The following is a 135,469-nucleotide window of genomic DNA, read 5'->3' as shown; positions in this document are numbered from 1 at the left end:
TAATGTCACTGTTCTTGTATTGTAGGGTGGAAACAGCATGCAATGAAATCTCCATCGTACACCTTCCACAGACCGCCTGGGTGATGTGACCGTGAGTTACGATCTCGAACAGCAAAGATCCAGCTGAACTCTGAATACAGCACAGTGAAATTTGGAAAAACCCCAAACTAAACCCAGCAGCTCTTTAGCTGATTAACCTGGAATAAGGAAGCCAGAAAACCACCATGATTTTGGGTGATGATCTCACTCCTACTGCACTTGCTTAGCAGTGATTTCCCTCCCAATTACATGCAAGTCCTTGGCACAACTAGTGCTGCATCCAAAAGAACTCTCTGTCCATCCAGAAAGCACGTTTCTCTCATGTTTGCCTGGCTGGAGCACACTGTAATGCAGGCAGTTATTCTGAAAACTGGATTATTCATTATGTTTTACCGTAGTGTCTAGTTTTGAGCTGCCAGGCACTGTGCACACACAGAACCAAAAGGTGGTCCTGCCCCCAAAGAGTGTACCAGACACAAGCCAGACCAATGCGGGGAATACACAGACATACTGGTCAGCAGTAACGTCTCTACACCTGCTGCCGCACTCGTGTTAATTTAGCGGTCAGTGTCACAGAAAAGGAGTTCTGAGCAGGGGTTGAAAGTGAAGAGTTATCTAGCTTTGAGGGGGTTTAGAGGGAGCTCCTCCCTAGGGTGAGGGGCAGCAGAAGAGAAAGCACAAAGGTGCTGGTCTGAAAATGTAACTAGTGGGTGATGGAGGCTGGCACCATGGGAATCGACTCTCGGCGGAGAGCTGACGGGTAGGGTGGGGTCCGGGGAGAGGCTGAAAGTGAAGGCAAGTAGCTTCCTTGCGATGCCGTAGAGAAGGGGGAGCCACTGGAGGGATGCAGAGACAGGAGTGCCATGGTCGAAGTGCCAGGCTAGGAGAAGGATCTTTGCTGCAGCATTCTTATGGGATCTGGGCGGGTAAGGCTGCATTTGTCAAAGGCTGCAAAGGCAGGAGAAGGGACTATGAGCCCATGTGTGTGTCTGGCTCTCAAGATGCCACTGCCAAGCCTCCGAGGGGGGCAACGGTGCAGCCCTTGGGTAACAGGGCTGTCTGGGCAGCGCAAAGCCCACGTGCTGCTCAGCTCTTCTGGGGGGGGTTGGAATGGGGTTTGTACTGGCCCCCGGCCTAGGGCTAAATTGGGGGCTCTTGCTGAGCACGAGGAGAAAGTGAAACTTCCAGGGGAACTGCACAGGAAGAATGTAGCTGTGGGCCTTGTACGGTCTGTGCTGCACAGAGAAGGCCTAAGAGGCTAGGAGATTTTCTGTGGTTCCTTTTCAGCCTTAGATAGAACAAAGAGCTCGACTCTCTTTTCCCTGGTTTTATTTGAGGTCTCCCTGGAGGAACCAGGCAGGGGGCTTGGGAGCCCTCTTAGCTCTGCTAGCTAGTCTGGGGCAAGGGTCCTGATGCTGCCGGTCTGCCCTGGAGGCTCCCATGGCAGTATGGGGCCCTTGGCGTCACTGATGCCACAAGCCAACCCCTTATCCTGCCACCCGCAGAGGGGAAGCCAAGCCAAGCCGGCAAGAACTGAAACCCCACCTCTGGAGGGAAAGGCAGCTGCCCTGTTGTGTGAGGTGGACTGGCCCCTGCCCCTGCCCCACAGAGGGGCAAAAGGAAGCACAAACCCCATTGCTATTTGCTGGCAAGTCACCTCTACTGCTCTGCGGGGGGGGAGAGGAGGGCGGGGGGAATGTGGGGCTGCACTGGGGACAGGAGGGTGAGGGCAGGGAGGAATGTGGGGGCAGGTAATCAGGGGAGCTCACATGGGGAAGGGAAGGGGGTTGGGGAGGGGACTGTGGCATGATGAAGGGCAGTGGGGTGCAGGGAAGAAAGAAAAGGGAGCTGCCGAGGAGGGCAGGGACTTAGGGTGCAATGGGGTCAGTGGGGTCTGTGGGGGAAAGGGTAGTGGGTACCGGGTGCTGGGCCCAGAGGGGGGGCTCTGTGGGGGGCGCTGGGCTCGGGGGGCGGGGCTCAGGGGGGGCTGAGGGGCGGGGCGGGGGGGGTTGGGGGGGCCGGGCGCTGGGCTCGGGGGGGGGGGCGCTCGGGGAGAGGGGGGCGGGGCCGGGCGCTGGGCCGAGGGCGGGGCCCGGGGAGGGGCTCGGGGGTGCCGGGCGCTGGGCGGGGGGGGGCTCGGCGGGGGGGCCGGGGGCTCGGGGGGCGGGGCTCGGCGGGCGCTGGGCCGGGGGGTGGGGGCTTGGCGGGGCCGGCGGCTCGGGGGGCGGGGCTCGGGGGGGTTCGGGGGGGGGCCGGCGGCTCGGGGGGCGGGGCTCGGGGGGGCCGGGCGCTGACCCGGGGCCGGGGACTCGGGGGGGCCGGCGGCTCGGGGGGCGGGGCTCGGGGGGGCTGAGGGGCGGGGCGGGGGGGCCGGGCGCTGGGCCGGGGGGGGTTCGGGGGGGGGGCCGGCGGCTCGGGGGGCGGGGCTCGGGGGGGCTGAGGGGCGGGGCGGGGGGGCCGGGCGCTGGGCCGGGGGCGGGGCTCGGGGGGGCCGGAGGGGGCAGAGCCGGCCCCGGAGCCGAGTCGGGAGCAGCCGCCGCCGCGGAGCGGAGCGAAGCGGAAGCCGGGGCCGGAGCCGGAGCCGCCCGGCGCGGCCGGAGGTAGGAGCGGGCCGGGCCGGGCCGGGTTTCGCTCCAGCTCCGGGGCGCCGCCCCCGACGCTCGCTCCGGCCGCCCGCGCGGGCCGGGCCCGGGGACCCCGGTGGGGCGGGGCGGGGCGGGGCCTGCGGGCGGTAAACAAGGGAGGGCGGCAGCGCGCGGCCTGGCCGGGCCCGGGGCGGCGACACGGACAGACCGACACGGTGACCGACTGACAGGCAGACACGGACACACAGACACACACTGACTGACTCTGACTGACACACACAGACACACACTGACTGACTCTGACTGACACACACAGACACACACTGACACTGACACACACACTGGCACTGGCTGACTGACACAGGCTGACTACCATGGACGGGCTGACACTGCCAGGCTGTTGGGTGAGACAGAGGCCCAGACAGACAGACCGTCACCGGTCTGGGTCAGCCTGAGTGGCTGTGGGGAAAGAGAGGCAGGAGGAGCCCCGTGGGGCGCAGGTCCCTGCGCCAGGAGGTGGCGGGACCCCCATTCCCCTCTCACCTGTGGCTGGTGCTTCCCCACCTGCACCTTGAGCCGTGAATGCAGGGGGTGGGTTGCTTTGGCTCTGGCTCCCCAGTTCTTGGGGTGGGGCTGTGAACCTGGTGAAAGGAGCAGGGCATTTACGTCCTAGACGCAGGGTGAGGACATTCCCATGTGCTGCTCTCTCCCCTCCTAAATTCTTGAAGGAACCTCACGCTCCCTCCTTCTGGAAGAGAATGGTGTTCCCAGAGCCATAAGAACGGCCAGACTGAGTCAGACCAAAGGTCCATCTAGCCCCGTGTCCAGTCTTCTGGCAGTGCCCAATGCCAGGTGCCCCAGAGGGAATGGACAGAACAGGGAATCATCAAGCGATCCATCCTCTGTCTCCCATTTCCAGCTCTGGCAAACAGAGGCTACGGACACCATCCCTGCCCACCCTGGCTAATAGCCATTGATGGACCTGTCCTCCATTAACTTATCTAGTTCTTTTCTGAACCCAGTTATAGTCTTGGCCTTCACAACATCCTCTGGCAAGGAGTTCTACAGACTGACTGTGTGTTTGTGGAAAAAATACTTCCTTTTGTTTGTTTTAAACCTGATGCCTGTTAATTTCATTGGGTGACCCCTAGTTCTTGTGTTATGACAAGGAGTAAATAACACTTCCTGATTTACTCTCTCCACCCCAGTCATGATTTTATAGACCTTGATCATATCCCCCCTTCGTCATCTTTTTTCCAAGCCAAGAAGTCCCAGTCTTATTAATCTCTCCTCATATGGAAGCCGTTCCATACCCCTCATCATTTTTGCTGCCCTTTTCTGAACCGTTTCAGATTCCAATAGATCTTTTTTGAGTTGGGGCAACCACATCTGCATGGAGCATTCAAGATGTGGGTGTACCCTGGATTTATAAAGAGGCCAGGGTTAGTGCATGATCTCTCTCGTCATCGGGGGGTCCCCGTTCTTAACTGGCACTGTCCTGTCATCAGCCTGGCACTCTTGTTCCGCCTCTGTGCTGCTCCGTGCTGTAGTTCAAAGCGCTGCATGAAAGTCTGGTCCTGGTGATTGCACTCGGGATAGTAGCTGATTTGGCTAGAGCCCGGGGTGTCTAGTGCATGAAAGCCACTCCCACCAGCTGTGTCTAATTGAGCAGTTTGGGAACAAACCAGCTTCCACTGTTTTGCTAGCTCTGGCGATGGTGCTAGAGTAAGGCCTTGCTTCCACGTATACAGTGCAGACCCCAGCGCAGCTAAAGCAGGGCACCCGCTACCTCCCCCCGTGTGGCTGAGGTTTTGCCAGTATGACGGTGCTTTTACCCGCATAGCTTATTCCCATATGGGAAGGACAATACGTTATATCGGTACAAGGCACCTTTATACTGGTACACCTATGTCCGTAACAAACCATCCCCCAGCCCACATAAGTATGCTGGTACAAACCCTGTGGTTGGCCAGACGTAAGAGAGGGCAAGAGTGTGTGTGGCTGCCGCGTTGTACAATGGGGCGCTGACCTGGTCAGGGCCTCTAGGCCCGACTGTAATATGCATAGATGATAATATTTTCAACCTGCTTGAAGCAAAATTATGCAACATGGTGGTAAAAAGGCTTGTGCTTTCTCTGCATCAGAGCTAATGCCGTGATAGGAGATCATCTGAAGAACCCTAGCATAGGAAGACAAGGAGGGCAGGAGGTCTTGCAGAGTGGGTGAGTCAGTGACAGGGCAGAGGAGATGCCAGCCACGGAGGACAATTTGAACAAGTAAAAAGAAATGGAATGTTTTGTGTTGTCAAAGCCCTGACCCTGTAATCGGACCTGTATGGAGCCCCATAGACTTCACCAGGACTATGTGCAGGTGCATGGGTCTGTCTGCTCAGGTCCAGTTGTGGGATCAGTTATAGGATCAGGGCCTAATTGTATGGTTCTGAAATGCACAGCCCCCGGATTGCATTGCCCAGAAACCAAAGTGAAACCAACATCTTGGTTTTAGAGTTGTTTTGTACCTGCCCTTTGAAGAGGGGATTTCTTCAAACACCTGCTTCACATGAGCCAGGATGGGGTGGGGAGGAAGTGTTAAAGTCGACCAAGAGAGGTAACAGCTTTGTAAATATTTTGGTCATTGTGAAACTCAGTGTCACTAAACCCGACGTAAAAACCCCCAAACCTTGGGTGCAGGCTGTAGGTAGTTTTTGCAGTGTCAGTACCAGGGCCTTACTGCTGGCAGTGTGTTTGTGTGGTGAGAGCAGAGACAAACTACTTAATTCAGTTCTCAAGCTGGTTGCATAGCATCTCTGTCTCTTCCAGTGAAATTCACATCCTGTCTCACAGAGCCGGCATAACCTCTGTTCTTATCCTAGGTAAGCCCTGTGGGGTGTGAAAGACAGGTCTCATGTGGCCATCACCCAGTGTCCTTTCTAGAGTGACATCCATACCATGCTTGTGGTATAGGGCATTAGTCTGAAATGTTGGACTTCTCGCTCTTCCCTACAACACTATCCCTTCCCCCAACCGACTTCAATACAGACAAGGTGCCTTGGCCTGGGAATGATAGGCCAGTTAGGATTGACTGGCATGGTAGAGGGCCTGTCCTGGAGATGACTGTGAGGATGGTGGTGAGAGTTCAGCCTGCTGCCTCGCTCCAGGTACAGTTTGCATTCCCTGTTGTACCGTGTGAGAAAGTGGATTTCACCTCCTCAGCTTAAACCTCTAGGGCATGTTGCTATAGGCTTTATTATATATTATTTGTATTGTCATAGCACCCAGGAGACCTACTCATGGACCAGCACCCCATTGTGCTAGGCACTATACAAACAGTACAAACAAGATGGTAGCATGATACTATTTGGTACTTCCCCCATATGTGTCTCTTCATACGTAGGTGTTTCATTTCCTAGCCTTGTGTGTCATCTTGGGAACTGGGCTGAGAACAGTTGAAAAGCTGAAATCCAAACAACTGAAGAAAGGGTAATTTTCATTTTTTTAATGAGGCAAAGGGACTTTTGGTAGCTTTTGTTTTCTTCTCTATTTGGTTTTTAACATTACCATTTTGTTTCAGAATCAGTAATGGTTGATAGAGTGACACTGCAGAAAAACCTGTAGGGCTTAGGGACAGGGACTGTTTGTAAATGGCTTCTGGCTGTGGAAGGGAGATCTGATACTCGTGTAGCACTTCACACCCTCCTAATGCGGGGCAGTCACAAACAAGGCCTGGTAGACACTCCCTGATGCAGCAGTGCAACTCCACACACACTCACACCCTCCCATGCAGACGTGATTTACACTGGTGCAATGTGACTTGCACCAGGGCAGCTTACTCCAGTTTCAGACTAGGATAGGCAGCAAGGTGCGAATTGAGTTGGCAGTGATGCAAATCCACTAGTGGTGGATGTTCCAGTGTAGACAGGCCATCACTAGTCACCTCCCTGCTCCATGACTGTCCCTGTGTTACTGAAGAGGAAGAAGAGGCCTTGCCCAGGGTCACCCAGGGAATTACTGACAGTCTGGGAGTAGAATTTGGGAATTTTTGGGTGCTGGGTTTCTGCCCAGACCACTAGACATACTGCTTGGAACCCAGGGGGCACGAGCAGCAGGGTGGATTACCTAGGTCTAATCTGCAGAAACTCTACTTACATGGTTGGTTCCCAGTCTGGTAGCTCTCAGGATTGCGCAGGCTGAATCTAGACTCTGGCCCCTTTCGAGGCCGGGGTCTCGCTAAGTGCCAGTGCCAGCCCTGTACCAAGCTGTGGGTGGGGCAGAGCTGTGCAGCACTGGCTGCCCCTTACAATGCTCTGCTCCATGTTGCATGTTGTGGAACGTGTTTAGAGCAGGCAGGAATCTGCGGGATCTTATTTCATTCACCGCACTGTCCTGGGAGCCGAGCTGGGGGCTGCTCGGGGGCTTGTGAGTAGCAATACACCAGCTCCAGCCTGTTGGGCTGTTTGCACCTGTGCCTACAGGCCAGGCTGCAGTGCCCCTACTGTATTATGAGCTCTCTTGGCTTGCGCTGTGCATGGCGTCTTAGGAGTTAAACCCAGGTTCTGGGAACACCCCAGGGATCAGTAACCAAGCCCAGCTGAAGGCCCCAAGTTCGGTTGTTTTTTCTTTGCAGTAGCACTCGCTGCATGCCAGCACCTTTCCAAACATGTAAGGACAGCCCCTGCTCCAAGGGACTCGCAGCTGAATGACAAAGGTCGGTGGAAGCGGGGCACAGACAGGCAGTTTGCGTACAGCTCATACACAGATCCAGGAGATTCACCATCGCAGCAGGGCAGAGGTGTCTTTAAGAGGGACTGAAATGTGGACAAGCTGGGGCCCTGCAGAGGAGCTCAGGGTGGTTCAGTGTTGCCTGGGGGCCGCCTGGGTAAGGATTGGGAGAGTCTGGTGACAAAGCTGGCTGCCTTAGCAGAGTACAGTGGCAAAGAGAAGCTGCTCTCTAGTTTAGAAGCAAAGTTTCAGAGACTTTGGGGTATTTTTGTTTGTTTTGCTGAAGCCTAACGTACAAACCCTTCCCTTTGGAAAAGGAAAACCCTGCGGAGACAGACAGTGGTGGAGCTGCAGATCTCAGCCCCCTATGACAGCAGGAGACTGGCCTGTCTAATGTCCAGGCACTCGGATGTGAGGAGCAGGAGGCAGCTTGGCTGGGTGGGAGTCAGCTAGATTCTAACATTCATTTACGAAGCGAAGCTTTTTCCCAATTTTTTTGCCTCAGGGATGTTCAATTTGTCCCTGGAAGAGTAAGAAGAATCTCGGCTTCCGGCAGCACTTTGAGCTGCTGTCCAAGCACAGGGCTGTTGAATTGTGTTGGCGCTCAGCACGCTGGCTCAGAGCACGTCTGAATGGCTGCCTCTGACTGTGGGTGTTTTGCTCCTGGGGAAAGCAGACCCTGCGTGGCCTGGTGTTGCTGCATGTGTCTGTGGGCTCGCTCCTGCGGGATCCCCCAGCGAGGCCTGGACCCGGGATGAGTGGCTGCTCCTCCGATTCAGTCCCCTGCTGACTGGGTGGCTACTGTAACTCGGCTGCAGGGTATTCGCCTGGTGTGGTTTCAGTTCCCTTTTCATGGTGATATTGAGAAGAGGGCGGACCCCTTGTTCTGCCTTCCGTATCTCAATATTGGGCTGACTCAGTGATGCGGGTCCTGTTTCAAATTTCATCACCACCTGTGAGGGAGCGGACCCTGGGTGGGTGTGTGTGTGGATGGAGCCAGCCAGAGACACTTCTTCCCTCCGAGGCTGTTTGCTCTAGGGAAGTGGTGGGGCATAGGGACACTGGCATGGTACCTTTCACGGAGTTCATAGTATATATGGTTAACTCCTTGAGTGTTGGTGAGGCAGAGGGCGAGTGTCCTAGGGCTTGTCTATGCATAGAAACTGCACCGGGATAGCTCACACCTCTTGGCTGGCCTGTGTTCATGCTGTGGCAAGCAAGCCGCATCACTTTTGAAACTTTCTATCCACATGGTGCTGTGCTGCCCTGATTGCAGCCCGTCCGTCGCTGTGCAGGTTGGTGTCCCAGGATATCTTGTCCTGCCTCCAGGCCAGCAGCGTTCTAGGCCATTTCCGGGGTGGCTTTGTGACGCTGCCTGGAGGCTGGAGGAATGTGCATTGGGGTCGTGCTCTCAGGATGGATGAGGGAAAAGCATGGACTGCAGTCAGAGGCGATGTGGAAGGAGGTGCCAGGTGTAAGGGGCACTGAGAGAGCCTGTACTGCCCTAATGGACAAGTAAGACTGTCTCCTGCTCATGCTTGTCCTGCGACAGCCCTCTCTTCCAGCCCCTAGGGGCACCTCCTTAAAACCACCTTGCGTGCCACCCCTGGGTTTGGCATCAGACCTCCAGCTATGGCATGCAGGATCTGTACCTCTCCGACTCCAGTGTCAGAAATCAGCAGAAGCTCTTGAGTGTCAGTTGGGGGCTACCGTGTTCCCTGCGGGAGCAGGTTTGCACCTGCGAGAGAGCGGATGCCCACGGTTTGATCATGAAGAGCAATTGTAGAGTCTCTCGCCTTCCAGTGCGAGTGACAGTCCTGTAGGAGAGGACAGGGTGGCAACAAGGCCATAGTCGCGGTGCCTGGGGCACTGTGGGGGATGTTTGCTCTGCTGGTCTGGGGATGGAGTCCAGCCGCCGCCAGAGTTTTCAGCACTTGATTCGCTGCCATATCTCAATGGAGCTGCCTTGCCGAGAGCTGGGGAAGCTTTGACCCCAGATAAGCAGTGAAGTCTCTGCTCATGGGGTTTCCCTGCTCTGTCTAGCTGATGCAAAATCCCTGCTCCCTGCGCTCACCACTGCATAGGTGTGAGGAAGCAGTTGGTGGCTGTGCTGCAGAGTATGGTGAAGAAGCACGTTTGACTCAGAAATGGCTTTCGAGCTGAGCAGGAATTACTGTAGGGGCGACTTGCACCGGAAAGCGCTTCCGCGTCATCCAGGTGGGGGACTGTCCCTGCAGAATTCAGCCAACAGCCAGGTTTTCCTAGATACATTGGAGCATGCTGGAGAATTCGCTTGTACGTTCTCTCTGCGCTGGAGAGCTGTGCAGCTAGGGTCGGCAGAGTGGGAGTCTGATTTTCTTATGATTGCAGCAGATAATGCTGATTTATTTTTAAGCATTTTTTTTCAATTTTTATTGATTTGAAATTTTCACAGTTGCAGGAAATTTTGGGGGTGTCAGACAATTATGTAATGACAGTGTCTAGTAAGTTCTCGACCAGAATTTTGCTTACTTTGCCTACCTGTAAATTTCAGTTATTACTGATGGGAGTATTTTTTCATCGGGCTGTGTGTGTACATTGAAATCGAGGTTTACCAACATTTATTGATTAAAATCTAATCCTTCCAAGCCTATTTATAGCGTTGTTGAGAGAACCCTATAGAAGTGAGCTCATTCTCTACTAAATTCTATAGGGGGTTAGCGTGATTTCTGTAGGATCCCCATTGGTTTCATTCCCATTAAATTCTTTAGGGCCTTACATTTTAAAGGCCCTCTCTGCTTGGTGTAATGGTATTTCTGTGTTTGTTTTGAATGCACCCCATATGATGCCTTGGGATGCATACCTTGGGAGCATTTCGTATGGCCCCTAGCATCCGAGAACCTTCCGGGAGGGAGCTGTGGGGTCCAGCATGCTTTAGGATCTCCAGGTGAAAAGGCGGTTGTAGCAGTGCAGCGTGTTACCCTCTGGTCTCTAGAAAGGCCCAGGTGGTGCTTGGGGCCCCGTGGCAGGGCTGTGAGATGTAGGAAATGTGAGTCAGACACTTGAGGGAATCCACTCAGCTGATTTTAAAAGCCGCTTTCTTGATGGGTTTGGCTTGAAGCCACAGGCAGCCAGGTGGGGGTGGGACCTGTTCGCAAGAGGGGGCAGGAGCGGGAAGTCCCAACCGGTGGGGCACTCGTTGCAGTCCAGGGAGGGCTCAGGTCTGTCCAGCCCGTGTCCCTGACTGGTTTCTGCTGCTTTCTGCCTCTTGGCCACCCCGGGGAGCCTGCCCCTTCCCAGTGCTCTGGTGCAGCAGGCTCAGCGGATGGGTGGGGGCTGGGCTGGTAGCTAGGCAGAGTGCATATGGGGCCCCTCGGGCATACTGCTCCTTGCCTCGAAAAGGCAACACTGTCCCAGCTGGATGCAGTGCCTGCTCTGGCGCTGCTGAACCAGAGCTGCCTGCAGTGCTTCACCCCAGCCTCAGGCCAGTTTCCCCCAGCTTCAGCTTTTCCTCCCCTCTAAGCCATGGCCTGGGTGGTGTCATTGCTGAAACCGGACGTCATCTGGGGATCTGGGAAGCAGTCCGAGCATCAGGAGGGTTATTTGAATGGAGGAAAGTCACTGGAAGGAACCTCAGTTCGACAAACACCTGGGCCCCCTTCCCCAGTCCTGGCAGCTCAGACCTTCGCTCTCAGAAAGAGAAGCATGCGGGATGCTTTGAGCCAGACCCCAAGGGAGTCCAGCAGCTTCTGTCCCCTCATGGGGGTTGGGTTTGTTTGTTTTCCAACAGGAGCAAAACTCCTCGGGGTGGCGGAGAGAGAGAGGGACCATCAGTGCCAGGGTGAGGAGAGGCGGCTCACTTCGAGGTAGTGGTGCTGGTTGAACATAAGCCTGGCCCTCCTGATTCTCTTATTGGGGGGCTTCCCTGAGACCTCGCTCATCACCCTCCTGCTTCCCTGAGCTCCGTCTCTGCTGTAACCTGAATGCTGCCGTTGAGCCAGAGGAGTTAGCTGGATCCTGGGGATCCCTTTGCTCGGCTGAGCCGGGCTCTCGGGCTCCTCCTTGGCTAGACAAAGCAGCTGTACTGTTTTCTGACATGCCTTTCACATGGTGGGGAGCATATGTACAGACCAGGGGCTTTATTCGTGCAGCCTGTTCGCCCAGGAGCAGCAGGTGTGTTGGAAGGGCCTGAGCCGGCTCTGCCTGCCTGAAATCGGCATGCTGGGTGCAGGGATGGTTTGAGCCTTGCAGCCTCTGCCCCTTGATAGAAGGTGCTTTGCCTTCAGCTGCTTCTCCCTGCAGCGTTGGGAAACCTCAGGGGGAGGCGCCTATGTGTACACAGCTTCCTGGACGATAGGGGTGAGCTGAGCGGCTGATAAAGAGGAATCCGCCCATCTAGCTGCACCAGAGAGGGGACGGGAGCGCTTATTGCTTGCAAAACAAAATATGGTCGTTGGTGCTTGTTTCCCCTGCTGCAGCCGCTCACGTTCGGCTTAGTCCGGGGTCCAAGTTTTACCTTTTAACAGCAGGCTGGATTCCCACCGGGGCTGTACAGCTTCTTGCAGTGGAATATTATAGTCCAGCCGTAACATGGTCACGGATTGTTCTTTATTGAAACAGTTGGTTGGTAAGTTTTGCAGTCTCTGCTTTCGCTCTGGCTTCTGAACTCACTGCTGTTGTGACATGGACATTCTGGTTTGCGACATGGCTGTGTGTGTATGATCGGGGGATTGCTAGGGTTTTATTAGACACTGTGGGTTGCTGGCTCTCGGAGTGCTCAGTTCTCCATTGTTGGTGTGAAAGCTGAGTGCGGTGTACACATTCCTGTCTGTCTACTCCCCATGATGCACAAATGCTGGCTGTTAAGCTTTGCAAGGGGGGAAGGGAGAGGATTCTTGCCTTTTGCGTGTCATAATCCCTTGCCCAGGCTGAGAACGGGTGTCCAATGCTTGCGCGTCTCTCCCATTTGTTGTTGTTTTCTAAAACGCAGCCATGGCATTTCTCGTGTGCGAGGGGTGTGCTGGGCATGGCTTCTGCAGCCTGACGGGCTTCTCTCCGGCACTGATGAGCCCATTAGTCATCTGTGCCTTTTATAAGTGCTTAGAATGGGAGTGCTTGCTTTCCCAGGGCAAGGGCCTGCGATGCCATGACAGTCCCGGGTTCTTCGGCACTGGTCCCTGTTTCACAGGAGTTCTGAGGGGAAGAGAGAGCAGAAACTGCGCATGTTTCTGGTAGCTCAGGTGGCAGTGGGGAGGAGGGGGAGGTTGTCAGATAGGTTAATACCAAAATTTCCCCTTAGGATTCTTAGGATTGTCATCATATTGGAGTAAGCGCCCCTTTCCCAGGATCTGTGCTGTGCCTGCCTCCCAAAGGGCGGTGTGGTCCCCGCTCCGCTCCCCCCACCTCTCCATCTCCCTTCTGTATGGCACATGGAATGAGTTCCCCCTACCGCCAGCCTGCTGCACGCCGGCCAGCTCATCACACCAGTTCTTGCTTTGGGCCTCTCATTTTTCCGGGCCCCTCTGTTAGTCATATTTCTAATTTTAGTCTCCATTGTTTTTAAAGTCCCTTTTTCAAATCTGCTCTCCAGGGACTTTTGTTATACACGTGTCTGCCTTTAACCCCCATCAGCAGCCGTTGGTTCAGCATGGTTGTTTGGTGTGTTCAGAAACGCTCCTCTTATTTCCCAGCAGGTTCCCAAGGATCCGTTGATTTTCCATTTCCACTGAGCTTCCTTCGTTCTAGGTCCATGGTTCACAGTAGCCTACTCTTCTTCCCCCTATTTAATGGGCCTTGTGGACCATTCCTCTTGCTTTGTTTGCCATGCGGCTTGGTCAGGAGTCACTCAACACGGACAGAGTAGGGCTATGGAGCGTCGATTTCTGGAGTGCTTCAGAAAGCCAGAGATGTTTTGGGGTAGGGGCTGCAGGCTCTAGGGTGGCCCAGGTGGGTTCAAACTATTCTTGCGGGACTCTCTGGTCACTGAACCTTGGCCCGGGCGATTTCTGTTATGCAGTCGCTGTTGTGGGTGCGAGAGGCTGTGGGAGCCTGGGCTCATGGGGGAGACACACACAAATGAACATGTCGCATTTTTGATGAGACGAGAGAAAGCTTCATCCAAGCGCAGGCCTGTGAGCATGATGCCAAATCCCAAAAGCTTTACAGACAGAGACGCCTTCACAGCTCCTGGGCCATCGAGTGTTCCAGTTCCCAGCCCCTGGCAGGGCCCCAGGGACGTGCCAGAGCTTGCGTGGCGTGCAGCTGACAGTACCAAGAGAGGGGTGTGAAACTGTTCATTGCAATGGATGTCAGCAACAAAGGAGTTAATTGCGGCTCGCCTTTAACCTGTAATGGGCTAGGTGCCTGCAGTCAGAGCTGGTTTCCAGGGGTTTATTGGCAAAGGAGGGTCAGCAGGGCTGTGCTGGGCAGGTTCAGGCAAGGTGTAGATATGCTGGTCACTAGTCTGGAGTTGGCACATGGGTGTCCGCATGGCTTGGGGGTGCTGGTCCATTCAGTGCAAAGGGTTCATCTCTGTTGGCATTGGCATCCCAGAAGAGGCTGTGCCTGCCCTTGCCCCATGAAGGGTTTAATTGAGAGTGGCCCCAAGCTCTTTGCAGACAAGGGCTGGTTGGTTTGAGACATAGGGCAGTTAGCCCCACGCTTGGCATGGCTTTGCAATGCCCCGGGCTTGCCTGAAACTTGAAAAATATGAGGTGGCTGCTTCCCAGGGTCCCGTCTCCCTTTGTTCCTCCCCCGGTCGGACAAGGACACTTCCCCGTCTCCCTTTGTTCCTCCCCAGATCGGATGTGGACCCTTCCCCGTCTCCCCTTTTTGTCTCTAGTTGAAACAGAAGGCAAACCTAGCTCTGTTTGTCGGGCTGTGCGTCTGTGATGTGCCCAGCGGCCCTGCGAAGGCCCAGTTACTGGCAGTGGTATCGGGCTGCATTAGGGTTAGTTGCTGATAGCCTGACGTACCCGGTTCCCCTCCCCAGGGTGTGGTCTGTGCCATGTAGGAGCAAGTCACGTTCTTGCACTAAGGCAAGTGCCAGTTCTGCACTTGCTCTGAGGTGCTGGGAGTATGTCAGGTGTGCGGGGGACCAATGGGTTTTTATGTCATTATTCTGGGGGGCAGCCTCTCCATAATGTAACATCTAAAGCTGGGGGCAGCTTTGCACAGAACAGTTTTCCATTGAAAAATGCAGGTTTGTCGAAATCAAAATGTTTTGTGGGAATGTTTCAATGTCAATTAAAATGTTGATAGAAAAAGTCAAAATGAAACGTGTTTTTCATATTAAATTAGTAATGTTAATACAATGTTTATATACATATTGCATTGTGTTTCATATTTTAATACAATGTAAAAGTCAAAATGTTAAAGTAGAAACAAAATATTTCAGTGGTCCCAAATAAAAACAGTTGTTACATTTCATTTTGCAGGAAATTTTGAAGTTTGGGCTTTTTTCTTTTCAGTCCAGAATGGTTTTATCCCAAAATGTCAGAATTTCCCATGAAATAGAAATCCCAGCTCCTGAACTTTAGTCAAATCCAAAACTCCTCCCCCCCATCTCAGCCTGGAGGACAGTCTGTTTTCCTTTGCTCCCCTGTCTGATCTGACCACCCCTTTCACTGGGTTTCCAGGTAGCTTCTCTCCCCACACAGAGGTGGGGTGAGGTCGAAGTCTCCTGCAGTGCACTCAGGGCCCAGAAGAGCAGAGAACATCAAGAAATCCCAGTGGAACTGGGCACTGCCAGTTTGTATGCGACCTTTCCCCAGGTTACTATCCCTTGATTCATTTCACTGGGCTGCTTTGTTGCTTCTCAAGAGCTTGGCGCTTGCATGCCACAGCCTGGCTTACCCACGCCGCTGCGGTGCCAGAGCCCAGCTGGTCCCTGCTGCTGTGCGGTGCCTAGCGCTGGGTCCTGGAGAACAGGGGCTTTTGCTGCCCTGAGGCCCTGGGAGTCAGGTGTCTTTCTCTTAACTGGATACACATTGGCCATGAATCCGCAATCGAAAGAAGCCTGGTTGGTCATGTTTCTCCTTCAGGCGTCTCTCTGAAAAGCCCAGCTGCTTTGCTCGTTGGCTGGGGAGGCAGAGCTGCCGTGGCCATGCCAGCAGAAGAGAGCCAAAAAGCCCTGGCTTGGGACCCAGGAAGGTTCAGAGAGCAGCATGTGGGCTGGTTCACTCCCCTAGCTGGCTGATCGGCACCTCAGCAAGCTGTCGCTATTTTCACTTCAGACCTTCAGAGTGGGGGAGGGGGCTGCCCTGCCCAGCAACTGGCTGACTGCAGCAAAAGATATTAATGGGCAAGCTTAGGTGCTGGTGGTCTGAGCCTCTGTATGGCTTGCCCATCTTGAGTCCCTGGGAAGTGTAGCCTTGTGCAGGAGGCGTTCTGGGAGGTGGATCTGCAGCACAGACCTCTTGCTTTCTGAATGCCAAGATGGCTTTGATCCTGGCTGTGTGGTCAGTATGTCTGTAACAGATGGCTTGGAAAAGGAATCGTGTGCAAGGATGGGCTCTGAATAGAGTGTCAGATCTCTGGTGTGGCCTTTACTGAAAGGACGGGTGCAGAACAGTAACGTCTTGGGGACGGTGTGGCCAAGCTGGCCTGAGAGTCAGGAGAGCTGGGTTGACTTCTGGCCCTGCCACTAGCCCATTGTGTGATGTTGGGGGAGTCTCTGCTCCTCAGTTACCCCATCGGTGGAATCACTAGCCTCCTCTATGAGGTGCTTGGAGATCCCTGTGTGCAGAGCATGGTCAGGGTTGTGCGGCAGCGTGATCTGGAGAAATGTCGGTGCTGGGGTTATGAGCTGACGGGCTTGCGTTGCCATGCATTAACCAGTGTGTGGCAGATGCACACGTGTGGAAATGTGTTGTGTAGCTGATCTCACTTCTCAGCTCTTCTGTAAAAATATTCGATCTAGGGCTGGCAAGCGATTAAAAAAATGAATTGCGATTAATCGCGCTGTTAAACAATAATAGAATACCATTTATTTAAATATTTTTGGATGTTTTCTACATTTTCAAATATATTGATTTCAATTACAACACAGAATACAAGTATACAGTGCTCACTTGATATTTATTTTTGATTACAAAAATTTGCACTGTAAAAAACAAGTTTCAGAGTAACAGCCGTGTTAGTCTGTATTCGTAAAAAGAAAAAAGAAAAGGAGTACTTGTGGCACCTTAGAGACTAACCAGTTTATTTGAGCATGAGCTTATGCATCCGATGAAGTGAGCTGTAGCTCACGAAAGCTCATGCTCAAATAAACTGGTTAGTCTCTAAGGTGCCACAAGTACTCCTTTTCTTTTTTCTTTGTAAAAAACAAGAAATACAATATTTCAATTCACCTAATACAAGTAGTGTAGTGCAATCTCTTTCTCATGAAAGTTGAACTTACAAATGTGGAATTATGTACAAAAAAATAACTGCATTCAAAAATACAACAATATAAAACTTTAGAGTCTACAAGTCCACTCAGTCCTACTTCAGCCAATTGCTCAGACAAACAAGTTTGTTTACATTTTCAGGAGATAATGCTGCCCGCTTCTTGTTTATAAGGTCATCTGAAAATGAGAACAGGCGTTCGCATGACACTGTTGTAACCGGCATCGCAAGGTATTTACATGCCAGATGCGCTACAGATTCATGTGTCCTTTCATACTTCAACCACCATTCCAGAGGACATGCTGATGATGGGTTCTGCTTGATAGCAATCCAAAGCAGAGCGGACCGATGCATTTTCATTTTCATCATCTAAGTCAAATGTCAGCAGCAGAAGGTTGATTTTCTTTTTTGGTGGTTCGGGTTCTATAGTTTCTGCATCGGAGTGTTGCTCTTTTAAGACTTCTGAAAGCATGCTCCACACCTCGTCCCTCTCAGATTTTGGAAGGCACTTCAGATTCTTAAACCTTGGGTCGAGTGCTGTAGCTATTTTTAGAAATCTCACATTGGTACCTTCTTTGTGTTTTGTCAAATCTGCAGTGACAGTGTTCGTAAATCAAATAACGTGCTGGGTCATCATCTGAGATTGCTGTAACATGAAATATTTGGCAGAATGCGGGTAAAACAGAGCAGGGGACATACAGTTCTCCACGAAGGAGTTCAGTCACAAATTTAATTAACACACTGTTTTTTTTAACGAGCATCATCAGCATGGAAGCGTGTCCTCTGGAATGGTGGCCAAAACATGAAGGGGCATACGAATGAATGTTTAGCATATCTGGCATGCAAATATCTTGCAATGCCAGTTACAAAAGTGCCATGCAAACGCCTGTTCTCACTTTCTGGTGACATTGTAAATGAAGCAGGCAGCATTATCGCCTGTAAATGTAAACAAACTTGTTTGTCTTAGCGATTGGCTGAACAAGAAGTAGGACTGAGTGGACTCCTATGCTCTGAAGTTTTACATTGTTTTGTTTTTGAGTTCAGTTATGTAACACACAAAAATCTACATTTGTAAGTTGCACTTTCACGATAAAGAGATTGCACTACAGTACTTGTATGAGGTGAATTGAAAAATACTATTTCTTTTGTTTATTTTTACAGTGCAAATATTTGTAATAAAAACTAATAGAAAGTGATCACTGTACACTTTGTATTCTGTGTTGTAATAGAAATCAATATATTTAAAAATGTAGAAAAACATTCAAAATGTTTAATAAATTTAAATTGGTATTCTGTTGTTTAACAGTGCGATTAATCACAATTAATTTTTTTGAATTAATCGCGAGTTAACTGTGATTGATCGACAGCCCTAATTTGATCTCTTAACTTCATAAGGCTCCTGGCTTCATAAGGAACAAGGCTGCAGTGTCTGGGAGACGTATTAGCCCAGGATTCCAGGAGTGGATTTCCTTTGGCGAAAGTCACTTAGGCCACGTCTAGAGCCCCAGCTTGCACTGATTTAACTGAAATGGATTACAAACTGGGTTAGTGATATGGGTGCAACACCCTAATTCTGGCTCTAAATTTTCTGGCTCTGACACTCTTTTTAATTCAACATAAGAGAGCATCCGCTTAAGCTAACTCGGTGTCGTGCACACTGAAATCAATGTACAGATGTCCACAAAAAGGGTTGGTCACACCAGTTTCCACACTGATTCGATTAAATAGTGCAACGTGACAAGGGTTTCGTCTTTATCCCATCACGAGTAGAAACTTTGCTTTAAAATGTGTCTTTACAAATTGTGTTTCCTGGAGGGTGAAAGAAAAATGCAGTTTGTTCTCTGACGGAGGCTGGAGCATCGTGAAAAGATGGAAATCTCTCCCGAGATGGAGCGCTGTTTGCTTTTAGTGAGGCTAATATTGCTAAGGCTCTAGCTTCACTCGGCCTTATCGATCCTGATCTGTATTGCAGGAGCATCCAGAGGCTGCCAGGGGCCCGCTGTGCTGGCACATGCCGTAAGGACCTGGCACTTGGGTTTTGGTCACAACAGACATTTTAAAACAAGTGTTTTAATAGTCATTCCTCTGTGTCCATAAAGCATGAGTATGTGACGGATTGCTGTCTGAATGGTGAGTGTCTGTCTGTCTGTGCTGCCCCCTGCTGGCGAGGATGAGCCCTGCCTTCTGTGTGTGTGTAACTTTTTGCAGGTTAAAATGAGTGACTGATAGAACTGCCTAGCGCCAGCTGTCCTGTAGGCAGGAATCCTGAAAACTCCCCGCGCATCTGCTGGTGCCCCTCAATCCTGACCCTCGGCCCCCTTCTAGCCCTGGGTCGCTCGCCTCCTGCTCTGATCCTGCCTATCCCTCACTCCTGACTGGGAGTGCCCTGGGTATTCTAGCCTGGGCCCCACTCGTGGGTCAGTGAATGGTGCTGTGTAGCCCAGCCCCCTGCCAATCAGTGTGAATGCAGGGTCCTGGCTGCTCACCCCACTTCTCGTGGCAGAGGTGTGGACTGGTTGTGGAAGGTGAAGGCAGCCCTTGCGGACTCCTTCCTCGTCTGTAACACCAGAACTCCCTCACCTTGTGCGGCCCTGGGGGTGCCTATGACCATGCTGCAGTGTTTCCAGGGAGCAGGGGCGCATGCTGCTGCTGGCGAGATGAGCTGGCGTTTGCCGTCAGTCTCCCCAGCTCCTTTACTGTGTCCTGCGGTTATACTCCATGCTATGGCTCTCAAACACCCCTTAGCCAAGCCAAGGGGCTGAGAATCCCTTGACTGCTTTGGGGCCCGTGGGTGTCGAGGGCGCTTGGCACCTCCCCAGATCCAGCCCTGAGTGACTCCATGTCCCTTGTGCAAGAAGGACGAGGATTTTGGGAGCCTGACCATGTTGTGCCTCCTCCTTGTGGGACTAGGCTGGTCTGCCGACCCCTGGCACAGCAGCGTGGACCGTCACCCAGCCTGTGCCAGCAGCCATGGCGTTGTTTGGAGGGAGGGGCAAGATGAGCCGGGAATGTACAAGCGAGAGGGTGGGGAGAAGCCAATGGACAGTGTTTCCATGTGCATTTGACCCAAAGGAAGGAGTTTGTAAATGTCGAGATACAGCCCCTGCCCTGCCTGGCTGGTGTGGATTGCAGCCTCTGAGCGTAGTCACTGAGGCCCCTGCATGGTGCCAGGGTGGCACCAGCAGGGCATTGGTGAGCAGGTGAATGTGCCAGCTGCTGTGATCAGCAGCCTGGGACGTCGGAGCCCATCCCGCTCAAGGTGAGGGAGGCTGGCCAAGATGCAGGGTCGTCTTGCTGCCCCTGAAAATGGTGCAAGGAGCTGACTTGAACGACTCAGCCAGAGAATGGCAAGAGCTTTTTCCCCACCTTGTTCTAGCCAGCCTCAGCCAGCCGGGATCCAGGCTGCCCTGTGGCTCAAGCTCGTGACTTGACCTGTGTGCGACCCATTGGTGCCAGCCACAATGGACCACGTTCCCAGGGAACTTCCCCCTTCCCGTGACATTATTGACTTGAACTGGGACCATCTAGAACATTGTTGCAACCAAAGTCCTGTCGTGGCACCAAATCTTATATAAGGGGGGTCAAATGAGGTGTCTCAGACACGGTGATGATTTGCTGGTTAGGATTATGCTGTCTATATGTGGGTATCATTTTTGTAGCTGAAGTTATGAATATTGGCTCTACACTGTCTGAAATTCAAACTTGTGCTCTGCTTCTGGGTGACACCCCAGACAAGTTGGTGTCAGCTCTGCCTAGCCTGCCTGATGGCCCATTAAGGACCATCAGCGACACAACTGACCCATTGAGAGAAGGCAGACACGCCTGGGGACTCAGCCAGGTGTGCAGGGACCTGCCGAGGGACAGAACTCTGAGGTGTTTCCAGGCCATGGGATGGGCAGTGTGTCCTTGGGACAAAGAAAGAGACCACATGGCAAGAGACTATAAAGAGCTGCTTCAGCTCCTCCATCTTGTCTTCAGTCCTGCTTCTGACCTCCGGAGGGACTTGGCTGCACTGACGCTCTGAACCAAGGACTGAAAGACCCCTCTCAGTTGGGGAATGTTCTCCAGAGACTTGATTTGAACCTGCCGTTTATTCCATCCCTGCCGCAAACCTGAACCAAGAACTTTGCCATCACTAGATGTCATTGATTCCATTTGACCAATTCTAGCTCTCATCTGTATTTCTTTCCTTTTAGGAATAAACCTTTAGATTTTAGATTCTAAAGGATTGGCAACAGCATGATTTGTGGGCAAGATCTGATTTGTATATTGACCTGGGTCTGGGGCTTGGGCCTTTGGGATCGAGAGAACTTTTTTCTTTTACTGGGGTATTGATTGTCATAACCATTTGTCCCCATAACAAGTGGCACTGGTGGTGATACTGGGAAACTGGAGTGTCTACGGGAATTGCTTGTGTGACTTGTGGTTAGCCAGTGGCGTAAAACCAAAGTCCTCTCTGGCTGGCTGGTTTGGTTTGCCTTAGAGGTGGAAAAACCCAGCCTTGGGCTGTGACTGCTCTGCTTGAAGCAATTCGTCCTGAATTGGCACTCTCCGTTGGGTCGCGCCAGAACCAGCCTCGTTACACACACCCCTCCCCGGGAGCATGCATAGAAAGTGGCCTGAGATGCTGAAAGCTACTGGGGCCCCCCTAGGGCTGTCTGGGCCTAGCTTGGCAGCTAAGTGGATTTGTCATCTTGTATTTGCTTGCCTGAGCGTAACAGATAAAATGAAATTGTGTCTCCAGGCCCAAAGCGGGACTAATTCTCCACTCAAACGTGCGTAATCCTTCGCTCCTTTCACCCAGCCCGCCCGTGCCCATGCTGTGTGTGGAGACAGATTAGCAGCCCTGTCTAGGCACCAGCTCGTGGCTGGCCTGCCAGAGGTGGCTGTGGATGCTGAAGGGCTGGCAGCCAGTTGAGGCAGGGCCATGCCCGGCTCTGGCTGGGCACGGGAGCTGCCTTCCCGAGAAATGAATCAAATGTGGCAAAGGCAGAGTCAAGCCTCTGTGGACCATGGGATGCTCAGCAGAGCTCGCTCTCTGCTGGATTCCCTATTCTGGCTGTGCCTGTTCGAGGTAGGGTCCTGACCCCTTTTGGGGGATTGACTGGGGCAACGGAAGGATTAGCTGGAAGTGGCCAGAAGGTGTCTCTGGAGCCATGAATGCTTTCCTCACCACCCAGGCCTGGCATTGTGAGCCACATCCTTCTGGCTGTTCGTGAGGTTGGGGTTCCCCTTTGGGGAGCCCTCTGGTCAGCACCAAATGGTGTGTCCCACAGGGTTCGTGCCGCCCTGATGGGGCAGTGGCAGCAAGTTGGGAGTCTGTCCCTGGAGTGGCTCTGCGGTGCATCCAGCGGGGAGTGGCAGGCAGTGAGTTTTGAGCAACAAGGGTGTGCTTTGCAGTGGAGCCTTGCCGAGCCTCTGTCTGTATCTGGGAGGGTTTTGTTCATCCGGAGGCTTTATCCCGAGCAAGCGATTGCATTATGGAGATTGAGAGCAGGCCTAGCCGGGGATCTTTGCCCCAGATCAAGATCTCAGTGACATGGCTCATCGTGTAGGGAAAATACCTTGTTTGATCCAGTGGGTTGGGTTAGGGACCGAGAAGAGTGGCTGTCCAGCAGCATGTGGTTGCTGCAGCTTTGGCCTCTGCCACCCCTCGTGCACCTCTCTGAAAAAAGAACAGGAGTACTTGTGGCACCTTAGAGACTAACAAATTTATTAGAGCATTATTAGCTCACAAAAGCTTATGGTCAAATAAATTTGTTAGTCTCTAAGGTGCCACAAGTCCTCCTGTTCTTTTTCCGGATACAGACTAACACGACTGCTACTCTGGCACCTCTCTGAAACGCTCCACAGCACGTCTGCAGCGCAGCCCTTGCCCTGCGCTCCCTGGAAAGATGGGTACAGCTAATCCCGTAGCCCATGAGCCAGCAATTGGGGGAGACAGCCGCAGAGCACTCAGACCCTATTTTATATCCTGGCCACTGTAAACGCTTGAAATAATCTCTTGTTTCTAAATACGTTGCTTTAGCTACACTCCCCCATGCTGGGATGAGCAGCAGCCCTGCTCTGGAGTCTGCTCCTCTGTTTTGGTAGGGCTGTTGTGGGTGGTGTGTGGCTCTGGGTTACGGCTTCAAGCCGTTTGGTTTTGCAGCAAGGAATCGGCATGGGGCTCTGGGAATAGAATTTGAAAGGGACTGTGCTTTGGGGAGAAGGCGGGGCCTGCCCATTAAGTCAGGAGCTTTCCATGCTGCCTGCACAGCTGAATCCTCCACCAAGCCGCGGATGTGTTATCCCAGCTGCTCTCGTCATTCTAAACAGGCCTGGACAAAACCCGGATGAGCGCAGACCTGCCTGCTGTGCTGGGGAACCCACTGGATCTGCAGCCCGGGAGCACAGACCTGCCTGGGGTTCTGGGGAACCCACTGGATCTGCAGCCCGGGAGCACAGACCTGCCTGGGGTTCTGGGGAACCCGCTGGATCCGCAGGCCAGGAGCGCAGACCTGCCTGGTGTCCTAGGGAACCCACCAGATCCAGGAACGAAGATCTGCCTGGGGAACGCACTGGATCCACAGCCTGGGAGCTCAGACCTGCCTGGTGTCCTAGGGAACCCACCGGATCCATGGCCCAGGAGCGCAGACCTGCCTGGGGTTCTGGGGAACCTATTGACTGGCAACTTGCTCTGATGCTGGGCTCAGTACAGGATCAGGAAGTGAGCTGTATGTGTGGGGCCTGCCCCATGCTCTAAGTTTGTAGCAGCTCAAATCCCCCAGGGGCTGCCCCTTGTAACTCGCCTGTGGGCTTAGGTCTGGCACCTCTTGGTATAGAAGCTGGAGCCTTTCCTGCAGGCAGGGTTTAGCTGTGGGCTCGGGGTTAGTTCCACCGGTGGCCCAGCCAGAACGTTGCAGCACAGAACAGGGGGCACCCGGGTGGCGATTCCGCTGCGTGTCCCAGGCAGACGAAGTGCGAAGGAGTGGCTCCCGCGGGAGGCTGGGCTGGGCTGGCTGCACTCAGGCCAGCAGAGCACAGGGTTCCTGGGCCCCTTACTGCAGGGGGACGCTTCGGTTTAACCCTTCATTGTCCCTGTGTGCTAGCCGCTAGCTTGCTCTGCTGCAGTGGAGGGAAGAGCGGGAGATAGTGCAGGCCTCAGCCCTTCCCTGGCTGTAGGGAGAGGCATCAGGGCACTGGGCTTGCTGGGCCCTTCATGAGAAGGGAAGTGGCTGGATGGGATGGAGCTGGCTGAGCCGCGGAGGCGCCCGGCTCTGGGTTCCTGCCCTGGGGAATCCCGTCTGAGCAGGGAAAGCCCCTGGGCTGTGGCAGAGCCTGTACACTGGTGGGTCCCTGCTTTGTGCCTCAGTGGCTGCAGCTGGTCAAGCCCCTGTCGTCCCCCGGAGCGAGGGAAATTGGGCCGCATGGCCCCAGGCGCTGCAGGGGCCGTTATTAAAGCGACACCAAGGTCTGTCTAATCCACGTCTGGGTTTAGCCACGATGGGGGCACTGGTGTTAAGAGCAGAGATTAGGCTTCCCCAGGGCTTGCTAAACTGCCCGATTGCGTCCTCCCAACCGGATTACTGCTGGCAGAGCTGCTCCTGCACAGGGGCTCTGGGCACGGCCACGAGAACCTCCCCCCTCGCCAAGCCCCCGGCGGCTCTGCTCCCTTGGGTGGGCTGAGAGTCGTTATCCTCAGCCAGGAATGAGATTCTGCACTGTGTTCCTTCTCCTGGAAAGGCCTGGCGCTGGGGTGATGGGCAGCATTGCTTCTGGGGGGGCCCTTCCTTGGGCCCTGGCACTCAGTACCCAAGGGAGCCGGGTGCTGCCGCTGCAGTGCTCTTGACAGCCAGGGGAGGGGAGAGGGAGCATGGGTCATGTGTAGCTGCCCCTGGGTCCCAGCCCCAGTCTTGTGCAGTCGGTTCATTGTGCTCAGAGGGGAATAATCCTGCAGCGCCTCCTGCTGCCAGGCGGCAGTTCTGCGTGTGGTCTGGGCCGGGCCTTCCTGCATACAGCTGCTGGGCAGGCGTTTTGGGCTGTGAAGAGCCCAGCCAACAGCCCAGCCTTCCCCACAGCCCCCTTCCCCAAACTGCTGCCCTGAAACCCCTGTGCCAGGGGTTTGGGGTAGCCCCCTAGGGCACTGCTTAGTGCCACCCAAAGGGATGAACCCAGTGCCCACCCGTGAGGGTGCGCAGGCTCCCTGGCTGTGCAGCCAGCGCGGCACCTCTGCACAAGGGCAGGGTGTGGGCCGCGCAGGGCGGACTGGCGCGGGTGGCCTGGGGCTCCGCTGTTCTATGGACTCCCCTCTCCCTGAGTCTTTGCAGCCTCATCTGCACCAGCATTTCCCTCCAAACTGCCTGCCCCAGCAGCTCCACGAGTGGCAGCAACAGGGGGAGGGCTAGTTCACAGAGGCCCCATATGCCTTAACCACCAGGCTGTCTACAAACTCCACGTGGGAAAATGGGGAACAAAGAGAGAGGGATGGAGACATGCCCAAGGGCACACAGGGAGCTTGGTAGTAAAGCTGAGAACAGAACCCAGAGTCCTGGCTCCCAGCCTGGCACTCAGTCCGTTAGAGCACATGATTTTCCATGGCATAAGGACAAAGGATGCATTCATCCCAGGGCAGGAGCCAAACGAGCGACTCCGAGGCCCAACCATCCTCTGGCTGCTGCAGCACAGCAGCTGTGTGTGTTTTCTAAACTCTCTGAAGAAACACTTCCAAGCTCTGCCGATCCATCCAGGCGTTCGCTCCCCGGCAGGCAGTGCCCCCTGCTCAGCAGAGGCTGGGCCTGCCGAGGTGTTGCGGTACAAACACACTCCCTGGCTGGCTCACAGAGTTTGAAAGTTATCCCAGAGCATCTTGAATGCAGAGCTGAAGGAACCCGCTGCAAAGCCCAGTGAGGCTGCCCCAGGCGGATGGCAGTTACGCTTTCACAGGGAGAAGATCAGCGAACGTTTCAGAGTGAACACTGCAGAGTCCAACCCAGGGAGTGCCCGAGATCTGCGGCTCTTCCCAGCCTTCCCTACCAATTCTCTTGGCAATCCTGGATCGAGGAAGGAGGCCCCACAGGAACAACACACGCAGCTCAACACGCTGTCCACACCAGCTTCCCCCCAGAGTCGGGCGGTGTGCGTGGCTCCATCGCTGCTCCACTGCAGAGAGGGACCTGGCGAGGGCTGTCTGCACCCAGAGCCCCCTTTACAGGTCAGAGCCAGCAGCTGTTCCCTTCACCTCCCCAGGCATTGCATGCTGCCCGCTGAAACGCTCACGCCAAGCAAGTGGAGACCCCAAGCCAGACCTAATCTCAGGGGCACTGAAACCTGGCTACCAGGGGACAGGAAATGCAGGAGCCGGAGTTGAACTCACCAGGTCCTAAGGGGAGCCAGATGTGCCTGAAAGAACAACCACTACTCACTCTGGAGCAGGGTATGTTTAGGAATTGCAGATGGGATGGGATGGGAAGGGAAGGCCTAGCCTGGAACCGGAGTGGACCTGAGCACTGAACACGCAGGGCCCGATCTCCCTCCCTTGTTGAGTTTACTCTGGCACCACTCTCAAGAATTGCCCCGCCCAGACGTACACCAGAGAGGCAGGGATCGGGCCCACCCCTTGGTGCAGCAGCCAGTCCAAGCAGCCAGGGTCCTCAGGCAGCAGGCCGAGAGCTGCTCTGCAGGGTCGCTCTCACTCACGGGAAATCTCTCATCCACTGAATGGCTGTTTTCAGTCAACTTCAGGTTTTGTTTGTGAGGAGGTTTCTCAGGGTGGCCAACTCCTGTGATTGTGTCAGATATCTTGCAGTACTTGATGTTTTTCTCAAAGCCCCAGCTCTTGGAGTCACGTGATTCCACAAGACTCTCCGCTTTCGGTCCTTTGTTGTGGTTGTACTTTTCTAGCCCTCCTGGTTGCAGAGAGAAGCTTGAAAACCCCCAAGTGGGACCCAATGGCAAAGCAAAGGACTCCAGCATTGATTTGTGGATTTTTGAACTAATCTCGGTATTTTGGTCTGACTCCTGCTTTCCGAGTACTTGACAGTGGTGAATCTGATCGCTGCCTCGTGCTCACAGGAGGCTCTGGAGGAAAGAGATGTTTCCACTCCTCCTAGGAATAGACGAGACCTCGAATGGTCCTCTAGTTCACCCCCCGCACTGAGGGAGGGTTAAGAATACCTAGCCCTCTCCCGTCTGAGAGGGAGTGTGGACTGCTGTTTGGGGGCTGCACTGGGAGGGAATGGGTTAGTTCCTCGCTTTGGGGTGACCATTGCCGGGCAATTGGATTTCCTGGCTATGTTTGGGCAGTCTTGCTCCCATGTCTCTTTACTGCCACAGCCATCATAAGAATGGCTAGACTGAGTCAGACCAAAGGTCCATCTAGCCCAGTGTCCTGTCTTCGGGCAGTGGCCAATGCCAGGTGCCCCAGGGGGAATGAACAGAACAGGGAATCGCCCAGTGATCCCTCCCCTGTTGCCCATTCCCAGCTTCTGGCAAACAGAGGCTAGGGACACCATCCCTGCCTACCCTGGCTAGTAGCCATTGATGGACCTATCCTCCACAAACTTATCTAGTTCCTTTTTGAACCCTGTTTATAGTCTTGGACTTCACAACATCCTCTGGCAAGGAGTTCCAGAGACTGACTGTGCGTTGTGTGAAGAAATACTTCCTCTTGTTTGTTTTAAACCTGCTGCCTGTTAATTTCATTGGGTGACCCCCAGTTCTTGTGTTAGGAGAAGGAGTAAATAACGCTTCCTTATTCACTTTCTCCACCCCAGTCATGCTGGCCCTGCAGAGGATAAAGAATTGCCCCATCAGAAGCTCTTTGCGAGGATTCATAGCGTATTCTCCTCTTGTTTCTCCTGCTGTTTGGATTCTCTCCACAGGTTTTTCTAAAAGGGCTTGTCTACATGGGGTGTTATTCCGCAAGAGCCAGTCCTGATTAACTCCACTTTAAACTATTGGATTAAGCTAATTTGGAATAAGAGCGACCACACATGGAGCTAATCAGGGACAGTTGAGCTACTTTTACTTCACTCCCTGCCTGACTCCAGATGGATTTTACTGTGCAGACCAGCCCTGAGTGAGATGTCGGTATTCAGGCAGTGTCGTTACGTGCCGGCAAAGAATGTGAAGGTCCAGGTTGGTTCAGGGTCTCACCTCTGAACTTTCAATTCATACGTGGCTCTTCAGAAATTTCAGGCAGGGAGCCAGTCCCCTCTCCGGGGTGTCTCTTCTCCTGTGTGTTTCTGGCTGATACACTATCGGGGAGGACAAGTGTATGTCGAGTGTGAGCTCTGAGATCCAGCCAATCTTTATTCCACTGCTTGGTCCCTGAGTGGTGGGTGGCAGAGTAGGACATGGGGTTACATATCGCCAGCATGATTACTGTGTGACTAGATCTGGAGCCTGAGCTATTGTGTTTCCATGGCAACTTTCATCCTGAAAAATCCCCAAGCACATTGCAGAGTGACCGGCCTCCTCTGAAATGCAGCCCTCTCAGGGGCAGAGCGCAGCAGAATTTTAACAGCACAATGCAAGAGTGTCGAGACTGGAAGCGAGGAGCTTGGGTGCGGTGGTAGTGGGGGACTTCTGGAAAGCAGAGCGCTGGTGATGGGAGTTGGAAGGGCACCTGAGTTAACAGCGCTCCAGACCTTGTGAAAAGTACGGTGAGTGCTTAGAACGCGTCTTTCCCACCTCCGCTTCTCCAGCTGCCACGTTTGCTGCGCTAGTGACTGAGAGGAGAGCGCCTCCTGCTGGAGCATTCATGTGGCAGCACCAGGTTTCTCCTGGGCTCTATCCAGCCCACTCTGCTGAGCTGGTGAACCCGGCCAAGCGTTGAGCCCATGGGGGCACACGCAGAGCTGCTGGCTCTTGACGGTTGGGTTTCAAAGGCTTTGCCTGTAGCTGGGCCCTTCGCCTTTGTTCTCAAGAGGAAATATTTTATTTCCACAACTGATACTGTCTCTCTTCTGTGAGTGCGGAGCGGGCCTTGACGTTCCCTTCCCTCGCTCGCCTGGCACAGATCGTTCCAGTGTGGGCTGTCTGGGGGAGCGCCGGCTGGGCTGTGCGGAGAAGCTGGTTCTTTGTCTCCAGCTGCAGTGAAAGACTGGCAGGGCGAATGCTGTGCTCTTCTGCAAGAGAAGAACAAAAACCTGTTGATGCACCAAACCTTTAGAGCAGCCTGTCTCTCCAGCACAGCTGGTGCCAGCTCTGCCTGAAACAAACGTGCTGGAAACCACAGGCAGACGTGAAGCGACCCAACCACACAGTTAGTTCCAAAGCGAAGGGCTTGCAGGCGACATGGAGGGGAGGTAAGGAGTTTACATCTCCATCTCCCCTGCCTGCACTGTCCCTGGGCCCTGGCGGGGTTCACCAGCTAGTCTGGTGAGCCTCTTAAAATTCCAGCCTCTGGAATCCTGAGATTCTGTGAGAATCTGTCTGAAGGGAATTTGTAGCCTCGTCATTGCAGAGAAAAGCTCGGGACAGGGCACCTGATGGCTTTATCCACAGAAGATAAAGAAAGGAACCCAAGATCTATGTAGGGCTTGCCTCACGATTTCTGAATGCTTGGTTGGCCAGGCTGCTTAGTGAGCAGTCCCCTGGCCAGCGGGCTCTGGGCTGTCATCCCTCCTCTCCCATGAGCCCTGCCCTTTATTGCTGGTGGGGCCCCTGCTGAGCTCCATAAGGCACTGGGGGTGAGCGCAGCCTCCCAGAACTTCACTCCAGGTGCTACTTCCGAAGCATGCCTAGCCCGTCGGCCCTGGCTGTCCCATTGGGCGGCACGGAGGCTGCTGGGACTGGGCTGGTGGCTGAATGCTGCCAAGCAGTGAGTGCACAAATGATATTCAAATGGAGACGAAGGTGCAGCAGCCAGTGCCTGCTCGTGGGCTCAGCCTGCCAGCTGCTGGGGAGGCTGGGTAAACTCTGTGGCTGGCTCCTTGCACCCCACCCCTGACCCTGTGCTGTATTTGTAAGAACAGTGACCTGGGGCGGGGGGGGGGAGCCCAGCCGTCAGCACAGGCTGTGAAATGCTCACTGAGAAGTGGGAGAGGCCAGGCGGGCCGTGCGTGGGCTGTGAAGCACTGCGAAGTACAGCATGGCCCTGCTGGAAGAGAGACATTTTCACATGGCCTGATGGCAGTAAACATGCTTCCAGGGTAGGCATCACCCATCCCCTCCTCAGAGCCACCCTTAGGAGCCCTTCCTGGTCACAGCCAAGGGTGCTGTGTGTTCTGTGTCTTTCATTAAATGCCTCTCTTTGTCTCCTGCTGTCTCCCTACCCCCCCCCCGCCCCCCCGGTAGGCTTGGGGCCCTGGTGTTTCAGTTCCTTGGGCAGGTCGGTCTCTCCTGGCATTGCCAGGTGCCCAGGGCACTTCTGGGTCCCGTAATACCAAAGCAGCAGTGAGTGCTGGTGTGAGGCGAGAGGGTCACAGCTCGTGCCGTGGCCCACTGAGTACGTGTGGTCTCTGCAGGTCTGAGGTCAGCCTCCTTCCCTTTCTTCTGTGCCCTGCTGAAGAGCAGCCAGGCACGGAGACCCCCAGGTGCAAACACCTGCCTGAGGGCCTTGCAGTGGGAAGTTGCCCCGCTGGTTTTATGGCCTGTCTTCAGCTGAGTGAGACACTTGTGCACTGCCGGCCTCACGCGGCCTGGTGCTGGCGCTCCCAGCGAGCATGGCTGGATCTGCGCACGGCCGCGCGCTCGCAGCCGCGGCGGGGAGGAAGCTGCCAGGAGCCCAGCGCTTGCTGTTTGGTCTGCGAGAGGCAGCTGACGTTTTGGAAGGAAACAGTTGCTCTTCACTCCTTCCTGTAGCAGGCAGCCTGAGGAGCGGCCGCGCTGGGCTGCCACGCTAGGCTGTCCCTGCAGGCGCGACCCCTTCGCCAAGAGGCAGGATCCCCCTCGGTGCCCAGGGTCAGGGTGCCCAGGTGGCTGGCAAGGCGCTGCCAGGGCGGTGCATGGGACAGGGCAGAGCGCGGAGAACACCTGTTCCTGCCGTGAGTATCCCTGGCACTCGGGGAAGGGACCATCAGGTTCTGACCCGGGGCCGAGAGAGAGATTTGTCGCCAGGGCCACCGCTCTGTGCTGGAAGGAGAGAGTTTGCTGCCAGCCCCCAGGCTCTCCAGCAAAAGCTTCCTGGCGCATTGGTGAGATGCCAGCATGGGAGGGTTAGGGGTCTGTATGGCACTCAGCTCTGCACAGAACCTTTCCTGTCCCCCCCGTCCCTCCCCCCGCATACTCGCAGCCCCCACTGCTTAGCAGGAGCTTGGGATTCGCCATATGTGGCGTGAGGCTCAGAGCTGCCTCGTTGACGCTTGGGGGGAGTGCTGTGCCCTGGGGCCCCAGAACAGCTCACTCTGAGCTAGGGTGCCGCTGGGGTCCAATGGTTCGTAGCCCTCACTTTTTTCCAGTCTGACTTCATCTAGCGTCTGCTTCCAGCCACGGGACTGGGTTAGACCTTCCTCTGCTAGACTGAAGGGCCCGTTATTAAATATTTGTTCCCCACGTAGGTACTTACACCCCTGAACCATCTCTGTGTTAAGCTAAATAGACTGAGCTCCCTGAGTCTGTCACTGTAAGGCAGGTTTCTGAACCTTTCATCATTCTCGGGGCTCTTCTCTGACCTTTCTCCAATTTACCAACATCCTGCTGGAACTGTTGGTGCCAGAACTGAGCACAGGATTCCAGCCGGGCCAAACACGGAGGTAAAATAACCTCTGCTCCTGCTCAAGGTTCCCTGTTTCTGCTGCCCGGGGTCACATCAGTACTTTTGGTCACAGCATCACGCTGGGTGCTCATGTTCGGCTGATTATCCCCCACAGCCCCCACTTTATTTCGGCGTCCCTGAGAGTTCCCCTCCCGGAAGTGTGGCCTACCTGTAAATGGGGTGCAGGAGACTGGGGCCAGGAGAGACAGGGCCTGAGGGTTGAGGCCTGGGAACCAGGGAGGGAAATAGTGGGGTGACTAGTTCAGCAAGGGGTCTGGACTGAGAACCAGTAGGGCAGGAGGAAGGAGGCAGGGGAACCTGGGTATGGGGGGAGAACTGGGCTTGGCTGGGCAAAGAGGCTGGGGAGGCACCGAGATTGGACAAGGGGATCAGGGAGGGAGCCTGGGACTGGGAACCACTGGGCTTGGGGAACATGGCGGGAGGCAGGAGGAGGCTGGGGGGAAGGAGAGAGACAGACTGGACTAGGAGCTGGCAGGGGGTGGGAGGGAGACAGGGGCTGATGGAGGAGATCACTGGAAGTGAGTGGAGACTTGGAGAGGAACTCCAGATGGATGACTAGGACAGTCTGGGTAGGGGGACAGGAACTAGTTGGGTGAGGAGAATGGGAGAGGGAGCCAGGGGTGTGGAAGAGCCAGAACTGGGACAGGTTGGAGGGGACAGGGCAGAAGAGGCCAAGCATGGGGGGAATGGGCAGCTGGGTTTGGGACCACGAGAGCACACTCCCGTCCAGAGCCTGGAACCCATGGCTTCTAAGGCTCAGCGTTCCTCTGCTGTCAGGAATGAGGTGAAACCACCGGCTAAGGGGCTCATCCCCCTCTAGCTTTGGTCCGTGTACAGAATGACAACCTACTACTGCTGTGGGTTAACGCTTAGCTCAAGTGGCAGAGGTCTGTGTGGTGGATGTGAAGGTCCAACCCTGCTGATGACACCTGGGGGTCGACGTGATGCCATGTGATGGAGTTCATGTCTGGGGGTTTGGCAGATTCTTCCCCAGTTCATTTGTTTTCCTAAAAACCTAGGAAATTGCACAGAGAAAACTGTTTTAAACGAATGTTGTTAAGGGTACGAAGTTGAACACTCAGCAGTTAGGAAGTGCCAAAGGAAGGTTGCCCAGGCATTAACTGTGGCATTTCCTAACTTTCCAGTGCTTGATTTGAACCCTGAGTCATGTTCTGTAAGGTTGTCTGTGCTTGTGGTATTTATACCAGCATGCTAGGCTGGCGCTGCTCGCCCCGGCCCATGAGCTCCTCTCGTGTGCTTCGTTGCGTCACCTGTAAAAACTCTCTGTCGGACGAGTTGTTTTTCCAAGACCTGTCAAGCTTGAAGAGGGAAGCTCTTGCTTTTTATAGGCACCGGCTCTGTCCGGCCATTCTATATTTGCCTCCAGGGATTGCATTTGTTGCCGTGTGTGCTCTCGCCACGAGCCAGTTTAAATGCCTAAACCCCCAGAATAAAGTGCAAGGCAAGAGCATGGCTGCGTGGTGCGGCCTGGGCCCAGAATAGAAGCTGGCACCTCTCCCCTAGTGTTTGGAGAGTCTGACTAGCCTGAAATAGCTCCAAGAATCTGATTTCAGAACCGACCGCGACCTCGCCCGTTTCTTTTCTCCAGAGTGTTTGTGTACAGCGGATAGCGGGCGTGTGCCGAGCGTGCTCCTGAACCCGGGCCCCCAGGTCTGCGTGCTGCAAGGACCCTGCGGGAGGCACGTAAGACCCCATCCCTGTGCTGTCCTGGATGAAGGGCCCTGAATGCTTGGTCGTTTCACGCTCCCATGGCAGTTTAACAGGGCAGGGACCGTTCTGTAGCACAGCTGGGTGTCTCTGCCCCCGAGGAGCTGGACTGCATGGGCTGTACTGGGCGAACCCCCGAGAACCTGTGCCATGTGCACGTGGGTGATTCCTGAATGGGTGGGTGCTGGCCTGTTCCGTCACACCCTCAGCCAGCTCCTCCCATCAGCTGCTCAGGGAAGGTGGCCAGGGAAGGCGGGCGAAGGGCTGGGGAAGTTGTCTGGGCACTGGGAAGCCAGGGAAGGCGGCTGGGGAAGGTGGGCACGGGGCCGGAGAAGGTGGCCGGGCGCTGGGGCGGACATTTCCTCTCTGCACTGGTCAGTTCCCCCTGTCCCCTTTTCACGATGGATGACTTCGCTTGCCTGGACCGAGGCTGAGCTCTCTGGGTGCATGCTAAGGGAGATGGCTATTGCGTTGCATGAGATTACAAGGGACTGTACATAACTGGATTCTTCAGCGGCCCCCCCTGGGAGGCGGAGGGGGAGTCCGATCCTGGGTCCCCAGAAGCCTTTCCCAGCAGTGCACTGTGATGTCAGAGCCAGGAAGTCTCCCTCCCGCATTAGAATAGAGGCTGCCCTGGGCAGCCGTTGTCTGACGCTGCTCTAGGCTGATGGCACAGAGGGCCCTTCTCCCCCTAAGTGTGGACAGAGGGTCCTTGTCCTGATGGCGTCTCCTTGCCCCCCAGGTTCTGAACAATGGCTGTGTGGATCCAGGCCCAGCAGCTGCAGGGAGAGGCCCTGCGCCAGATGCAGGCGCTGTACGGCCAGCACTTCCCCATCGAGGTGCGGCATTACCTCTCGCAGTGGATCGAGAGCCAAGCATGGTAGGTGAGCCCGCCCCGCGGCTACCTGACGCACTCCAGTCGGTCCTTCAGCCCATCGAGAGGAGACGTGGCTTGGCTGCCAGGTGCCCTGACAAACCCGTGTCTAAGGGGCTGGAAATGGGGCTGTGGGCCTGGCCTTACCAACCCGCTGGCTCCGGTCAGTGGTGTCTGTGGCAGATCCCCACTGAGCGCTACACTCCAGAGGCCATGGCACATAGACCAGCTGCACAGCTTCCTCTCGCCTGTCCCCAGGCAGGGCCGAGGCACGGGGCCGGGGCCGGGAGACTCAGAGCTGGGAGGAGGCGGAAGGTTAAGGCTTTGCGAGGTCCCCTGGGCTGTTGGGCAGTCCTGGGATCTGAGAGCCCCACAGCTGAGTGGAGCCTGGCCTAACGGTTAGAGCCGAGCCTGGGAACTCTTTGGTCTGGCCCTCCTCCTCCCTGTCCTGCCACCTGTTCTCTGAGGCCTTGGCCAGTCGCTGCTGCGCTCCGGGCCTCACTTTCCCCTTACCCACCATGGTGCTTGGAGACGCCCCAAAGAAAGGTAGGGCCCTCCCTGTCTGCGACCCACACGTCTGGTCTGGGGTCCTGGTGCAATGGGGGGCTGGCACTGTGCTGGAGGGCAGGGTCAGGGTCGGGAGGGCAGGGTCGGGGCAGGACTTTGCTCCCATTCGCTCTGGGCTTTGTGTGGTGGGTTGGCTGGATCATCCCAGTTGGCTGAGGGATGGACGCAGGGGGGCCTCAGTTGTGGGGGGGTTGGGTTCCCGCAGCAGATGCAGTCCCTGTGCCGAGTTGGGCCCTCCACCCACCCCCCGTCTCTCTCTGTGCCAGGGACTCCATCGACCTCGATAACCCCCAGGAGAACCTCAAAGCCACCCAGCTGCTGGAGGGGCTGATCCAGGAGCTGCAGAAGAAGGCAGATCACCAAGTGGGCGAGGACGGGTTCTTGCTGAAGATCAAGCTGGGGCACTATGCCACTCAGCTGCAGGTCAGTGCCCAGAGCCGCAATGGGGCGGCCTTTCCCCTCGTGTCCTGCCAGGGGCCGGTCACTCCCACTGGGCGCTCCCCCGTGGGCTGGCCAAGCCTGGCGCGTAGCAAGGGTCTGGGACAGCGGCAGAGTGTGTGATGGCAGGTGCCTGGTGCCCGTCGCTCCCCTCTCCTCACCGCGTGGGACCAGCGCATCGCTGAGCCCCTCCATCCCCTGGCATGTCGCAGCCCCCCCAGCCGCTTCCGTCCCCGCAGGCTCCTCGTCTGGCCAAGGGGAGCTGCCGTCCTGGCACAGGCTGGCTGGGGTGACCCCCATCCTCCCCCACGTGGCCTGGGAGCAGGGATGCTGGCAAGGTAGGTTAGGGCAGGAGCAGCCCCCCCGCCCAGTGCCCATGGCACCCCTTTTCCCCCAGCCTGGGGCGGTGAGAGCCCCTGACTGGCCCCGCTCTGCGCCTGGCTCAGGGCCTTTGCTTTCCCTGCTGCAGAACACGTACGACCGGTGCCCCATGGAGCTGGTGCGCTGCATCCGCCACATCCTGTACCATGAGCAGCGGCTGGTTCGGGAGGCCACGAACGTGAGTAGCCAGGCAGGGGGGCCTTGTCTCTCTCCCCGTCTCTCTGGGGCCCCAGGGACACTGCCCCAGCCCAGCCCCGGCGCTGACTCTGCTGGGATCACCCTGGGGCCCCGCACCCCACCCTGTGCACGTGGCTCGAGCCACTGCCCCATGGCGTGAGCCTCGGCCTCCGTGCTCTGGGGCCCGTCGCTGCCCCCCATGGCCGCCCCTGCAGCCCAGCCTCTCCCTGCCCCAGGTGTGGGGGGCACAGCACTGACCTGGCGTCCCCACTCTGCAGAGCCCCTCCCCGGCCAGCAGCCTGGCGGACGCCATGTCCCAGAAGCACCTGCAGATCAACCAGACCTTCGAGGAGCTGCGCCTCGTGACCCAGGACACGGAGAACGAGCTGAAGAAGCTGCAGCAGACGCAGGAGTATTTCATCATCCAGTACCAGGAGAACATGCGCCTCCAAGGTGGGGGGATGGGGGGCGCTCGAGCCATGGGGAGAGGGAGGGGCCGTGGGGTTGGACTGCTGGGGGCAGGGACCTGCCCTGAGATCCCGTCCTTGGGGAGACGCCAGCCCGTGCCAGCAAACGTGCCGAAGCACTTGCCCCGTCCCAGCTGCCGAGGGGGCGCCAGGCCCTGGGCTCCGGCTGGGTCCGGCGGGGGCTGCAGCTGGCATGGGGGAGACTCTGCCATAGCATCTGGGGGGGCATCATCTCACCCACCCGCCCACCGCACCCCCATGAGGAGGCTGCAGGTATCTGAGCACTCCCGGGACGGTTCCCCTCCCCTCGCAGTCCCATGGCAGTCCCCAGCTCAGCACCGCCCCACCGGCTCCGTGGGGCCCGGGGAGCGAGTCTCCCCCCACCCCAGGGGCAGGCCTGGCGCAGGGGTTCTGGGGATGCCACCGAGGGTCGGGGAGCCCCCGGGGCAGGCGGGGCTCAGGCCTAACGCTCTTGGCCTCCTCCCCAGCCCAGTTCTCCCAGCTCTCCCAGCTGGGCCCCCAGGAGCGCATGTCCCGCGAGACGACGCTGCAGCAGAAGAAGGCGTCGCTGGAGGCCTGGCTGCACCGGGAGGCCCAGACACTACAGCAGTACCGAGTGGTGAGTGCCGACCCGGGGGGCCCCGCTCCCTGCCCTGGTGCCAGCAGGGGGCGGTGACGCCCCCGTCCCCCGCTAACACCCCGTCCCCTCGCAGGAGCTGGCAGAGAAGCACCAGAAAACCCTGCAGCTGCTGCGCAAGCAACAGACGACCATCCTGGACGACGAGCTGATCCAGTGGAAGCGGCGGCAGCAGCTGGCGGGGAACGGCGGCCCTCCCGAGGGCACCCTGGACGTGCTGCAGTCCTGGTGCGTCCCCCCTCCCAGCGCTGCCGGGAACGGGGCTCGCGGCCCTGTGGGAAATGGGGACTGGGCACCCGGGAGCTGCCGCTTGGCCCCATGGCGGCTGGCTGGGAAACCAGCGAACGGTGCCGCCGGCAGCAGGGAATCCGGGGGAGTCACCGTGCTGCCCTGGGTCGCAAGAGGCAGCCCCGGGGGTGACCCTGGCGGGTGACGCTGCCCTCGCTGGGGTTGTTAGTCCAGGGCACCAGGGGTCACCTGCCCCCATCGCCAGGGACGTGGGACTGGATTCCTGGGGTGGCTGAGCTCCCCACAGGGCTAGGCTAAGGCCGGACCGCACCAGCCTGGGTTGGCCTGGCTCGGCCTGGACACCACGGCCTGGGGGGTCCCCGTGGGGGAGGCGCAGACAGGGAGCCCCATGACCAGCAGACATGGGACGCCACAGCCTGGGGCTCTGTGATGTCCCTGGGCCTTGCCAGAGCGCTGACCTGGCCCGGGGGCCCCTCGCCCCAGGTGTGAGAAGCTGGCCGAGATCATCTGGCAGAACCGGCAGCAGATCCGTCGGGCCGAGCACCTGTGCCAGCAGCTGCCCATCCCGGGGCCCGTAGAGGAGATGCTGGCTGAGCTCAATGGCACCATCACAGACATCATCTCCGCCCTGGTGACCAGGTAACTCAGGGGGCAGAGCCGGGCTGTGTCTGACTGCCCCACACGGGCTAGCAGAGCCAGGCTGGGTCTGGGCCTGTCTGCCTCACACAGGCTCGGGGGACAGAGCTGGGCTGGGCTCAGGCCCGTCTGCCCCACACGGGCTGGCGGGGCTGAGGCTGAGCTCAGGGCACGGTTGGGAACAGGCTCAGACTCTGACCCGACCAGGCAGGAACTGGGCTGCGAGGGGCCACGGGCCGGCTAGGTCGGGGGGCGGGGATGCCGCTGGCACTGCAGGCCGGTGGTGAGAGAAAGGGGCTCGTGGGGCAAGCGCTCTGGGTGGGAGGGGACCTGGCTCGGGGGCTTGGAAGGGGGATCTGGGCGCAGGTGCTGTGAGCCAGGGCGGGGATGTGGTGGTGTCGTTACCCCTCCCCGCACCTGGCGGTTGTAGCTCTGGCCCCGGGGCCCATCTCGCAGCCGCAGGCCCCATGACGCTGGCTCCTCCCCCCAGCACCTTCATCATCGAGAAGCAGCCCCCCCAGGTGCTGAAGACGCAGACCAAGTTCGCAGCCACGGTGCGGCTGCTGGTGGGGGGGAAGCTGAACGTGCACATGAACCCGCCCCAGGTGAAGGCCACCATCATCAGCGAGCAGCAAGCCAAGGCCCTGCTGAAGAACGAAAGCACCCGCAAGTAATGCCCCCCTGCCACTCGCCCGGGGCAGGTCCTGGGGGACACCCGAGCTGGCCCTGCTGAGCCACGCGGCTCCTGTTGAGTCCCGGGGTAACTGGGTGGGGTAACTGGGGGGCTCTGGCAGGACCCTGTGGGGCTGGTCCCTTGTTCTCTCTGCATCCCATTGCTCACGTAGCCTGGATGCCCTGGAGAGAGCCCAGCCCAGCGTGTGGCTGGCGCTGCCCCCTCTGACCCCCGGGGTATCGCTGAGTGGAGGGAGGGTCAGCCGCATGCCTGTGGGGCTGGTGACTGGCCCCTTTCCCAGCACCCCCAGTGGCGTCCCCTGGCCGTCGGAGCTGGCCCAGTGCCTGGCCCCCCTCACCTGCCTTTCCCATTGCAGCGAGAGCAGTGGGGAGATCCTGAACAACTGCTGCGTGATGGAGTACCACCAGGCCACGGGCACCCTGAGCGCCCACTTCAGGAACATGGTGAGAGCCGGGCCGCAGGCACCGCCCCCGCCCCCTGCCCCCACCCGCCTCTCACGCTCTCCCCTGCCTCCCGCAGTCCCTGAAGCGCATCAAGCGCTCGGATCGGCGCGGCGCCGAGTCGGTGACCGAGGAGAAGTTCACCATCCTCTTCGAGTCGCAGTTCAGCGTCGGCGGCAACGAGCTGGTCTTCCAGGTCAAGGTAAAGCTGGCACCGCTGCCCAGGGGCCTGCCCGGCGCTGGCACCGCTGCCCAGGGCCCTGCCCGGTACTGGGGCTCCAGGAGTCCTTCTGGGGTTGGTGTCAGGCTTGGCCGTGTCGCCCGTCCCCAGGACGGTCCCTCCGGGTTGAGGGAGGGACTCAGGAATTCCTGAGCCTCGGTCACGAGCTGGGGCAGCCCCGGGGGGCGCAGGGTCCGTGGGTGGGCATGGAGACGAGAAGCACAGGGGGGGCTTGGTCTGATTGAGAGTCGCCCAGCGGCAGGTGGGGGAAGGGCAGGAACCGGAGCTGGGTCCAGCCCCCACCCCGCCCCACACTCAGCCCGGCCCTGCCGGTTTCCACAGACGCTGTCCCTGCCCGTGGTGGTGATCGTGCACGGGAGCCAGGACAACAACGCCACGGCCACCGTGCTCTGGGATAACGCCTTCGCCGAGCCGGTGAGCAGCCAGCGCCGCCGGGGGGCAGAGTCCCACACCTGGGGGGCCTGCCCTGCTTCACTTGGGGCCCCAGATGTGGGGGGCCTAAGGGCAATGCACATCATCAGGTCCCTTGGTCTGGGCCCCCTGCACCTGGCCCCTCCTGCAGCCCTCTCTGTTCTCGCCTGGGCAGTCTCCCATTCCTGCCCTCAGCTGGCCTCTGCACCAGGAGTTCTGGTGGGGGGAGGCACACGGGGAGGGCGAGGGGAGCTCTGGGAGTGGGGGTCGGGGGCGCAGGGGGGTGAGGGTCAGGGGGAGGGGGACAGGAGGTCTGAGGAGGAGGGGGGGAGCTCTGGGAGTGGGCGGTACAGGGGCAGGCGGAGGGGGACCCTGGAGGGGGGCGCAGGGGGTGAGTGCCGCAGGAGGGGGGCACTGGGATAGTGCATGGATGCTGCTGGCTCCTGGGGCCGGAGCTCTCCCCGCTGGGTTCCCTGCCCGGGTGCGGCTGGAGCCCCCCTGACCCCAGGCACCCGCGCTGCCCCCTCCCGCAGGGCCGGGTGCCGTTCGCCGTGCCCGACAAGGTGCTGTGGCCCCAGCTGTGCGAGGCGCTCAACATGAAGTTCAAGGCCGAGGTGCAGAGCAGCCGGGGGCTGACGAAGGAGAACTTGCTCTTCCTGGCCCAGAAGCTCTTCAACAGCAGCAGTGGCCAGCTGGAGGAGTACAGCGCCATGTCCGTCTCCTGGTCCCAGTTCAACAGGGTGAGCCACGCCACACTGCCAGCCTCTGCCGGGGGGCCCCGGCCGGGAGGGCAGCAAGGGCGCCAGCTGGGGGCGGGGTGGGGGAAGGGATCCTGTAGTAGCCGAGTGGCATCACTTGTGGGTACTGGTGAGATGCCCCAGCAGTGCACCTCCCCCCGGGCTACTGGCCAGGTGTGGAGACTTGCTGTCCCATCGGGGCAGCCTGCCAGGAATCCCTTTGGCACAGGCTGGCAGTCGCATCTCGCTGCAGAACAGCGCATGGCATGTGGGAAGGAGCAAGAAGCAAATGGTGCTGACAGACTGCGAGAGACGGGACGCTGGCCCCAGCTCACACTGACACTGGACCAGCCTTCCCCTCCCAAGGAAGCAGGCGGGGATGGTGGAAATCCGTCACCCTCTGGGTTCGGGGCCTGGCACACTTCCACTATGCCACTCTGCTGCCTGCCTCCCTCTGACTAGCACGGGAGAGATGCCAGGCTTGCCTGCACTGGCAGGACTGCGCCCCCAGCTGCTCCCAGGAGCAGAGCCTGCTCACCCAGTGCTCATCGGGATGCCTGCATGCACGTTAGGTGTGCATGAATCCCTGGTGCCAAGCCAGTTCTCCCTGTGGCCAGAGCGGGGCTGGGGGACGGGAGTGGCTGTCGTAGGGCATGCTGGGCTCAGAGATGCTCACGGTCTTTTTTCTTTACCCAGGAAAACTTGCCAGGGCGGAATTACACCTTCTGGCAGTGGTTCGACGGGGTCATGGAGGTGCTGAAGAAGCATCTTAAGCCTCACTGGAACGATGGGTGAGAGCCTCCTTCCCGTAACGGCCGGCACAGCACAGCCCCCCCTTCCCCCCGACTGCCAGCCCCTCACCCCCCTTCTCTGTGCTCCAGGGCCATCCTGGGCTTCGTCAACAAGCAGCAAGCGCACGACCTGCTGATCAACAAGCCGGACGGGACCTTCCTGCTGCGGTTCAGTGACTCCGAGATCGGGGGCATCACCATCGCCTGGAAGTTCGACTCACGTGAGTCAGGGTGGGCCGGGGCAGCCTGGAGCCACATCCATGCCTGGGGCTGGAACAGGACCAGCTCGGGGCTGGAACAGGGCCAGCTCGGGGCTGGCCCGTGAGTCAGTTCATGACCCGTGAGCTGGGCATGGTGCAGAACAAACCCAGTCGTCATGCTGGGCCAGTTCCTGCTTCTGGCTCCTCCTGCTTGGAAGGCCAGCTGTGCTCCTAGGGCAGGGGCAGGCAAACTTTTTGGCCTGAGGGCCGCATTGGGTTTCTGAAATTGTATGGAGTGCTGGTTAGGGGAGGCTGTGCGCCCCCAAACAGCCATGCATGGGCTGGCCCCTGCCCCCTATCCGACCCCCCCCACCTGCTTCTCGCCCCCTGTTCCCTGACAGCCCGTGGGCTGTAGTTTGCCCAGCTCTGTCCTAGAGGTTATGCTGTGCTGATTTGTTACCGATGTCAGGAGACTAGATAAAGGTGCTCAGGCCAGGATAGCGTAGCCCCCTTCCCATGCAGGACCAGGCTATGCTGGTGCAAGCCCTGCCCTGCTGTCTAACCTCGGCTATGCTAGGGTGGTTGCACCATTAACTATACCAGCACGACTGGCTAGGGGACGCAGGCCTCCGCTGGCTGGCTGGGAGCTCTGGAGAGCCATTGGAAAGGGTAGCTTTGGGTTTTCTCTTTTTAGCTCAGAACACGTGACCTAGGCTGCTCCAGACTGTCACAATGATTCTCTTCCCATTTATGAAATCCAGGGCAGGCCCTTGTGCGGCGGGTCCGTGCTGAGCAGTTCGGTAAATCTTCTAAAGGGTGTTCTGTCATGAGAGCTGTGTTTAAAGAGACCTAGGTGAAAATACAACCAGAGCAGAGTGCCACTCGCAACGAACTAGACTCCATGTTAACCCTGAAATAGCCTCAGGCTCTGCCTCGCCTCTGCCTCTCAGCCCAGCTTGGCCCATCACAGGAGAGTTTTCGGTTCACTTTGGTTTCTAGTTAGTTTCACTTAGTGGATCTGTTGTGTCAGATGATGTGTTGCAAGGGAGCGGGTGAGCTCAAAGAAAAGCTGTTTTTATTAACTTGAGATTTTAAACAAATATGCTCGTGAAACATGTCAGAGGAGTTTGTACACCCTGAATGCAGCGGCAGCCCTGGTGCTCCGCACAAGCCGGTGGGAAACTCACGGGACTTCAATTGCAAGTCCGGCGATATTTGGTTTTTTTTCTTAAAGCCCCAGCTCCCGGATTCAAGGGATTCCGTGAGAATCTCACCTTTTGTGTACACAAACAGTACATTTCCAGCCCTGGGGGATGCAGGGAGGGAATCCTAAAGCTCAAAGGCAGAAGGTGGAGAAAAAGAACCCAACGCTGATTCTTATTGGAGGTCTCATGATTTTGAAGCCAGTCTCGCATTTCCTCAAGGCCTGACTCCCAGGGGCCAGCTGTGCCGCACAAGGGCCTGTCTTAAGCAGCATTGTTCTTAGGCCCCTCTGCGGCACGGAGGAGACCCGCGGCTCTGGGCTCTTCGTTTCACTGTCGTATCTCTCTGCTGTTGCGTTTCTAGCTGAGAGGATGTTTTGGAACCTCATGCCCTTCACGACCAGAGACTTCTCCATCCGCTCGCTAGCCGACCGCTTGGGTGACCTCAATTACCTCATCTACGTGTTCCCTGACCGGCCCAAGGACGAGGTCTTCTCGAAGTACTACACGCCGGTTCTCTGTGAGTGCGCCACGCAGTGCTGGGCCCTGCACTGGCCTGTGTTCCCCTCACCCTGCGGCAGGCTCTGGGGCTGTGGGAGCTGGCCCCAGCTCATACCCCTGAGGGCCTGGCCCGTTAGCAGCCAACGGTTCCTCTCAGTGGTGTCTGGCCTCATGGCACAGAGGCCCAAACCCGACGGTGCTGATGGGCTCTCCTGCTCATCGGAGTCCTCGTGCCGACCGGCTGCTAGCCCAGGTGACACTGTCGGGTCAGTGCCTGGAACGTCCCCTGGCCTCTCCGTGCCTTAGCGCTGTCTTCTCTCTCTCGCCCTGTCTGTAGCTAAAGCCGTGGATGGATACGTGAAGCCACAGATCAAACAAGTGGTGCCAGAGTAAGTCCGTCTGGGCGTGCGTCTGTCTGTCCATCTGGGCGTGCGTGCGTCTGTCTGTGTGCTGTCCTCGGCCCATGTCTCCCCCTTCCCCTCCGTTAACACCCCTTGTTGAGGAAATGTCAGATTCTGAACCAGTGTCCCAGCCCCGAGTCTCTTCCGCAGTCTTATGCCTTACCAGGGGAGGGGCCTGCGTGCTGCAGGCACCATGGGGGGCGGGGGGGAAGCTGTTTGCCCTGTTGCTCACAGGGGGCAGAGCAGGTGGCCAGGGGAGGAGCACTCCAGACTGGCAGCCCCAGTAGGCGGCCCCACAGGCTGCAGGAGGAAGTGATGGGTGTCGGGATCCTATGGCAGGGCTGGAGCCTGGCTCTGCGCTGGGTGTGTGCCGCACTGGGAGGATTTAAAACACCCCTGAGAAGTGAACTGGCTATGGGGGTGTTTGCTGGGCACTTGGGAGGGGCTGGTATGGGCCGAGCAGGATCTGCACAGATGAGGCCGGCTCTGATTGTGGCCGTCCCCATCGACATGGCTTCCCCTGGACTGCGTGGGAGGGTGTAAAGCACCATCGACACAGCCGTGGGTACGGCCTCCTTTCCCCCGGCCCCAGGGAGCTGAGGACGGCATCGATACAGGAACTGGACCCATGTGAAATCCCTCAGCCCCCTCAGCTACCATCAGTAGCCCAAGGCCACGGGGCCGGCAGGACAGAAGTTGCCATTGCAGCCAGGGAGAGGAGCTGGCAGAGTGGGGCAGAGCTGCAGCCTGCCCTTCGGTGCAATGCCTCCTCGCCTCCCCACTCTCATCACCCTCCCCATGGCCCTGGCGCCCCCAGCCCAGCTGACGCGCCGGTCCCTCATCTGTTCCAGGTTTGCCAGCGCCTCCGGGGATCCCGCCGCCGGCACGGTCACCTACATGGATCAGGCACCGTCACCGGCCGTGTGCTCCCAGCCGCATTACAACGTCTACCCGCAGAAGTAGGTGCTGCTCCTTCCCCAGGCCTGAGCCGCGTTCCGGGGGCGAGGGGTTCCCCCGTGCTGGGGGGGGCGTTTAGCTGGAGCATGCTGCTCCCAGCCCCTTGGCATGGCTATTCTGGGATGCCTCCCCCAGGCTCGCCCTGTCTCTCTCTCTCAGCCCTGACTCCGTCCTGGATCCCGAGGGCGAGTTCGACCTGGACGATACAATGGACGTCGCGCGACACGTGGAAGAGCTTCTCCGGCGGCCCATGGACACTCAGTGGATCCCCCACAGCCAGTCGTGACCCTGCGCCATGGTATGGCCCCAGCCCAGCAGCCGTGTCCCTGGGAGACGATCCGGGGCGCGTGCCCCGTGGAGAGCAGCCCTGTGTTCGTGTCTCTGTGCGTGGGCCCATGTGTGGGGGGTGCTCGTCCGGGGGCTTTGCTCTGTGCCAGCTGCAGTGTCCATGGCTGCGCTTGGCTCTTTGGTGTTTATCCCCGTGTACTAAAGGCAGTGGGCTTGTCATATGGTTTCCCTGTCTGTTCCTTTGAGGCCTGCCTTCAGCTTCTCGCTTCTGCAGCGCTGCTCCTCCCCGTGCAGCAGATCCCTGGAGCCCCATGTGTTTCAGCGCCCGCTGGACTCGGATCCCTGCCCTTGTGCCCAGGAGCCTCTCAGCGTGGGGGGCGGGTCTGGGAGTTTGTTTGCAGTAATTGTCACATCTAGGAGTTCCGTGTTCAAATTCCTTCCTTTTGTTACCAGCTCCCCCGTCCCGGGGGGCGTGTGCGTGTGCGTTGGGTCCTGTTTGTGTGCACAGAGACCTGGGGGCAAAGACTCTTTCTTCTCAGCCTAGGCAGCAGCATCTGCGCCTTGGGAGTGGCTTGCTGGGAAGGCGCCCCTCCAGGGCCCTTTTCTCCTCCCGGTTCCTGCCTGGCCCATGTCCGCTCAGCCAGTGGGACGCTGCCCTTCCCCTACGCCTACCGGTGGGGGGTGTTTAATAAACCCTGAGAGGAAGGAGGGGGTTCCAGATGGACACGACTGCTCTGTGTGCAGGAGGAACGGGACTCCCGGCTGGGGTCTGGGTGAGGCGCGGCTCAGGCTGGGGTGAGAGGCTGCCGGTCCCACCCCAGGTGCCCTCCCTCCCCTTCGACATTATTTTTCTACGGCTGAGTAAATAAAGCACAGAATATTTTTTTAACACAAAGCTCTGGATTCCGCGTGTCTCTGTGGGAGCATCAGCTCTGGGCTCAGCAGCCAGCTGACGTCCTGGGGAGGGGTCAGACAGAGCCCCTGGGGCTGGGGCTGTCGGTGGGCTGGGCAGCAGGTGTTTGAGCCCAGGGCTGAGCTGTGCCCTGTGCGGACGTGTGGGGGAGGAGCTGCTGTGGGGGAAATGCTGCATTTGCCAGCTGGGTTCAGTGGTCAGACTCCGTGGAGGAGGACAGGGGAGTTGTGACATTCCTCCCCCCGCTTTCTAGAGGACTTGCAGCAGCCCCCAGACGATCGACTGGCCCCACATGGCCCGAGGCAGCAGGTGCTGAACCTGGCTATGGGCGTGCAGGGGCCCCAGTCAGGCCCTCTCGGCCCTCTGCTGCTTTCCTGTGTTCTGAGTGCCCTGAGCTGCGTGAGGGGAGCCGTGCCGCTGGGTCAGCCCTGAGCCACGTCTTGCCCAGCGCCCCGTGAGCCCAGACCCAGAGGCACCGTGCTCGTTGCCTGGCAGGCTTTGTAAAGGATGCTCCCCAGTGCGTCCTGGGCCGTGGCCGCCTGAGCCTCTGGCGAAGCGGCGCTAGGGCCAGGTGGCTCCCAGCACAGACACCATTTGCACCAGTGCTGTCCATCCTGGTTTGAACCTAGGACCAGCTGCCCTGGTGCAAAGCGTGTCTGCCCCTGGGCATTGCACTAGTCACTGAAATCCCCAAGGCCTGGACGCAGGCAGGGCACGTGGGGAGGAGGCCGGGGAGCGTTGTCCGAATGGTCTGTCCCTTACCTGTTCAGTGCTGCAGGCAGCGGGGGCAGCTGGCGTGTGAGTGTGTGCTTAGCTCGGCATTGCTGCAAATCCTGCACGTGGCCTTTCATGTGCGTAACTCCACAACCCCCTGCTTTGCCAGGCTGCACGCCCGCAGGGCAAGGGCTGGGGCTGCCCCGGGCTCCTGGAGCGCTGGGCTGGCTCCTGCAGATAGAGCTAATATCATCCTGAAAACAAACAATTCCAGTCTTTTCTTTTTAAAGAAAAATTCTCTTGCCCAAGCCCCGGCCGGGTGGGGGTGAGTTCTCGCCTTTTGGAATTACAAGCAAATTTCAAAGAGAAGCAGGAAACGCTCTGATGCGAGGTGGGACACCCGCAGGTTAAAGATCACGACTCTTGTAGAAAGGAAAAAAAAATATGATTTTAAAACCAGCCCCGGTGAAACTTTTTGATAATTTTCTTTAAAAACAAAACAAACCCAAACCCCCCCAGAAAACCTTGTATGTGGAAACTGAATTATTTCAGCTGCCTCCTCTTCGTGTTGCAGGCTGCTCCTGCCTCGCGCAGGGCACTAATAAAGTATTGTCGACTCTGCGGGGGGCTGCAAAATTGTGTTTTTGTGTTTACAATACCAGCCTCATCTGCCCTGAGCACTGTCCCCATAGGCCCCAAGCGCCTGGCCCCTGCGCCCCACAGCGTCTGGCCCCCACGGGTCCTGTGGGCCGCACGCCACCCAGTGGGGACGGGACCTCCTGCTGCGCCGTTCCTTAGCCTCCAAACCCAGTGCACAACGGCCTGTGGGACTCCCTGCCACAAGAGCCGGCTGCAGGAAGAGAGTTGGATCTTTAGTGGGCGAGCGTGAACGCATGGCGCGGCTCTGCCGGGGGGGCAGGGATGCCAGCTCTCCTCCCGCTGGCAGGGGCAGGAAGAAACTCCTTGGAGGGGCAGTAGACCTTCCACTGCACGGGCTGGGCTTGGCCTCAAGTTGGCGCCAGGAGCTGGGGGCTGGGAGCCCGGGGCTGGGCCAGGCGGGCAGTGCCTGCGTTGCTGGGCTGGGGATGGCAGCTGCTGCCTGGGCAAGGGACCTTGGAGCCGGGGATTGTCGCTGCTTTTTCCCGCTGTCTCCACGCTGGGGGTGTCATGGAGGCAGGGGAGGAGCAGAGCCGAGGGGCTCATCGACCTGCCGGCTGGCAGCTGGGGTTCGGTTTCTGCCCAGAGCTGTAGCCTCCTGCCCGTCACCATGGTGTCTGGGCCCCTGCCCCTTAAAATAGAGAGCAACTGCTGACTCCCTGGCGGGCTCCTGGGGGCCCGGCTCTGCTCCCATTTGGAGGTGAAAGCGCTGCTGGGGGTCTCGGGTTTGCTGTTTGGGATGTCGGGGCCAGGGGGGCGGCGAGTCGCTCTCTGGGGCAGAAAGGCCAGTTCCAGGGGAAGGGTTGGTGGCGTCTCCTGCCTCTGGCCTCGCCCGGCTCCCGGGGGTGCCCGGAGCCCTTGGCCCAGCATGCTGCTCTTAGCACATTCGGTGCCCCCCACCCCCGGCCCAGGCCCCCCCCCCAGCTCTGCCGTGCCCCCCCCCACTCCTGACCCCTGGCCCAGGCCCCCCCCCCGCTCTGCCGGTGCCCCCCCACTCCTGAGCCCTGGCCTGGGCCCCCCCCCAGCTCTGCCAGTGCCCCCCCCCACTCCTGACCCCCGGCCCGGGCCCCCCCTCCCCCAGCTCTGCCGGTGCCCCCCCACTCCTGACCCCCGGCCCGGGCCCCCCCTCCCCCAGCTCTGCCGGTGCCCCCCCACTCCTGAGCCCTGGCCCGGGCCCCCCCTCCCCCCGCTCTGCCGGCGCCCCCCCACTCCCGACCCCTGGCCCGGGCCCCCAGCTCTGCCGGTGACCCCCCCACTCCCGACCCCCGGCCCTGGGCCCCCCCCAGCTCTGCCGGTGCCCCCCACCCCTGCCCCTGCCCCTGCCCCCCCAGCTCTAGGTGCCCCCTGCCCTGGGGGCCGCAGGGCGGGACCCCCCGTTCCCGGGGGGGGGGGTCAATGGGCATCTGGCCCTTTAAGAGCTGGGGCCGCTCCCGTCCCTTTAATTCTCCGTCACTTCAGCGGGAGGCGGAGTGTCCGGGGGGGACACGGGGGGGCCGGTAGGAGACGCGGCTCCCGGCGGGGGAGGGGGGCTGCGGGACCGGCCGGGGGCACTGGGGGGCCCGAGATATTGGGGGGGCCGGGTGGGGTTGGGGGGGTACTGGGGCTATTGAGGTGGTGGGGGGCCAGGTGGGGTTGTGGGGGGCACTGGGGCTATTGAGGTGTTGGGGGGCCCGGGTGGGGGGCCAGGTGGGGTTGTGGGGGGGCCAGGTGGGGCCATTGAGGTGTTGGGGGCCAGGTGGGGTTGTTGGGCACCAGGTGGGGTTGTGGGGGGCACTGGGGCTATTGAGGTGTTGGGGGGCCCGGGTGGGGGGCCGGGTGGGGTTGTGGGGGGCCCTGGGGCCATTGAGGTGTTGGGGGGCCAGGTGGGGTTGTGGGGGGCCCTGGGGCCATTGAGGTGTTGGGGGGCCAGGTGGGGTTGTGGGGGGCCCTGGGGCCATTGAGGTGTTGGGGGGCCCAGGGGGCTGGGGGGGTCCGTGTGTCTCTCTGTGCTGACGATCCCCCCTCTCCCCACAGCGCCGTGATGCTGCTCGCCGGGCTGGCCGTGGCGCTGGCCCTGCTGCTCTGGGCCTGGCGCTGCCGCCCGGGGGGCGCAGGATCCTGGGGGGGCCGGCGGGGGCCCTGGGGGCTCGTTCTCCGGCACTGGCTGGCGCTGCGGGTGCTGGGCCGGGCCGTGGGCTGCCAGCGCTGGCACCTGGAGCAGGCGTCGGTGGCCGTGCGGCGGAGCCAGGAGCGCCTCCTGCTGCGGCTGCTGGGGCGAGCCGGGGCCGCGGAGCCAGGTACCGGGGCAGGGCCTGGCGCTGGGCGAGGGTGCCAGTCCCTGGGCCCCCAGCCCCTTGTGGGCAGCCCGGCGGGGGGGGCTGGGCCCGCCCCCTCCCAGCAGGGCGTGGGGGGCTCAGCCTGACCCCGGCGTGTTCTCCCCGCAGACCCCGGCGTGTTCCGGGAGCGTTGCCCCCTGGCACGGCGCGGCTCCTGCGGGGGCGAGGCGCCTGCCCCCCCGGCACTGCCGAAGGGGCCCTGGGCTCTGCTTCGGAGCTGCTGCACCGCGGACTCCCCCCTGCAGGTACGTGGGGGCAGCCGGGGCAGGGTGCTGCAGACCAGGGCTCCCCCCTTTTCAGGGTGCCCGGGAGGGGGGATGTGTCTCAGCCCCCCACCCATGTGCCACACGGCCCTGCTGCCCCAAACTGGAGCTGAGCCAGAGGGAGCCGAGGGGCTGGGGGTAGTGAGAGCTGAGTGGGAGAAAGCTACAGGGGAGGGAGGTGTCCTAGGCTGGGCTTTTCCCCTGGGGGGCTGGATTTCACAGGCTGGTACCGGGGGAAGGGGGGGAGGGGAGGGGGTGTTGCAGGCTGGTACCCGGGGGGGCCGGGAGAGATACAATGGCTGGTGTCTGGCTGCCCTGGCTCTGTCTCCATCTCTCTCTCTCCCCCTCTCCCCGCCCAGGGGCCCGTCTTGTACCTGGATGTCCTCAGCAGAGTCTTCCCGGAGGCCCTGAGCCCACGGGGCACGGCCCGCTTCTCCTGGGCCCGGGGCTGCTCCCTGCCTGCCGCAGCCTGGCCGCTGCCCACCCTGTACTGCACTCCGGAGGAGGCGGGCACCGTGCCCTCGCGAGCCACGGCCCTGTATGTGCAGCTGGTGTTTGCCCTGCGGGAGCGGGCGCTGCGGGCGCTGGAGGCCGGGCTGGCCTCGGAGCTGTACGATGCCCTGGGCGTGCTGCGCGCCAGCTGGGAGGGCCTGGCGCAGGACCTGGCCTTGGGGAAGCTGAGTCCCCGGCTGGAGCTGCCTGAGGGGACCCGGCGCCGGCTGGAGGGGCTGCTGGCTCCCGACGCGGCGCGGGCGGCGGAGCTGAGGGCAGAGTGTGCCAGGGGCTGGGACGGCGTCGCCCGGCGCCTGTGGCCGCGGCTCCAGGTGGTGGTGGTGGCAGAGCCCAGCGGCGAGCAGCTCTACGGGGAGGCCCTGCGGGAGTCAGAGTGCCAGGGCCTCCCCTTCTACTGCCCCTTCTACGGCGCAGCAGGAGGTAAAGGGGCATCGGCCGAGCCAGGCGGGGTCGGGTCAGCGCCCTGTGCAGGCAGGAGCCCCGTAAGCAGAGCCCAGTGTCTGCGCAATGCGGGGCGTGGTGAGCCCCAGCCCCACGTAGCAAAGGGGGGGCCAGTGCTGGCTGTTCAGGTCATTCGCCTGCAGGCCGAGAGGGTGTCTCCATGCTGCACATGGGGGCTGCTGTGGGTCTGTCTGTGGGGGCTGGGTAGCCGGAGGGCTGGGGGCTGTGTACGCTCCCTGCTGACCCACAGTGTCCCCCCACCAGCTCTGCTCGGGGTGAACCTGTGGCCGGAGCAGCCCGACTCCCGCTACCTGCTCTGCCCGGGCTGGGCTTTCTGCGAGTTCCTGCCGGCGGGGCCGGGCGCTGAGGGGCCCCCCGAGACCGTGCTGCTGGCAGACGTTGAGCAGGGCCAGGAGTACGAGCTGGTGCTGACAGCCCAGGCTGGATTGTCCAGGTGCCCCCTTTCCTGCCACCCCCATATGCCCTGCGCCCCCACCAGTCCCCTATGCCCCGCCAGCCCCATACACCCCCTGCCCCACCAGTCCTGTACGCCCTGTGCCCCCCACCACCCCAGTATGCCCCGCACCTCTCAGCATCTGCCCCCTGTAACGAGCCTGGTTCTGGCGGGACCCAAGTGAGCGTGCCAATTCAGGACGAACTGCTTCAAGCAGGGCAGTCACCGCCCAAGGCTGGGGTTTTTCCACCTCTAAGGCAAACCAAACCAGTCAGCCAGAGAGGACTTCGGTCTCACCCCACTGGCTAACCACAAGTCACACAAGCAATTCCCTTAGACACTCCAGTTTCCCAGTATCTCCACCAGTGCCACTCGTTATGGGGACAAATGGTTATAAAAACCAGTACCCCAGTAAAAGAAAAATGGTTTTCTTGATCCCAAAGGCCCAAGCCCCAGACCCAGGTCAATATACAAATCAGATCTTGCCCACAAATCATGCTGTTGCCAATCCTTTAGAATCTAAAATCTAAAGGTTTATTCATAAAAGGAAAAAGATACAGATGAGAGCTAGAATTGGTCAAATGGAATCAATGACACACAGTGATGGCCAAGTTCTTGGTTCAGGCTTGTAGAAGCACTAGAATAAACGGCAGGTTCAAATCAAGTCTCTGGAGAACATCCCCAGCTGGGTCTTTCAGTCCTTGGTTCAAAACTTCAGTGTAGCAAAGTCCCTCCAGAGGTAAGAAGCAGGACTGAAGACAGGATGGAGATGAGGCATCAGCCTTTTATAGTCTCCTCCAGGTGTAAGAACCCCTCTTTGTTCTTACTGTGGAAAATTACAGCAAAATGGAGTTTGGAGTCACATGGGCAAGTCCCTGCATATTTTGCTGAGTCCCCAGGCGTGTCTGCCTTCTCTCAGTGGGTCACTTGTAGAGCTGATGGTCCTTAATGGGCCATCAGGCAGGCTAGGCAGAGCTGACACCAACTTGTCTGGGGTGTCACCCAGAAGCAGAGCAGAAGTTTGAAATACAGACAGGACAGAGCCAATGTTCATAACTTCAACTACAAAAATGATACCCACATATAGACAGCATAATCCTAACCAGGAAACCGTAACCATGTCTGAGACACCTTATTTGACCCCCCTTATATAAGATTTGGTGCCACGACAGGACCTTGGTTGCACCAATGATCTATACGGTCCCAGATTATGTCAATAACATCACACCCCAGTACGCCCCATGCCATGTGCCCCCTGCTGTCCATGGGAGGCCGCGATGGAATGGGGCCTGTTGCGGGAACTACGGTCGTGGCTCACGTTCTCTCTACCCCTTTATCCGTTAGGTGCCGCATCGGGGAGGTGCTGAAGGTGGCTGAATTCCACAACCAGTGCCCCGTGGTGGGGCCCGTGCGCAGGTGGGGACAGTCGCCCCCACACACCCCGTGCCGGCTCCCCACACGCTCGGCTGCTGCCTGGGGAACGCTGGGGACCAGATGGGAGCTGCCCCTGCAGGGCGGTTTGGGGGGAGGATGAAGTGGGGTGGGGGCTGGGGGCTCCCTTCCCCGGCGCTTTGAGGGCGGGGGTGGGGCTGTTCTGGCTGGAGAGTTTGAGGCCATGGCACTGCCCCCTGCTGGCAGAGGTGCAGTCACCCGATTCCCACGCTCACCCCCTGCCCTTGGCTCCCCAGGCTGAGCCAGACCCTGAGCGTGCGTGGGGAAGGTGTCCCCGAGGAGCGCTTCTTCCGGAGCCTGCGCCGCGCCGTGGCCATGTGGCCGGGAGCCCGGCTGGTCGATTACGTCTGTGCAGAGAGCAGCCTTCTGGGTAAGTGCCGCTCCCGGTACCCAGCCCCGTGCTGGCAAGGCCGGGCCTGTACGTGTCCGAGGGCTCCTGGCTTGAGACAGCCTGGCCCCTCTTTGCCCCACTGTGCTCTGCGCTGCTGCCCCTTTCAGCACCCCTGGGTTTGCCTGACCCTGTCTGTGCTCAGGCCTGGCTGGCCTGTGTCACGGAGTCCCCGGGCGATGCTCTGGAACTGCTCCCTACGACGCCAGGCAGACTCTGGGGAAGTCTCCTCTCTGGGAGCAGCCTGTCTGCAGGACACACAGCTCACCCGGCTTCCCCCTTCCTGGGTCTGACCTCGGAGCATTCAGCCTCCTCTGCCCCTCCGTGCGCTTCCCCCAGCGAGTCCGCCCAGGCGGGGTCCTGGGGAAGCCAGAGGGTCCTGCCCCCAACTCCGCAGTCAGACGTGACTCTCAGCCAGCCAGCAAAACAGAGGTTTATTAGACGACAGGAACATGGTCTGACACAGAGCTTGTAGGTGCAGAGAACAGGACCCCTCAGCTGGGTCCATTTTGGGGGGCATTGAGCCAGACAACCATGTTTCACTCCATGTCTCCAGCCAGCCCCAAACTGAAACTCCCTCCAGCCCCTCGTCCTCTGGACTATGTCCCTTTCCCGGGCCAGGAGGTCACCTGGTTCCTTTGTTCTCCAACCCTTTAGCTCGCACCTTGCAGGGGGAAAGGGTCCAGGCCATCAGTTGCCAGGAGACAGAGTTTCGGCCATTTATGTACCCTGGCCCTTTGCTCTGCAACAATTACACCCCCTTATCCCACCACCTAGAGACTTAAGAACTGCATAGGGGAAACAGAGGCATCCCTTCAGTATTCAGAGGAAACATTAAGAACAGGCCCACTTCGTCACATCGTGCCCCCAGCCTGGTCAGCCTGGGGCCCGGGCCTAGCTGTGTCCTGGTGCTGGGCCTGGTTCCAGGGGTTGATGAGATGGCTGGACAGGAGGGGGCCGAGCCACCCAGGGCTGTGGCTGGCACTAGCCTTGGTGTCATGGAGTGGCCAGGTGATCCAGATCCCAGCACTGAGACGAGGGGGCAGCTGTGCCAGGGCAGCCCCTTAGCAGCTTGACGACAGGATGGCACCTTCTGGGAGCGCCTCTGCGCCCATCTGCAGCGAGGTACTGCCGCCGAGAGCCGGCCAGCTAGCCTGGGGTGGTCTGGGTCCCTGCCCCCCCCATGGGGGTTTTCCACCTCTGTCCTTCAGCTCCCGGCGTGGGATGTCTCTCCTGCTCTTCCAGCTGGGTGGGTTAACGTGGGTCCATGCTGCCCCCCAGGTGCCTCCTCCGGGGCCTGTGCCCCCCATTACCAGGTGTTCGTGGAGCTGCGGGGCGTGCGTGATCTGTCGGAGGCACAGCGGTATAAGGTGAGTGCCTTGGGAAAATGGCAGCATGGGGTAGAGGCAGCTGGTGCCATGGGCAGGTGGGGGTCTTCCTGCCCCTGCTTGCCCCAATCCAGGGGCCTGGAGCTGGAAGGAGGCTTTGGTGGGGATGGACCTTCCCTCTCCAGCCTGCAGGAGGGAACGATCCTGCCTGCTTGGGGCTGCTCCCAGCATGGGGCTCTGGCCCCACCAGAGCCGCACGGGTGCCCCGGCCTGGCCTGGGGTTTTCCCCTGGGGAGGTCTGCGCGTCTGTGGCTGGGTTTGGCCACTAGGTGGCAGCACTCTCTGGTGCGGCTCAGCCCTGGCCTGCGGCTGCGCTGCTGAGCCCAGGGACAGGGCCTCGGCCCCTTGTGCGCTCCCCGGCTGCGCCCTGCAGGACGCCCCGTCTTTCGTGGGGTGGGGGTGGGATTGCACAGGTGAAGAGAAGCACACAGCAATGTCTGGGGCTGAGAGGGGCCCCGTCACCCTCACAGCACAGGGGGGCACTCGGTGCAGCAGAAGAGCCAGACGCTCTACCAGTGGAACTCCTCGCCACAAGGTCTGACTAAGGCTGGGAGCAGAGCAGGATTCGAAAGGGGCCTGGATGTTGCCAGGAGTAACGAGACCTTCCAGATGCAAACAGGGATGGGGGAGAGCCCCTGCTGCTAACAGTGCTCGGGGCCAGTTGTCCCGGCACTGTAGGGCACCTGGCACCTTCCCCTGCTGCAGCTGGGACCGGCCACTGTGGGCAGAGGCTTGCCGGGCCCAGCTGGTCCAGGCTGGCGACCTTTGGGGTAGAAGGAGCTTTGGTGCACGGGTGAGGTAGAGGGTGTGATGCGACCCTTGGCTCCCGGAGCCGGAACCGGCCTGCTTGTGGCCCAGGGCGAGCCCCCACCCCTCTCCCTCTCCCTGCAGCTGGATCAGTGTCTCCAGGAGGATTTTCCTGTCTACAAAACCTTCCGCCTCAAGGGCAGCATTGGGCCGGTGCGGCTGCACCTGGTGGCAGCCGGGGCCTTCAGGGAGCTGCGGGATGCTGCGGGCCCCCCAGGCCCCATGGCCAGAGTCCTGAGGGAGAGGCGCCCGCTGCACTTCATCCAGAGCAGAGTCGTCTCGTGAGGCCGGCCAGCCCTGCGATGCCACGGGCCCAGCTTGGCCTCGCTCAGGCTCTGCGTCTGCTGCTGCTTGCAGGGGGCAGGGAGGGTCCCTGGTGTAGGGAACCGGGGCTGTGGGGCAGGAGGCTGGGGAGGTCCCATGGCCAGGGTGGGGGCGGCTCCCGGCCTGGCAGAGGCTGCCCGCAGAGCTCGCCTGGGAGGGATGGTTGGGGCGGGGCGGGGGCCATGACCACTGCCCCATAGCCTTTCACGGTGCGACCGCAGGCGGGGGTGCCCGGTTGGGGCGCTGCACCCTATGTGGCCTCCCCATCACGGAGCATGCTGAGGGGAGCAGCGGGGCAGAGTGGAGAAGTTGCCTGCCCCTGCCCCCCTGCGAGGCCTGCCAGCTCCCTGCGGGTTCGGGGCCCGACCTGCTGGCGATGCTCCAGATGTGGCCCTGCCAGGGAGCGGTTTGCCCACCAGATGGCGCCAGCGTCACGTTCGCCTCCCAGGTCGGTAGCTCGGCGCAGGTGCTGGCTGCCTGGAGACGGGCAGGGAAGGGGAGACCCAGGGCTGGCGGCCCCGTGCCCCCAGGCGGGGAAGGGGGGTTGTCCGGGGCAGGGGTTTGAAGAGGAGGAGGCGGCTGGTGAGATGAGGGTCGATGGCTAAAGGGCAGCACCTGCCCCATCCCCGCAGCCTGCGCCCCTGGCAGCGAGGCAGGGCTGGGCTGGTCTCCCTACGGCAGAGCTTGGGGGCTGCGGCTCAGAGAAGCCCGGGGCGTCTGGGGGAGAGCCAGGAATCGAACCCTGGCTCGTGCTCCGAATATTGCACCCTACTTCCTCTGGCCGCGGAGCTTGCGCCTGTCACCTCCTCCTTGGCAGCGCGAGGGCGAGGGCTGGCTGCAGAGGGAGCTGCCCCCTCGGCTGGAATCTCTCCTCTCCCTTGGCTTCGTTACTGTGATTGTTCCTGACAAATTTATCACCAGGCATTCCGCTTGTGCCTTTTGCCCCAGGCTCTGCCTCTGTAGCACCCCTGAAATGCAGCCACCTCTGGGGTGGAAGGTGGTGGCTGCAGAAGGGAGGGCAAAGACGAGGGGCAATCTCTGATTGTTTTGGGGGAACTACCCATGGATCCTAGGGCCCACAAAGCGCCGAGAGGCCCTTGGTTTGCAGGCCTGGGAACCAAATCGCACTGCTCTGTGGAGCTGAGCCGGGCCTGCAGGGCAGGTATGGATGTCGTACCTGGTGCTTACTAACCTGGCCCCTGGCTCGAAGCTCCCAGCTGTGGTGTCCTACGTTGTGCCAGCGGCCTGGGTCACGGAGCGCCGGATCTGCTCGCAAAAAGCAAGTCCTTCGCTCGTGCGGCCTTGCGAGGCAGGAGCTTGGGAGGCCGAGATCGCTGGCAGCCTGTACTCTGCACTACAGCACGTGCCCGCCGGTTTATGAAACAATGAGCGGGGGTTGGGGGGGGGCTGCTTTTAATGTTTCAAAAAGCAAAATAAAGATGGATTATCTCTGAACACAACCCCTGGGCCGTGCGCTGTGAGTGGGGCTTTAATCCCCATGAAGAGATTTCTAGCTGGAAGGCTGACTCTTGGCTTGATTAAAGAGTTCCCCGTGGTGTTTGCCTTTTGTTTGTTATGGAGGCAGCCCACCCTGTGAATATTTCACCAATTCGGCATCTGTTGCGGGGGCCCTGGGACCGTCCGGCTTCTTGGGAGATCCAGGCACAGGAGCTGGCTCTTCCCAGCAGCTAGTGACGCTGTTATTCGGAGGGCAACTGGGCTGTGAAGCACAGGAAGCCTGCTGGGCGGACAGCTGGGCCTGGGGTAGGGGCAAGCCGAGCCCCTGACAGGAGGTCTTGCCTTAGGAAGATGCAAAAAGCAGCCCCCAGCTTGCTACTGAAATTGCTCATCAGCCATAGACAATACGCTGGCAAAAGGCCTTGTCCAGCCTTTCCCCCCTGCCCTGTCCATGCTGCGGGAGCAAAATTCTGGTTGCAAGTGGAGAAAAAATGTCCTTTGGGGGCTGGCGCAGGGAGAGGGGAGGGCCTGGAGCTCTGCTCGGAGCTGGCATGCCTGGCCTCGCGCCAGCGTCTCCTCTGCAACGCTCCTGGTGAAAGCCCCCTGGCTGGATTCTGGGGGGCAGCTGGAGGAAGGCTCGTCACAGCACCGTCAGGGCCTGCTGTGCACAGAGAACAAGCTTGGGGGGGGGCGCAGCTGCAGCATGTCCAACCCCAGCCATCAGCCAGTGAGGTAATGGGCCTGTTCCCTCCTGCAGGCTCTGTTCAAATCCACCTTCTGCAACACCCCCTGGGCAGTGTTAGGGGCAGCAGGCCTCGGCAGCGCACACCCCAGCCTCCCTCCTGCAGTACCCGGTGCTGAGCGATGCTTTGCCACGGTCAGAGTACGCCTGGCCCGCTCGAAAGCATTCGCTGGTCCAGGGCAGGTTGAGCTTAATTCTGCAGGGACAGGTGCTGACTGCACCCTAACACGGACCCTGCTGGCTGATGTGGGAGCAACTCGAGTGACTTCAGCCCTGGCTTGGCTTGCAGGAATTCTGCATGGTCCTTGGTGCACCCGGCGGGAGCCCAGGAGGGAGCTGCGGGGCCCTGCCTCCGCTGGAGTGTTTCCTAATGTTTCCTGCTGTGGGGGCAGCCGTGGCGAGCAGGGCGAGCCCGGGACGGGGATATATATACACACGTACACATGGGCACACGCACGTGAACGCAGCCTTCCCGGAGTCTCACTGAGCTGGTCCCCATCCCATTCTCGTCCCGATGCCCTGCGCCGGTGTCGAGCGTCCCGCAGCAGTGCTGTCCCTGGGGCCCACCCCTGCATTCTCTAAGTTGGTGCCTGCATGCTGCTTGCTTTATTTTCTTTTCCTAGCTGCCACCTGCGGGTGCCTGGATTCGGGTTATCCACCCGCTATCAAATGGGAACGTCTGTCTGCCCGGGGCCTTGCACACACAGGGTCAGGGACCTTTCCTGCCTGCAATTTGGGGCCTCCTCGTTTGCTCTGTAGGGAGCCCCTCATGTCCCGCAAGGGGTCCGTCCCTCACAAGGGCCTATTCCAGTGGATGAATTCATTTCCTCCCCTTAGAGCACCTCTGTGTGCTGCGAAATCCAGCTCGTTAGCTCTGCCGAGCCGGCCAGGGGCTCCTGTCGCAGGGCTGCCAAGCACAGTGGGGCTTTGCAAGGAGTTTACGGTCTCATTAGGCCTCCCTGGAATCCGCAGCCGTGGAATCAGTGGAGAATCGGGGATTGCAGCGGACCCAGGGCTGGGGCGGCTCTAAGCTCACAGGGGGTGATTAGCTGCTGCTGCTAGGAACACCTCATCCTGCTGGCCTGAAATTACCCTTGGTTGTTTTGTAAACCTTAATGAGTAGGGTTATTTGTTTTATGGTGGCCCCTGGAGATCCCAGCTGAGATCAGGGCCCCATCGCGCCAGGCGCTGCACAGACCCCAAGGGAGACAGAAGAACTAGATAAGCTCATGGAGGATCATCAATGGCTCTCAGCCAGGCTGGGCAGGGAGGGTGTCCCTAGTCTCTGTTTGCCAGGAGCCGGGAATGGGTGACAGGGAATGGATCACTGGGCGATTCCCTGTTCTGTTCACTCCCTCTGGGGCACCAGACACTGGCTGCGGTCGGCGGACCGGACACTGGCTAGATGCACCCTCGGTCTGACCCAGTCTGGCCGTTCCTAAGCGCTCAGGGCCCCCATTGGGCCAATGCCCCACAGAGCTGACTGAGCTCAGGGCCCCCTGGGGCTGGGTGTGGCACAGTCTCACAGAGCTCACAATCTGTATAAAACAAAGCCCGCACCGAGGTTTGTGAACTAGGTGGGGCAGGGGCAGTAGGATCCATTATCCCTATTTAGAGAGGGAAGTCACGTGCTCCCAAGCCCCCCCGCCTGACTGACTCTGTGGGGGTGTGGTGAGGGGGTTCTGGCAGGGAGTTGGGGGAAGGTCCAGTGGGGGTCTGAGGTGGGAGACTCAGGGGGCAGATGAGGTGAGGAGCGGGGGATCCTGCTGGGGGTAGACTGGGGGGCTGGGGTGAGTGCTGTGTGTAGGGAGGGTGTTTCGGGGGGGGGTTGATAGGGTTGTGTTCGTGGGTATCTGGATTTGGGGAGATAGCAGTTTGTGCTGGTGAGGGGTGGGGGCTGTACTGGGGTGGGGGCTGTGGGGGTGGGGAGTGCAGATGTGGTGGGGGTGTTTGGGGTGGGTAGTTGGGTAGTGTGTGTGGGGAGTCTGGGTGCGGGGAATGCAGAAAGTGGGGGTGTGTAGATGGGGTGGGGTGTTTGGGGGTAGGGGGTGTTTGGGGTGTAGAGAGGTGGGTGTGTGGAGTGGGTAGATGGGTTGGTAGTTAACTGATGGGGTAGTTTGGGGTGCAGAGGGTGTTTGGGGTGGGGGGTGCAGAGGACGAGGCTGTGTGGGATGGGCAGATTGGATGGGGGTGTTTGGAGGTGCAGAGGGTGGGTGGGGGTGAGGTGGGTCAGGGTATAGGGGTGCAGAGAAGGGGGTGTAGATGGGGTGGGGGGTGTCTGGGGATGCAGAGGAGGGGGTGTAGATGGGGTGGGGGGTGTCTGGGGTGGGGGTGCAGAGGAGGGGGGTGTAGATGGGGTGGGGGGTGTCTGGGGGTGCAGAGGAGGGGGTGTAGATGGGGTGGGGGGTGTCTGAGGTGGGGGTGCAGAGGAGGGGGGTGTAGATGGGGTGGGGGGTGTCTGGGGTGCAGAGGCCGGCGGCGGGCCGGGCTCGCACCCCTCGCCCCAGGGCGGCCGGGGGTCAGGCTCGGAGCTCGGGGCCGGGCTCGCCTGGGGCCCGCCCCCCGCCCCGCCCCTTCTCCCGGCAGAGCCGCGCGGGGCTGCGGGGCGCTCGGGGCGGCGGAGCCTGGGGAGCGGCCCCGCCGCGGAGCCCCGAGCCGGGGATGGCGGACGGGCCCCGGGGCGGGGGGAGCCCGGGCTCGGGCTCGGGCTCCGGCTCCGGCAGCAGCCGCGAGAACTCGGCGGAGCGGAGCCCGGTGCCCGCCGCGCCCCGCGCCAGCATCATGAAGGTGAGACCGGGACCGCGGCCCCCCCGCACCCCTCCCGGGCCCCCCGCACCGCCCGGTGGGGACCCGCATCCCCGCCCCCCCATCTCTCCTCGCCCCCCCCCGCATCCCTACTCGCCCCGCCGGGACCCGCATCCCCGCCCCGCACCCCTCCCGGGCCCCCCGCACCCCCCGGTGGGGACCCGCCTCCCCGCCCCCCCATCTCTCCTCGCCCCCCCCCCCGCATCCCTCCTCGCCCCGCCGGGACCCGCATCCCCGCTCCCCGCCCCGCACCCCTCCCGGGCCCCCCGCACCCCCCGGTGGGGACCCGCATCCCCGCCCCCAATGTCTTCTCGCATCCCTCCTCTCCCCGCCGGACCCGCATCCCCGCTCCCTCCCCCCCTCCCGCCCGCCCCCCCCGGTTGGGACCCGCATCCCCGCCCCCCGCATCTCTCCTCGCCCCGCCGGGACCCGCATCCCCGCTCCCTCTCCCCCCCCCCCGCACCCCTCCCGGCCCGCCCCCCGCCACCCCCCCGGTTGGGACCCGCATCCCCGCACCCCCCACCCCCGCATCCCTCCTCGTCCCGCCGGGACCCGCATCCCCTCCCACCCCCCGGACCCTGGGACCTACATACCCCCCATCTGCCTGGGACCTTGGGGCCCCCATCACCCACCTCCCCCTGGCCGGGACACTTCCTTCCCCCACCCCCCGACGGGACCCTCATCACGCCCCTCCCCCCCACATCTCCCCTGCTCACCTGGCACCTGTCCACTATCCCGCACCCTGCCTGCCCCCCCCATCCTGTGTCCCCCCAGCCTGGATGGGACCCTCTGTACTTGGGACCCCCCCCTTCCTCTGGGGACCCACCCATTCCCTAGGGCTAACCCCCCTGAGCTCTCCTCCCCTGAGCTAACTGATCCCCCTCTCCCCACCAACCTGGGGTGATCCTGCCCCACCCCCCACCCCTTCATAAATGGCTCTACCACTGGGGCTGACTGGGGCGGAAAGTGAGCGGGGAGCTGGTTGGTGGGGAGGGCAGGCGGGGCAAGGGGGCCTGGGAGAGCTGTGGGGGGTAGGGTGGCCTGGTTCGGAGGGGCTGTTGACTTGTTCCCACCCACGAGGGGCTTCCCCTGGTGGGGGGCCGGTACCAGGTTCAGTGGATAGGGGCTGGGGGGTCTTGCAGCCTGGTCTCTAGGTGATGCTGAGTTGTGGGGGGCTTCCCAGTTGCTCATGGAAAGGCTGGGGGCGGGGCCCAGGGGCCCCCCATCGGTATCTGTCCAAAAGGCGCTGGGCCCCATGGGGTGTCAATGCGGATTGGCTCTGGGTTGGCCTCACATGCCTGTGAGCGGGGGAGGGGGCCTTGCACGGCTGCCCTGGGTGTCCCTGGAGGTTTGTCTCGTTTGCCCCTGGGGGAGACGGGCAGCGCCAGGGCCCAGGGCAGCGGGCAGATTGGTTTGTCTCGGAGCCTGCTTGGGTTGGCAGCGAGGCCTGGCAAGGGCTGACCCCGTTGGGTTCAGGCCCTGGGCTGGCTTGTGAGGCTCTGGGGTCGGAGTTCAGGCAGGCGCGCACAGCACCATTGCCGGGTTTGGCTGCGGGGTTGTAAGCTCCTTGGGACAGGGCCTGTCTCGGTGACGCCCCCCGGCTTGCCATGCACAGGCCCCCTGGCAGCCCCCCATCGCCTGGCGTCCCGAGGCAGCAGGGCTGGGTTTGGAGGCTCTGTCCAGAGTGAAGTTCCGGGCTGTGTGTGGGGAGGGGACGTTGCTTCTGAGTTCTGGGGGCTTCACCCCCTTTTCCTTGGGGGGTTGGTGCTTCCTGCCGGAAGGAGGAACTTTCGCATGGCTCCCTGCCTGACCGCTCGGTCCTCGCTCGTCTCTTGCGGGAAGGTCGAGGGAGGGTCTGACGGTGCCCCCGGCGAGGACGGTCCCGGGGCCGGGGGTGGAGGAGAGTCACACGTGGGTTTCTAAATCTGTCCCCCAGTGGTGCCTGCGTCACCATGGCTGGGCCGTGCAATAGGTCGCCTTTGTCCAGCGCCCGCCTCCTCTCTTCTCACGGCCTATTTTGAGACGAAGTTGCCTCTGCACTATTAATATCGGGTGTGTGGGCTGCTGGCCCCTGCCCACGGCTCCTTTGTCGAGCACCGCGTTGCCTTGGCAAAGGGAGCGTTCGCGATCCTCCTAACGTGCGTGCAGGGCAATTACAGCACCATTGTTCCCCGTTCTCTGAGCTGCCTCATTGTGTTCCCGGGGCCCCTCGGGACGGGGGTGGGAAGGTGGGCACGTGAAATGGCCTGGGAGCCACTCCCCGAACACTGTGCCCGCAGCACGACCGCAGCCAGAGCCCTTCACAGCTCTGTCCTCGTTTTCCACCCTACCGGGTGCTTGCTGAGCTGATTTCCCTGGGTCTGGGAGACGTAGCAGGACTCTGCTGGCCCATGGTCCATCTCATGGACTTTAAGGCCAGACGGGACCCCCGTGATCATCTCGTCTGACCTCCTGCCTGTCACAGGCCCCAGAACCTTGCCCACCCCTCCTGCAATAGACTCCTCACCTCTGGCTGAGTCACTGACGTCCTCAGATCAGAGATTCCACCGTTGACACCAGGGTAAACCTGCCAGGGGCCCGCGCCCCTGTTAGCCTGCAGCCAAAGACTTTGGAGAGCAAAAATGCCCACAGAGTATCTTACTGGTGGCCCGAGGGTCTCCCCTGGAGAGGCCCTTGGGCCACAGAGGCAATGGGGGGCATATCGCTATGGGGTGGGGCCCTGTCTGCAGCCAGCGATGGTCTCTGCGGCTGGGCGTGCAGAGACTGGCCGTGTCTCATGTGAGCTAGCCGCGCTGCAGGAGCTGGCTCGATCTACATGAGGGTCTTACGGACAAGAGGCAGGAATTGCTGTCTGTGTCCCGAAGGACACGCTGAGGATCATAACTGTCCCCTCTGGCCTCCACGTAGACATCTCTGAATTGAATCCCTTCTCTGAGTCCCACTGAGTGACTGGGCACCCCAGTCCCCTTGCCTTGACAATCTCCTGCAGCTGTGAGTTCCACGGGTTAGCTCCATGCTGGGTTTGTCTCTGCCCTGATCCCAAGTGTGCTCTCCTCTGGATGGCGGGATGGGGTAAGGAGGAGTCTGGTCGCTATGTGACATGGCTCGCTGCTGCTCGCCTCTGGAGGAGGGGCTGGCTGTCAGCATGGGAAGGGCAATTCTGGGAGGGGTGGGCAGCTGGTTGGAAGAAAGGCTGAGCACTCGGACCAGGCCTGTCAGGTTCGTCTTGGGCCAGCGCCCAGCACAGGCCTCGCGGGGCAGCAGTAAACCTCTACAGTGCTCGAGTGCCCCGGGGGCAGGAACCCCCCTAGACTGACCGCCCCTCCCCAGGGGCTGCGGGGGCGGGTATCTCACAGGCTGGGCATGTGCCAGCCCCTCGCTGCGGGCAGCAGCTGGTGCTGCTGGGGAGCGTGTGTGTCGCTTTCTCTTTTCTTGGCAGGGAACAAGCTCCTCTAGAAAAGCCCCGGCTGAGCCCAGCCGCCTGGAGGGGGGGCGCTGCCCGCCTGGGCTTCCCGTGGCCGTGGGAGGATGAGGGGCCCCTGGCTGGGGCCGAGGGGCAGCCACCTGCTTTCGAGTAACGTGCCACGGCCCCCGCTGCCCTGGAGCTGAACTCAGCATAGGGCCTTGGCGTCTCTCCAGCATCCAGTGGGCCAGGGCAGAGTGGTGCAGTGGGTAGGGCACTGGACGGCGCTTGGACACCTGGTTTCTGCTCCCAGTTCTGCCCGTGGGTGAGGGCCCCGCCTGTCTGCTTGCCTCGCCTCCTCGGGGACCGTATTAGCCGAGCTTCCCAGGGCGGTTCTGGGGCCAGCTGCTGCGGGTTGGCAGACGGGCAGCGGGGTGGGGGTCCGGCCCAGGAAGAGGCAGAGCGTTCGGTTACTGTAGCCGTGGGGGCCCTGCTGCGGTGGCTGTTAGTGTTAGAACGTTACCCCCGAGGCTGGGATCTTGTGAATGTCTCGGACTCTCCCGCGCCACGGGATGGCCGGGGGGCACCTCTTGCCGTGAGCCCGGGGCCCAAGTGGTGGTGAAGGAGCCTGTCTTCTACCCGTGTATCTCCCCAGCAGCACGGCCTGAGCCCTGTGCTGCTGATCCAGACCTGCCCCGAGCCGTCCATGGCTTAACCTCAGCTGCTTTCAGTTCCTCTGTCTCTCACGGTTACCAGCAGCCGAACCCAATGGGGTGTGAACGGGGTGGGGAAGGGGGGTGGGGGAGCCGCCAGAGCAGCTGCTTAAGGGAATGTCCCACAAGATTCCTATGCAAGTTACACAGAGCTTGGTGCCAAATCGGCTCACGGGGACTCGGAGGCTAAACCAGCGAACCCGGCTGGGGCCCGATGTGCGGGAGGTCCCTGGCCATGGAGCCGTGGCAGGTACGGCATCAGGCACGGAGAAAGCCCGGCATAGTGCCAGGGAGAGTGGGGAGCTGGTGTTCTGGAAGGGGCCTGGCACTGCCCCAGTGCCCGACAGCGACCCGGAGGGGACGTCCCGGGTTGTTCTGGCCCGTGTAAGTGGCTGAGCTTGGTCCCGGGGTGAGTGGTGTCGGCTTCTGGAACTGGAGTCTCTGTCCGTGCCCTCCTGCGAAAGTCTCTGTCTTGTGCCTGGCCTGGCAGGTGTGACTGGGCGTGCCACTCGCCCTGTGCTCCTGCAGTGCCTAGCGGGGGCGCTGCATGCATTCGCTGCCCCCGGCGCGCGCGGTAAGAGCCATGCTGGGCGGCCTGTGCCCCAGTGGTGCATGGGGCCACACGCCCCATACTGCTACTGGCTGCCAGGGATTCTCTTTCCTCGGCAGCATCGACAGCTGCAGCGTCCAGACCTGGCCCCTTCTCATCTCAGCAGGAGCCCTGGATTCCCTGAACTGCCTCCCAGAGCTTCCCAGGGGCTGGGCTGTGCATCGCTCACGGCTGCCCTGATGTGGGGCTTCCTCTTCCTCTCCTCGAGCAAGGCTCATGAAACCGCTGGCAGGAGCGGCCGCGCTGGGCCGGAGTCAGGCAGCGTGCGGTTAGCTCCATCCTGTACCGGGAAGCGAGTCTCTGTGCCGTCTGCAAAGCACTTGGAGGTGCTGGGGCGGGGCGGGCCGCTGCATATGCCGGGGGGGGGGGTCTGGCGTGGGGAGGCCGAGTCAGGCCGGCGTTAATCTGGCTACCCTGAAACCCATCGCCCCATGTCACGGCGTCCCCGGGCCATGCTCTGGAGCTGCTCCCCACGAAGCCAGGCAGGACTCTGGGGAAGTCTGCTCTCTGGGAGCAGCCTGTCTGCAGGACACACAGCTCACCCGGCTCCCACCTTCCTGGGTCTGACCTCGGAGCATTCAGCCTCCTCTGCCCCTCCGTGCGCTTCCCACAGCGAGTCCGCCCAGGTAGGGTCCTGGGGAAGCCAGAGGGTCCTGCCCCCCAACTCTGCAGTCAGACGTGACTCTCAGCCAGCCAGTAAAACAGAAGGTTTATTAGATGACAGGAACATGGTCTAAACCAGAGCTTGTAGGTGCAGAGAACAGGACCCCTCAGCTGGGTCCATTTTGGGGGGCAGTGAGCCAGACAACCACATCTGCCCTTCACTCCATGTCCCAGCCAGCCCCAAACTGAAACTCCCTCCAGCCCCCCCTTCTCTGGGCTTTGTCCCTTTCCTGGGCCAGGAGGTCACCTGATTCCTTTGTTCTCCAACCCTTTAGCTCTCACCTTGCAGGGGGGAAGGGCCCAGGCCATCAGTGGCCAGGAAACAGGGTGTCGGCCATTCTCTGTGTCGAGACCCCTGCACACACCTGCCCTCTAGGGCTCTGCAACGATCACACACCCTTATCCCACCCCCTAGAGACTTAAGAACTGCCTGGGGGAAACTGAGGCACCCCCACACGATTCAGAGGAAACATTAAGAACAGTCCCACTTCGTCACACCCCACCCGCAGATTGTGCCCCAGCTAGAGCAGGGGTTCCCTGCTGACTGTACTGGGGGGCACCCAGGCATTGTGGGGGGTGTCGGCCTGACATGACCCCCCTGCAGTCGGGTCTCTGTCCAGTCGCGTGGACTGTAGGCCTGGTTCTCTCTGGCAGGCGAGGACAGGCCTGCAGGGTCACATCTGGCATGGAGGCCCCGGCAGCCGTTTGATCAAAGCAGCTCCCCGCCCGGCTGTTCCTTTCCGGGTAGATTTCCTGTTTTCTGTTCTGGGCCAGGGCAGGGCTGTGCGGGGTGTGGGGCGAGCGGGGCGGTGCCTCTCGGACTGGGTGGAGGCTGGGCCGTGACCCCATGTGTGCATCCGATCCTGCTGGGAACACAGCCACCACCCCTGGGCGGGCGGGTGCGGGAGGGGCAGAGAGCTCCCTGCCTTGGAGGGGGCTCGGTGCTTCGCCCCTGTGCTGAGCGCCCCTTCCAGGCTGCTTGAGCTGCAGTGACGGCCGGGCTGGTCTCTGCTCTCCATGGGACCCGTTCTCCCCCCACCCACGCTCTGGGCTCCCCTGGGTGCTCTGCTCAGGAGCAGTGGGTGCAGGGCGGCTGGGAGGGGGCTGGAGCATGGGGCCTGCTCAGGGAGAAGGGGAAGCACCCTCTGATTGCCAGCCGGCCCCCCACAAACTGGAGCCAGGATGAGAGTGGGGAACCCCCCAAACGCTGCCTGGCCCTTCCCTGAGCTGTGGAGGGAGCCAGGACCCCCCCCCCCGGCTCGCCACTCGCCCCATGGGAGCAGGGAGGTCTCCCAGGGGTTTGTCTCGGTGTCCCATGGCTGTGCCTGGCTCTGGCCAGGGGGCCGGTGGATGGCAGCAGCAGAAGTGTCAGCCCGAGCACAGTAACCATAGTGATGCCGCGTTCTGTACCTCCCCGACCTGACTCGTCCCCCCGAGATCACTCCGGGCTGCCGGAGTCGGGGGAGCTGGCCGGTCCCAGGGACGTCTCTGCCTGTCGGTCGCCTTTGGAACCTGCTCCTGGCCTGGGTTTCTGCCCATGGCTGGGTGCAAGGTGCCAGTGAGCCCGGTGGGTGTCGGGCGCAGTGTGATCTGTGCCAGCTCCCATCTCCCACACGTCCCCTGGGCACAGGGAATCCCTGGGCAGGACATGCCGGGAAGCCCTGAACCGATGTCCCGCTGGGAGCCCTCCTGGCACCCTGTGGACAGGACCCGTGCTGGCCAGTCTGCCCCCACCCCACTCTGCCTATTGCCCAGCCTAGTCCAGACTCCCTGCCTCGGGGTGGGGGTGGGACTGCAGCGCCCGGCCCAACGGGACCCTGATCCTGGCAGGGGCCGCTAGGTGCCCCCAGAACGGTGTGCAGGCTCCCCTAGTCCTGCACCTCCTGCCCCCGGCTAGGACCTCGCGGTCCAGCTGGTGCTGGCTGGGGCCCTTTGCCGCTGGCCCTGGGTGCTCTGCCGGCTTCATGGTGCCTTTAAACACCGTGGCCTCTGCCCCCCAGGCTCTGCAGCATCCCAGGCTGGAGCCTCGGCAAGGGGCAGGGTCTCTGCCAGGCGGGAGGCGCTGTGGGGCCCTGGTGCCCAGCCCCATAAGTAAAGCAGCTTTGGCTGGGCCAACAGCGAGTGTTTGTCTTGGGGAGGGCGCAAGGGCCCGGTGGCGGCTGGTTAGTTCTGGCCCGGTAGGAGCTGGGAGCCGGTGCCTGGCGCCCAAGACGCTGCTCATGCTGGCTCCATGGCTGAGTCTGGTGCAGCTTGGCAGTGACCAAGAGCCGTGACCCTTCCTGTGGCTGGTTGGGGGCCCCTCTTGGGTTCAGCTTGTTTCCCAGCGGGGCCGGCTCCCTCGTTAGCAGAGGCCTCGTCCCCACCTGCAGCCCCACAGGACCCAGCTCTGGCTCCTGGCGTGATGGGCCCCATCTCGCGGGTGGACGCCGGGCGGAGCGGAGGCTGCTGTCCCTGGCGCCGGGCTGGCTCTCCAGAGCAATCTGGCAGCGAGGGGGGAACGGAAACCAGGGGATGCAAATGGATTCTGAAGCTGCTAATGGCACGTGTGGGGGGTGCCCGTGCAGCGGACCCAGGGCCCATTGGCGTCACCACCAGCTGGTAACCGAGAGCAGAGGAGGGCGCCAGCTCCCAGCTGGGGTGGCCCCGTCTCCACCTGCTGTTTTCACGTCCCGCCTTACCCTGGTTGTATGCTGCTGGGCTCTGGTTTGGAGTATTCCTGGGGTCTGTGCAGCCCCCTTTGGGCCCCCTGTGGGCTGGGTCGGGCCTGCGGGGGGCCATGCCGCCAGCTGGGGATGCCTGGCCCCAGTGCTCTGCATCAATAAAGGGACGATGCAGCCTAATTAAATCAACGAGGCGTCTGTGCAGCCGGCGCTTGGGTCAGGTCTGCGTCGTGCTGCCCCGGGCTGCAAGCGTCGGCAGAGGGAGGGGGCCCGGCTCCTGCCAGAGCTGGGGACTTTGGGAGTGGGGGGGGGGGTTGTGTTCTGCGGTGTCTGTCCCTTTAACAGAAAATATCCGCCGGTGCCCCTCACGCCCGACCTGCAGCCCCTCTGACAACCCAGCCCCGGGCTCCCCCCAACCCCGCTCTGCCGGTAACCCAGCCCCGGGCTCCCCGCAACCCCGCTCTGCCGGTGCCCCTCACACCCGACCTGCAGCCCCTCTGACAACCCAGCCCCGGGCTCCCCCCAACCCCGCTCTGCCGGTGCCCCTCACTCCCGACCTGCAGCCCCTCTGACATCCCAGCCCTGTACAGCGGCTCCGTAATCGGAACAGCCCCAGTTTCTGCCGGCTCCCGGGACGACCAAAGGCGGGTTGGGTGCTGGTGCCCTCCCAGCTGGTGCTTTACTCCTCCCCCGGGAGGGGAGTCCCGGGGCTCTGCAGACACCTCGGGCTGGTACCCCCTGCCTGGCAGATGCCCCTCCCCTCCCCCCTCCCCCCAGAACTTGGCCCCCCAACCTAGAGATTTCGTCCTTCCCAGGGAGTTTCTCTCCCTGCGAGAGCAGCACGTGAGGCTTCCAGCCCAGAGTGCCAGGGCCAATACACAGTATAGAGACTGCCCGTGTGGCCACACTCTTTCGGGAAGGGAGGGGCCGATGCACTGACCTGGGCCAGGGAAAGGGGCAGCGTGTCTGGGAGGCGCCAGCCGCAGGAACAGGGCAGCTGCCTGCTTCGCCTGAGGCTTTGGTCACTGCCACTCTGGGTTGCCCCAGGCCTGGCTCCCGAGAGCAGCCCCTGGGGTGTGGGTCAAGCAGGGCCCTCTGAGGGCAGCCGGTGTGTGTTCCCTGTGGGCCTTGGCCTGGGGGCCACAGGGCAGCCCCGTTAGGGCAGAGACTCCCTGGGGTCGCTCCTGCTCCGACACAGCCCTGCCCGGGGCGGGGGGCCAGGTCCCGGTGCTGGGCCCTGCTGCCGGGCCAGGCTGAGCGGCAGCCTTCGGCGGGGCCTTGGGGTGGAAGGTGGCCAGGCCTGGGCCAGCCCCGCTGTGCAATGAGCCCAAAGGCCCAGCCCCACTCCCCGTCCCCCAGGCTTTGGGGGATACCGTGGTGAATGGGCCCCGTGCGGGGGGGGCAGGGGCCTCTCTGGGTAGCAAGCCGGGGGTGTCTGCAGTTTTCTTTTCCCTTTGCAGGTGCCGGTCAGGTGCGGGGTAGCTGGGGTCTGGCATGGTGCTGCAGGGCGGGGGGCAGGACTGAATCGTAGCGCCAGGGTCGTTAGCGCTGACGGGCTAAGGGGGCTGCGGGCACGTCCATCCCTGGGGGAAGACGGGGGTGGGGCAGGGGCCCATGTCAGAGCTGGGGCCGAGCTGCTCTAACCCCAGGTCTGGTGGGGCAGCTGTGCTGGGCTGGGCCTCCCTGTGCAGGGAGGAAGCCCAAGTGGCCAGGCCGCCAGGGGAGGGCGAGCGGCCTCCGGCCTTGAGAGGAAGGAAGGAAGGAAGGAAAACGGAGCTAAAACAAGCTGGCTTGGCCAGGCAGGAACCTCTCCCCACTGGGCCATGTGTGGGAGGCTGGTAGAGCCGGGGGCTCCCCTGAGGTGGGGGCTGCTCAGTGCCCAGCACAGGGAGCCCTGACCCTGGTGGGCTGCAGCTGTTCGAGTGGCCGAAGCGACCCCCTGTCCCCCCAGGGCTGAGGGGACCCTCCACTGTCAGGGCATCATCCTGGCTGAGTGAGCCACGTGCCGCTGGCTCCGGGTCTCTCAGCCGCAAGAGTGGGGTGGGCGGTGCACACATGGGGGTCCCTTAGCTGATGGCGACAGTGACACTTGGGTACCTGACAGGGGTGGGGGGAAGTTCAGGGGGGCCCAAGCAGGAACCTCGGATCCCGGGGATCAGACCGCGCCAGCTGCTCTTGATTGGAAGATCCTCTGGATTAAAAGGGCAGCGAGCCTGTTGGGGGCGGTGGGGGGCTCAGCCGCGGAGCCATGTAGGGGAGACACTGGCTCCACGCATTTCTGCTTGACAGAGCTAGGATGGGGCAGGGGGATCAGTGAGGACTAGGGCTGGGCTAGCAGGGGCTGCGGGTCGGGAGTGAGGGGCACTGGAAGAGCTGGGGGTGGCAGGGCTGAGCTGGGCTATCGGGGGGCTGCGGGTCAGGAGTGAGGGGCACCGGCAGAGCTTCGGGGGGCAGGGCTGGGCTAGCAGGGGCTGCGGGTCGGGAGTGAGGGGCACTGGAAGAGCTGGGGGTGGCAGGGCTGAGCTGGGCTATCGGGGGGCTGCGGGTCGGGAGTGAGGGGCACCGGCAGAGCTTCGGGGGGCAGGGCTGGGCTAGCAGGGGCTGCGGGTCGGGAGTGAGGGGCACTGGAAGAGCTGGGGGTGGCAGGGCTGAGCTGGGCTATCGGCGGGCTGCGGGTCGGGAGTGAGGGGCACCGGCAGAGCTTCGGGGGGCAGGGCTGGGCTAGCAGGGGCTGCGGGTCGGGAGTGAGGGGCACCAATGATTCCTGTCAGCTCCTTTGTGTCTTTGCATTGTCCCGTTGCTGAGCAGGGTCCAGCCCTTGAGCTGGGAGCTGCCCTTGGGGCTGGTCCATCCCCCCACAACGCAGCCTCGCGGGAGCAGCCCCTGCGGATTGGGCCTGTCCGTGGAATTGGCTGCCGTGTCCTTGGGTTCCCATCCGCCCCCCCACGCCTCCGTTCATCGTTTATGGGCAGCAGGCCCTGAGCCTGGGCCTTGATGGGCCTCACAAAGCCCCCCCCAGCAGGATTCCCCCCCCCCAGGACTGGTGAGCTGAGGGGTCTGGTTTGCTGAGAACCAGCTGCTCCCCCGCCCCCGCCCCCCTTATCTTCTAGGAGCAGCCCTTGGAGACTTCCCTTTGAAGAAACCCCAGGCAGGATCTGCTTATCCCAGCCCCAGGCCTCCTCCAGCTGCTCTCTGCCCCCCTGGGGCCTGCCCAGCCACCAGCGTCCCAGGGGCTCCCTCGAACCCCGCCCCGAGATGAGCCAGGATCTGCCGCACCCCAGAGCCGCTCGGAAAACACCCCTTGGTTTGGCTGGAAAACTCAAAACCCGGCGGTGTTTATCCCTTGAAATCCCCCCCACCCCACTTGCTGCAGCAGCTTTCTGCCGGCCTGGGGGCATGGGTGTGTTCGGGGGCCCAGGGAGAGCGGTCACTTTGGATAAGCTATTACCAGCAGGAGAGTGAGTTTGTGTGTGTGTGTTTTTTGGGAAGGGGGGGGGTGAGAAAACCTGCATTTGTGCTGGAAATGGCCCACCTGGATTTTCATGCACGTTGTAAGGAGAGTGGTCACTTTGGATAGGCTATTACCAGCAGGAGAGTGAGTTTGTGTGTGTGGTTTTTGGAAAAGGGTGGGGGGGGGAGAAAACCTGGATTTGTGCAGGAAATGGCCCACCTGGATTATCATACACATTGTGAAGAGAGTGGTCACTTTGGATGAGCTGTTACCAGCAGGAGAGTGAGTTTGTGGGGGGAGGGGGGGGCCAGAGGGTGAGAAAACCTGGATTTGTGCTGGAAATGGCCCAACTTGATGATCACTTTAGATAAGCTATTACCAGCAGGAGAGTGGGGTGGGAGGAGGTATTGTTTCATGGTCTCTGTGTATATAAAAAGAAAAGGAGGACTTGTGGCACCTTAGGGACTAACCAATTTATTTGAGCATGAGCTTTCGTGAGCTAGCTCACGAAAGCTCATGCTCAAATAAATTGGTTAGTCTCTAAGGTGCCACAAGTCCTCCTTTTCTTTTTGCGAATACAGACTAACACGGCTGCTACTCTGAAACCAGCCAGTGCCAGCTCCCCAGCAGGGCTCCCGCTCCCGCCAGGAGCCACCCCAATGCCACCGCCTTGGCACGGGGCCGCGGGGCGCCCAACCACGTCCCTCTCATTCCTCCCCTGCAGCAGGGGCAGGAAGCATTTGTGCCCTGCCCCTGGTCCCAGGGATGGGGCAGGCTGGGGGAGCACCCCGCTTGGTGGAGCCAGGGAGGGGGTGGGGAAGCAGGCTGGGGGAGCACCCCGCTCGGTGGGGGCAGGGGTTGGCATGAGGCTGGCTGCCCCACGGATGCTGAGGGCTCCCCAGCTGGTCCGGGAGCATTTCAGGGCCACAGGGCTATTTTGTCTCTCCAAGGCCTGAGCCGGGGAATCACCTTGAGACAGAGTTGTGTGGGGGAGGGGAGCTGGAGCCGAGATCCCCCCCCCCCACCAGCTGCTCAGCGTGGGTGGCTGATCGTCTATGGGATGGTTGGTTCCTTCAACTCCAGTTCCCGCTCGCTGGAATCTGGGTCCTGGTGCCCATTTGGGCATTCATTCTGGGCTGCGGGTTGGGAGTGAGGGGCACCAGCAGAGCTGGGGGGGCGGGACTGGGGAGCCCTGGGTTGGGATAGCAGGGGCTCTGGGTCGGGAGTGAGGGGCAACAGCAGAGCTGGGGGGCTCAGGGTTGGGCTGGCAGGGGGCTGCGGGTCGGGAGTGAGGGGCACCAGCAGAGCTGGGGGGGCAGGACTGGGGAGCCCTGGGGTGGGATAGCAGGGGCTGCAGCTCAAAGGAGAAGCAAATCCTGCCAGGTGGGGGTCCCGGGGTGCAGGGTCCATGTGCAGTGGCATCAGGAGCACACGCTGCCCACGGGGAACCGGGAAGGGCCCTCGGAAAGGCACCTCCTGCCCCCGGGTCCCAGAAGGAAGAGCTCAGCAGCCGGCCGGCAGCGGGAGGAAGGGGGCGGGGGTCCCTGTGTGGCGGCCACGGGAGGATGTGCCCTATATTTAGCTCGAAGGGGCCATGCTGGCTCCGGCCTTATCAGGCCCCTGCCCCTTGCCAGGGCGGAAGGAGGGACAGAGGCTTTGAGGCGGCTGCGGTCGAGCCCCCATCTGGCGGCTGGCTGGGGGGGGTCACTGCCGGGGCCCTGCAGTGCGGGGGGTCAGGCCTATCTGGCCACCCCACAGGAGATGGACCCACTGCGCCGAACAGAGCTTTCCTTCCGGAGCAAAACCAACCGTGGCAGTAATGCAGGCAAGAAACAGCCCCCCATGGAGGCTGCACTGTCCCGTGTGCGGCCGGGCGGACTCCCTGAGGGGCGTCGAGGGTCCTGAGCTTGCCCCCGGCCAGTTAGGTGCAGGGAGAAGGGACGTGCCCAGGGTCACCCAGCAGGGCTGTGTCAGAGGTGGGCCTTCCCCCCAGGCCTCCCAGGTCCCCGGCTTGAGCCGGAACGGCGCCATCCTTCCTCCCGTCTGTGCTCCGCTTCGAAGGAGCCTGCCGGCTGCTGGCCGCAGGGGCAGGAGCCCCACGCCAGGCTCTGCTTTCAGCCTGGGCCCCGTGAGCAGACGGCACTCGCCCCAGTCCCTGTGCGGGGCGTCGCCCCTTGCCCCTCGGGTCTGCCTCTGTGTAGCCTGACCCGCGGCCCGACCTGTCCGTCTCTGTGCCGGGCCTGACCGCTGCGTTCTCCCCCGGCAGGACGGCTCTCGCCAGAGGCCGGTTCAGAAGAAGAAGACTGTGTCCTTCAGCACCATGCCCCACGACCGGAAGATCAACAGCACGGCGGCTTGCATCTCCTTCATGCTGGAGGGCTGCGAGATGAAGAAGGTTCGCTCCAACTCCCGCATGTACAGCCGCTTCTTCCTGCTGGCCCCTGACATGCGCGACCTGCGGTGGGAGCCCTCCAAGAAGGACTCGGAGAAGGCCAAGATCGAGATCGAGTCGGTCAAGGAGGTGCGGGTGGGGAAGAAGACGCCCGTGCTGCGGAGCAACGGCCTCTCCGACCAGTTCCCGGACGAGTGCGCCTTCTCCATCATCCACGGCGACAACTACGAGTCCCTGGACCTGGTGGCCAGCTCGCCCGACGTGGTGAACGCCTGGGTGATGGGGCTGAGGTACCTGGTGTCCTACGGGAAGCACACGCCGGAGGCGCCCGAGGCTGGCCACCCCAGCCTCCGGACCTCCTGGATCTCCTCGGTCTTTGAGGTGGCGGACCTGGAGAAAGTGGGCCAGATCCCCGTGGCCCGGGCCGTGCAGCTCATCAAGGCGCTCAACCCGGGCATGAAGGCCTCCACCATTGAGCTGAAGTTCAAGGAGCTGCAGAAGGCCGGTGAGCGGCCAGGGAGCGACGTGGCCTGCGACCTGTTCGTGGAGGCCTATTGCGACCTCTGCACCAGGCCCGAGATCTTCTTCCTCCTGGTCCAGTTCTCCAGCGACAAGGAGTCGTTGGGGCTGAAGGACCTGCAGACGTTCTTGGAGGTGGAGCAGGGCATGGAGGGGGTGACCGAGGAGACGTGCCTGGAGATCATTGGCAAATACGAGCCCTCCAGCGAGGGCCGGGAGAAGGGCTACCTGGCCATCGACGGCTTCACCCGCTACTTGCTCTCCCCGGACTGCTCCATCTTCGACCCGCAGCACCTCCGGGTGTGCCAGGACATGACGCAGCCCCTGTCCCACTACTACATCAGCTCGGCCCACGGCGCCTGCCTGCGGGAGGACAGCTCCTGGGGCAGCGCCGGCCTCGGCGGCTACGTTGCGGCCCTGCGTATGGGTTGCCGCAGCCTGGAGCTGGTGGTGTGGGACGGCCCGGAGGGCGAGCCCCTGGTCTCCGGGGGCCGCTCGGCCGCCTCCCGCGTGGCCTGTCGCAGCGTGGTGGGCGTGATCGACCGGTACGCCTTCGAGGCCTCCGAATACCCCCTCGTCCTGTGCCTGGCTGTGCGCTGCTCGCCCGCCCAGCAGAGGCTGATGGCGCAGTGCCTGAGGAAGACCCTGGGCGCCAAGCTGTACCTGGACCCCCCCGACCCCGAGGACGCCTACCTGCCCTCCCCGGAGACCCTCAAGGGCAGAGTCCTCATCAAGGGCAGGAAGCTGCAGCCCAGCTGCCACGAGAGCGAGGGGGAGGTGACGGACGAGGAGGAGGGCCCGGAGATGGGGCAGTGCCCGGGCGAGGCCGACGGGCAGCCGCCCGCGGGGGGCGGGCGGCGCAGGCTCCGGCTGAGCAGGGAGCTGTCGGAGCTCGTGAGCCTGTGCCAGGCGGTGCCCTTCCAGGACTTCGAGGCCTCGCGGCGCGGGCAGCGCTACTGGGAGCTCTGCTCCTTCAGCGAGGTGGAGGCCGGGCGCTTCGCCAGCGAGTGCCCCGCCGAGCTGGTGAGCTACAACAAGCGGTTCCTGTCGCGGGTCTACCCCAGCCCCCTGCGCATCGACGCCAGCAACGTGAACCCGCAGGACTTCTGGAAGTGCGGCTGCCAGATGGTGGCCATGAACTTCCAGACGCCGGGGCTCATGATGGACCTGAACGCGGGCTGGTTCCGCCAGAACGGGGCCTGCGGGTACGTGCTGCGTCCCGCCGTCATGCGGGAGGAGGTCTCCTACTTCAGCGCCAACGCCAAGGACTCGCTGCCCGGCGTCCCGGCCCAGCTGCTGCACCTCCGGGTGATCAGCGGGCAGAACCTGCCCAAGCCCCGGGGCTCGGGCGCCAAGGGGGACGTGGTGGAGCCCTACGTCTGCGCCGAGATCCACGGCATCCCGGCCGACTGTGCCGAGCGGCGCACCAAGACGGCGCTGCAGAGCGGGGACAACCCGGTCTTCGAGGAGAGCCTGGAGTTCCAGGTGAACCTGCCCGAGCTGGCCCTGCTGCGCCTGGTGGTGCTGGATGACGACTACATCGGGGACGAGTTCATCGCCCAGTACACCATCCCCTTCGAGTGCCTGCAGAGCGGCTACCGCCACGTGCCCCTGCGGTCCCTGGCCGGAGAGCTGCTGCCCCACGCCACCCTCTTCCTGCACGTGGCCGTCGCCGACCGGCCCGGCGGGGGCAAGGGGCAGCGGCGGGGGCGCTCCGGGCGCAGGGGCCGGCGGCTGCGGGAGTACGCCTCCGCCAAGACCACGGGCATCAAGCCCATCGACGAGGTGTTCCGCGCGGCTGGCCAGCCGCTGCGCGAGGCCACCGACCTGCGGGAGAACGTGCAGGTAACGCGCCGGGCCAGCAGCGCGGGGGCTGGGGGCAGGACGCCTGGGTTCTCTCCCCCTCGGGGAGGGGAGTGGGGTCTAGTGGGTGGGAGTGTCTGGGGGAGAGATGGGGGTCAGGACGCCTGGGTTCTCTCCCCCTCGGGGAGGGGAGTGGGGTCTCGTGGGTTAGAGTGTCTGGGGGAGGGCTGGGGGCAGGACGCCTGGGTTCTCTCCCCCTCGGGGAGGGGAGTGGGGTCTAGTGGGTGGGAGTGTCTGGGGGAGGGATGGGGGTCAGGACGTCTGGGTTCTCTCCCCCTCGGGGAGGGGAGTGGGGACTAGTGGGTTAGAGTGTCTGGGGGAGGGATGGGGGTCAGGACGCCTGGGTTCTCTCCCCCTCAGGGAGGGGAGTGGGGTCTAGTGGGTTAGAGTGTCTGGGGGAGCGGTGGGGGTCAGGACGCCTGGGTTCTATTCGGGAGGCCCCCAGTATAAGGCCTGTGTTAGTGCCCCAGGCCAGGCTGTGCAGGGCTCCTAGCTGGGGCTGCGGCCCTGCCCTCCCCACGCAGCGCCGTGGGGTGTCCGGCTCACTGTTTTTCCATCTCCAGAACGCCCTGGTCTCCTTCAAGGAGCTGTGCGGCCTGACGCCGGCAGCCACCATGAAGCAGTGCATCCTGACCGTGGCCACGTGGCTGCTGCGCAGCGAGAGCGCCCCCAGCGTGACGCTGAACCTGGGGGAGCAGTACCCCCCCATGGAGGCCCAGGGGCCTGTCCCAGAGCTGCTCCGCAAAGTGCTCACCGCCTACGAGACCGTAAGCTCCCGCCCGGCAGCCAGCCCCCACCCTGCTCGGGCCGGCCTGGCCTGGCTGCGGCCCCCTCGGGGTCCATTCGCCAGCACAGCCCCCTGCCCCTCGTCCTCGCGGGGTCGGACGCCGTCCCAGCGGGCGGCAGGAGTCCCGTTCATAGCAGCAGCCGGAGCCGCTTCCTTCCTTTGCGCTGCCAGGAGCCCGGGGCGCCTGGCCCAGGCATTGCTGGGAGCGGGGAGGCTGGGGCTGGGGGGAGCCTGCGGGGGCCGGTGCGGGAAGGGGTCACCCAGGTGCTGGGCCGTCCCCCATCCTGCTCCCTCACTGCCCCCATCTCTGCTCCCGCAGACGATCCAGACCAGCCGGACGCTGATCGAGTCGGCCGACGCTGTGCACAGGAAGCTGATGCAAGCCCAGCAGGCGGGTACGTGCCGCGGGGGGGCAGGCGCCACGTGCCGCCTGGGGAGGCTGGAGGCTGCTGGGCCCGGCTGCAGAGCGGGGTGGGTTTGGGGGCCGCGACTCCGCTCCCCCCAGGGTGCTGGGGGGCTATGGGCACCTGGGGCCACGGGGGGGGGGGGTGGCCTTTGTGCTGGTCACCAGTGACACCTGCTGGCAGGACGAGGCGTGGCGCTAATGGGGCCTCAGCACCCCTGTGGCTGGAGGTTCCCTGGCCCGCCCCGTCCCCCTGCCCTCCCCGGGGCTGGATGGGAGCCGGCAGCCCTGGAGGGGAAAGACCCCGGGCCCCAGCCGGCCCGGCCTGGCCGATGGAGCTGGTGGCTCCTGCTGGGGCGGTGACCTTAGCGCTGGCCGTGGGGGAATCTGCACAGCCCCGAGCCCCGGCCAGCCGGGCCCTGTCTCCTGTCTCCCAGGACGCTGTGGCTGCAGCTGGGGGCAGGGAAGGGGGCTGGGGCGTGTCAGGGGCAGGTGCATTTGGCTCGACCCAGGGGTGTGCGTATAGGGCACGGCTCTGTCCCCTCTCCTGGCTGCTCCCAGCTGAGACACCTGATCCGTGGAGCGAGCGCCTCGGCCCCGGGAATAGCTCCCTGCCGCCACGGGGGGGCCAGGGCAGGAGATGGAGCCCGTCCTGCACCAGGAGCAGGGCCCCAGCCCCCAGCACTGAGAGGGGGCAGAGGGCCGCCGAGGGGCCGGCGCTGGGCGGAGCGGAGCGATATGGGGGAGGCTGACGAGGAAGCAGAGAGGAGTTAACTGCCAAACCCCGGAATATAATTAGCACCAGAAATAACAGACTGGGGCTGTCGGCGTAAGTGGCAACGGGGTGTTATGGCATAAAAGACACGGGGCTGAACGCACACAGGCATGTGCTGCTGTCAGTCTGTGCCGGTGCACCTCCCTCCGGCCCCCCACGCCTGCCAGCCCAACCCTGGGCTCCCCCAGCTCTGCCGGTGCCCCTCACTCCCGACCCGCAGCCCTGGGCTCCCCCCCAGCTCTGCCGGTGCCCCTCACTCCCGATCCGCAGCCGTCTGCCAGCCTGGGCTCCCCCCAGCTCTGCCGGTGCCCCTCACTCCCGACCCGCAGCCCTGGGCTCCCCCCAGCTCTGCTGGTGCCCCTCACTCCCGACCCGCAGCCCCCTGTCAGCCTGGGCTCCCCCCAGCTCTGCCGGTGCCCCTCACTCCCGACCCGCAGCCCTCTGCCAGCCTGGGCTCCCCCCAGCTCTGCCGGTGCCCCTCACTCCCGACCCGCAGCCCTGGGCTCCCCCCAGCTCTGCTGGTGCCCCTCACTCCCGACCCGCAGCCCCCTGCCAGCCTGGGCTCCCCCCAGCTCTGCCGGTGCCCCTCACTTCCGACCCGCAGCCCTGGGCTCCCCCCCAGCTCTGCCGGTGCCCCTCACTCCCGACCCGCAGCCCTGGGCTCCCCCCCAGCTCTGCAGGTGCCCCTCACTCCCGACCCGCAGCCCTGGGCTCCCCCCCAGCTCTGCCGGTGCCCCTCACTCCCGACCCGCAGCCCTGGGCTCCCCCCCAGCTCTGCCGGTGCCCCTCACTCCCGACCCGCAGCCCTGGGCTCCCCCCCAGCTCTGCCGGTGCCCCTCACTCCCGACCCGCAGCCCTGGGCTCCCCCCAGCTCTGCCGGTGCCCCTCACTCCCGACCCGCAGCCCTGGGCTCCCCCCCAGCTCTGCCGGTGCCCCTCACTCCCGATCCGCAGCCCTCTGCCAGCCTGGGCTCCCCCAGCTCTGCCGGTGCCCCTCACTCCCGACCCGCAGCCCTGGGCTCCCCCAGCTCTGCCGGTGCCCCTCACTCCCGACCCGCAGCCCTGGGCTCCCCCAGCTCTGCCGGTGCCCCTCACTCCCGACCCGCAGCCCTGGGCTCCCCCCCAGCTCTGCCGGTGCCCCTCACTCCCGATCCGCAGCCGTCTGCCAGCCTGGGCTCCCCCCAGCTCTGCCGGTGCCCCTCACTCCCAACCCGCAGCCCTGGGCTCCCCCCAGCTCTGCTGGTGCCCCTCACTCCCGACCCGCAGCCCCCTGCCAGCCTGGGCTCCCCCCAGCTCTGCCGGTGCCCCTCACTCCCGACCCGCAGCCCTCTGCCAGCCTGGGCTCCCCCCAGCTCTGCCGGTGCCCCTCACTCCCGACCCGCAGCCCTGGGCTCCCCCCAGCTCTGCTGGTGCCCCTCACTCCCGACCCGCAGCCCCCTGCCAGCCTGGGCTCCCCCCAGCTCTGCCGGTGCCCCTCACTCCCGACCCGCAGCCCTGGGCTCCCCCCCAGCTCTGCCGGTGCCCCTCACTCCCGACCCGCAGCCCTGGGCTCCCCCCCAGCTCTGCCGGTGCCCCTCACTCCCGACCCGCAGCCCTGGGCTCCCCCCCAGCTCTGCCGGTGCCCCTCACTCCCGACCCGCAGCCCTGGGCTCCCCCCCAGCTCTGCAGGTGCCCCTCACTCCCGACCCGCAGCCCTGGGCTCACCCCCAGCTCTGCCGGTGCCCCTCACTCCCGACCCGCAGCCCTGGGCTCCCCCCCAGCTCTGCCGGTGCCCCTCACTCCCGACCCGCAGCCCTGGGCTCCCCCCAGCTCTGCCGGTGCCCCTCACTCCAGACCCGCAGTCCTGGGCTCCCCTCCAGCTCTGCCGGTGCCCCTCACTCCCGACCCGCAGCCCTGGGCTTCCCCCCCAGCTCTGCCAGTGCCCCTCACTCCCGACCCACAGCCCTGGGCTCCCCCCCAGCTCTGCCGGTGCCCCTCAGTCGGGGCAGCGCTGGCCGTGGGTCATTGCACCCAGGAGGGCCGTGGCGGAGACTGTGGCCAGCAGGGCCGGGGGTCAGAGCGCCGCACCCTGGCTGGCTGGATCCTCGGGGAGCACCAGGAGCGTGGAGCACTATAAATAGCCCGGGATTAATGGGTGTGAGGCAGAGCCCGGGTCCCAGGGGGCCAGCCAGCTGGGCTGGGTCAATCCCTGTCCCCCCAGCCCAGTGCCCCACAACCTGCCCTGCCCCCCAGCGTGAACCTTGACGCACAGTGCGGGGGGCTAGGCCCTGCCCAGATCCCCCCAGGGTTAATACCCCCAGTGGGGGGTGCGGTGTGGAGGGGGATGATTGACGGCAGATGGGCGAGCCGCAGCGTGTGGGCCCGTAGCCGGCACCGTGTCGGGGGGGCCGGGGGACACGTGCTCGGGGCGCTGTGCAGGGGGTCCGCTTAACCCCTTACGTGCTGGCCTGGGAGCAGGAGAGTCCAGCGGGGCTGGCTCAGCACAGGGCCCGTGCGGGGGCAGGTTATTGCGGGGGCTGCACCTCTTCACTTAGTGTAGAGTCACTGGGGGCTGGGGTGTCGGGGTGGGGGCTGTGATGGTGTCAGTGGGGGGGTCGCTGTAAGGGATGGGGGCCGCGGTGGTATCGGTGGGAGGTCTCTGAGGGCCACGGTGTCGGGGTTTTTTGCGGGGGGTATGGTATCGGTGTAGGGTCTCTGAGGGGATGGGGGTTGTGCTATTTGTGTGGGGATGGGGGCCACGGTATTGGTGGGGGGCTGGTGTCGGTGGGGGGGTGTCTGGGGGGAGCTGCCTTTGCTGGTTAGTGCCCGTAGCTCGCTGAGCGGCTCGGCAGGTGGCGAGGAAGAGGGGCCCCCATGCCCCACGGCCCCTGAGTGATCTCCATCTGCTGCCCCAGGAGCGTGGGGGGGCTACATGCCCATGCATGGTGCTGGTGGCCCTGCCCCATGGCCCCGGGAGGCCGACACAGACGTTTCCCGTCAGTTCCCATTAGCGTCAGCCGAGATAACGAGCCGGAGCCCTGCGCTAATGAAGGGGGATGAGTGCGGGGGACAGGCAGGGCCCTGCGTGAACTCCCACAGGGCGGGAGGGACTTTGGGGGGGTGACAGGGCTCCCCTGGGGGGGGTCGCTACCCTCAGCTCGTGGGATCCCCTCCCGCACAGGCAGCTTCGTGGCTGTGCCGGTGCCCGGGCGGGACGCGGGGGGGCCGTTCTGCGGGCGACTCCCAGGCTCCTCGCTCAGCAGAGGTTTGGGGGGGGGGGCGGCCTTGGCTGCTCCCTCCCCCGCTGGCTCTCGAGGCCATTCCCTGGTCCCTAGCGCGGAGGGCGCCCGGACGTGGCTGGAAGCTGCTGGCTCGGGCGTGGGAGGCCAGCGAGTCCGCGGGAAAGGCTCCTGCTGGGGGCGCTGCACCTTGTCCCCTCCCACGCGGGGCCGTGCAGGGCCCCCCAGCAGCACCGCATGGGCAGACCCCACTGGGCCAGTGTCACCATCCGCCCAGCGAAGGGCTCAGATCGGGCACAGTGCCACCCCCCTGGGGAGACTCCTCCCTACGCAGCTCAGCCCTACAGCCCACCCGCCTGCTCCCAGGGGCACAGGCCCCCCAGCCACAGCCCGGCCGCCCCCAGCCACCATCCCACGGTGCTCCCATTGGAGTCCAAGGCACTCAGAGCCCACGTCTCCCACGTACACCCCGTCCGTGCCCACAGGGCACTGCCCACCCCCACGTCGGCCCCAGGGCCCTCGCCTGAGACGGAGCCCACGGGAACCTTCTGCTGCTCCCTGCAGGGGTGGTGACGGCTGACAGCTGGGCCCTGCCCTGCCGCCGGCTGGGATCACACCTGTCCCAGCCTTCGGACCCGCTGAGCCGGGCGTCGGGCATCCCGCACGTCCCCTGGGCTCTGGGGCTGCTCTGACTTGCACCGTGACTGCACCGGTCGCCCAGGGGTAGCCGAGCACCTGCCTTACTGGGGACCCCCCTTTGTGACGTGGAATTCCCTTGTTTCCAGCTCCATAGAGCTGCCCAAGTGGGGTGCAGGACGCAGTCCTGGATCTCTCCTGACCCCAGCCCCCTCGCCAGCAGAGCTCCCCGGCCTGGCGTGGGCTGCCTGTGCCCCACTGCTCTCCCCTGCCCGTGGGCTGTTCTGGGGCAGCTCTGTGTCTCCTTGTGCAGCCGGGGCACCAGCGAGCAGTGCAGGGCGATCTCCGTCCGGAGCCAGCCCTGGGCACCCTGGCGCTGGCTTTGCTGTATTTCCAGCTGCCTGGCCGCTGTGGCCCCTCCTGTCGGCGCCAGCAGCTCTCCCCACCCGGCTCGGCGTGACGGCTCCCCTCTGCTCTGCTCCCCAGGGATGGGTTTCCACAAGGAGCTGCACCGCCTCGAGGCCAAGGAGGGGCTGAAGGGCAGGAAGTTGCAGAAGGCCCTGGAGAGCTTCGCCTGGAACGTCACGGTGCTGAAGGTAACGCTGGGGCCTGGCCCAGGGCGCTGGCTGATCGGGGTGGGGGATTCCCTCGAGCTTTTCGGCTGCAGTGGTTTTCTCTTGACTTAGTTTCCCAAGGACCAGTGGGACCGAGAGCCGGGATCCCTGGTCCCACCTCTGCCACCGGACTCCCTTAGGCCCATCCCCTCCCGGGGTCTGTTTCCCCACCTGTGCCTGGGACAGGTGAGGGCTGAGACCGGCCTGATGGGGTGAAGCTCTAGGCCCTGCTCCCAGGGGCGGTGGGAAGCCAGACGGCGCCGCACGAGGGAATTTCCTCTGCCACTCGGAGCGCTGGGCCGTGACGCCTGGGAGAAGGATGCCCACGCTGAGCGTTCGCATCGCCTCCCTACATAGCAAACCCGGCTAGATTCACATGCCCACAGGACGGGCGTTATCCCTGCTCTCCTGGGGGAAACTGAGGCACGGGGGAGGGAATTTCTTAAGGCCACACTGAGAGTCAGTGGCGGATCCAGGAATGGAACCCAGGACTCCCGCTCCCCTCTTGTGGTGCCAGCACTGGCAATGGCCCTGTGCATCCTGCCAGGATGGTGTGTGTCTCCCCCATGCCCATTGATCTTGGGACCTGGGGCAGATTCTCGGCCTGCCCCGACCTTCCAGGCCACCAGCTCCCAGCCCAGCCTTGCCCTGGGCCCTGTTGGGTGCCAGGTCACGTGGCAGCGCTGAGACTCCCAGGGATCGGGGCCAGCGGGGCTGGGTACAGTCAAGGCTGCAGACAAAGGGGCGTGTTGGTAACCGGGGCTGGTTCCCTCAGCCTGGCTGTTTTGTCCTGGTGTCAGCAGCCTGCCGGCTCCATGCCCCCAGCCCAGCAGCCTCCGCTCCCTGGGAGCCCTTCCCAGCCGCTCCAGCACCCACGGGGCTGAGTCACCCATTCAGCACGCGCGTGTCGGGCTGAATCCCAGCCCTGTGTGGGGAGTGGGGCTACAGCCCCCCAAGGGCTGGCCTGTGTCACGGAGTCCCCGGGCGATGCTCTGGAACTGCTCCCCATGAAACCAGGCAGGACTCTGGGGAAGTCTCCTCTCTGGGAGCAGCCTGTCTGCAGGACACACAGCTCACCCGGCTTCCACCTTCCTGGGTCTGACCTCGGAGCATTCAGCCTCCTCTGCCCCTCCGGGCGCTTCCCACAGCGAGTCCGCCCAGGGGGTCCTGGGGGGGCCAGAGGGTCCTGCCCCCAACTCCGCAGTCAGACGGGACTCTCAGCCAGCCAGTAAAACAGAAGGTTTATTAGACGACAGGAACATGGTCTAACACAGAGCTTGTAGGTGCAGAGAACAGGACCCCTCAGCTGGGTCCATTTTGGGGGGCAGTGAGCCAGACAACCCCGTCTGCCCTTCACTCCATGTCCCCAGCCAGCCCAAACTGAAACTCTCTCCAGCCCCTCCTCCTCTGGGCTTTGTCCCTTTCCCAGGCCAGGAGGTCACCGGATTCCTTTGTTCTCCAACCCTTTAGCTCTCACCTTGCAGGGGGAAGGGCCCAGCCCATCAGTTGCCAGGAAACAGGGTGTCGGCCATTCTCTGTGTCCAGACCCCTGCACACACCTGCCCTCTAGGGCTCTGCAATGATCATACACCCTTACCCCACCACCTAGATACTTAAGAACTGCCTAGGGGAAACTAAGGCACCCCCACACTATTCAGAGGAAACATTAAGAACAGTCCCACTTCGTCACATCTCTCCCCCCTTTGAGATCGAACTGAGCGGGGTCACTTTAGCTGGTGACCTGGGGAAGTTCGAAGCCACCAACATTCCCATGGATGCCCCAGCATCTCTCCTGTTCCTTGGTGGGAGTTACACCAGACCCTTCCAGTTTCACTCCCTCCCTTAGGTCAGGGGTGGTCAATGGCACTCTCAGGCCGCATGTGGGAAGGTTTATGCAGCTCGTGCCCTTTGGCCACCCCAAAACCCCAGGGGTTCAAACTGGGATTGGGTCTTCTCCCCAACAAGCTGGCCAAACACAGCCACTTGGTTATAGGACTGTTTAACTATCTTAACGGCTTTCACTTCATCTGAGACCTTCTCAAAGCTATCCACACTGGATCTTTCAACAGGAAAGTCAGTGGATCCATTCACAACAGAAAATTTCTGGCTGTTAGGAACTGAAACTTTCTTGATTAAATCACTTTCACACCCTTCAGTTGCAGTAAACTGCTTGCAAAGACTCCATGAGGATTCCTTTCCCTAGGGCTTTTCTATGCAACAATTCACCCCTCACAGAAATTCTGCTCTTACCCTCTTCACCGAGGGCTTGCTCTAGAGGAACACTTTCCTGAGCAACAACAGACTCTTTCTGGGTCTCCCTTACATCCACAATTATCTCTGGCCCATCCGGCGGATTCCTACACAATCCCCTTTCAGGCAAACTGACAGACTTCCTAGATAAAAGGTCAGAAGCATTCTCCTTCCCTTTGCCACACACAAGTTCAGGAATCTTTTCCTTCTTGCTACAGGTTTCCACACCCTCAGTAGGTAACACAATCACATCACCTTCATGCTCTCCTTGTGCCCTGGCTAGGATCTCACCCTGATTAGACAGAGTTGCTCCACCCTTTCCCAGCCACACACTAGCAACAGGCAAAATACAAGCACCAGAATTGTCTGGGCTCTGGGATTTTACATAGACACTAACTGGATGCGACCGAGTTACAGGGCCATTCTCCCGAGCAGACACAAACTTAGGACCCTTCCCTTCCTGGGCTTTAGCTGAATCCAGAACCAGCTCTGAGACAACTGCACGACCCTCAACCATCACAGGCTGAAAGGCCCCTTCTGTCTGCTCCACAGACAAAGAAGAGCCGGACACACTTTCTCCTTTCCCAGACACCCAGCTTGGGATCTCATTCCCCTTGTCCCAGCACACAAGGCTGGTCACAGAGAACTGCTTGGAGATCAGGGTAGCTCCCTCCATAGGCAAGTCAATACCCCTGACAGACACAGGCACGTTTCCTTCCCTGTCACAATTCTCCAGCCAGGTAACAGGTAAGGTCCAGGGACACTCATCTTCCACTCTCCTCGCCTTCCCACCCTGCTGACTAGACACAGCCATCAGCTCACAAGGCTGCCTAGGCTCATCCAGACTTTCCTTACCAAGCACCTTGCCACTCGCAACAGATCCCCTGCCCTGCCTGTGTCTCCCCCCACTCAGCTGGGGTCTCAGCTCCCACTGTGCTCAGCGCTGCCCTTGCTGTCCCAGTGGGGGTAGGTAGCGAGCTCGCTGCTTTCCTCACTGCATCAGAACCAGCGTGAGCCCCCTCTCCAGTGTGCAAGGGGGGTGGGGAGCCCCAGGGGTCTGCTTACAGGCAGGCAGGTAGCCTGAGCCTAGAGACTCCTCCCTGCTGCCAGCCAGGTCATCTGCATTTTCACTGACCATTTCCCTCTCCGCCGATTGGTTCCCTGGATTCAAATTCAAACCCTTGGCAGTTACCGGAGCAGGGCCTGGATCCTGTCCCAAAGAGACACAGTCACCCCACAACAGGGTCTCGCAGCTGGTATCCTGGAGAACCCCAACGGCCAGCCAGTCCCACCCCTCCTGGGTCTGCACAGGGATCTGGGCCATAGGCAGGGCGAGGGGCTTCGTCCCTGGGACCCTCACAGACATATAGGTTGGGGTCAGGAGTGGGAGCCTGTCCACCTCCCCACCCATCTGGCTGATGGAGTCTATGGCCTTGGGACCCAGCAAGGGAGCTAGATACCGGGGCTTTTCCGCAGGGTCCCCCTGGTTCAAATCGCCAGCCTGCTCAAAGGCAGTGAGGTGGGCATCCACATCCCCCCACTCCTTAACCAGGGGCAGCAATTTAGTCTCAAGGTTCCCTGCAGAACTGGCCCCCCCGGGGTCTATCCCCACTCACGCCGGGGAGGTCCCCTATGCCTCTCCGCTCCCCCACCACCAGTTCATGCTGCTGCTGCTTCTGCAGCTCTTTCTTGGGCTCTCGCTGTCTCTCACAGTCCTCTTGCTCTCTCGGACTCAGCTCCAATCCCATCCGTCTCCGATCCCCGGATGGGGAACCCGATCGTGAAGACCCTCGTCTGGTCGGGGTCAGGAGTCTTGGGGATGCCTGGCTACTACTCCAGCTGCTCCCAGATCCTGCTATAGCCCCATTTGGGGTCAGGAATCTGTCCCTTAGAGCGGTCATCCTCCTCCAGCTGCACGATTAACTCTGCCTTGGTGAACTTTCCAATGTATAACCCTCTCTTTCTGTACAGGGTTACAATGTCCTTCTTAAGAAGACGGTGACAGACCATCACTCCGCTCTTCCCAAGTTGTTGTGGACTCACAGGCCTGTGTGCTCTCAGCTCCCCACGGTCTCCAGGGAGAACCCCTCGTGTGCCAGCCCTTCTCGAGGTCACCACCTCTTTGCCAGGGTCGAGCTGCAGACTCCTCCGCCCCTGGGACCGCTCACTGCAGTCCCCGGGGGACCCCATTACTGCACAATCCTTCTCGCTGGTCACACACTCCCGGGGGTTAACCGCCCCCCGAAACCGCTCCTCTCTGAGCGTTCAGCACGCCTGGTCCTCGTCAATCCCCCTTCATTTTACTGCTCCCCAGTCACTTACTTCAAGAAGCGCCATCCACGGGGTGCAGTAGATCCCACCTCTGCCACCAGTTGTCACGGAGTCCCCGGGCGATGCTCTGGACCTGCTCCCCATGAAGCCAGGCAGGACTCTGGGGAAGTCTCCTTTCTGTGAGCAGCCTGTCTGCAGGACACACAGCTCACACAGCTTCCACCTTCCTGGGTCTGACCTCAGAGCATTCAGCATCCTCTGCCCCTCCGTGCGCTTCCCACAGCGAATCCACTCAGGCGGGGTCCTGGGGAAGCCAGAGGGTCCTGCCCCCCAACTCCGCAGTCAGACGGGACTCTCAGCCAGCCAGTAAAACAGAAGGTTTATTAGACGACAGGAACATGGTCTAAAACAGAGCTTGCAGGTGCAGAGAACAGGACCCCTCAGCTGGGTCCATTTTGGGGGGGGGGCAGTGAGCCAGACAACCACGTCTGCCCTTCACTCCATGTCCCAGCCAGCCCCAAACTGAAACTCCCCCCAGCCCCTCCTCCTCTGGGCTTTGTTCCTTTCCCCGGGCCAGGAGGTTGCCTGGTTCCTTTGTTCTCCAGCCCTTTAGCTCTCACCTTGCAGTGGGGAAGGGCCCAGGCCATCAGTTGCCAGGAAACAGGGTGTTGGCCATTCTCTGTGTCCAGACCCCTGCACACACCTGCCCTCTAGGGCTCTGCAATGATCATACACCCTTACCCCACCCCCTAGATACTTAAGAACTGCCTAGGGGAAACTGAGGCACCCCCACGCTATTCAGAGGAAACATTAAGAACAGTCCCACTTCGTCACACAAGGATCCCCTGAGCTGTTCTTGGGGGATGAGGCGAACCCCGGCATCCTGGCCTCCCCCGCAGGCCTGGCTGCCACAGTTTGGCTCACATGGTCCCTGCTGGGCTGTGCAGGGGGGTGCCATGGGGCACACACAGGTGAGGACAGCTCTGTGCCCCCTGGACTGGGCTCTGCCCTGCCTGGGCCTGGACCGGGGCCCCATTGTTCTGGGCATGGGGTGGGCCCTGGGGAGACCCGGGCCCTGCTCGCATGGGACCGTCAGGGGCAGGTTGGATCAAGGTGCTGTACAGTGATCCCGTGCTGCCATCTAGGGGCTGTGTGGGGCACAGGCCGTCTTGGGGAGCGAGCATCCCTCGGAGCTGGGCGATGGCTAAGGGGGCCCTATGGTGCTGAGCTGGGGAGAGTAGGGGGCAGTGCCACACGGGTGTAGGGGCCGGAACTGGAGGGGCTGCTGCACCCCCTGGCTTGATGTGGTTTCCATCATGTACAGGGTTGAGTTTGGTTCAATAGCTCTCAGCCCCCCCCACCCCCCACTGTACGAAGTGTTCCCGTGCCCCTGGCACACGGGTGGGCCATGTCTGCGGCGAGTGTGGTTCCCGCGGCTGCCCGCAGAGAGGAGAACAGCCCGCTGCTGCCGCCAGCGAAGGGAGCTGCTCCCCTGGCTCAGGCGCTGTGCGCCCGGGGTCGCGGGTTCGGCCCCAGCTCACGGCGGGGGGTTCCCAGCACCGTGCCGGCGGCCGGGCTCTGCGTCCTGGCTGGTTCTCGGGGCTCCCCGTCCCTGCCCGGAAAGGGGCTCTGTGGGGACAGGTGCACGCCGGGCTGGTCTGGTGCCGCTGCCCGGAGCCGCTTCCCCCCCCGCACGACACCCCACCGCCGCTGGGCGTGTAAACGCTGCCTCCTGCTGGCCGCTGCCTGCCCAGGGAGCCAGCTGGGGCTTGGCCGCGGGAGGCGCAGAGTGGACTCCAGGTGGCACCAGAGCAGTAGCCCATAGGGGCTAGTGAGCGGCGAAGGAGGCCGGGTGTGGCTGGGGCCCTGTATGTGCCGGGTTGGGCAGGTGACCCCCAGCCCCAGGCTCTGCTGGCGCTGGATAGCAGGGCCCCCCCACGTGCCATGTAAACGCACCTCGACCCGGAGCGATGGGGGGCGGGGGGACGGCGTCGCCGTGATCCCTTAAGGACCATGTCCTGCCAGCTGTAGGGTGTGTCCGCTCCTCTCAGGGCCCCTGGGAACTGAGCTTGCTGGGCCCGCAGCAGGATTGGGCCTGCACAGGTAGATCTCCGCATTTATTGTCCGCTCTCGGTGCCACTTGTGGGGTGGAGCCTTGTCCCACCGAGGGGCTGGGCTGAGATCCCCCTGCCCCCCGTTCACCCCACAGAGGCCACGGGTGGGTGGGATTCCGGCCTGTGCTGACCCGAATGCCTGGAGCTGGCTGTGAGGCGGGTGTGAAAGGGGGGACTTGCTGTCGCGTGGCTGACCCGTGAGCCGAGGCGTCAGGGACTCAGCCGGGGGCGAGGGTCTGTGCAGGAGGTCAGATGAGAGGATCACGCGGCTCCCTTCTAGCCCCCGAGGCTCCGGGCAGGGCTGGGGCGGGGGGACGCAGCTCGTCTCATGGGAGGGGGGGTTGTGCTTTAGGGAGCAGTGACTCTGCCTGGAGAGGGGAGCTGGCTCGGCTGGGTTAGGGTCTCTGCGTGTCGTACGTCGGGCCCCCCTCCCCGCAGCCCAGCGGCCAGCACCCGCTGGCAGGGGGGAGCCCCTGCCCCTTGCTCTCCAGCCGCTGCAGGAGCGGTGTGCCCCTGGGTCCAGGCTGCTCCCCCAGAGCACGGAGACCTCGAAGGAGCCAGGCCCCGTGGGTGGGGGGTGCCCATTGGGTGCTGTACTGATGGGGTCCCCCCCGCCCCACACGCCCCCTGACCAATGGCCTTTCCCCGCTGCAGGGCCAGGCAGATCTCTTGAAGCAGGCCAAGGCGGAAGCTCTGGACAACCTGTGGCAGATCCACAACGCGGGGCAGTCGTGTGGCATCGGCAGGAATGGCTCTGCCTCCCCCGACCTCGCCCGGGCCCGGACCCCGCTGGAGCCCATCTCCGAGACAGAAGGAGGCAGCGACACCGGGTCCTGCTGACCGCGGGGCAGGGCATGGGGGCCAGGACTGAGCCCGGGGCCCCCAGCGCTCCTGCCACGGACCCAGGATTGTACGGGCACCGGCCCCGCCCCAGAACTCCCAGGCCTTTGACTGTGCACGTGGAAGACAGGAGCCCGGCTGTCGGCGGGGTGGGGGCTGCCCGGGCCGTCCCGGGGCGATCCAGATGGGTTGATTCGGGTGGGGGCAGAGTTAGCACTCACACCAGCTGCCCACGTGACGGTACCCCCCGGCTGCAGCTGGGCCGCCCTCCCCCCACCAGTGCAGCTGCAGCCGGGGGTACCGTCACGTGGGCAGTTGGTGTTCGCCCCACGATGGAACCCCCCTTTGGAGGGCATCGGCTGCGTCTGCACTGCGGGGTTATGCCAGCGCGTTACAGAGCGTCACCGGACCCCCTGGGCACCCAGCCTGCGGACGTGGGGGTCTCAGAGAGGGGCTCTCTGGGCACCGAGCGGGGCTCACGTCTGCTCCGTCTCGCCACCGGCCTGCCAAAGCCCCGCCACCCCCGAGGGTCCCGGCTCAGAGCTGGGCTCTTTGCCTGCTCTGGGCTCAGCCTTGAGCCTCCGTCCTTGGCCCAAAGCCGCTGAGCTGCCGTGGGGCTGGGAGGGGCCATGAAGGTTCCTGCTTTTCCCAGCCCCCCGCCCTCCTCTGGCCCATCTGCCGTAGAGAACATTCCTGGATGGGGCTCAGGGGCCAGGCAGCCGAAACCGTGCCCTGGCTCATGGGCTGCCTCCCCAGCCCCACCTGGGGGTCAGGGCCCAGGGCTGAGCTGGTGAGCGCAGCCTGGAGCAGGGGCCTGGCCGTGGGGCTGGGCAGGGAACTGCCCCAGGGGGTCAGGCGCGATTACAAGGGTTCCTGCTGGGGTGAATCGGGCGGCAGGGTGGAGACCCAGAGCAATAGGGGGCTGCCCGGCCCAGCGGGAGCCCGAGAAACCAGCACTGAGCCGCGTGGGGTCTCCAGACAGGCAGCAGAAACTGGGAGCAGCCCCCCAGGGCGTTCAGAGCAGGGTCAGAGTTGCAGCGTTATAAAGAGCAAACCCCAAGCTGGTGCCACGGCTGCTGTTTCTGTCTGTGGGTCTGTGAGGCAGGGAGGGCCAGAGGCAGGGTGGGGTCAGCCATGTGTGGGTCTGGGGGAGCTCAGCTCCAATGGGTCACGGGGCAGCCAGGAGCCATGCTGGGCCCGGCATGGGGCAGGCCTGGGGCACAGGCTGTACATGCCCGCCGCCCCCCAGGATTGCAGTGGCCCCAGCCCGAGGGGTTTTCCTGCTGCAGGGGGGACACTCGCTGCTTGCATGGTGACCACGATGTCCTGAAGGGGCCCAGGAAGGAGGCAGCGGCTGGGTCGGGACACCAGGTCCAGGGAAGGAGCAGCCAGAGGTGCAGCCATTCACTGCTGTGACTCTGGGCCGGCCTGGGCTCCCGGCCCCGCTCTCCGGCCAGGTCAGAGTAGCCGCAGGGCCAGGTGCCCCCCCCCCAGTCATTTGCCCAGTCATCTCCTGCCCTTGGTGCCCTGGGGCTGACACCCTGTCCTCCCAGCCTCTCCCCAGGTCCAACAGGGGTGATGGGGTGGCTCTGGGTCATTGACCCACAGGGGATATCTCTGCCCTCTGCCCAATCCTCTGCAGGGCACGGTCCGTCAGGGCTCATTTCTCATCATGCCAGCCTCAAGCTAGGGCCCCTGTGTGCTGCACGGACAGCCGTGCCCCCCCATGCAGACACACCCCACCACTGCGACAGCCCCATCTTAGCCGGACACCTCCGGCCAAAGCCCCCTGCAGCCCCACCTGAGGGGGCCAGCTCAGGGCTAGTGGAAGCAGGTGTGTCCCTGCAGGTGTGTCCCGCGCTGGTCTTCCTGCCGTTAGCTGGTGCCAGGCCAGGGGAGGGCCTGGCCCCACCAAGGACATTGCTTCCACCGGCGCTGGGTGGCTCCTGTGGGCCCATGTGGCCTGGGATGCTGTTGATAGCCGGGGCCCAGCTGGCCTGAGGGGTGGGATGGAGGTCACCCCCCCACAGCCCTGGAAAGCAGCTGGGCCAGCTCCCTGGGGAGGGTGCCTGGCAGTGCGTGGAAACAGGACGTTTCGCCGCTGAGCTGTGGCCACGGGGCCGTTCTGCAAGTGGTGGGTGCAGAGGGGGCCTCATGTTCCCCTCGTGCCCCTCCTGGCTGAGGCAGGAGCCGCGGGGAGCCCCCACCCTGCCATGGCCTGTCTGGATGCAGCGGGGACTCCTGGAGCGGGGTGATAGAGGGTTTGCCCTGTGCCATGGGACTGAGCAGCCTGTCCCTAGGGGCACCCCACCACCGCTCCCCAAGCACGATCCAGCTTGCAGCGAGGTGCCCACGGCTGGGCACAGATGCCGGCCCGGGGGTTGCCACGCGGTGGTTCTTGTGCTGAGCTGTGGCTGTCCAAATCCAGCTGGGGGAGTCTGATGGACCCCAGATGCCCTCTCCCAGGCCACGGGGCCTGACCCACAGGCAGGGTGAGGACTGACAGGGCCCCAGGGCTGAGCAGGGGCCTCCTTTGGGGCTGGAAATGGGGGGTGGGCAGTGGTGCTGGCAATGGCGGTGCTGCCCCTGGCTTGGAGAAGTAATAACCCAAATCTGGGGTTTCCATCACCAGCGCCCCCTCGACAACAGATATTCCAGTGTCCCCCCGTGGTCTCTGCCTGCAGGGCCTGGTGCTCCGGGGGCTCGGAGGTGCACCGTGCCATGGACATGTGCGGCCACGCCAGCGCCTCTGACTCGTCAGGGACGGACGCGGCTCGGCTGCCGGGCGCCCTTTGTTGGGGCAAGGTAATTAGCCTAATGGGGCCCCGTCCCCCCACCCCTCCCTGCCGCTGACCTTCCGGCAGCTTTGTGCCGGGCTGGCTGGCAGATTCCTTAGGAAGTTACCGGCTCATTAGCACCGGGCTACACGGCCTGTCTCCATCCAGCACGACCACCAGCCACTTGGCTCCGGCCGCCGCATAATGGGGAGCCACAAATGAGGGAACGGGCCTTGCCCGTCTCCAAGCAACGGGGAACAATGGGCGCGTGTCTCCCAGAGCCTGGCCCGTCCTGCAGCCCCGGCCCCGCAGCTGCCAGGGGCTATTTTTGGCAGCACCAGTGTGCGGGGGCTGGGGAGGGCAGAGAATGAGCTGTGGGGCAGCCTGGCCCTATAAAACCCTGGACTGCCAGGGAGAGCAGCTCAGGGCATCGCTGCGCCTCACCGGGCCATGCCATAGCTGCGCTCAGGCCCTCGCAGACACCTCGGACCCATGGAGATGCCCAACGGCAAGGTACGGCGCCAGGGCCTGGCCCCCAGGGCTGGGCTGGGCAGAAGAGCAGCCGTAGTGCAGGGAGGGCTCGCCCCAGGAAGGGCACGGTTGGGGAAGGGGCAGGCGTGCAGCACGAGGGGGAGCACGGTGACCAGGGGGTGGCGCGATGGGGGCCTTGAACCCGGGAGGTTCACACTTCCCTGCCGCATTCGCTGGGGAAACCCTGACAGCCGCAGCTCCAAGGGCTGGCATGTCTCCACAGTTCCCCGCCCCATGCACCCCCCTGGTGGGCAGCTCTGGGGAGGAGCCCAGCCCATCCTGCCCTCGGGGGACGCAGGCCGGGGTGCAAATGGTGTCTGCTGTGTCCGTTCCCAGTGTCTCTCCTGATCCCAGAGGGGTCCCAGAGCCCCCCGGGATGCCCCCTCCCCTGCCACACGAGCCCTGGAGCCGGCCTGCTGGGCCACATAGGACGTTGGGGAGGCAAAGACCTGCTTGGGCAAGCGAGGTGAAACCACCTCCTAGGGCTACACGCTGGGCCTGGGTCTGCCCCGCCTGGCACCTGTGGCCCAAGCCACCCTGGCCTTTCAACTGTGGCCTTGCGTCCGCTGTGTGAACTGCTCCCCACTCAGCCTCACGGTGCGATGCACGTGCGTTGCACGGGGACACTGTGACCTCGCTGAGCGCTGGGTGTTGCAGAACCGAGCCCCACTCAGCGTTAAAGGGAGACCCGGCAGCTGTTCTATTTAACCCCTTCCCGACCCTGCCCAGAGCCTGCAGCAGCTGGAGCCTGACCCCGCTGGCCATGCACGAAATGGGGTGAGCTTCCCACCTGCACCAGTCTCTGCCTCACCCCGGAGGGCTCCCCAGGGGCAGCTTGGTCTCCATGACGCACCCTCTGCCAGCCAGGGGGCCAATTAGCGCTAATTGCAGCCGCCGCGGCTGCTTCTCCCACATGGAAAGGGGCGGGGGCTGCAGTGTTGCCATGGGGTGAGGGGCAGGGGACTGTGTGTGTGTCTGGTCTCTTTGTCTTGGATTTTGGAGCAGGTTGCTAGGGCCTGTGCAAAGGGCATATGACAGGCAGGACTCCTGGGTTCAAGTCCTGGCTTTGGGAGGGCAGTGGGGGCTAGTGGTTAGGGCAGGGGCTCAGGACTCCTGGGTTCTAGTCCTGCCATGGGAGGATCATGCAGCCCAGCTAGTGCAGCTGAGAAGCCTGGGGGATGGCTATGGGAGAGTGGGGCATGCTGGGTCTTTTAGGGGAAGTGTTTGTTGAGGGTTCACAGTGGGGCAGGGGAGCAAGGTGGCGCCCACGTGGGGTTTGCTGGGAGAGGGTGTGGATGGGGTGCGAGGTGTGGGTGGTGGGCTGGGACAGCTTGTTGGGGGCCCCCCACAGGCTGGGACAAGCTGGTCGCTGGGCACCAACTAACCTGTCGCTAGTGGGGTCAGGGGCAGGGTTCCCGGAGCTGGGCAGCCCGGTACTGCAGGGCGTCTTGCTGGGGCTGTCAGAGCCAGGATGCCAGGCTAGATGGGCCCCTGGGCTGAGCCCACCTGGTGGCTCCTTTTGTGGGGGAACCAGCTTCTTTGCAGCTTTGGCTCTGAGATCTGCAGAGGGGGGCTGGGGTGTCTCTGGGTTTAACCCCATCAATGCCAGCCTGTCCCTGCGCTAATGCCTGCCTCTTGCACCTGCAGCTCCACAGGCCCTCCTGCCTCCTGCTCCTGGCACTGCTCTGCTCGCTGGCTGCGGCCCGGGAGAGTGTGCCCGTCTGCTGCCGCCAGAAGACCTGCCCATGCCGCGTCTACGACCTGCTGCACAGCCCGGGCAAGCACGCCGCTGGCATCCTCACCATGGGCAAGAGGAAGAGCGGCTCGCGGGCCTTCCAGAGCCAGCTCTATGACCTGCTGCATGGCCCGGGCAAGCACGCCGCCGGCATCCTCACCATGGGCAAGCGGGCAGAGCTGGCGCCAGAGCAGCCAGCCCCGGCCTGCCGGGCCGCCTCCCCCGGCCCCTCCGGCACCGACACCCTGCTGCCTCCAGCCACGTGTGCCACCAAGTCTGTCCCCACCAACACCAGGGAGTGCCTGGGCCAGCAAGGGCAAGGGCCAGTGCGGGGGGGCTGCAAGGAGCTTTTCCTGAAGTGGCCAGGGGAGCCGCAGCCCGGGGGGGCGGGGGAGGAACCGCGGCGACTCTTTTAATGACTGCGGGCACCACGGGCCGTTTACAAATAAACCCAGCCTGATGCTCCCAGCTGTCTGCCTGGCATGTTGTTTCCCAGGAACACCGCGGCTAGGGGGGAGAGATGGGGTGCCCAGGGGTCCGGCCAGAGGCTCCAGCAGCCAGCTGCCGTTATGTGGGTGTGAGGGGCCTGGTGGCCCTGGGCTGGAGCAGAAGGGAGGAGGTGCTGGGGCCACGCTGAGTGGGGTGAGGAACACGGCAGCTCCCCCGGCTGCCTTCCCTGCCCCAGGAGCCCGTGGCTAAGGGGAGGGTCTCTCGAGAAAGAGCGAAGGAGCCTAGGAGCAGGTTTGCCAACGAGCTGCGCACCTGGGAACCGCCCCCTTGGCCCGCAGGCCGAACGCTGGGCAGGGCCAGGCCGGCCTGGGAGCGGGTGAGCTGGCTGCACGGGCCTGGCTGGGACGGCTTAGGCCTGAGCCCCGAGGAGCACCCAGGGGGCTGTTCTCCCGCTAGCCGGCAGCAGGGGGTGTGGCTGGGGGGCGCTTCCCGGGCTGGTGGTCCGCGGCTCGCAGCATCCGATTTATGCAGCAGATGCTCAAATCTATTGCTCGGTGTCTGAACGGCTCCCCCTCCCGCCCCGCCCCCAGCGCGGGGGCTGGGCAGCGCTGGCAGCCAGAGGGCAGTGTTGGAAAATAAACTGGCCTCGCTGCGCTGGGTTCCCAGCCCCCCTCGTCCCCGTGGTGCTGAGCCAGCCCCAGACCTGCCGGAGCTGAGCCCTGCCCCATCCACCCGGCGCAGGGCAGGACTCAGGCTCCCTTGCACCGCTGGGAGCTGAGGAACAGGGCCATGACGTGAGTGGCCCCAGTGCCCACGGGAGTGTGGCAGAGCAAGAACTCAAAGCTGGGTCTCCCGGGCTCCTGCCCTGCCCGCTGGGCCAGCCTTCCTCTAGGACATCCCACTGCAGCCAGACTCCCATTCCTACACCCACCCCAGCGCCCTCCGCTCTGACCCCTTCCTGGGCCATGGCACCGCTGGCCCCTGCCCTCACTGGGTTCAAGGTTTGATGGGAAACCCTACGCTCCTCCCCTGGCCACCGCCCAGTCTTTGGGTCACAGGGCAAAATTCCTCAGTGGGGCTGGGGGGCTGCCTATGAGGGTCACCCTGTGCTGCAGAGGGCTACGCTCATGGAACTGGGCAGGGGAGGAGACACGGGCATTGCAGGGGGGCAAGAGGAGTCTGCGCTGGGATCCTTTGGGAGCCCCTTTATTGCTCCCCCTGGAACTCCCTGTGGAGACGCCAGGCCAGGGCGGGAGGCCAGCGAGTTCTCCAAGGACCAGGCTGTACCCAGCCACCCGCTCCACCTAAGGCCGGCGCGGCCGGTCTCTGCTTGGCAGGCCAGGCTGAGCCGCCCTGAGCGTCCCCACAGGGCTGCACTGCTGGAACCGCTCTCTGAGGGTCAATGAAAGCAGCACGAGCCCTAGGCCTCCCCACGGCCTCCCTGCCCAGGCTGTGGCACCTGGAACTGGCAGGGAGCCCTGGCACGGAGCCGAGATTTCAGCACCACCAGCCAACGCGCTGCAGTGTCAGCCCCGGGGATGCACCAAGGGGCAGGGCGCTCAGCCCCTCTTGGGCCCCACTCTGCTCTGAACTGACGTGAGCTCAGCCAGGGCAGTGGGAAGGGAAACCTGCTTCAGGGTGGGGCAGCAACCCCAGAGCCTCCCCCCACGGTCCCTGGGTGCAGAGCCCTTCCCCCCCCCCCGCACTGTCAGGGTCCCCCCTCCCCCATGGTCCCTGGGTGCAGAGCCCTTCCCCCCCCCCGCACTGTCAGGGTCCCCCCTCCCCCCACATGGTCCCTGGGTGCAGAGCCCTTCCCCCCCACCGCACTCTCAGGGTCCCCCCTCCCACCTGCACAGTCCCTGGGTGCAGAACCCTTCCCCCTTCAGCACTGTCCATGGGTGCGGGGTCCCCACTCCCCCCATGTTTATAGGTGCAGGGTCCCCCCACCGGGAAGGTCCCTGGGTACAGAGCCCTTCCCCCCCCCCGCACTGTCAGGGTCCCCCCTCCCACCTGCACAGTCCCTGGCTGCAGAGCCCTTCCCCCCTCAGCACTGTCCATGGGTGCGGGGTGTCCCCCCCCAGCAGGTCCCTGGGCTCAGGGTTCCCTCTCCCCCCATATCTATAGGTGCAGAGTCCCGCCCCCCCCCCCGGAAGGTCCCTGGGTGCAGGGCCCCCCGCTCCCGGCACATCCCTGGGCTCAGGTCCCCCCCCGCACGGCTGCCGCCTGCAGGGTCCCCCGGGGCGGGGCCGCGCCGAGAGCCCGGCCGGGATTAGCGCGGGGCGGAGCGGGGCGGCGCGGGGGCTGCACCTGCCGCCGGAGCCCGCTGCCCGAGCTGGCAGCCCGCGGGCCGGGCCGGGGAGCGAGCGGGCGGGCGGGCGGCGGCGGGGCCATGCCGGTGATGAAGGGGTTGCTGGCCCCGCAGAACACCTTCCTGGACACCATCGCCACGCGCTTCGATGGCACCCGTGAGTCTCGCCGGGCGCAGCCGGGGGGGCCCTGGGCAGGGCTGGGGGGGACCCCGCCTGCGCCCCAGGGCCGGGCAGGGCTGGGGGGGCCCGCCTGCGCCCCAGGGCTGGGCAGGACTGGGGGGCCCCCCTCTGCGCCCCGGGGCTGGGCAGGGCTGTGGTCCTACTGGACAATAGGGTTGGACTCTCCGGGCGGGCTTAGAGGGGACCCCTCCTCTGGGGCCGGGTTCCCTCCGGAGCAAGCTGCCATCTCTCCCCCCCCCCCCCCGCAGCTTTTTCTCTCCCCCCCTCCAGGTTCTGGGTAGTAGCAAAACTGCATCTGGGGTGTGTGGGGGGGGAGGTATCGATATCAGGGATCCGTGACCTCAGCCCCAGCCAGCTGCCCTGCGTGACCCCCTTCTGCAGCTGTGGGGTGGGGTCAGTAGCAGGGATCCCTGGCCACGCAGACCACAGAGCCCCCCACAACCCTCAGGCTGGGGATTGGTCTTCTATTGTTGAGCCAAGTGCAATAACCCGCCCCCACCCCAGGACCTGCGAAAGGGGGGCCCTGTGTGTGCCTGCGCTGGGTCCCCGCAGACCCAGGGGGGTTGGGGAGGGGATGACTTCATTAGTGCCCCGGGATCCAGGGAGCTGCCGGGCATGTCCCCTTCTTGCTGCTTCTGGGAGACGGCTCAAGGATCCCCAGCTCATGGGGGCTACCCCCCCAGCCCAGCCAGGCCCCCTGCGTTACCCCCAGCCTATCCCAGCACCCCCTCTGGCCCCCACTATAAAGATGACTGGTCGTTTCCAAATAATGCTGCTCCCCATTGCCACTGTGGGGGATGGGCTGTGTCCAAGGGGCACCTGGGGTGTGAGAAGGCTTGGTGTGTCTGGTCACCCCCCGGCGCCCCGGGGGAGCAGTGATGGTGATCAGGAACGCTCTCCCTGGGCAGGATGGGCCCGGAAGGCTCCGGGTTTGGCATAGGTATTTTTATGAAAAGTCACGGACGGGACACAGGCAACAAACCAGAAATCGCGGGTTTATTTTTGCCCAAGCCCAAGCTCCGTCGCCAGGGGCTGAAACCCGAGCCCCACATCTGAATTACTGGCATTTTCGCGGGGTCACGGAGGTCTCTTAAAATCACAGACTCCATGACAGATTCGTTGCCTGAGGTCTAAGGTGGAGACACTGGTGTAACGGCCCCCGGCGAGGGCGGGGGCTGGGATCTCTCTCCAAGCGCGCCGCTCACTCCTATCCACATTGTGCACAATCTATGCGCGGCCCAGAGGAGGGAAAAGTATCTTCACGTCTTCCTGCTGACCTGTCAGTTGGTGGAAAGTGTCAAAAAACCGTCCACCGACCTCGTCTGCTCCTGCCCCGAGAGAGCTCAGCCTGTTCGGATTAACCCCCTGTCACGGAGTGTGGGGGAGTCCAGGCCCTGCACCCCTCTTCCTGGGATTCACTGAGACTCTCAGCCAGCCAGTAAAACAGAAGGTTTATTGGACAACAGGAACACAGTCCAAAACAGAGCTTGTGGGTACCCCCAGGACCCCTCAGTGAAGTCCTTCTGGGGGAGCAGGGAGCTTAGACCCCAGCCCTGGGGTTCCCTGTGTTCCTCCACCCAGCCCCAAACTGAAACTAAACCCACCGAGCAGGTTCCCTGCTGCAGCCTCCGTCCACATTCCTGGGCAGAGGTGTCACCTCCCCCTCCCCCTCCTGGCTCAGGTGACAGGCTCTCAGGTCTCCCGTCCCCAGGGCACATTCCCAGGTCAACACTCCCCCCTCCCTGCTGCGTCACATCGTCACATCTCTCCCCCCTTCGAGACTGAACTGAGCGGGGTCACTGTGACCAGTGACCTGGGGAAGTTCGGGGCCCCCTCTCCGGGACAGCGCATCCGCTATCAGGTTGGCACTTCCCTTCACATGGACCACGTCCATGTCGTAATCCTGCAGGAGCAGGCTCCACCTCAGGAGCTTGGCGTTGGCTCCTTTCATCTGGTGCAGCCAGGTCAGGGGAGAGTGGTCGGTGTAGACGGTGAAGTGTCGCCCGAAGAGATAGGGCTCTAGTTTCTTGAGGGCCCACACCATGGCCAGGCACTCCTTCTCGATGGCCGCGTAGTGTTGCTCCCGGGGTAGCAACTTCTTGCTCAGGTACACGATGGGGTGTCTCTCCCCCTTTTCATCCTCCTGCATTAACACCGCCCCCAGTCCCGTGTCGGAGGCGTCGGTGAACACCACAAAGGGCTTGTCAAAGTCTGGGTTTGCCAGAACTGGGCCACTGACCAGAGCCTCCTTCAGCGCCCGGAGAGCCTCCTGGCACTGCTCGGTCCAGACCACCTTGTCTGGCTTCCCCTTCTTGCATAGCTCAGTGATGGGGGTGGCTATGGCGCTAAAGTGAGGCACAAACCTTCAATAGTATCCTGCCATCCCAATAAAGGCTTGGACCTGCTTTTTGGTGTGGGGAGCGGGCCAGTCTCTGATCACCTCCACCTTGGCCGGTTCCGGCTTTAGGCGGCCGCTCCCCACCCGATGGCCCAGGTAAGATACTTCAGCCATCCCCACCTTGCACTTCTCCGCTTTGACAGTCAGCCCAGCCCCCTGGAGTCGGTCCAGCACTTGTCTAACCTGGGACACGTGGTCCTCCCAGGTCTGGCTAAAGACACAGATGTCGTCAATATATGCCACGGCAAAACTCTCCATCCCCCTCAGGAGCTGGTCCACCAGGCGCTGGAAGGTGGCCGGCGCTCCCTTGAGGCCGAAAGGCAGGGTCAGAAACTCATAGAGCCCCAGAGGGGTGATAAAGGCCGATTTCAGCCGGGCATCTGCATCCAGCGGCACTTGCCAGTAGCCCTTTGTAAGGTCCATGGTGGTAAGGTACCGAGCTCCTCCCAGCTTGTCTAGGAGCTCGTCCGGCCTGGGCATGGGGTAGGCATCCGATACAGTGATGGCATTGAGCTTCCGATAGTCCACACAGAACCGGACTGACCCATCCTTTTTGGGGACCAGCACCACCGGCGAGGCCCAAGGGCTGGCCGATGGCTGGATCACCCCCAAAGCCAGCATGTCCCGGACCTCTCTTTCCAGGTCCTGAGCAGTTTTCCCTGTGACCCGGAAGGGGGAGCATCTTATCGGCGGGTGCGACCCTGTCTGCACCCGGTGGACAGTCAGATTAGTGCGTCCAGGCTGGTTGGAAAACAGCTGTCGGTACGGATGCAGCACCCCCCTGACCTCAGCTTGCTGGGCAGGGGTGAGCTGATCCGAGAGGGGGATTGTTTCCAGGGGGGAACCAGCTCTGGTCCCAGGGAATAGATCTACTAAAGGGTCATCTCCCTGCTCCTCCCACTGACCACACACAGCTAACACCACATTCCCCCTGGCATAATATGGCTTCATCATATTCACATGGTACACCCGGCGGTGGTGGGCCCGGTTCGACAGCTCCACCACATAGTTTACCTCATTGAGCTGCTTGACGACCTTGAACGGGCCCTCCCAGGCGGCCTGTAGTTTGTTCTTTCTCACGGGGATGAGAACCATCACCTGATCCCCGGTGGCGTAGGCACGGGCCCGCGCCGTGCGGTCATACCAGACCTTCTGCTTCCTCTGGGCTCTGGCCAGATTCTCCCTGGCCAGGCCCATGAGTTCAGCCAGTCTCTCTCGGAAGGTCAGGACATACTCCACCACTGACTCTCCATCGGGAGTGGCCTTCCCCTCCCACTCGTCTCTCATCAGGTCCAGGGGGCCCCTCACCCTCCTTCCATATAACAGTTCGAAAGGCGAAAATCCGGTAGACTCCTGGGGCACCTCCCTGTACGCGAACAGCAGGTGAGGTAAGTACTTGTCCCAATCCTGCGGGTGCTGGTTCATAAAGGTTTTCAGCATCATCTTTAGCGTCCCGTTAAACCTCTCCACCAGCCCATTGGACTGGGGGTGATACGCTGAGGCCCAGTCGTGCCGGACCCCACATTTCTCCCACAAGCACCGGAGCAGGGCCGACATGAAGTTGGAGCCTTGGTCTGTCAAGACTTCCCTGGGGAACCCCACTCGGCTGAAAATGGTCAGGAGCGCATCTGCCACGGTGTCTGCTTCAATGGAAGCTAAGGGCGCTGCCTCGGGGTAGCGGGTGGCGAAATCTACCACCACCAGAATGTATTTCTTCCCCGACCGGGTCGTCTTGCTGAGAGGCCCCACGATGTCCATGGCCACCTTCTGGAAAGGCTCCTCTATGATGGGCAAAGGTCTCAACGCCGCCTTCCCCTTGTCCCGGGCCTTCCCCACCCTCTGACAGGGGTCACAGGATCGGCAATACTGCTGGACGGTGGTGAAGACCCCGGGCCAGTAAAAGTTCTGTAGCAACCTCTGCCGGGTGCGCCGGATTCCCTGGTGCCCTGCGAGGGGGATGTCATGGGCCAGGGACAGGAGCTTGCGGCGGTACTTCTGGGGGACCACCAGCTGCCTCCTGATCCCACAGGACTCCCCTTCCCCTGGGGGAGCCCATTCTCGGTACAGGAACCCCTTCTCCCACAGGAACCTCTCCTGGCAGCCTCTCCTCATGGTCCGTCCCTCACTGAGGTCGGCCAGGTCCCTGAGCTTCTGCAAGGAGGGATCTTTCCTCAACTCGGCCTGGAACTCAGCGGCTGGGGAAGGGATGGGGCCCGGTTCCCCCTCCGTGGCCAGGTCTGAGGCCGCAGCCTCTCTGAGCCGTGCCCCTCGGCGCTCCCTCCCCACCCGAGTAGGGTCTCGCGCCTCCAGTGTGGTACCCTCCCCAGGGTCAGGTCGCAGTGCCCCTCGCCGGCTCTGGCTACGGGTCACAACCAGGGCGGTCTGGGGGTCGCTTGGCCAGTCCTCTAGGTCTCCCCCCATCAAAACTTCAGTGGGCAAATGGTGGTGTACCCCCACATCCTTGGGGCCCTCCTTGGTCCCCCATTTCAGGTGTACCCTTGCCACGGGCACCTTAAATGGGGTCCCGCCCACCCCCGTCAGGGTCAGGTAGGTGTTGGGCACCACCCGATCTGGGGCCACCACCTCGGGCCGGGCCAGCGTCACCTCCGCGCCCGTATCCCAGTATCCATTGACCTTCCTCCCATCCACCTCCAGGGGAACAAGGCACTCTCTCCGGAGGGACAGCCCCGCACCCACCCTGTAAACCGAGCACCCTGAGTCCAGAGCCTCCAGCCCTCTGGCGGGGCTGGCTGGGGGTACTCTTCCCTCCTGAGCAGGTGGCAAACTGGTAGCCCCCCTTTCCTGGGTCGCCTGCCCCTCGTCCAGCTGAGTCCCTACCCAGTTAACCCTGGGTAGGTTGGGTCTGCTCAGTTTGTCCCTGAGCCCGGGGCACTGGGCCCGTACGTGGCCTCTCTGGCCACAGTGATAGCAGCTCAGGTCACGTTGGTCCCCTCGAACGGGTCGGAGGGGCCCGACACCAGGCGTTCCCCTTTGGAGGGGGTTCTCCCTATTTCCCCGCTGGGAGGCCCCATGGTGACTCTCTCGCTGCATCGGAGGGGGCCTGTTCTTTTGGGACTCCTCCCGGCTACCCCCTGACCGACTGTTCACAAACTCGTCGGCCAGCTGCCCTGCATGCTGGGGGTTCGCGAGCTTTTTGTCCACCAGCCACAGCCTCAGGTCGGAAGGGCACTGTTCATACAGGTGCTCCAGTACAAACAGGTCAAGCAGGTCCTCTTTAGTTCGGGCCCCCGCTTTCCACTTGCGGGCATATCCCTGCATCCTGTTGACCAGTTGTAGGTAGGTGACCTCAGGCGTTTTACGCTGACTCCGGAACCTTCTCCGGTACATCTCGGGGGTCAGCCCAAACTCACGGAGCAGGGCCTGTTTGAACAGTTCATAGTCCCCTGCCTCTGCCCCTGTCATCCGGCTGTAGACCTCCACGGCTTTGGGGTCCAGTAAGGGGGTGAGGAACTGGAGCCTGTCGGCAGGGTCAACCCTGTGCAGCTCGCAGGCATTCTCAAAGGCCGTCAGGAAGCTATCTATGTCCTCCCCCTCCTTCCGCTGGGCCAGGAAGCACTTATCAAAGCTCCTTGCAGTCTTGGGTCCCCCCGCACTCACCGCAGCCGGGGCCCCACTGCTCCTCAGCCTGGCCAGCTCCAGCTCATGCTGTCTTTGTTTCTCCTTCTCCTGCTGCTCATGTTGACGTTCCCTCTCCTTCTCCTGACGCTCCCTCTCCTTCTCCTGACGTTCCCTCTCCTTCTCCTGACGCTCCCTCTCCTTCTCCTCCTGCTCATGTTGACGTTGTTTCTCCTTCTCCTCCTGCTCATGTTGACGTTGTTTCTCCTTCTCCTCCTGCTCATGTTGACGTTGTTTCTCCTTCTCCTCCTGCTCATGTTGACGTTGTTTCTCCTCATGTTGACGTTGTTTTTCATGATCCTCCAGCTCCCTCATTTTCCTCTCCCTCTCCCATTCCAGCCGCATCCGCTCCAGGGATGGGGAGCTCCGCGGGGAGGATCCCCTGCTGGCTGCTGGGGTCAGGGGGCCCTCGGTATTCGCTGGGCTTCCCACAACCCCTCCCCCAGGCATAGGTAGGAAGGGTCTCGGGGTGTCCTGGGCAGCAGTCTGACCCCTCCCAGCCTGGTCAGGCCCCAGGGCCCACGCTGCGTCCGCCGGGCGGCTTCCCTCAGGGACAGGGATCGGGTCATCCAAGCGATCCCTCTCCTCCAGCTGGGCAATCAGCTGTTCCTTGGTGGACCTCCCGACGCGCAGCCCCCTCTGCCTGCACAGCTCCACCAGGTCGCTCTTAAGGCGTTTAGCGTACATCTCCCGGCTGGCCACTCGCAGGCCGGGCAGCTGTCCACGGTTTCCAGGAAAAGCCCCTAGTGTGCCAGTCCTTCTTGAGGTCACCACCTCTTTGCCAGGGTCGAGCTGCAGACTCCTCCGCCCCTTGGGACCGCTCGCTGCAATCCCCCGGGGGACCCTGTTACTGCAAAAGTCCTTCTCTCTGGTCACACACTCCCAGGGGTTAACCGCCCCCTGAAACCGTCTCTCTCTGAATCTTCAGCACGCCTGGTCCCCGTCAATCCCCCTTCGTTTTACTGTTCCCCAGTCACTTACTGCAGGAAGCGCCGTTCACGGGGTGCAGTAGATCCCACCACTGCCACCAGTTGTCACGGAGTGTGGGGGAGTCCAGGCCCTGCACCCCTCTTCCTGGGATTCACTGAGACTCTCAGCCAGCCAGTAAAACAGAAGGTTTATTGGACAACAGGAACACAGTCCAAAACAGAGCTTGTGGGGACCCCCAGGACCCCTCAGTGAAGTCCTTCTGGGGGAGCAGGGAGCTTAGACCCCAGCCCTGGGGTTCCCTGTGTTCCTCCACCCAGCCCCAAACTGAAACTAAACCCACCGAGCAGGTTCCCTGCTGCAGCCTCCGTCCACATTCCTGGGCAGAGGTGTCACCTCCCCCTCCCCCTCCTGGCTCAGGTGACAGGCTCTCAGGTCTCCCGTCCCCAGGGCACATTCCCAGGTCAACACTCCCCCCTCCCTGCTGCGTCACATCGTCACAGAGGGGCAGCGGGAATGGGGGCACACGTGAGGCATGAGTGTGGGGCCATTGCCCCCAGAGCGACAGCGGAGCTGGCCCGTGCCCGGGGAGGAGCAGGGAGCCCAGGGCATGCACTGGGAGAGGCTCCCTGGGATGCTGTGTTTGCGTTTCCAGGGCGATGCGATGCTGGCAAGGCTCTTTGAAAGACTCTCGGCTTCAGGCCTCAGTGTGTCCTCGATGGGCTTAATGAGGCCTGAAAGGGGGCTCGTCCCAGCAACGCCTGGCGCTAATGAACCCCAGCTCGCCCATGCAGCAGGCCCAGGCCTGCGGCATGATGCCACCCCCTGGTGCTGGGCACCACAGCCCGGGGACAGCAGGGCATGGGGCAGGAGCCCCAGCTGTGTTGTTGGTGGGGACCCTGCGTTGCCGAGAGCAGACTCTGTACTAATTCCCCACCCCGGCCAAGCCAGCAGCTACAGCTCCGGGAGCCAAGAACTTAGCCATGGCCATTGGGTTTTGATTCCCCAATGCCTCCGGCTCTGAGCCGCAGCAGCGAGCGAGGCCCCGGGGCCTCCCCTGGCGGGGGCAGGAGACTCCGGAGCTGGGGCTTTCTGGCCATGGCCTCAGCTGTCCTCGCTCCTGCCCTCGGGCCGCTGACCCACGCTGGTGGCATGGAAACAAGGGCTGTCAAATGGGGCGGTGCTGTGCCATGGCTGCTGCGGGGGGCACGTGGCTGGGTTTACAGCCCCTGGGCCGCGGGGCACGCAGTGCTACCGCCAAGGCACCGCTGGGCTGGCGGCAGCCTGCGAGCCACGTGCCCGCTGCCCGTGGGGGGAAAGGGGCCACCGCTCTGCCCCCGGCAGGTGGAAACCAGGCCGGCTGGCCCCGCTGGCTGCTCCTTGGCGGCCTGTGCACTCGAAGCCATCTGTCTGCGCTGGCAGGGAGCCCGCCAGCAAGGTGCCATTCCTGGCCCTGCTGGGCAGCACTTCCCGCCAGTCACGAGCAGCCCGTCGCATGGGGCAGGCTGGCCGCAGCGAGGCCAGGGGATCGGTAGTGCTGGCTCATGCCCCCTTGGGCCCAGGAGCAAGGCTCTCCCGGCCTAGCGCTAGTGACCCATTGCAAGGGCTCGTTCTCGGTGGTGCCGGGGTAAACACTAATGATCCGACCTTGCCGCCCTAGAGCATCCTCTGGGACCATGCAGGGCCCCCTGCGTTTAGGATACTGGTGTCTCCTCAGGCTTCCCGTGCTGCAGGCGGGTGCCCGGCGTGGCAGGGATAGGCACTCAGAGCTAGGCTCATCTCCCCGCAGCTTGGCCTGTGCCCGCGGCAAGCCCCCGGCTGCCGTGCCTGCGGGGAGCCCTGGCACAGCCCCCGGCTGGGTTTGTTGTTGTTGCTGTTAAGCTGCCTTAGCCCTGCCGGGGGGGTGGAGGCACCAGCTGGCGAGGGGGAGGTGCAGCTCGCTTGGGAAGATGGAAGCCAGGGGCTCTATCTGGGCTCCCGCGCTCGCCTTCCCACTGAATGGCGAGGGGCAGAGCGTAGCCAGCTCACCCCGCCGGGAGGAGGGGCTGCAGCCCGGGTTGGCCACCGTCACGGCCTGGGGGGCGGGGAGGGGGGGCCAAGCAAGGAGGGGCCCTCAGGAATAGCAGCCGGACGTGGCTGCACAGGGTGACTCCGGGGTCTTTCCATGGGGTCTTTCCCGGGGTTGGTGATGTGGGGGGCTCCGGAGGCTGTAGGGGAGCGGGGCCAGTGCTGGTGATATCCTACACATCACTGGCCCTTCCCTCGCCCCAACTGCCCCCTCTGCATCCGAGGCTCATAGATCCCAAGGCTGGAAGGGACCGTTTTCCTCAGCTGGTCTGAGCTGCTCTCCGACCCACACTGCCCCACACTAATCCTAGAGCAGATCAACAGACAGCTTTGATTTTTAAATGATCAGTGCTGGAGACTCCACCACAACCCCTGGTGAATTGTTCCAAGGGTTAATTACTCTCTGTGAGGAAGCGGGACTGTTCTTAATGTTTCCTCTGAATACTGTAGAGATGCCTCCGTTTCCCCTATGCATTTCTTAAGTCTCTAGGTGGTGGGATAAGGGGGTGTAATTGTTGCAGAGCAAAGGGCCAGGGTACATAAATGGCCGACACTCTGTCTCCTGGCAACTGATGGCCTGGGCCCTTCCGCCTGCAAGGTGAGAGCTAAAGGGTTGGAGAACAAAGGAATCAGGTGCCCTCCTGGCCCGGGAAAGGGACAAAGCCCAGAGCAGGGGGGGCTGGAGAGAGTTTCAGTTTGGGGCTGGCTGGGGATGTGAAGTACAGACAGGGTTGTCTGGCTCACTGCCCCCCAAAATGGACCCAGCTGAGGGGTCCTGTTCTCTGCACCTACAAGCTCTGGTTTAGACCATGTTCCTGTCGTCTAATAAACCTTCTGTTTCCCCGGCTGGCTGAGAGTCACGTCTGACTGCGGAGTTGGGGGGCAGGACCCTCTGGCTTCCCCAGGACCCCGCCTGAGTGGATTCGCTGTGGGAAGCTCCCGGAGGGGCAGAGGAGGCTGAATGCTCCTAGGTCAGACCCAGGAAGGTGGAAGGCGGGTGAGCTGTGTGTCCTGCAGACAGGCTGCTCCCAGAGAGGAGACTTGCCCAGAGTCCTGACTGGCTTCATAGGGAGCAGTTCCAGAGCATCGCCCAGGGACTCCGTGACACTCTCACCATTAAAAATTTACCCCTTATTTCCAATCTGAATTTGTCTAGCTTCCACTTCTAGCCACTGGATCCTTTATACCTTTCCCTGCTAGATTGAGGAGCCCATGATTAAATATTTGTTCTCCATGAAGGTTCTTGCAGACCATGATCAGATCACCCCTTAACCTGCTCATTGGTCAAAGAAATAGATCGAGCTCCTTGAGTCTCACTGTCAGGCAGGTTTTCTAACCCTTTAATCATTTTCATGGCTCTTCTCTGACCCCTCTCCGATTTATCAACCTCCTTCCTGAACTGTGGGTACCAGAACTGGACACAGGATTCCAGCAGCAGTCATGTTAGCTTTTTTGCCACAGCATCACACTGGGAACTCATGTTCAGCTGTTTATCCAACCCCCCAACAAATCTTGAGTCTCTGCTTCTCAAGGTAGAGTCCCCATCCTGTAAGTGTGGCCTGCATTCTTTGTTCCTAGATGGATACGTTTACATTTGGCCATATTAAAACACATAGTGTTTGCTAGCACCCAGTTTACCACATGATCTATCACCCTGAATCAGTGACCTGTCCTCTTAGCTATTTACCACTCCCCCAATTTTTGTCATCTGCAAACTTTTATCAGTGATGATTTTATGTTTTCTTCCAGGTCATTGATAAAAACGTTAAATAGTGTAGGGCCAAGAACAGATACCTGTGGGACCCCAGTGGAAGCAAGCTCCTCAGGCAACTCTTTTAAAACTCTTGGATTCAAGTTATCTGGACCTGCTGATTTAAAAATGTCTGACTTTATTAGCTGCTGTTTAACATCCTCCTGAGGTGCTAGTGGAATGGAAAGAGAGTTATCTTATGACACGACTACATCATAGGTTTTTCCCAAAATACAGAACAGAAATATTTATTTAACGCTCCTGCCTTTGCTGCATTATTACTGAGAATTCTACCATTTCCATTTAGTAATGGATCAGTGCTATTGTTAGGATTCTTGTTGTTCCTAATGTACTTACAAACTCCTTCTATTGCTGGCTCGGCAAGGATGGGGGCGTCTCTCGTTGTTAGAGCAGGAAGGGGAGAGCTGGAAGCTCAAATGCCTGGGTTCTATCCCTGGCTCTGGGAAGGGAGTGGGGTCTAGTGGTTAGAGCAGAAGGGCCTGGGAGCCTGGACTCCTGGGTTCCATTCCCAGCCCTGGGAGGGGAGTAGGGTTTGTCACAGAGTCCCCGGGCGATGCTCTGGAACTGCTCCCTACGAAGCCAGTCAGGACTCGGGTGAGGTCTCCCCTCTGGGAGCAGCCTGTCTGCAGGGCACACAGCTCACCCGGCTTCCACCTTCCTTGGTCTGACCTCGGAGCATTCAGCATCCTCTGCTCCTCTGTGCGCTTCCCACAGCGAGCCCGCCCAGGCGGGGTCCTGGGGAAGCCAGAGAGTCCTGCCCCCAACTCCGCAGTCAGATGGGACTCTCCGCCAGCCAGGAAAACAGAAGGTTTATTAAATGACAGGAACATGGTCTAACACAGAGCTTGTAGGTGCAGAGAACAGGACCCCTCAGCTGGGTCCATTTTGGGGGGCAGTGAGCCAGACAACCCTGTCTGTACTTCACATCCCCAGCCAGCCCCAAACTGAAACTCTCTCCAGCCCCCCCTGCTCTGGGCTTTGTCCCTTTCCCGGGCCAGGAGGGCACCTGATTCCTTTGTTCTCCAACCCTTTAGCTCTCACCTTGCAGGGGGGAAGGGCCCAGGCCATCAGTTGCCAGGAAACAGGGTGTCGGCCATTCTCTGTGTCCAGACCCCTGCACACACCTGCCCTCTAGGGCTCTGCAACGATCATACACCCTTACCCCACCACCTAGATACTTAAGAACTGTATAGGGGAAACTGAGGCACCCCCACACTATTCAGAGGAAACATTAAGAACAGTCCCACTTCGTCACAGGGTCTAGTGGGTTTGAGCGAGGGGGCTGGGAGCCAGGACTCAGGCAATGTTCCCTCTAATGTTTCCCATGTAAGTGCGGAATGAATTTTGTTATGTGCACCAATATGGAGGTGATGTGCAGCGGGGGTGGGGCCGACGGGTTCAGAGTGCGGGAGGGGGCACAGGGCTGGGGCAGAGGGTTAGGGTACAGTCTCTGGTTGGGTGTGGGGTGAGGCCAGGGATGAGGGGTTTGGGTGCAGGTTGCAGGCTGCCCCAGGGCCATGGAGGGAAGAGAGGACTCCCCCCAGTCCTCTCTCCCTGCAGCAGCTCTGGGGCTAGGGCCAGGGGAGAGGTGCCTCTCCCTGCCACAGCCCTGAGCGCCTGCATGGCCCGTGATAGGCTGCTGCACAGCTGCGCAGCTTAGAGGGAGCCAGGACTCCTGGGTTCTATCCCTGGCTCTGGCAGGGAAGTGGGGAGTAGTGGGTTTGAGTGGGGGCAGGGCAGGGAGCCAGGACTCCTGGGTTCTATCCCTGGCTCTGGCAGGGGAGTGGGGAGTAGTGGGTTTGAGTGGGGGCAGGGCAGGGAGCCAGGACTCCTGGGTTCTATCCCTGGCTCTGGGAGGGGAGGCTCAGAATGGAAATGCTTCCCAGGACCCCTCCAGGGTGCTAACCTGGCCCTGGGGGTTGGGGTCTGTTGGCTTCTTTCCAGACAGCAACTTCATTCTGGCCAACGCTCAGGTTCACCGCGGCTTCCCCATCGTCTACTGCTCCGACGGCTTCTGCGACCTCACCGGCTTCGCCCGCACCGAGGTCATGCAGAAGAACTGCAGCTGTCGCTTCCTGTACGGGGCCGAGACCAGCGAGTCCGTCCTGCAGTGCGTCGAGAAGGTGCTGGATGGGAGGCAGGAGTACCAGACTGAGGTCTGCTTCTACAAGAAGGGCGGTGAGTGGGGCGGCAGGCACGTGACTCACTGCACTCACGGAGGCTGGCCCCGGCCCACGCACCACGTGGGTCCCCCGTGCGGGGGAGCCGGCTCCAGGCCCTTAGCTTAACAGCACTGCTGATCCTGGCCAGGCAACTGCTCCCAGTGCCCCAGGCCTTCCACGTAACCCCATGGGTTCAGTGTGTGTCCTGTGGCCCCCTCTAGTGGCCGGCTGATGTGGGGATAACAGCATACTGCTGCTGCCAGGTCCTAGAGTTACTCCCGTAACTCACTTCTTAGAGCCTCCTGCTTTTGGGGCTGAAGGTGCTGAGTTGGGTCCCTGCTGGCTGGGGGGTTGTGTGCCAACCCGGTCTCGTAACGGGAGCGTTGATGACTAGCCCTGCACAGCGGCGGTGCAGGGTACTGGCCTTGGGGCAGTGCGGGGCGGCCAAGGGCATTTCCTGGCTCAGCTCCTTCCCCTCCTCCCCGCAGGAGTCGCCTTCTGGTGCCTGCTGGACATCGTGCCCATCAAGAATGAGAAGGGGGAGGTGGTTCTCTTCCTCGTCTCCTTCAAGGACATCACCGAGAACCGGGGCAAGAGCCACCCGGGCGACAGGAGAGATGGTGCGCCCTGGCCGAGGGAGGGGGGGCAGGAAGCAAGTGGGGCTGGGGGAAGAAGCCAAGGGGTGGAGTCAGGGGAGTGGAGCAGGCTGGGGGGAGGGTGCCTGGGGTGGGGAGGGGGTTGGGAGGGGCGTGGAGCAGGCTGGGGGGGAGGGGACAAGCCAGCATGGTCCTGGTGGCATCTGCTTGGAGCCAGGCTGGGTCCCCGTGGCACTGGCTCCCAAAGGCCGGGCCGTTTCCCGAGGGACCCACCAGCCCGGATGCTCCCTGGATGGTCTTTGCTCGCTTGGGTGGTGCGCAGTGTGAATTAGAAGGGGGAGGGGGCCTTCCTAGGACGGCCACTGTGTCCACACGAGGGCATGCACGGGGGCAGCTGGGATGGGGCCCAGCTCGGAGCTGGCCCCGGCTCACCCTGCCTGAGCCGCTCTCCGTCTGTTTCAGAGACGCACCGGAGCAAGAAGGCGGGGAGCTCCCACCTGCGGGCGGCACGCAAGCAGGGCCGCACGGTGCTGCACCAGCTCACCCGCCAGTTCACCGGCAAGGAGCGGGGCGAGATGAAGATCAACAGCGTGAGAACCCACCCCCTGCTCCCATGACCTCCCTCCGGCTCCGAACCACCCTGGCCTGTGCTCCCGGTGGGGCATCGTCCCCTGCCTATGTGCTGGGCTCCTAGGTCACCCGCGGGACTGGAGTGAGCTGGCTTCTGCTTCCCGCTGCCTTTCCACAGGGCCCCTGCGGGTGTCTGGGGGCAAGGACGGCCCAGGAGCTGCAGGGACCCCCTACCCAAGGAGCCCCCCTGAGCCCTGCGGGCCAGCTGCTCACCAGGCGGAGGGAGGCGTTTACCCAGCGTTATTCTCCAGTGCTTTGTGCTTTAGCCCTTGGGACGGGAAGGTGAGAGCGGCACCAGAGAGCAGCCCTGTTCCCAGGGACTTAGCCTCATCCGGGGCCGGGATTAGCTGCCCGCAGAGGAGCTGTTAGCCAGGCAATGTGCAAGTGGACCCTTGGCTGCCAAAGCCTCGAAAATTTGCACCTTTAACTCTTTTGGGCAACAGCCAGCAGCGCTGGTGGATTATTGTGAATAGCATTCGTGTGAAATGTAACTGGGCCGTCTGCACCCGGCACATCATAATGCCGCTGCCGGGGTCACCTTACGCCAGCCGGCACTTCCTGTACTGCCCCGCACCGAGCTGCAGCTCGCGGCCGTGTGCCAGCCCTGCGTGGTGGCGTCTGGGCCTGGGTCCCCTGCAGCGTTCGGCAACGGGAGCGCTGAGTCCTGCAGGGAGTCCTGGCGGGGCCTCTCCGCCATCGCCCTTCCCGTTCCTCCTCCGCTCGCTGCTCTGAGTGAGCAGCCCCAGCTCAGACCCCCAGCCAGCCAGGGCCTCCTCTGCGGTCGGGCGCGTGCTGGCTCGTCTCGGGAGGGCGGCTTGGCTACCCCGGCCTGGTTTGCTGTCGTAGGCTTGCTGGGGTAGGGCTGGGAGCCAGCACACTGGTTTGCTTTCCCCACTCTGCCCCTGGCCTGCCCCATTCCCCACCCGATCCAGCCCATGCCAGGACCCCCAGACCTGGCTGCCTCCGGAGAGAGATCAGGGCAGGGGCTGTCTCGAGCAGATGCTGCTCCAAGCAAATGGCCCTACGTGCTGTTGGGTGCGGGGGGAGGATAGAAACACCCTTGTCCCTACAACTGGCAAATCACCTCTGAGCCTGCTTAGGGCAAGCGGCTGATGGCGGGTGTCCACTCGCGGCCCGCGGGACCCTCGCCAAGCCGGGAGCCGCTCGGCAGCCTGGATTCGCTCTCCCTCTGGGGCCACGAGACTAAGGAGCTTTCGGGAAGTGCAGGTGCTGAGCGGTTAGTTCAGCGGCTGCTGTGGTTGGGATTATCCCTGGCCTGATGGGGATGACAGAGAGATCGCCCCCCCCAGCTCCCCCAGCACTACCCCAATCTCCCCGGGTCAGGCCATGCCTGCAGCTGGCTGGCGCTCCTGAGCGGTGGGGAGAGGGGCGCTGGGGGCACCTACCGGGAGGTTGTATTGGGCTCAGAATGGGCGAGGAGGTTGGTGGGTGTCGGGGTGTCTCGGTGTCCCTGCACGGGGACTCCCATCCCGTTTGTCAGAGCAGCTCTTTAGGGCACGGGCCTGTTGCTATTTCTAGCAATCTCTACTGTTGGCCCCTCACCCTGGTACTGGGCCTTGTGCATCGTGCTGATAGCCATGGGGAGCTGTCCCTCCCCTCCTTGTGACTTGTGCCCCTCTGTGCCTGACCCCCACTGGACGCGAGTCTGCTCCCACCCCCTGCGGAGGGCACCCGGGCTGGCTCCACAGGTTCTCGGCTGGATCCCAGCTGGTGCCAGCCTCTGTGCCGTCTTCCTTCCCCAGAGCGTCTTTGGGAGCAAGCCGTCCGTTCCCGAGTACAAAGTGGCCTCGGTGCAGAAATCCCGCTTCATCTTGCTGCACTACAGCGTCTTCAAGGCCCTGTGGGACTGGCTCATCCTGCTGGCCACCTTCTACGTGGCCGTCACCGTCCCCTACAACGTCTGCTTCACCGCCACCGAGGACAGTCTGGCCGCCGCCCGCAGCACCATCGTCAGCGACATCGCCGTGGAGATGCTCTTCATCCTGGGTAGGGCCGATGCTGGGCCGGGCCGTGGGGGCTTGGCGCGTGGCTGGGGGGCCACTGGACCCTTCTGGGCTGGGGAAGGGGAGCCTGCTCCCAGCAAGCAGCTGAGACGAGTCGGGGCCGGAGCTCAGCTCTGTGCCAGGGGCGCGTATCCGAGGGTGCTCAGAGCGCTGGTTGCAGCTCTCCCGGATCACCCCCCCATCCGCGCTCTGGGCTGGGTCTGAGCGCCCAGGTTCCAGGCTGGCGTCTGCCCCGGGGAGCAGGGCCCTGCAGCGCGGGGTGCAGCCGGGGCCAAGGCCGGGCGGCTGTGATCAGGGTTCTGGCCACTCCTGCTGGCGGCAGTGCAGGGCCGTGACCGGGTTGGCCCTTCTCTGCAGACATCGTCCTGAACTTCCGCACCACCTACGTCAGCCAGTCGGGGCAGGTGGTCTACGACACCCGCTCCATCTGCATCCACTACGTGGCCACCTGGTTCTTTGTGGACCTGATCGCGGCCTTGCCCTTCGACCTCCTGTACGCATTCAATGTGACCGTGGTGAGTGCGAACCCGGGGGGGATGGAGGGGCGGCTGGGGTCTCCTCTGTCCCGTCTCCGGAGGGGCCATCGGGGTGAGGGGAGCGCAGTGATCTCAGCGACAGCGGGAAGCCACCAACCCAGCCCAATTGAACCCGAGAGCCGCAAACCGTCCGCAGGTGTGAAATCTCTGCCAGCTCAGCGCTGGCTCCCCCGGCTGAACCCTCTCCCTGCAAAGTAGCTGGACACACGCATGCAAACACACCTGTGCACGTGCAAACGGACACGGCAAGGCCTCCGTGCTCTGAGAGACACACACACGCACAAATGCATTCTCCTGCACACCCAGCTTCGTTTGCACCTGCAGAGACGTGTGTACAATTACAGACACAAACGCTGCCACATACATAGTGCTCAGATAATGCTGAGAGACCGGACAGCGGCTGGGGTGGGCAGCGGAGGGCCCGGGCCCCAGCCCCTCCACAGAGGCCCTGGGCAGGAGCGATTCGGAGCACCATATTCAGCCCAGCATCAGCCATCAGGGACAGGGGGCGTCGGCCCGGGCCAGGAGCGGGGCCTGTGCCTTGCAGGGTGCTGCGGCTCCTGCTCCCTGGGCCCCACGTGCCGTGGGAGTGGATCCAAGTGCAGGGGCTGCCAGCCGCAGAGCGTGACCCAACGCAGCCCACTGAAAGGGGAGCATCCAGGCAACAGGCGGCTGGAGCCCAAGGACGCGCCCCCACGTGTGGTGTCGAGCCCCTTCCAGCAGGAGACCTCGGGCTGCAGCAGGACGTCAGCCAGTGGCGGGGAGGGCAGTGGTGCCGAGGTCTGCGGGGTGCTGGGCGGGAGCAAGGCCCCATGCTGGGCTGTGCCCCGGGCTGAATTTCCCCCGGTGGCTCTAGTTCTTTAATCTGTTCCCCATCCGGCCCTGGGCAGAGGCTGGCCTGGCGCCCGCGGTCAGTGACGGCTGCCTCTGCTCTCCCCGCCCGCCAACCCAGACCTCGCTGGTGCACCTGCTGAAGACCGTGCGTCTCCTAAGGCTTCTGCGCCTGCTGCAGAAGTTGGACCGCTACTCCCAGCACAGTGCCGTGGTGCTCGCCCTGCTCACGTCCGTGTTCGCCCTGCTCGCCCACTGGCTGGCCTGCATCTGGTACGTCATCGGCCGGAAGGAGATGGAAAGTAACGACCCTCTGACCTGGGGCATTGGTGAGTCAGGCGGGTGCCCGGGGGGCCTGAGCCGGGCGGATCCTAGCGGGTGGGCACAGGACTCCTGGGTTCTGTTGCTAGCTGTGGGAGGGGCGTGGGATCTAGTGGTTACAGCAGGTGGGGCTGGGAGTCAGGGCGCCTAGGTTCTAGCTTCCCCGTGGACTGCTTGTGTGATCTAGGCAAGTTACTCGCCCCGTGCCTCAGTTTCCCCACCTGTACTGAGGCTGGCCCTCCTCCCAGGGCCCCGTGCTGAGGGTCCAGGAATGGATTTGGCTGGCGGGCAGTTAACGACACTGCAGCCGCTCAGCAGGAGCCTTCAAAGGAAGCAGATGCTGGGTCGGGCTAGGGCACCAGACTGGTCTGTGTGGTCCGGGGTTGCACGCAAAGGCCCAGCACAAGACGGGGGCCTGGCTGCAGCCAGGGGGCAATCCCCAGCCCTCATGCTGGCTCCGTGCGGCCCTGGTGGCGCCGTGGCAGAGGGCCAGCCTGGCTGGGCAAGGGCAGCCTGCCCTCTCCGCAGGGGGAGCCCAGCCGCCTGCAGCAGCTAGGGTGAGCCAGGCCCCCCCGCTGCAGGCAGGGAGAGCTCTCCGAGCAGTGGGGGTGGCCAGGCAGTCGTGGGGCTCTGGGGCAGTGGTGCGAAGGGCCCCTGGATGCATTGGGGAGGCCAGGATGGGCGGGGGGAAAGGGAGGGCACTGGGGGAATTGCTCTCCAAGCAGGGATCCAATCCCCTCTTGCCCTGGGAGCCGCTGGGTGTGAGCAACCTGGTCTGGCAGGGCGACGGGGCTAATGCAGCTGCGGCAGCCAGGAAGGCGCAGCCAGGGGCTTACGGAAGCACATCTCCTGGCCCTGGCGGACAGCACGCCAGGCTGCGCCGACCCCACCCATCGCTCATCCCTGCCTTGGTTCGGGGATCGAGCCCTGAGCGCCTGTGCCAGCGGCAAGGGCTGTCGTGCTTGGCACGCCCGAGGGCTCGGGCCCCGGTGATGCGGAGGGATTGAGACGTGCCCCACTCCAGCCGAAGCCCGGGACCACAGAGCGGGCTCTGGCTGCAGAGCTGAAGGCTCTGGGGTGGGAATGACCCCTCCCGGTGCCAGGCTGGAGCCGAGATCCAGCGATGCCCAACATCTCTGCCCTCTGCAGGGGGCTGCTCTGGGCTCCACCGTGGGCGGGCTGCCGGGGCGCTAGACCAGCCCCCCACTCCGAGCGCCGGCCGACTTTAACTCTGCGCTGTGCTTGGCAGGCTGGCTCCACGAGCTGGGCAGGAGGCTGGAGGCGCCCTACGTCAACAGCTCCGTGGGGGGCCCGTCTGTCCGCAGCACCTACATTGCCTCCCTCTACTTCACCCTCAGCAGCCTCACCAGCGTGGGCTTCGGCAACGTCTGCGCCAACACCGATGCGGAGAAGATCTTCTCCATCTGCACCATGCTGATCGGGGGTGAGATGGGCAGAGCCAGGCAAGGGGGCATGCGCCCTGTGCTGGGGAGGAGCAGGGTAGGGCCAGGCAAGGGGGCATGCGCCCTGTGCTGGGGAGGAGCAGGGTAGGGCCAGGCAAGGGGGCATGCGCCCTGTGCTGGGGAGGAGCAGGGTAGGGCCAGGCAAGGGGGCATGCGTCCTGTGCTGGGGAGGAGCAGGGTAGGGCCAGGCAAGGGGGCATGCGCCCTGTGCTGGGGAGGAGCAGGGTAGGGCCAGGCAAGGGGGCATGCGCCCTGTGCTGGGGGGTGAGCCAGGCAGGGACTGGCAAGGGGACAGACACCCTGTGCTGGGGGGAGCCGGGTAGGGCCAGGCAAGGAGACATGTGCCCTGTACTGGCGGGGAGCCGGGTAGACACGCCCTGCACGTCTGGTGCGGAGAGACTGAGATGCACGTCCTGGGAGTGAGTGGGGGGTGGCAGGATCCCCAAGTGTCTGGCTGCTGAAGGGAAAGTGAACGGGAGCCCTGTGTCCAGGGGAGGGTGTTAGAGGTGAACATGACCCCCTGCCCCCAAAAGCTGACCTTGAGCGGCCAGGGCTGGCGGGAAGGTTCCCCGAGCAGTGCAGGGCAGCTGGCAGAGAGGGGGCCAGGCTCCCTGCTCCTGTCCGCCTGTGGCGCTGACCCGGCGCTGGGCTCTCCCCGCAGCCCTGATGCACGCCGTGGTGTTCGGGAACGTCACGGCCATCATCCAGCGCATGTACTCCCGCCGCTCCCTCTACCACATCCGCATGAAGGACCTCAAGGACTTCATCCGCGTGCACCGCCTCCCGCAGCCGCTCAAGCAGAGGATGCTGGAGTACTTCCAGACCACCTGGTCGGTGAACAACGGCATCGACGCCAACGAGGTACGAGGTGCCCCCGGGCCCATGCCAGGGGCCAGATCCCTGCCACTGGGGCCGCCCGCTGAGCACAGAGCTTGGAGGGACGGAGCCAGAGGAGCTGGCTCTCCGGGTGCACCTGCTGGCTGCAGGAGCAGAGGATCAGAGCTCGGGGCCTTGTGTGTCTGGGGCCAAGGGGTCCAGGTCCCATCCCTGCTGCTGCCGCCGAGTGCCCAATGCCGGGACGGTAACGCCCGCTGGGAGCGGGCAGAGGACAGTACGTCCGTATCTCCCGTGGCCGGGGCAGCTCCTGCAGGAGGGCAGGCGCTCTGCTGTTCCCCTCCAGCACCCTGGGGAGCCGCCGGGCCAACCCTCCCCCCGCCAGCGCCCCTGACTCCCTCCCGCTGCCCCCGCAGCTGCTGCGCGACTTCCCCGACGAGCTGCGGGCCGACATCGCCATGCACCTCAACAAAGGCATCCTGCAGCTGCCGCTCTTCAAGGCGGCCAGCCGGGGCTGCCTGCGCGCCCTCTCCCTGCACATCAAGACCTCCTTCTGCGCCCCCGGCGAGTACCTGCTGCGCCAGGGCGACGCCCTGCAGGCCAACTACTTCGTCTGCTCCGGCTCCCTCGAGGTCCTGAAGGACAACATGGTGCTGGCCATCCTGGGTAAGGGGGTGCCCGGCATGTGCCAGCCCTGCCCCTGGTCTCACGGGCAGCAGGGGCGAAGGGCTGACAGCCAAACAGGGGGGCCAGTGTGGCTTCTTTCCCCAGAGCCTGTGGCTGGCCTGTCAAGCCCTGTGCCTCTCTGTCCGTCCACCTCTCCGGCTGTTTCCTGGCTGCGCTGGGGGGATTCCTCCGGCAGCAAGTTTCTGAGGTGCTGGGGCCTCGCGGGGCAGCGAGCGGTGGTTGCTCCGAGGCGCCCGCCCCCCTCCCCTTCACGGAGCGACCTGCTGAGAGCAGGGCCTGGCACCCTGATCACACGGCAGCGGTGGAGATGGGCATTCCCCTTGGATCCCAGATGGTGCCCGCTCCGGGAAGGGAGTTGGCAAAGCCCCACCCTTGGGTTCAGGGTCTCAGATACACCATGTGAGGGGCCAGGCAGGGCCCTGTGGCTAATCCAGATCACTGCTGGGCCGGTGGCAACCCCCAGCATAGCCACAGGCTTCTCTTGGGGCCAGTCCAGCTTGTCATGCCCCACAAAGGGCCGTCCCTGGCCAGCAAGATGCCCAGCTCCCCTGTGAGATGAACAGCAGGTCCCTGGTGCCCCCCAGCTGGGCTGGAGCAGCGGAAGCTGGGTCTCCTCCCTGGGAGGAGGCTAAGGAAGGGGGCTGGAGTCAGGACTCCTGGGCTCCATTCCTGGCTACCCCCCCAGCTCTGTGCCTCAGGTTCCCATCCCTACAATGGGCCTCCCAGGAGGCGCGTGAACCCTCCGAGGCCTGGGCTATCTTGGGGCCTGGCCAGGGAACCCCTAGTCCTGCTCACCCCCGTTTCCTGCTGCCCACAGGCAAAGGGGACCTGATGGGGGCCGACCTGCCCGGCAAGGACCAGGTGATCAAAACCAACGCGGAGGTCAAGGCGCTGACTTACTGCGACCTGCAGCACATCACCCTGCGCGGCCTGGCGGAGGTGCTGGAGCTCTACCCCGAGTACTCCGCCAAGTTCATGGCCGACATCCACCAGGACCTCACCTTCAACCTGCGGGAGGGCAGCGAGATCGAGGTGGGTGCAAGCCTGTCCCAGAGCCGCCTCTGCCTCCCTCCATCCACCGGGGGATGCTGGCTGAGCCCGCAGGGCCATCGGGTCTCCTTAGCCCCAAGGGGTGGGCTGGAAGGGGAGATTAGGCGAGACAGCAGCTCCCTGAGTCGCTCCTGCAGCCGGGAGGCTCAAGGAGACCTAGCGCAGGCTGGGCTCGGCGTCCTGACCCCGGGCTGTGCGGCCCTGCTGCGGGCGGGAACTGTGGCGACTGCTCTGCACCCGTGCGAACACCAGCGGGGCTCGTGCGCGGGCGGAGAGCATGAAACGCTCGTGGAGAGACACGCGGACGCCCCCCTGCCCCATCTTGCCTCCCTGCCACACCGCTTGAAGATGAGCTCCGGGCCCTGGGGCTCACGGAGGGTTTCTGTAGCGGAAGTGGAGCCTGCTCCATGCCCGCAGGCCCGTGGGCTCTGTCACGGAGTCCCTGGGCGATGCTCTGGAACTGCTCCCCATGAAGCCGGGCAGGACTCTGGGGCAGTCTCCTTTCTGGGAGCAGACTGGCTGCAGGACACACAGCTCCCCCGGCTCCACCTTCCTGGGTCTGACCTCGGAGCATTCAGCCTCCTCTGCCCCTCCGTGCGCTTCCCACAGCGAGTCCGCCCAGGCGGGGTCCTGGGGAAGCCAGAGGGTCCTGCCCCCCAACTCCGCAGTCAGACGTGACTCTCAGCCAGCCAGTAAAACAGAAGGTTTATTAGACAACAGGAACATGGTCTAACACAGAGCTTGCAGGTGCAGAGAACAGGACCCCTCAGCTGGGTCCATTTTGGGGGGCAGTGAGCCAGACAACCCCGTCTGCCCTTCACTCCATGTCCTAGCCAGCCCCAAACTGAAACCCCCTCCAGCCCCTCCTCCTCTGGGCTTTGTCCTTTCCCGGGCCAGGAGGTCACCTGATTCCTTTGTTCTCCAACCCTTTCGCTCTCACGTTGCAGGGGGGAAGGGCCCAGGCCATCAGTGGCCAGGAAACAGGGTGTCGGCCATTCTCTGTGTCCAGACCCCTGCACACACCTGCCTTCTAGGGCTCTGCAATGATCACACATCCTTACCCCACCACCTAGAGACTTAAGAACTGCATAGGGGAAACTGAGGCACCCCCACACTATTCAGAGGAAACATTAAGAACAGTCCCGCTTCGTCACAGGCTCCCCTCTTTCTGCTGAGTGTGCCCCACTGGGAAAGGCCCTGAGTCACCGCGTTACCCCTGCTCCCCCCACTGCCCAAGTCTGAGTGTAAAACACACCCTGGTTTAACCGGAACCGCGGACACCAGGTCTGGCCAGAGCCCAGCAGCTTTATCTGGGCTGCCCATTTCTGCCTGCGCCCGCCAGGAGGAGGTGAGCAAATCTGCCGTAGTGCGACGTGTCAGTAGCGTGCCCTGTTGCCCCGGCGTGCTAGCGAGGTCAGTGAAAGAACAGGGCATTGCAGGCACGGGTGGAGCCGTCGGGCTGGGCACTGCGGGGTACGTGGCAGCACAGCGGGTGTGCAATGCTCAGGAGCGCCACACCCAGCCTCGGGGCAGCCTCTTCGGAAGCGGGGCACGAGCCCCGGATTGGCTGAGCTCCATGCTTCCACCTCCCCAGCCTGCTATCCCCGTGAGCTGCTCCGGCACCATCGCAGCCTTGACGGGGCGTCGCAGACAGTCCCTGGATACATTCCTCGCTGGCCAAGGAGCTACAGTGCCAGGCAAGAGGCCTCGCGTCCTCCGCCAGATGAAGCCTCCTCGTGGAAGGCCGAGGCAAACAGAAAATTGACGAGTCTGCCTGTCTTTGTTGGGGGTAGGGGGGAGAGACATTTGTTGGTGCCAAACTGTGAGATCAGAGCTTGGAACTCAGCCAATCCAGGAACTCTGCTGTTCCTGCCGGGGGCACCCCGAGATTGAATTGTGCCCGGGGGGCATCTCGCTGCAGCCCAGTGCAGAGCGCGGGGGCCGGGCTGGCAGGTTTAGTCATTCCGCTGACTCCCACAGGCAGGCGGGAACGTTCTGCCTCAGAAATAGCAGCTCGTTGCTCATCCGCCCCGGAATAGTTGCCTACTTTGTATCAGCTGAAATAAAGAGCTCGGGATTTTTTACAGCGGTCTCTCCATGTAGGTCCCAGATGCGCCCTGCAAAGAATACCCACCAGACCCTGAAGAGAACCCGGTGGGAAATTTCCCTCTGGCTTCTAAATAGCTGTTAAAAAATCCACCACCAAGTCATTTATAAATTAATATATAGGTAAAAAACAATGGCCGTGTTTGCACAGGACCTACAAAAATGAAGTGTTGTGTGCGCCCTCTGCTGGTCAGCTGTCCAACCTCAGTCTCAGAGCTGTGCAGACCTTCCCTTGATAACTCCCAACAAAGGCATTAATATGCGACGGATGGGTCAAGGAGACAGCAGTGGGGTCTGGAGGACGCGTAGCTGAGAGTCCAGTGTGGGGCCTGCCAGGGTCTGGTTCTGGTTCAGCAGCGCTGACCCCTCCTGAGCTGCTGCTCTAGAGGGTTCAGCCTGGCATGGCAGGTGTCTTGCAAGATCCGATCATTCCATGAGGTTTCGGCTAACCAGGGCCAGAAAGTAGCTTCCTTCCTGCTTTGGCCCTGACCCAGAGGCAGGTTCCACTCTGGAGCACTCAGCGAGGAGGTTCTGACTCTGACCCATACGAAGAACAGGGAGAAAACAGGGACTCAGGCTGTCTGTGTTTCCAGCCTTTTAGGAAGTAAACCCCGGTTGAGACTGACAGACAAATACCGTGAGGGACCCGCCCCCCCGAGGCCCCTCCCATGGCTGCGCCGCTTGGTGAGGCCACCGTCCGGCACTTACGACATCACCGTCACCGCTGTGGTGATGCCTTGTGATGTCACTTGCTCCGGATTGTGACATCAGCAAGCTGGAAGCTGGATGCGCCGATCCCCCCCGGGCAGCATCTTCCAGGCCAGCTGGGACCCAGGGGCAGGTGCCGAGTGCCGGAGCAGGGAGAGGCTGGGCCGCGCTGACACCAGCTTTCTCCCGCTGCTCCCCGCCAGCGCTCTCCTCCTCTGCTCTGCCGGCTGCTGGGCGGTGCCAATTGTGATGGGTGGTTTTTGTCCACTAGGACCTGGAGCAAGACCAGCCTGTAATTTCGCATAGGCCCCTGAACAGCCGGCGGATGGTAACGTGCTTCGGTCGCTACCGACCCAGGCTGCATTCGAAGCAGTGACCTCGAGGTGAAAGGCCGTGTGTCCCACTCCTGACCCCTGAGCTGTTCCTCCACCCATCCCGCCGCTGTGGTCCTTTGCGTGTCATGGTTCCCAGCCTCCCTGCTCCCCCCTCGCCCCCCCAGTCTCGGCATAGGTCTAGTCAAGAACCACCCCAAATGTTTCCAGAGTCCTCACCAAACTACCGCTCTGTGGGCAGGAGGTGCTAGGAGCTGGCAGCGATCCAGCCCACTCACAGCGGGACCCCGTAGGGCTAGCCAGGGAACGGGCGGGGGAGCTGGAGCCTGGAGACAGGTCCGGAAAACCAAGGTGGTAAAGGCACCTGCTGGGTTTAGTTCATCCTGATGCAAAGCCAGCGTCAGGCCTAGGCACCACTAGGATTTGAAGCAGGACTTGAGCGGCGCTGGGCCTTGTGGTTCTGGAGTGAGGAATAAGCAGTGCCTGGCCTTGTGCCGGACTCCCTGCGTGGGGCGGCTTCCCCCCCAAGTGACCTATTTCCACTCTCAAGGGCAGGCTGTGAGGTCTCCCTCTCCCCAGGCTTTTGTCGTCCCCCCACCCTCGCTCCCCTCCAGCCTCCAGCCCCCCTCACGGCCCCGTGGAATCTGGCCTCGAGGAGCTGGTAAAATATACCCTGGTGGTAAAATCCACAAGCCTGAGGCCTCAGCTCCGTCTCTTCCAGCCTCACCCTGCTGCTCCCAGCCTCCAGCTGACCTCCTGCCGGGGGCATCTTTTGGGCAATTCTGCCCTCTCAGCAGACACTCGTTTGGACGCTGGCTCAAGCCCCCGATGCCCCTGCGAAGTGGAGGGCCATTCCCAATCTGGGGTGAAGATGCAGGAAACAGGGCAGCCATTCTCTGCGATGGGAGCAGAGCAGCCCTAGGTCTGAAGCCCAGGCTGCGGGAGTGAAAGATTTTCCCTGGACACCAAGCGGGATGGTTGGAGATGGCACGTATTTCCGAGGGGCCCATCAGTGGCAGCACCCGAGTGCCGGGAGATCTGGAGCTGTGGGGCGCGAGAGGAGAACCTTCCCCGTTCGCTGCGGCACTGGCCCAAGGCTGAGCATCAGGTGGTCGCTGGTCCCTACGTCCAGCTTGAATCACGGAGATCCCCTCGTCACCTCCTTGGAAAAGCCACGTGCCATCAGGCCAGGGCTCCCTCTCCTCAGGCTCTGACAGTGACCCAGGCCACGTGCTGTTTGCGGTCGTGCCCACCACGTGCCAGCTGCCTTCCCGACCCTTAGGGACTGTCCCTGCCGACAGCAGCCGGGGCAGGGGATCACAGGCGGTGGTGTACATACAGGTCAGATACAGAGCAGCGAGATTCCACACAGGCGGCGGGGCAGAGGTGGGCGTTGACACAGAGACACGGTGCCTGGAGGGCTGGGCTACACTGTCCCAGTACTGGTGGGGAAACCTCTTCCTGCCTCTCCTGTCCGGAGCCAGGAGGATCCCCAGCGCCGTGTCCCCATGTGCGCGTTTGCTCAGGGTCCTCCTCTGCCGACCCAGCAGCAGGTTGCTAATCGGAGCTGGCTGTGGCTGGCCGGTACCCAGTGGGTGTTGGTCTGAATGGAGTTTGCTGGGTGGCACTAACGAGCCTTTCTCTGCTTCGTTTCCAGGGGCTCCTACGATTTCCCAGATCCCCTCTGTTATCCCAGGTAGGTTGGGTTTGTGCCAGGCTGGGTTGGCCGCTGCTCGTACCCCCTGAGTTCCATATTAGTGCCAGGGGCTCATTTGAACCCAAACGCAACACGCGGGTGAAGTGGCTGCTCACCAGCGTGACTCCCCCACTCTCAGGGCCTTTCCGAGCAGGACGCTCCCATGCCCCTGGCCTGGGCAGTGGTGGGGACGGAGACGTGGCAGCTCCTCCTGGCTCAGCCTGCAGGCGGATTGAGCTGAGCTCAGGGCTCAGCGCCAGCTTCGGGAGCTGAGTGCAGAGGGGCTGGCTGCAGTCACACCGCAATGCCAAGTCCCTGAGGGGCCCTTCTTCTCCCTGCCCCACTGGCCTGGCTGAGTGATGCCAGGAGGGCATTTCCCCAGGGGATTGTCCTGCCCTTCGAGCTAGTGCCAGGTGCAGCAGCCCTGGGGTGAGTCTCCTCGCCTCGTCACCCAGCTCCCTCCCTCTGCCCGCAGCCTCACCCGGAGAGCGGCACCAGCCCCGAGAAGCCCCTACACTCCATCCTGGAGGACGAGGAGGAGCTCCACCCTTCGCCCACCAGCCGGACCCACCGCAAGCTGCTGCTGCCCACCCTGCAGAGCCCCGTGCGGTGTGGCTCCCTCAGCAGCTTGCTGGGCGACGAGCTGCGCCAGTTCTCGGCTCTGCGCCGCACCTGCCGCTCCCCCGCCCGCTGCAGCCAGGGCAGGAGCCCCTCGCCACGGTGTCTGAGAGACGGCGCGAGCAGCAATGGCCGCAAGCCAGCCAAGCTCCTCATCCCCTCCCTGCACACCGCCGGCCCCCCGGACCTGAGCCCCAGGTAAGGACTGGCAGCACCACGTTCTTGGGACCCTGCAGCCGTGTGGCAACCCACCAAACCGGTGTGTGGAGGTTTGCACGCCTGCCTCGGCTGCACACATCTGAGTGCATCGCCGTGTGCTTGCACGCCTGTGCACGTTGGCAGGGGTGAACTCATTAGTACGCCCCACGTCCCTGGGACCATTCTCTCCCCCCATGCCATGCCATGCGCCCACACTCCTCCCCTTGAGCCGGCCCCACCTGTCCTGGCCTCTCCTGGTGCTGCCAGCGTGGGGGGTGGGAGGTTAGTGCCACGGGGTGGGGACAGGATGGGCCCATGGAGTCATCTACCTGGATCGGGGCTGAGACCCACTTGCTCATTTCACCTCAGGCACCCGGTGGCAACAGCTGCCATGCTCAGCTGGCCACGGTGAAATCCTTGGGAGTTGCCCCATGTGAGCCAGCGAGCCTGGGGTAAGAGGTTCTGTAGCCCAGACTCAGTCCCTCCAGGCCGCCCAGACCCCATGCCCCAGTCGGGTTCTGCCTGGCAGTGCTTGAATTTCCACCCGTGCCCAAGAGGCTTTAGGGAGGCAAAGGGGCCGGTTAGCGATGCCCAGCGGCGCTGTGCCAGCCGATCATGCCAGTAGGATGAACCCCCCCTTAGGGTCGTTGACGGGATCGAGGATGATGGCAGGACGTTGGAGAGGCAAACCTTCCATTTCAACGTGGAGCCGCCTCTGCAGAGCTCGGTCGCAGACTCGCTGACTTCCGGTAACTGCCTGCTGCCCCGGGGCTGTCCCGGCTCCGGGCCAGACGGCGCTGGGGCTCGGAGGCGCGCTCTGTCCCGGGGAGAATGGCTTGACACGAGTAAGCGGCTGTTTCCTCTGGGCCTGGGGCAGTGCTTGTCCCAGGGTTCGGAGGGGAGCGGGTTTGCCAGGCAGGAGCACAGCACAGGCGGTCAGGACTCCTGAGTCCTGTCCCTAGCTCTGACTCACCGTGCGCCCTCGGGCACGTTACTCATCCTGGCCGGCCCCTGGGGGGATGGGGCGGGTGAAGCCACTCAGGCTGGTGCGGTCCCTGTAGACCCCTGGCTGGCAGGTGCTCTGGAGGCAAAGCCAAGCGCGCCGCGTTGGGGTGAGCAGCGGCTAGGTCAGATGCTGGCGGAAAAGCTCCAACTCCCGCCAGCCTGGCCTGAACGGCTTGGGGGGGCGGGGGGCTGCACAGCAGGGGCTGGAGCAGCTGGTCCCCCCCCCACCCCCCACTCCGCCCAGCCAGAAGCTCCCCTGTCTCTGAGCGTTCAGGGCTTGGGCCCGGAACAAGGCCTGGCGGGGGCGGGGTTGTGTCCGAAGGGGTCGGCCGGTCCCAATGCTGGGACAGGCGAATGGATGCGGGGCTCACTCGGGGAGGCTTTGCCCCCGGCCTGTTGTCCTGGCACGGCCGCGAGTCACAGCGGGCTGGGGTCAAAGGCCCATGGGGGCGCGCTGCCCTCCCCTGAGATCCGTCTGCGGTTCCTTGCAGGGACGGATGAGGCCAGCCCAGCCTCAGGCGCAGAAGCGGAGGAGATCAAGCAGAACGTCTGCAGACTGAACCAAGAGGTACAGCCTGGAGCCCCTGCGGCCGGGGCCGGGGGGGAGAGGTGGGCGCTGCAGGGCTGGCTCTCCCGGGGTTCGCATCCGCCTGGACCCACCGGCACCGACCGACCCGGTTTGCCCCCTCCGGAGCGGGGCTCATTGCACGCTGCTGCCTGGGGCATTCTGCAGGAGGTGAAGTGACCCCAGCTGATGGCAGCTCCCCACCCCCAGCACTGAGCCCGCTCCGGATCGGGCAGCCCTCGCCGCTTGGCGGCTCTGCCCTGACTCAGGCGATCGGGTTTCAAATGAGCACAGGCTGTCTTTGTAACGATTTCATAGCAACAAACGCAGCTCCAGGAGCAGCCCCTCCCCCTCCGTGCCCTGCTCCCACCTCCCCCTGGGCTGCGTGCTCGAGGGTAGGGTACGCTACTTTTGGGGGCACCCCCTCAGGGGCAGCGGGCAGGGTCTCTGTAGCCTGCTGCCCCCCATACTGGGGGCAGCTCCTGAGCGAGGCAGCTTGCTCGGTGCCGCCTGGGGGAGCAGCATGCTGGCTTTGTCCTGTCCAGGCTGCTGCAGGGACAAAAATGTTTCCTGGCGTAAGCTAGAGCAGCCTCAGGGTGGCTTAATGTCAGGGTCGTGCTAGGGCTCGAGAATGCCCGTAACCAGCCATGATGTCGGCATCAGATCCTGTGCTCTGCATCCCCGAGGGAGGTCCTTGCATTATGTCCCCCATGGCCCGTAGCCAAGGCGCTCAGTGGCCGGTGTGGAAGCTCACAGACTAGCCCAGTAAAACCAGCGGGGCCGGGTTGAGGGAGAGCACATCCCCTCTGAGGCTGAGCAGCGTGCTGGAGCTGCTGCTGGGCCCTGGCCCTCTGGGCTTTCCTCTGCTTTGCAGCCAGAGCTCACGGTAAACAGCGGCCCCCAGGAGAGACAGGGCTGGTACACTGGGCTGCTGGGTGAGCACCGAGCAGCCCGGATCCAGCAGGAGGTTAAACCGGCCAGCCCGGCAGAGAAGTAACAGCAGTGGCCACTAGCCATTTGTTTTCTATAGGACCTACAATAACAAAAGGTCTCCTGCTTGCTCTGCTTATTTTTCCTTTCAAACAGCAGCAGCAGGAAACAAGCCACTTCCCTGGGGTGCGTTGCCAATGGGGCTGGTGAACAAAACACAGGGTAATAGGCCCAGTGGGCAGGTCAGGGCACGTGCCCTGCGCTGTCCGAGGTCAGGGTACATGGATGCATGCGGTCAAAGACCCCCAAGAGGCTGTCCTGGGGCCGCAGGCAGGCGCTAAATAGGCTGCTGCCTCTGGGTGTGCGTCATAGCAACACTGAGACACCCCCTCTTCCCCCCCCGGTCACCCACCGCCAGCCCCATCCTGATCCACACTCCGAGCAGCTGGATCCAAAGGGGCATCCCTGCCCCATGCTCCCAGAACCCTTTGCTTCTCCTTTGGAAGTGGGGCGACAGCCAGCATGAAGCGTTGCCCAGCCATGCTTAGTACCAGTGCGGAGCGCTGCTGAGCTGGGGGCCGGGGGAGTGGTGGGGAGGGCGCAGGGCGCTGTCCCCTCGCTCGGCACGGTTTTTGTCTCTTTCCAGATCAACAACCTCAACCAGGAAGTTTCCCACCTCAGCCGGGAGCTGCAGCGCACGATGTACCTGCTCCAGAGCCCGCTGCCGTGCGCCCCAGCCTTGGCCTGCCCCTACGGCCCCCCCGTGCTCTCCTCCCAGCCCCCGAAACCCAGCAGCGGGAGTGAGCTGCCACCCAGACTGCCCCCGGGGGCGGTGCCACCCCTTCTGCCCTCGGCTCACGCCTCCGCCTCAGGGCTGCCGTCACCATCGCCGGGGGACGCTGGAGTTTCTCCCGGCGCCACCTCTGCCAAGGCCCCTGGCTCCCGGAGCACGCCCCCAGCCAGCCCGCGGGAGCCGGAGGGGCTCCACGCTCCCAGAGACTCATCCCACGCGCCTTCCAGCCGTTACCGCCTGCCCCGGGCGGACATGGACGGGGCCCACCTCCCACCGACACAAGCTGCCCCGCTCAGCGGTCAGACTCCCAGTCTTCCCCACTCGCTTGCAGGCTCCCGGGTCCTGTGCCCTCTGCCCTCGCCCCCTGCCAGCCCCAGCCCAGCCTTTCCCAACTGCTCCGCTCAGAGCCACCCCCCGCCACCCCTCCGCTGCCGATCAGACTTGGAAAACTTCCACTGACACCCCCCCGCCGCCTGTCCCACGTGCCCTCCATGCGTGGCTCAGCCCGAGAGCTGCAGCTAGCCGAGCGGATGGAGCGCACTGGGGGGGCCTCGCCAGCGGTGTCTGGTGATGTCGTTGGGATGATGGCCCCATTTCTGCCAGCGTTAATTTCCCTTCTGTCTGCAGGTGTAATTGCAAGAGTTGGGGGCCAGGTGGGGGATGGACGAGAGCCCCCCTCCCCCCGGCTCTTCCAGGGCACTTTCCGCTCCAGCTGTGACCCACCACCTGCTCACGGCACTGCGGAGCTGGCGCGTTTTCTACAAAATGATGGTTTTTGTTTGTGACGAGGAATTTATTCTGAGAGCCTTAGAACTCCTAGGAGGACCCTAAGCACAAGCCTGTCCTCTGCCCCCCAGACCAGCCCCATGGGCGCCCTGCAGGCCTGGGGTGCCCCACCGAGCCAGGTACCCCTCTGCTCCCCCTCTCTGCTTGATACGCCACTCTCTCCGCAGCCTTCCGCTCCCATCTTCAGTACGTATTTGCCTGAATTGAACAGGGTCAGGGTCCTGCTGAGGGGGTGGGGGCTGCGCTGGCGGCCCAGCGGGGTTGGGCTGCGACGGTTCGGGTGTAGTTTACAGAGGGAACAGCCTGCGTGAAACGCACAATGCTGGAGAACAGCCAGGCTGCTTCCAGGACTGCTTGGAAACCAGGCCCGGCAGGGCCGGACCAGCTCTTGCTGACCCCGCCGGGGCAGTAGTTTGCAGGACTGGACTGTGCAGCCCCGGGGCCAGTCCTGTCATCTCTCCCCCACGGGCCGATTCCGGGCCACTTTGTGTTCCGGCGGCTCGGCTCGGTTTCGAGGCGTTGCAAGGTGGGGGTTCAGACTGTGTATGGGACGCTCCTTACGGATGTAGCTGGGGGACGGGCAGGTTCTGCCCGTTTGGGGAGTGTGGCAGCAACTCCCCTGGAGCTGGGGGTCACATCCACCTGCTACACAACCCTCTCCCTCCGCCCAGGCTGCGGCTCCCCACAACTGCATGTCCCAGCATGCAAGTGTAGCCCACTGCTCAGTGCGTTCTAGGTCCCCCCCACCCGGTGTGCTAGATCCGTGTCGCCCCGCTGCGTGATCCATCAGCGTCCTCTGAGTGACGTCTGTTCCGACACAGCCCTGCCCGGCCGCCCTGGCTCCTGCGTGTTCTCTGCGCTGGCCGAGGCCTCTCGTCCGGGCGGGCGCGTGCAGCCATCTCCGAACCAGCCTCCAGAGGCTGCAGGCCGCGCGGGGCCATGGCTGGCTCTGCGATGGATTTCGACACCCCTAGGCTGTTGCCACCCCGTGCCCGTGCTCGGGAGCCCGCACGGTGGCAGGTCCCGGCCTGCTCCCCACTCACAGGACCTCACTGCCACAAACGGCCAGTGTCTCCTGCTCCTCTGTGCGAAGGAGTGAGGGGCAGGGGGAGGCCGGATGAGCCCAGCTCCAGGGAGCTGGGGGTGGGTGCGGGGGCCTTAGTGCTCAGGTTTAGGAGGGCAGGGGAAGCCCCTTTTCCCAGGTGGGAATTCCCCATAAAGCCCCCGAGGGAGGCACCGACGTGGGGTTAAAAGTGCCTGGGCCCCTGGCATGAACGGGATAAACTCAGGCCAGGTTGGAGGCCAGTTTCTGCATCGCTCCTGGGGGGCTCTGGCCAGGGAAAGGGAGCGAGGGCGGGTGGAAGGCAGCAGCATGGGATATGGGGGTGCAGCGAAACGCCAGGTGGTGCCAAGCCAGCGTGGCGCTACCCCCAAAGCTGCCCCTCCCCACCAGGAATCCCAGGGCAGGCATGGCTGACCTGGCCGCAGGGCACACAGGGCTGGGGCTGGGAGCCCACGCAGCATGGTCGGGGCTGAGCTGGGCACGAAGGGGGCCATGGCCTGACAGGCGCTTTGCCATGGCCCCGCTGGGAGCAGAAGGACCAGGCAGATCAGACCCAGCCTGCGCGGCCCCCTGACCCTGGCCCCTTGCTGCCCAGACGTCATTTGGCCACATCTGTCTCCAGCTGCCTGTTCCCACTGCCCCGGACACAGGGCCTGGCGGGGTCACTGTGCATCCTTTGTGGGTGGGGGATTCCTCTGGGCCTGCAGCCCCAGCTCTGCAAACCAGGGGGGGTGGGTTGAAGCCTTTTGATACTTTTTTTCCCCAAAGATTTTTTTAACCTTTTTTATTTCCTGGTGGGATTTTTCTCCCCCACCCGGATGACACGGACGGGCAGCTCTGGGCCAGCACCAGGGAAGCCGGCCCCAGCTCCGGGCAGGCAGGCAGGCAGGGCTGGCGCTGCCGGCTATGTGGCTGGGGGCCGGCGGTGACTCAGCCCCATGCGGTGAGTTGGGGGCGTCTCAGGCCCGTTCTCAGGGGGCCAAGGTGGTCACGCACTGAAGCACCAGCCCCCCCGCCCCAGGCCCCTCTTCGCCTGCCCCAGGCTCTCCCCGCCCCAGACTCCTCTCCCCCTCCCGCTCCCCCAGGCTCCCCCCGGCCCGGCTGCCACCAGCATGCGCCCCCACTGCCCAGCCACCACCTCCATGGTGCTGCGAAGACACACCCTGTAATAAAAGCTCTATTTTTCCAGCCGCTGGCTCTGGGTGGTCACGTCCCTGCTGCGGGGGCGGGGCAGGGGGCAGGGTTGTGGTACGGTCCAGGGCTGGAGCAGAAGGGGTTGGAGAGAAATGGGAGGGGGGGCCTCCATGGCTCAGTTTGGTTCCCCGGAGCCCCTCGCTGCAAGGCCCCGTTTGTTCCAGCTCCCAGACTCCTGGGTGCCCCTGTCCCCGGAACAGGCTGGCTCCACCTGCGTGGAGCCCTCCAGCGGAGCTAGCTGGGATCCCCAGGGACCAGTTCAGGGCTCGCCACCCCCACACCCGCTAGCCATCACAGCCACCTGGGAGGGGCTGCCAGAGCAGGGGTCCCGGGCCTTACCCCAGGCCCTTTGGAGCTGCAGCTGGGCCCCCGGGGCAGGCATTCGCACTTGAAGGTGTTGGTTGAGCAAAGTGCTCTCACCTAGGCAGCTGTTCCTGGAAGCTGCCCTCCTCCACACGCCTCCCCCCAGCACCAGCTGCCCCAGAAGAATATTTAAAAATAAATACTAAATAATGCAGAGATTAAAGGAAACAATGGAGAGGCGAAGGGCTTCACGCTGCCAGGGGCGCACATGGGCACGGTGCCCCCAGGGCGCAGCCAGCAGCTTCTCCAGCCAGATGTGGGGGAGGCTGCATTGTGGGGGAGCTGGCTGCTCCGAAGCAGGAGAGGGGCCAAGGTCATTCCGGGGCTGGCGGATTGACTTCTCTCCTCCACATCCCATGTGGCTCGGATTCAGAGGGAGCGATGCAGTGGCCTCCCGGTCTCCTGCCCGCCATCCCTGCTGGCCCTTCGTCTGCCAGGACCCAGACGGGCCAGCTGAACTCTCCCCTATCTCTGCTGCTGCCTGGTGGGTGTGTGCAAACAGTGGGTCTTGCACAACGGCTGCTTCAGGCTCCAGGCCACGCAGCCCCAGGGCCCTGTCGCTGCCTGAGTCCCGCCCTCACTGGCTTGCCTGAGCGCCAGGACCAGCCAAAGCCCCCTGCGCTCAGTGGTGCCGTGCCATCCTGCTGCCCAGGCTAGCCAGGCAGGGGGACCACCCTGCCTGGGAAGGGGGCAGTTAACTGTTGGCTCCTTTTCCTGCCAGGCCTGCCCAGCTCTTGGGCACCAGGACCCACCGGTCCTTGCCCGCTGGGGCTGGGGCGACTGGCGCTCGGCCATTGACAGATGGGCCACACCCAGTTTGCTGGCCTAGAGGGGAGCGCGCCCCTGCTGAGCAGCCCAGCACCGCGTGGGGGCAGCGGTTTTAATGCTGACCTGCAGCACCCCCTGGTGACTAGCGCCCCCCCGCAGCTCTCTACATGCTCCGTGGAGCTCGCCCAGCCCTGCTCAGCGACTGGGGGGTCCCGTACTGAGCTCCACGGCACTGCCTTGGCTCTGGCAGCTCGGTTCGTCGCGGGTTCTCTGCCCACCCTGCCCCAGCCAGACTCTCGGGCCCCAGAGAGGAGGGCAGGGCTGTGCAAATCTCCCTCGGCCCAGGGCTGGCGCCAGCAGGTCCCAGGTCTCTGCTGGCAACAAACAACACACGCAGCCTCACTGCTGGCAACGCGGCGCCTGCCCTCGAGTCAGCAGGGGCTGGCAGAGGGGCTGCCATGTGGCTGCAGGCTGCCTGGCCAAGCCAAAGGGAGGGGGCAGGTCACTGATCCCATCCTCCAACCCAGCCAGTCCCTGTGGCCCACTACCCCCGTGCATCCATTGCTCCTTGTGCTTTCTGAGCTGCGGGCTGGACCCTGCAGTGGGCTGAGCCACAGAAATGCCACAACAGCTCCCCAGAGCCCCCAGGACCCGTCGCCCAGCCCGGAGCACCCACACGGACCCTGCAGCCAAGTGGGCTGTTAAACTCTCTTCCTATAATGCCAGGCCCCTGCCCTAGCAACCTGTCGGGCCCTGGGTACCTCCAGCTGCCGGTTCCACCCTTCCCTGGGAGGCGTGTTGAGCCCCAGAGCCTGCACAAGCCTGCACTCTGCTCTCCCAGCCATGAGGCACTGCTGCAGAAGAGACAGGGGCTGTTCTCCGTGATAGCGCCCCCACTCCTGGGGCTGTGTGGAGTCCCCCTCCTCCAGGGATGTTCACCTCGCATTTCTCCAGCCCCTTTCTCTCCCATGTTCATTGGCTGCTCTCTGCACACAGGATCCCCTTCACCCACCGCTGAAATGCAGCCACGGCTCGGGAGGCTGCATTACGTGCCCTGTATGCATCAGCAGCAATGTTTGAACCCGGGGCCTGCAGCTGCACTGCACAGCCCTCTCGTGGGAGCCAGGCTCCAGAGGGGGAGACAGCCCCGCCAGCACCCAGCCAGGGTGGACGGGGCAGAACTATCTCCTAAGCATAGAGCAGCAGCCTGGGTTTGTAGAGGGGCAGGGCTGCGTCCTGCCAGCACCCTGGGGCTGAATCGTGTGTCGCTGGGTTGCTCGGCACCGCTTGGGTTGGTGGCAGGACTTGGGCAGAGTTTGCCTCCTTCCGTGGCCGGGTAAGGGGAGAGGGGGACACCCGGGCTGTCTGGAAACAACATCCCCGTCCAGCTGCCCTCGCGGCCAGCTCCAGCCTTGGGCACAGGGCTGCCTGTGTGCGCACAGCATGGCAGGCCGTGCCCCAAAGCACACCCGTCTCCAACGCCCCCACCTCCTCGCCCCTCCACACACCCACCCCAGCCCGCGGGCCCCGGACCCCTCCCTGTCACAGCCAGCTCTGGGGTGGCACAGCCCGAGTGCTTTCAAAGCCGCTAAGGCGGATCCAAGCTGTTCAAGGGAGCTCCCTGCTGCCACCAGGGCAAATGACAGCCCCGCTCGGCTGCCTGCCCCCTCGCCCTCCCCAGTTCCTCTGCCCCCACCCCTCCGCCCCAGGCTCCTCTCCCCTCTCCAGCTCCTCTGCTCCCGCCCCAGGCTTCCCGCCCCCCGGCTCCTCTCCCCGCTCCCCCCCCCAGGCTCCTCTGCCCACACCCCTCCGCCCCAGGCTCCTCTCCCCTCTCCGGCTCCTCTGCTCCCGCCCCAGGCTTCCCCCCCCCCCGGCTCCTCTCCCCGCTCCCCCCCCCAGGCTCCTCTGCCCACACCCCTCTGCCCCAGGCTCCTCTCCCCTCTCCGGCTCCCCTGCTCCCGCCCCAGGCTTCGCCCCCCCCCCCGGCTCCTCTCCCCGCTCCCCCCCCAGGCTCCTCTGCCCACACCCCTCCGCCCCAGGCTCCTCTCCCCTCTCCAGCTCCTCTGCTCCCGCCCCAGGCTTCCCGCCCCCCGGCTCCTCTGCCCACACCCCTCCGCCCCAGGCTCCTCTCCCCTCTCCGGCTCCCCTGCTCCCGCCCCAGGCTTCGCCCCCCCCCCCGGCTCCTCTC

The 135,469-nt window shown here is 62.6% G+C and overlaps 5 protein-coding genes across 10 annotated transcripts; all 5 read left to right on the top strand.

Annotated features, from left to right (window-relative positions):
* The first annotated feature begins 2,569 nt into the window (after positions 1-2,569).
* LOC141978397 (signal transducer and activator of transcription 5B) lies at positions 2,570-46,583 on the top strand. 5 transcript variants are annotated; one of them, XM_074940455.1, is made up of 20 exons: positions 11,656-11,948; positions 33,019-33,113; positions 33,880-34,017; positions 34,845-35,001; positions 35,486-35,575; positions 35,853-36,027; positions 36,530-36,660; positions 36,755-36,906; positions 37,411-37,566; positions 38,054-38,233; positions 38,613-38,700; positions 38,777-38,899; positions 39,260-39,352; positions 39,883-40,089; positions 40,783-40,877; positions 40,968-41,098; positions 42,644-42,799; positions 43,118-43,169; positions 44,033-44,140; positions 44,298-46,583. In XM_074940455.1, exons 3-20 carry the CDS (start codon positions 33,890-33,892, stop codon positions 44,422-44,424), a joined length of 2,349 nt encoding a protein of 782 aa, XP_074796556.1. In that variant the 5' UTR covers positions 11,656-11,948; positions 33,019-33,113; positions 33,880-33,889; the 3' UTR covers positions 44,425-46,583. The 5 variants fall into 5 exon arrangements, with proteins under 5 accessions (XP_074796558.1, XP_074796556.1, XP_074796555.1 ...); XM_074940454.1 differs by having other exon boundaries at positions 11,657-11,948; positions 33,019-33,109; XM_074940456.1 differs by lacking the exon at positions 11,656-11,948 and adding an exon at positions 28,982-28,998 and having other exon boundaries at positions 33,019-33,109.
* A 2,147-nt stretch (positions 46,584-48,730) lies between these two features.
* GHDC (GH3 domain containing) lies at positions 48,731-56,486 on the top strand. Its single transcript, XM_074940400.1, has 8 exons — positions 48,731-48,986; positions 49,134-49,270; positions 49,648-50,221; positions 50,507-50,696; positions 52,041-52,112; positions 52,385-52,518; positions 53,818-53,906; positions 54,816-56,486. Exons 1-8 carry the CDS (start codon positions 48,731-48,733, stop codon positions 55,014-55,016), a joined length of 1,653 nt encoding a protein of 550 aa, XP_074796501.1. The 3' UTR covers positions 55,017-56,486.
* A 3,430-nt stretch (positions 56,487-59,916) lies between these two features.
* Positions 59,917-90,510, top strand: LOC141978384 (inactive phospholipase C-like protein 2). 2 transcript variants are annotated; one of them, XR_012636379.1, is made up of 7 exons: positions 59,932-60,042; positions 73,827-76,316; positions 76,898-77,101; positions 77,441-77,516; positions 82,639-82,748; positions 86,988-87,708; positions 90,056-90,186. XR_012636379.1 is itself a non-coding variant. In XM_074940422.1 (6 exons), exons 1-6 carry the CDS (start codon positions 59,917-59,919, stop codon positions 90,239-90,241), a joined length of 3,192 nt encoding a protein of 1,063 aa, XP_074796523.1. In that variant the 3' UTR covers positions 90,242-90,510. The 2 variants fall into 2 exon arrangements, 1 of the variants encoding a protein (XP_074796523.1); XM_074940422.1 differs by lacking the exon at positions 86,988-87,708 and having other exon boundaries at positions 59,917-60,042; positions 90,056-90,510.
* Positions 90,511-90,527: 17 nt separating this feature from the next.
* Positions 90,528-95,656, top strand: HCRT (hypocretin neuropeptide precursor). The gene is given in 3 exon segments (XM_074940421.1): positions 90,528-93,046; positions 95,197-95,589; positions 95,591-95,656. Coding segments are annotated over 3 exon segments (678 nt in total). The 5' UTR covers positions 90,528-92,812; the 3' UTR covers positions 95,642-95,656.
* Positions 95,657-98,123: 2,467 nt separating this feature from the next.
* Positions 98,124-129,566, top strand: KCNH4 (potassium voltage-gated channel subfamily H member 4). Its single transcript, XM_074940433.1, has 16 exons — positions 98,124-98,199; positions 110,967-111,200; positions 111,673-111,804; positions 112,243-112,370; positions 114,174-114,417; positions 114,792-114,949; positions 115,923-116,130; positions 117,372-117,566; positions 118,247-118,446; positions 118,836-119,085; positions 119,924-120,138; positions 124,960-124,998; positions 125,474-125,814; positions 126,457-126,563; positions 127,311-127,387; positions 128,961-129,566. Exons 1-16 carry the CDS (start codon positions 98,124-98,126, stop codon positions 129,564-129,566), a joined length of 3,210 nt encoding a protein of 1,069 aa, XP_074796534.1.
* The last annotated feature ends 5,903 nt before the right edge of the window (positions 129,567-135,469 follow it).

This window comes from Natator depressus, chromosome 27, assembly GCF_965152275.1.
Source record: "Natator depressus isolate rNatDep1 chromosome 27, rNatDep2.hap1, whole genome shotgun sequence".
Lineage (NCBI taxonomy): Eukaryota > Metazoa > Chordata > Testudines > Cheloniidae > Natator > Natator depressus.
This window is presented reverse-complemented; position numbering and strand designations above follow the sequence as displayed.

Excerpts from the sequence above, each read along its gene's own strand:
- LOC141978384 (XM_074940422.1), top strand. The coding sequence starts at position 59,917 with ATGGCGGACGGGCCCCGGGGCGGGGGGAGCCCGGGCTCGGGCTCGGGC. Across the intron at positions 77,102-77,440 it reads TGCTCACCGCCTACGAGACC|ACGATCCAGACCAGCCGGAC; the intron begins GTAAGCTCCCGC and ends CTGCTCCCGCAG. Across the intron at positions 82,749-90,055 it reads GGAACGTCACGGTGCTGAAG|GGCCAGGCAGATCTCTTGAA; the intron begins GTAACGCTGGGG and ends TCCCCGCTGCAG.
- KCNH4 (XM_074940433.1), top strand. The coding sequence starts at position 98,124 with ATGCCGGTGATGAAGGGGTTGCTGGCCCCGCAGAACACCTTCCTGGAC. Across the intron at positions 126,564-127,310 it reads CGCAGACTCGCTGACTTCCG|GGACGGATGAGGCCAGCCCA; the intron begins GTAACTGCCTGC and ends GGTTCCTTGCAG. Across the intron at positions 127,388-128,960 it reads TCTGCAGACTGAACCAAGAG|ATCAACAACCTCAACCAGGA; the intron begins GTACAGCCTGGA and ends GTCTCTTTCCAG.
- GHDC (XM_074940400.1), top strand. The coding sequence starts at position 48,731 with ATGCTGCTCGCCGGGCTGGCCGTGGCGCTGGCCCTGCTGCTCTGGGCC. Across the intron at positions 48,987-49,133 it reads AGCCGGGGCCGCGGAGCCAG|ACCCCGGCGTGTTCCGGGAG; the intron begins GTACCGGGGCAG and ends TTCTCCCCGCAG. Across the intron at positions 52,113-52,384 it reads GTGGTGGGGCCCGTGCGCAG|GCTGAGCCAGACCCTGAGCG; the intron begins GTGGGGACAGTC and ends TTGGCTCCCCAG.
- LOC141978397 (XM_074940457.1), top strand. The coding sequence starts at position 33,890 with ATGGCTGTGTGGATCCAGGCCCAGCAGCTGCAGGGAGAGGCCCTGCGC. Across the intron at positions 38,900-39,259 it reads AGCTGGTCTTCCAGGTCAAG|ACGCTGTCCCTGCCCGTGGT; the intron begins GTAAAGCTGGCA and ends CGGTTTCCACAG. Across the intron at positions 40,878-40,967 it reads AAGCCTCACTGGAACGATGG|GGCCATCCTGGGCTTCGTCA; the intron begins GTGAGAGCCTCC and ends TCTGTGCTCCAG.